Source organism: Chlorocebus sabaeus, chromosome 2 (genome assembly GCF_047675955.1).
Source record: "Chlorocebus sabaeus isolate Y175 chromosome 2, mChlSab1.0.hap1, whole genome shotgun sequence".
NCBI lineage: Eukaryota > Metazoa > Chordata > Mammalia > Primates > Cercopithecidae > Chlorocebus > Chlorocebus sabaeus.
In genome coordinates this window covers 56,090,043-56,204,523 of record NC_132905.1, presented here as the reverse complement: position 1 = coordinate 56,204,523, position 114,481 = coordinate 56,090,043, and the positions used below count along the sequence as shown (strand labels likewise).

The following is a 114,481-nucleotide window of genomic DNA, read 5'->3' as shown; positions in this document are numbered from 1 at the left end:
AGCTCTGCTCTCGTTCAGATGCTGGCCTCAGGGACATCCAGCCCTTCTCTCTTGTGCCTCCAGCTGCCCCAGTGGACTTCCCCACCATGCCCCAGCGGAATGCCTGAGCTCTAGGAACCTGACCACTATCTTTGTAACTTCTGACCCTGTACCTGCTCAGGCTCCCATCTGCCCTCACCGGTCTCAGCCGGGCCCTGCGCTTGGTGAGCACGAGCCCCCTTCTTCATGTCCTCGTGCCCTGTGTCCTGCCCTTCTCCGGGTGGCCCGCAATGTCTTCCTGAGAAATCCAAACACCCTTCCCGACTTGGCTGGCGACTCTGTGGTCACCCACATCCCACCCATCACTCCCCGTGGCGACTGTACCTGGGTACAAAAAAAGTTCCCCAGGATGCCTTCCGGCCTCGAATTCCTGGTGCAGATTGATCAGATTTTGATTCACCAGAAGGCTGAGCGAGTGGAAACGTTCCTAGGCTGGGAGACCTGTAACCGCTACGAACTGCGCTCTGGGGCCGGGCAGCCCCTGGGTCAGGCGGCTGAGGAGAGCAACTGCTGCGCCCGTCTGTGCTGTGGCGCCCGCCGGCCGCTGCGTGTCCGCCTGGCCGACCCCGGGGACCGTGAGGTGCTCCGTTTGCTCCGCCCGCTGCACTGTGGCTGCAGCTGCTGCCCCTGTGGCCTCCAGGAGATGGAAGTACAGGCTCCCCCAGGCACCACTATCGGCCACGTGCTACAGACCTGGCATCCCTTCCTCCCCAAGTTCTCCATCCAGGATGCCGATCGCCAGACAGTCCTGCGAGTAGTGGGGCCCTGCTGGACCTGTGGCTGTGGCACAGACACCAACTTTGAGGTGAAGACTCGGGATGAATCCCGCAGTGTGGGCCGCATCAGCAAGCAGTGGGGGGGCCTGGTCCGAGAAGCCTTCACGGATGCAGATGACTTTGGCCTACAGTTCCCGCTGGACCTGGATGTGAGGGTGAAGGCTGTGCTGCTGGGAGCCACATTCCTCATTGACTACATGTTCTTTGAGAAGCGAGGAGGCGCGGGGCCTTCTGCCGTCACCAGTTAGAGGCCACCATGGTGTGAGGAGACCATCACCTCGACGAGAACTCCAGATGGTCGCCTGCCCTGGCCCCTCCTCCGGGCAGCCCCTTTCCTCCATGTACACTGCAGGGGACAGAAGGGGGCCCCCATCCCTACCCTACTCCCTGGCCTCCTGCCCCTGTGGTACCCAAGGAGGGGTATGTATGAGAGCCCCTCTCCTGCTACCTCCCACCATTGTCCCAGCAGTCCCTTGGCACACAGGCATATCAGCTTTCACACTTTACCCACGCACTCCCTCCCACCCCCTTCCAGGGCCTCTGCTCCAAAGCAGGCCTCTGGAACCCAGGACTCTGGGGTTTTACAAGAGGGCTGGGGTGGGGAAGGGCAAGCTGCACCAAAGACGGTGGACATAGCCAACCCCCCAGCATCTGCTTGGCCAATTAGTTCAGCCTCAGACCATGGCACTTCAACGGGGTCTCCACCTCCCCATCAACAGCTGCAGGAGGACCCCAGTGCCAACTTCCTCTCCCACTAGGGCCCTGCCCTCAGCTGGTGCTTGCTGCGATTCCTGTGCCTTATGTAACCGCCCTTCCTTCCCTTGCCCTAGGAAAAAGGCTGCATCTTTATATGTTAAAAAAAAAAAAAAAAAAAAAAAAAAAAAAGTTCCCCAGGGACGTGCTCTTTGTCCTGACTCATGTGAACATGGCTGCCTCTGCCTGTTTCTCTCCACCACCCTGCCCCGAAGACCAGGTGAGGACTTCCCCTCTGTGTGTCCCAAACCACCTCCAGTTCTCCCTCCAGCAGAAACCATCAGTCCGGGTAGTTCTTGCTTGGTCAGATGCCATCTTCCCAGGAGACTGAAAATATGTTGGTGTGGAGTCTTATGTCAAATTCCAGTTCCTGGCACAAAGTAGTTTAGCAGGAAATTAATGAGAAAATACACTGTGTTTTTGGTATGGGCAAAAGACTCTCTAGCCAAAAATCAGGCTTTGCAACATGCTGTTAAGCATGAAAAACACATAAAAACAAATCTGATAGTTCTGTTGTAAGATTGTAGATAAAAATGAAAATACTTATGCCAGTTAGAAATAAATTAGAAAATATTTGGGTATCAACTGTTTATAACTTAAAATTTCAAAATAAATATTTAAAAATTCACACCATACCCTGGTTATGTGGGTTTTTGTGTTGTAAGATGGGTCACATTGCAAGATGTGCTGCCGCTTGGACACATTTGTAGTCAGGAAAACATTTAGGCTTCATCAAATTTTGATGGACTAAATGATTTACTACTTCTCCTATTGAAATAATTTGTGTAAAACGTTACATGTTTATTGTAAGAAATTAAAACAATGCAGAAAATTCAAATCGAGAAAAATTGCTGAAATATTGTCCATACATTCTCACTTCACTAAAGGTCTCTGCAGAGACTATTTTACATAAAGGCTTTACAGGAAATCTATTTTACTGTAAAAAATAATATACTGATTTTAATCCATGTACCAAGAAACACATTACCTGCTGTGAAAGTAGGAAGCTTATTTCACCTCCTTCTCCTACTCTCTTCTTAAATTCCTTAAAATCAAGACCAGCATTAAATGGAAATGATGCAATCTAAAGGTGTTTAGTGTGTGTCGTTTTCTTTGGAGGTAAAGGAATAAAATGTGACCTCTGTGCATGAGGATTTGCCGTGACGAGAGAGAGAAGGAATTAAGTGCACACACCTGTCAATCAGTGTTTGTCTTCTGCCCAGTGGATCATGAATTGGATCATCCCTAGGGGAAGGATGCCCAGATTAAAATTATATTTAAGATCAGGTACCTTTGTCCTTTCAGGCTTTTGGTATTGAATGTGGTTTTGACCATCCCTCCCTTTGTTTGAATCCTTATGTATTCTTTCTTAGTCTGTTTCGGCTGCAAAATACTTTAGACTGCGTAATTTACAAACAACATTATTGTTCACAGTTCTGGAGGCCAGGAAGTCCGAGATCAAGGAAATAGCAGATTTGGTGTCTGGTGAAGGCCCATTCCTTGTAGTTGACACCTTCTACCTGTGTCCTCACCTGACGCAAGAGGCAAATAAGCTCCCTTAGGCCTCTTTTAGGAAGGCATTAACCCATCCATGAGGGTGGAGCGTTATGACTTAATCACCTCCTGAAGGCCCTACCTCTTAATGCCACCACATTAGGGATTAGGTTTCAACATATTAATTTGGGAGGCTGTGATCACAAACATTCAGACCATAGTCAATATCTTTTTTAGTACAAGACCTGGGCAAATAGGCACCCAAATGCAAGATTATTTGCACAATGGACAGGCCTCTCTGTGAAGCCTAACAAAAGCTGGAAATTATTTCTCAAGTTTCTTCCTATGTGTCTTATATTTCACACTTAAAAGTTCTGAAAGAAGAGCACACAATAACTTCGCATTTAACCGAAGTGTGCATTATGCCCAGTGGTGCTTGCCTTCGAGCCATTTTGGTATTCTGCTTAGGTGATAGCACATCCAACATTTTTCCACACTTTTCCTTTCTCTAGGGAAGAGAGCAAGTAGCACCATGAAATTTTACTGTTTTGGTGTTTATTATGCTCTCAAATCATTGCAGCCTTGTATAAGCAAGTGTGTGACTTTTTCCTCCAGCGAGATCACTCAGAGGTGATGGCAAAGGGAGGCTCTGGGGCCCAGCACACTTCCTGCCTGACTGTCTGAGTTCATCCCCTCAGCGTCCTCTGCTATGCTGTGTCCGCAGGCGAGCTCTAGTCCTGAGGCCTGTCACCTCTTCTCTGACTCAGCTGATCTCACCCAACATGCCCAAGGATCCTCCCTGATAGTCAGGCCAGCTCTCCCTCCTCCTCCCATTCACATCCAGTGCCCAGCCCTGTCGGTTGCATCTCCTCAGTTGTTCCGAATCCTTTTTCCTCCTCTTTCTTCCTACAACAGCCAGCTTAGACCGAGGTCATCTCTTGCAGGTTTGATAAAATCGCCACCCTACAGATCTCCCCAACCCTGTCCTTGCATTCCTCAACATCATCCCTTCAGAGCTGCCAAGTTGGCCTGCACAGAGGAGACCATGACAGTGACGGCTTAGAAAGTTTCTGTGGCCTCCCTCCACTTGTCAAGAAAGATAAGCCCCTCAAAAGGCCTGCCTGGGCTTCACTCAGGCTTCTTGTCTTCCCTTTGCTCCAGGATCCTGTAGGGGCTCACACTCAGCAAAGCTGGAGACGTTTCTCCCCATAAATACCAAGCAGAAGCTGGAGGCCTGTGCGCAACATGTGAGTTTACCCAACTCCGATCCAACAGCTGGTCACAAGCTAGCGAGAAGAGGAAAAGAAAGCACATCTATGACAAATTCAAGCCTTCATTTCTCAGCTCTCTTAGAACTCATATTTATTTCCTGGTTTCCAGAAGCTGTGTGTCACTATGTCAATGGAGTTGTTTACTTACCTATCCAAACCCTGGAGGAGAAGCCTGAGGCGGGGCAAGCCGGTGGCAGTGTGGCTGCTGCTCATCAGACAAGCCACCAGGTGCCATTCAAACAGAGTCGGGGTGGCTGAGGATGGAGGTCTTTATGTGTCAGATTTACTATAAATGTAGAAAAAAACCCCACTAAAGTATTAACTTATTAGATGTTCCAAAAATATGTAGGCTAAGCATCAGATTTTTTGTGTGTGTGGAATGGCTATTGGAGTTCCAAGTTTTCACAGTGGTTGGCACAAATTTCATTCTGGGAAGACAAGCTGCTAGCCCTGTTCTGCCTTTCTGTGCTTGTTCTTGGGATTTAGACATCCATTCACTTTTCAAAGTAATAACACGTTTATAGAGCACACGCTGAAAGTGATGTACCATATTATTTCCAAATAGTTTTCTTGAGGATTTAGGGTGTTATGTGATTAATAATAAATGGAGAAAAGGAATTTTGACATTATGCTACAGTGACAGAAAACCAAGCTGCCTGGGTTAAGTTAGATCATCACTGGAGAGGCTTTTTCTCTGAAAACTGTTCTAATGAGATGCCAAAAATGGCATGAGGATATTAGGTAGAAAACATTGTTTAAGGACTTCTGCAAAGTAAGTTCCTTCAAGTCATCTTTAACTTAGAACATTTTTACTTAAAATGGTGCTCACTGTGGTTGGTTTCCAGAACAGCTACAGACACCTACCTCTCCCATGGGTCACCTGTGCTTATGTGTTCTAGAACCTCCTGTTTTAAGTCATAATATACCTAGAAGTCCCTGCATTCTGAGTTCCGTGCAACTAGGGTACTAGGAGCACAAATACTCCAGTGTGAAATTGACTTCTCCTGGGGATGGTAGGGCTTCCTCTGTGGTCCAGTAATGATGATGTCCCTAACTGGCAGCCTGGGCCCCAGCGTCAGGAGTTGGGCTCATGGTAACACAAAGGTAGGTAAGTCTATCCCTTGCTGGAGTGCATCCTTGTCTCATCTTTCTCCAATCTACCACTGCAGGGAGTCCCAGTAACTCACTCCAGTTGCTTTTTTTCCATTGTCTATGTTTAAATGCCTCAGAACCAGGTTTCTGCTCTTCCTTGGCTAACTACAAAATTGAAGAGTTTTTTGGTTTCTCCCCAACACGCCAGCACCTCAAAAACATTCATAACAACTTCCTGAAGATTTCTTTTACATAAAAGACATGGATGAGCCATCCTTTCTCTGCTCATCTGTCTTCATTTGGTCCTGAAGTGATAGACAAAAGCATACAGATATTTTCAGGCTTTCATTAGACAAAGAATAGACAGTTTTCTGCCTTTCCAGGGAAGAACTCAACCCCAGAAACTGATGGTTGTTTTGTCCCAGCAAAACAGAGGTCTCTGGGGAGCGGTGCTGGGGCCACAGAGCAGCATCCCAAGGAGAGGAAGGAGGGACCGTGTACTCTCTCTTCCATCTGTGCGCCATGCTTCTTTTCTCTTCCTCCTTCCCTCCTAGGTTGAAGACTGTTTCTCGGTGAATTGGAAACAGGGAATTTGCAGGTAGTGAGAGACGGTAGCTTGGGGGTGGCACAGGACTGTCGTTACCCATGGTTGGGCAGACTGTGTGTTTCTTCAAGGATAGCTCTGAAATACCTTGAGCATCTAAAGACAAAGGAAACGTAGAATTGAACACATTTCTTAAAACATACACAAATTTATCAAGCTTTTTATTAGGGTACACATCCAGTCTGACATGTTTTGGCTGGGGCCTAATAAACATCTCCATGGAATTCACTAAATATTTCAGACTCTGCTTTACCTCCCTGTGCCCTGAATTTCCCTTCGCAATCTCCTAACCAACCCTCCTTCCTCTAGACTACCTTTATCCTCCTGTTCATCCTCTGGTCTCCTGTCCCCATGTCCTAACCTTCCCTCCTTCTTTCTCCCCTAGCCATCACCTCCTTTTCCTCTCCTATACCCCACCCTCACTCTCTTTTCCTCTCCATCTTTCTTTTAAATAAAAAAGCACTGCTATTTACCTTAATAAATGGACTAATTGCCTTAATTTGTCCATATCTCTTTTTCAGTAAAGACTTCATATCAATGTTTCATGGAAAGATCTCTGGTTTATTTAGGGAGTATGAATTTGAACTGGCACGCTTAGCTCATATGGATAAAACTTGCTAGATGTAACAGAAAATGTATGTAAATTATCCTATTTGTTATCTTTATTTCTATTTTCACACAATATAAAATCTACAGTAATGAAATATATAAAAGTGTATGGTGCACAGTTTTATGCCTGGAACTCTCACTAATCTCCCCCATCCACTCCCCAAAGGTAACAACTGGAACGTTTTTAATTTTCTTAAACCACATGGACATAATTAAGCATATGCCTATCTGGCTGCCAGATGTGATGTTCTCACCAATATGCCTGTTATACATAATATGACGATTTTGCTCAGTGGCTGGTGGGCCTTTGTGCATAATCAGTATTATTAGCAAGTTGATGGCTAGCAAGCAGGAGATTGTTAAGTACAGGACTTACTCCTTGGGTTAGGCTGTTCTTGTGTTGCTAAAAAGGAATACCTGAGGCTGGGTGATTTATAAGGAAGGAGGTTTAATTGGTTCACAGTTCTGCAAGCTGTGCAGGAAGCATGGCAACGGCATCTGCTCTGCTTTTGATGAGGCCTCAGGAAGCTTTTACTCATGGCAGAAGGCAAATGGGGAGCTGGCGTATCCTATGGCAAGAGCAGGAGTAAGAGAGAGTGGGGAGGTGCCACACAGTTTAAACAACCAGATCTCTGAGAACTCACTCACCCTCATGAGGACAGCATCAAGCCATTCATGAGAGATCCACTCCCATGATCCACATACCTCCCACTAGCCCCCACCTTTAACATTGGGAATCACATTTCAACATAGGATTTGGACAGGACAAACATTCAAACTATATCACCGCATTCTCAGTGACACTGCTCTGGCTAAGGGAACTTGGGTTATTTCTCAGGCTTTGTTCTAAGAAGGATGATATGGAGCAGGTGGGCAGGTTATTTTTTCCCCATGCCTTGCTATGGAGTGGGTAAAGGAATTTACCTTATTTCCACTAGGGTGAAGCCAACTTCCTTACTGTTGTCCTGTCCACATGATTTGGGGTGGCCCAGAGTGTCTTGGTGTTCCCCTCTATGCCACTGAAGCCCTTATATCCACACTAAACTTTTAAAAGAATTACTAATCAATCTCTTGTTACAGGTCTGTTCATATTTTCCATTTCTTCTTTTTTCCAATTTTTAAAATTGTAGTAAAATACATACAACATAAAAGTTACCATCTTACCCATTTACAGTGTACAATTTAGTGGTATTAAATACATTCATAAAGTTGTGCAACCATGACTACCATCCATCTCCAGAACTCTTTCATCTTGTCAAACTGAAACTCCACACCCATCAAACATCAACTCCCATTTTCCCAGCCCCCAGCAACCACCATTCTACTTTCTATAATTTTGATCACTCTAAATACTTCCTATAAGTGAAATCACACAGTATTTGTCTTTTGTGATTGATTGGCTTTTTAAATATAACCCTCCTCTCCCATACATATGTAATATATGTATGTATATATACATACATATGTGTATATGTATATATTACTGTTTAATTCCTATTTGAAAAATAGAATTATAATACATACATACCCCCCAAATGGAATATTTTACATAAAGAACAGAGACTTTGATAGAAAAGGGTAATTTCAATTCCTTTTTTTTTTTTTTAAACTTTTATTTTAGGTTCAGGGGTACACGTACAGGTTTGTTATATAGGTAAACTCATGTCATGAGGGTTTGTTATACAGACTATTTCGTCACCCAGGTACTAAGCCTAGTATTCAATAGTTATTTTTTTCTGATTCTCTCCCTCTTTTCACCTGGCTTTTTTCACTTAGCATAATGTCCTCAAGTTTAATCCATATTGTAGCATATGTCAGAATTTACTTCCTCTTTTCAGCTGAATAATATCCCATTGTATGTATATGTTGCATTTTGCTTGTCAATTTTTTCTGGCAATGGACACTTGGGTTGCTTTCATGTTTTAGCTATTGTGAACGATACTGCTATGAACATGAGTGTACAAATATCTATGTGAGACCCTGCTTGCAATTCTTTAGGGTTTTGTAGTGTTATTCAGTTTCCTATTTCCTTGATGATCTACTAATTATTTTATCCATTATTAAAAGTGGAATATTGAAGTTTCTGATGATTATTGTTGAATTAGTTCTCCCTTCAATTCTATCAGTTTTTGCTTCATGTATTTTGAGACTCTGTTGTTAGGTGCATATATGTTTATAGTTGATATATTTTCCTGAATAATTGACCATTTTATTATTATAAAATGTCCTTCTTTGTCTCTAATGACATTTTTTTTTTTACTTAGTCCATTTTTTTCCTGATATTGGAATAGCCACTCTATCTTTCTTTTGGGTACTGTTACAGTAATATCACAGTTCCATACATTCTGCCAATCTCTAAAATTTAATTGGAGAGTAATCTATTTACATTTAATGTAATTATTGATAAACTGAGATCTATGTCTGCCATTTTAATATTTGTTTTCTGATTTTCTCATGTTCCTCTATTTCTCAATTACTGCCTTTTATGTTAGACTTTTCCTAATGTATCACTTAATTCTCTTATTGTTTCTTATAGAGTCAGTCTGTTAGCAACAAACTTATTTTTTGTTTATGTGGAAATATCTTACTTTCTCCTTCATTTTAAAAGAATAATTTTGTTGGATACATAATTCTTGGTTGACATGTTTTTTTCTTTCAGCACTTTATGTCAACTCATTGCCTTCCTACCTCCGCTGTTTCTGATGAGAAATCCATTGTTTTTCTTATTACAGATCCCTTGTATGTGATGATTTGCTTCTCTCTCTGATTTCAAGATTCTCTCGTAGTCTTTATCTTTTTGACAGTTTATTATGTGTCTACATGTTGATCTCTTTGAATTTATCCTACTTGGAGTATTTTGAGCTTCTTGAATGTATAGATTCATGTATTTCATCAAATTTGGGGATTTTTTGGCCATTACTTTTTCTACTATTCCTTCTATTCCTCTATTACTCCTTTTCTGGGACTCCTGTTATGCATGTTGGTCCACCTGGTGGTGTTTCTTAGGCTCTGTTCACTTTTCTTCATTCTTTTTGTTGTTGTTCCTCATACTATGTAGTCTGAATCTGTATTTATGCCCATCAGTTCTTCTGCCTGCTCAAATCTACTATTTAACTCCTCTAGTAAATTTTTAATTTTAGTTATTATAATTCTCAACCAAATAATTTCTTTGGGGCTCCATTTAATAGTTTTTACCTCATTAATATTTTCTATTTGGTGGGACATCATTCTCATCCTGTCTTTTGGATCCTTTTTAAACAGCAGAAAAAATATTTGTTTCTATCAAATCAAAAAGTATGAATAAATCTTCAAGCAAGATAATCAAAATGATCAATAATACAATTAATAAGATAACATATACAGATCACACTGCAGGTTTAGATACTTTGCATTAAAGCACATATACCAAGATGAAGAGAGCCAGCAACTGTTGCACTGAGGGAAAGTACTCTGCCTCATGGTACATGCATGACCTCTGGGAAACTCTAGCTGGCATTTCACAGGACAGTAAACAAAGAGACAGGTCATCATTGGGTTAGAGAGCTGATCTGAGCTTGACAGGGATCACAGTGAAATGCCATTGTAACTCAACAATTTCCCCAGAGATCCATTCATCTCAAAAACAGGAATATATAAAAATCAATAGTACAAATTCTTATAAAACTAGAAAAACCCTCTAAGCCCTACTATCCTTGGAGTTTACATAAAGATAGAGTTTTCATTTTTCTTCCCTTGACTCTTCTCTAAATTAAATAAAAATAGTTTATTTTTATTTAGTACACTTTTAACTTTATAGCCAAAGCCTTAAAATGAAGAATGGCTTAATAAAATGAATTATACACATTCCAAACTTAAGGAGAATCTCCAAGGTGATCTGCTCCTTTGAAAAGTTTTAAACAGGAAATATTTTATTTAAAGAATGACATTGTACTTCCTGGAATAACCTAATTATTACCAGAGGAAGGAATTCATATCTATGCCATACAAGAACTTTCACTTTATTTAGCTATTTTTTTTTTGAGATGAAGTTTTGCTCTTGTTGCCTAGGCTGGAGTGCAATGGCACGATCTTGGCTCACCACAACCTCTGCCTCCTGGGTTCAAGCGATTCTCCTGCCTCAGCCTCCCGAGTAGCTGGGAAAACAGGCATGCACCACCACGCCTGGCTGATTTTGTATTTTTAGTAGAGATGGGGTTTCTCCATGCTGGTCAGGCTGGTCTCAAACTACCAACCTCAGGTGATCCCCCCGCCTCGGCCTCCCAAAGTGCTGGGATTACAGGCGTGAGCCACCGCACCCAGCCAAGAACTTTCACTTGTTGGGAAATGTTTTACTAAATCTTTTTCAAACCACACACAAACAACACACACACACATACACACACACACACAATTATCAAATTGGGGAATTCCCTGAGGTATACAGATAATGGCAAGGGTAATGGCATTGAGTGCTTCAGAGGCACAACATAATGGACATGGAAAGGGAAGGCGAGGAACATGAGCTTGCCTCCTCCACAGATGAGCCTGGACCCAAGCCCAGTGGACTTTACAGCCTTTTATTTCTATTATAAATGGGGACTTAGGGAGGAGGATTAAGGGCTCAGACTCTCCACTAGTGCTTCCTTTGCTTAAGCCAAGGAAAAAACAACAAATAGAGATGAACATCACTTTGGTGAGCTCTGCTATTCTTGATGTGAGGTCACAAGCAGAACCAAGCCGACTGAGAACTCCGGGTTGTTTGGGACACGACACAAGTAGTTAACATCTTCCTGGATGTTCAGTCTTCTGAGTCGGGAAAGCCTGGGCTGGAGTCCCAGCTCCACTGTTCACTGGCAGCAGAAGCCTGGCCAAGATGCTTCACATTCCCAACCCTTCCTTCTTTGTTTATAAGGGTGGGATCATGCCTCTTTCATAGAATGCGAGGAAGATTAAATGAGATGTTTGTAAAGTCCTAAAACTACACATTTTACTCATTTGGCCTTCAGTAATTGGTGCCTATCGTAAGTTTGTCTTAGTGTTTCAGGGTGTTAAATAGCAGCATTTCCAGGTTCTAAATAAGTGGAAACCTGTTAGGATAATGGAAGCAAACTGAATTAAGAGCTGGGTAGGATGGCAGAATGTGAGATCAGGTCGAAATCTTAGGGACTATCAAAACCACTCTGCTTAAAGGTGAAAGTACTGCACATGGGGCCGTAGAAGGAAAACCAAGAAAAGATGTCCCTTTAATTTTACTTTTTGTCAAAATATTTTCAAGATTATTAATTTTTACAAAATTGTTTCAGGGAAAACTAGAGAGTTTGTTGAAGAAAGCCAGAACGGGGATTTTTTTAAGCCACTGACCATGAAATAAGCAACGTCTTTCAAAGACCATGGAAAAGGGCCAGGCGTGGTGGCTCACACCTGTAATCCTAGAACTTTGGGAGGCCTAGGCGGGTGGATCACCTGAGGCCAGGAGTTCAAGACCAGCCTGGCCAATATGGCAAAACCCCATCTCTACTAAAAATACAAAAGTTAGCAGGGTGTGCTGGTGCATGCTTGTAATCCCAACTACTTGGGAGGCTGAGGCAGAAGAATTGCTTGAACCCAGGAGATGGAGGTTGCAATGAGCTGAGATTGTGCAACTGTACTCCAGCCTGGGGGACAGAGCGAGACTCTGTCAAAAAAAAAAAAAAGACCATGGAAAAGGTATTTGTCTCCTATTGGTCTCATCCTGCAAAGGACCCTCAGCTGCTGAGCAATCTCAGCAAAAGCAAATGCTGTTGAGACTTATTGAGTCACTCGCTGTTGGGTAGAATTGTCTATCTGGAAAGGAACAATGGATGGGGGAGTAAAGTATGGAATCAGGGATCAGGCCATTTCTTATACCTCACCCAAACTCCAAAGGCAAAGATCACATTGGAGGATCTGCTAAACACAAAAAGAAGAAAGAAGTTTGAAGATTTTTCTGCTTCTGAAAAAGTACACACTTTCCTGTTTTGAATTATCCACATCATAACTTCAGCTCTACTTTTCCTAGTCTGCAGAAACCACTTACATGGCAGTACTACTCTAAATTGTGCAATTTTCCTCATATCAGACTTGTTTTTCTCTATACCTGGTTCCTCAGGAAACCTGAATTTTATCTACGTGTCTGATATGCACCCTGTCTCCATCAGCTGGCATTCAATTGCAGCTCTAAATTCTCAAGTGTTCAGAGTCAATACAATGCACTGATGTTTCATCTACCTGAGCTGGGCACTTTTATCCCATAAACCTAAAAAGTAAACAATCTTATTTTGTTGTAATTGAGAGGATGAGGAGAAGACAGATCTATATTTCCACTAAGGTAGCCAAAGAATGCTCACATGAAAGGACAAAGGGAGAGGGACTGGCAAGAGTCTTGGCACTCTTTATAAGGAAGACGCACTCATCGTGGAATAGGATATATGTGGCAGTGAATTGACTGGGGACTCGCTGGGACATCTTCAGAAAGTAAATCATGGGTTTCAGCACAACTAACGGGATGAAATACGCATCTTTTTTCTCACCAGTGTGAAGGATTAGAAGTCACTCCTAGGAATAGAAAAAGACATTCTCTGGGGATAGTCATGATGTATGATTTTTAAGGCAGGAATAAATTCCATTGTCCTTCCCAGAAGACAGCAAGAATTATTCAAGGTGGCCACCAAGTCTGGAAACAAGGCAAATCTTTTGAATGGTTTATTAATATTGCATTATAATGAATGACAAAACATTAGTATCTAATTCTAGACTTTATGGCCACCTCATAGAATGAATCTTTGGACTATAAAAAATAACACTTTTGTTTTCCCTTAATCATGAAGCTGTTACATTCAGTCGAGAAACAGCTAGTGCAACATTTGTTCAACCTGAAAGGCTCCATTCCCTTTACCAACTATTTATAATATTCTTGGGCCACTCACAGGAGAAAAACACTATCAGCATTGAGAGAGAGCAGCATTTTCAAAATATGTTTTGTTGTCTTAAACAAAAAGCTTAACTATGCTACTAGTCCAGTAATTCCATATGGTCTTATCACTTCTGTTCATAAGATATAATCTGGCCGGGCACAGTGACTCATGCCTGTAATCCCAGCACTTTGGGAGGTCAAGGCTGGTGGATCGCCTGAAGTCAGGAGTTGGAGACCAGCCTGGCCAACATAGTGAACCCCGTCTCTACTAAAAACACAGAAAATCATCTGGGTGTGGTGGTGGGTGCCTATAATCCCAGCTACTAGGGAGGCTGAGGCGGGAGAATCACTTAAACCCATGAGGCGGAGGTTGCAGTGAGCCAAGATGGCACCATTGCACCCAGCCTGGGCAACAAGAGCAAAACTTCGTCTCAAAAAAAATAAAAAAGATATAATCTTTCAACATTTATGTAGGTGAATACGTCTTATGTTTTTTGAGAAGTCCCAAAAGACTTTGAGAGTTCTCAAAAGACTTTTAGGGGTTTAATTTTTTCACAATAAAGGAAAGGAGCAGTGTCAATCTATGAGAGTCAGACCAGCCATTTAAATAAGACCCTCTTCATAGCTCAGTTACCAGTGCCTGAAGAGATTCAATACAGTCAATACAGTCCCCTTGCTCTCATTTATTAGGAAGAAGGATTTGAGAGGGATAAGAGCATTAACTATCCACATTATTTAATAGCTTATATTTAATAGCCTAAGAAGACAGAAAACAGATGTCAAAAAATACAGTCTTAAAAATAAAGGGCCGGGAGCAGTGACTCACTCCTGTAATCCAAGCACTTTGGGAGGCCGAGGTGGGTGGATCACCTGAGGTCAGGAGTTTAAGACCAGCCTGGCCAACATGGTGAAACCCCGTCTCTACTAAAAATACAAAAATTAGCTGGGTGTGGTGGCAGGCACCTGCAATCCTGGCTATTTGGCAGGCTGAGGCAGGAGAATCGCTTGAACCCAGGAGGCAGAGGTGACAGTGAGCCGAGATCATGCCATTGCACGCCAGCCTGGGTAACAGAGTAAGACTCCGTCTCAAAATAAATAAAAAAAAAATAAAATTAAAATTAAAAAAATAGAAGCCAAATCCTTTCATCCCAGGATGTCTGAAAAGGAAAGATTTTGTGAAGCATGGATGCAGAAAAGGAGTTATTCCTACCAGAAAAAATGAACTGTGGACACAGTCACTGAAGACCAGGGAAACAATTACCTGATTCCTCAAGTTACCTGTTCACTTTATTTATCATTGTTATTTTTGTCAGTGTTTTCATATGTATTCAGTGACCTGGAAAACTTTTTGGTGAACTTTTATTTATTTTTAAAGAATAAGATTGTTAATTGATTAGTATAAATAAATGCTATTTGTTTTCTCTGCAACCACTTAGACAAGGCTTATCCCAACCTCAGCTCTATTGACATTTTGGGCCCACAAATTCTTCACTTGAGAGGCCTTGTATTGTGCATTGTAGGGTATTTAGCAGCATCCTGGGTCTCTACCATGACAATAGAAACCTTTACCCTCCCCAAGTTTTGACAAAAATGTCTCCATACTTTGTCAAAAGTCCACTAAAGGCTGAAATTTCCCCTGGTTGAGAATCACTGGTGTAGACCTATTTCCCAGAAACCCTCTTCTCCAAGTAGGAGGGCTGCCTGTGAGGCCTGTGTAAGTGGGTGGGCTGTGACAACCATCACACATCACTATTGAAAGTGATTCCATGTCATTCCTCTGGGATGCCTCAGTGTCCCTTCAGTTATTTCCTTCCAAGTTTGACGAAGTATTTAAGAATTTTGTCCATTCACAATATTTCCCTTATAGTACTTTCATAGGGTGGAAATGGCCTTGGAAGAAGGAGCCAAAAAATTCTTGGAATCTGCTGTCTCTCTGTGACCATTATTAACATATTTTAACTAAGATGTTTAAATGATACTGGTATATATATATAGTTTTTCAATTTTGCTTAATTTTATTAGATGTAGAGAAAGAGGATTCGTAAATTCTGCCATCTTATCCTAGAAATACCCTTTATCCACAAAATAAAGTTGAAAAACCTGTGATACTCTTCACAGGTTGGCACTTTCTTTCTTTCTTCAACCTCAGTGTTCAGAACTTACCCACACATATCCAAAAAATGTCCATGCTCTGTGAAGCATACAATTTGTATTCATCAAAGACGGCTCATTCTATCCCCTAGAAGCATCCACTGCTGTTGACATCTCACTGTTTGGGTCTGTTGCCAGGAAATTTACTAGGAGACACCAACATATACTGTTAGATAATAGCAATTATTATTATCTAATAGCAATCTTATAGAAAGCTCTGTAATTGTAATCTTATAGAAAGTAGATGATATCCCGGTGAGCAACTGGGTGAAGGTAGAATAAGCAAGTGTTCCTTTGGAGCTGTAGGTGTCTTAATCTCTTAACATTTTAAGAAACAGAACAAATAGCTGTCATAAACATGACACTTCCAGGACACCCTTCGTTATCAGATTTTAATTACGTAATTAGTTCCAGAATATTTTGGTTCTCATATTTTCCTACACTTATATTATGAGAGTAGCCATTCAAATAACCTCCCATCCTCTGGCTTTATTCCAGTAAATCCATTTTTCATAGCTCCAGAGTGACCTCTCTAAAGTGTATCTACTATTTGAAGCTTTCAGTGATTTCCCAATGCCTATTAGTTAAAAAGAAAACTAACGTGGCTGGTAAGATCTCTCACTATCTTCCTTGTCACTCGGCGCTCTAGCTGAATGTAATGTCACTATTATCTTGCACAAGTCAGCAGCATAGCACTGCATGGTTTCCATTACCCTTCAAGACAAACCTGCAGCAGGAAGTGGCAAGAGGTGGGCTCAATTCTGATTGAGGACTGAATACAAGAATAGGAAGCCTTGTGGGTTTTCATAGCAGTTTCATGGCTACAATTTTTATTCTAATAAGATTAATATTAATTATGTTCTCCCATTTTTACTTTTTTACAGCTATCTTCTTTACATGATTTATTATATCTTTATTTCAACGAGTCCTACAGAACACATGGAGTTCACAAATTTATATGGAAACTGGAGTCTTAAATATTTGGGGGAATTCATAAAAAGAGCACAGAAATTTGATGCTAGGCTGCATTTACAGAAGGAGCTGTCTGGGGCAAGTTGATTTAATTTTCTCAGAAAAGTTTTACTGAAAATGTCTATAATTGTTGTATATCATTTATACACGATGATATAAATTAAAAACTCAGGAATATTGGGTAGAAACAAATCTTCAAGGGTGCCAGCCCAGAATATTAACTATTAGTTATTAACTTGAATATTAGTTATTAACTTGAGTTAATATAGATCATTTGTAAGTGAGATTGTCTCTTAGGAATCATATTCATGGTGGTTAGTCTCCAGAGCAGCTCACAGGTGCCTCCTTACTGCCTTACTCATAGTGTTCCAGAATGTTCTTCCATGAGGTACATGTATTCTGTGTCCAAGGCTCTTTGGATACAGGAGCACAAACACCTCAGTAAGAAGGTTTCCTCTGGAGGAGGAGGAGGTAGGAGTTTTTTCAGCTGTGATCCAGTAGCAGTGACATGGGTTCACTCAGGGTTCCTGACAGTAACTTGGGGCAAGAGTTATGGCATCATGTGTCCTGGCCTCCTTCCTGTAAAGTTCAGGGCTTTTCCTTCCAGGGTAAACTTCTAGACACATAGCTCATTGACCTCTCAGACTTTCCTTTAGCAGAAATCTACTTATTACCTTTAGTAGCTGCTAGGAACCTGCCTTTCCAGAATTTAAGTTAGGGAGTACTATAAAGTGGGAAACCTAATTTACCATTTGCAAAGGATAAATATAGCTTGTAACAACACTTTAAAAGTCTTTCATTTTCACTCCCTCTTTGAAATGCAGTATTTGTCATTAACTCAAGGCCCATATGTATAGAAGTCTGTCTTAATTATTATGGCTTACAGTGCAGTTCTGAAATCTTTTAAAGGAAGTCTCCTATGTCTCCTATTCTTTTTTCTTTTTTTGTCCCCTTTTTTTTTTTTCAAGTTCATGTTGGATGGATAATGTGACAATGTCATAACAAGGTTCAAGGGTGGCACAGGTCACACATGCGTGTGAACACCCCATCGTCACACGAACTACAAAAGGATCTCCCATTGTTCTTTAACAAGATTTCCTTTGCTCTTCTCAGAAATTTTATCTTGTAAATGAACCTTAGTATCCAAGTCCACTAAAAATCTCAAGTTAAAAAAATATTATTGCATTTATAGATCAATATGCATGTAAGAAAAAGGAGGAATTAACATCTGTAAGTATTGAATCTTTTATAGAAATCATGTTTGTATTTTTTAAATTATATGTGCTTTTAGAAATATTCTCAGTAAAATTTTATAACTTTCTTCTTGTAAATCTTAGATATTTTTTCATAGGTTAGTTTCTAGGTACTTAAAGTGTTTCTTGATGTCTAAATGATGTAGTTTTAATGATTTTTTGTCATTTGAATTTGCAGATATATAGGAATGTTTTATTTCTTTCTTATATGGTTTTCTTACCAAAACTCTCTTTATAAAAATGACTATTTTTAGAGCAATTTTTCGGTTTACAGAAAATTTGGGCAAAAAAGGAATTCCCATAACCCCTTCTTCCTTCAATATAGTTTCTCCTGTTATTAACATTTTTTATTATTGTAGAACATTTGTTACAATTGATGAACCACTATTGAAACATTATTAACTAAAGTTCATCGTTTACATTAGTGTTCTTTCTTTGTGTTGTAAAGTTCTATGTTTTTTTGTTTGTTTTGTTTTTGAGACAGGGTCTCACTTTGTCACCCACGCTGGAGTTAAGTGATGCAATTACAGCTCACTGCAGCCTCAGCTTTCCGGGCTCAAGGGGTCCTCCCGCCTCAGCCTCCTGAGTAGTTGGGACTACAGGCATGCGCCACCACACCCGGCTAATTTTCATATTTTTTTGTATAATTGGGTTGCCCAGGCTGGTCTCAAACTCCTAGGCTCGAGCAACACCACCCCTTGGCCTCCCAAAATGCTGGAATTACAGGAGTGAGCCATCACACCCAGGAAAAATCCATCGGTTTTGACAAATGCATGTCATGTACCTGCCATTGCAGTACCATCCAGAAGGGTTTTGCTGCCTTGAAAATCCCACGTGCTCCTCCTATTCATCCTTCCCTTCCTCCTCCTGAGTCTCTGGCAACCACTGATCATTTCATCGTCTCTACAGTGTTGCCTTTCCCAGAATGCTGTATAGTTGGAAGCACAAGGTATGCACCCTGTTCAGATTGGCTTCTTTCCCTTAGGTTTTCGGTTTCTTTCATCACATATTTTGGAATATAACATTTGCAATTGCTGAGGGTTTTGTTTTACTTATAACTTTATATAACTTCATTATAACATAATTGTAAACCTTATTTCTTTGTTCTAATGGTCTGAGTTGGGACCATAACAGTGGAAATCTTTTGAAGAATTTTTAATTTTCTCATTTATTCTAGCATTTCACTATCCAATACAATGTTTATTCCAGGATTTTGGTTGATTTCATTAATCAGGTAAATATCTTCTCTCTTCCAGTACTTCTAAAATTTCTCTGGTCAGGTATGGCATTATTTTGTAAGGGATAATTTTACAGTATCTATTAAAATGTTATTTTCTTTTTAAAAGTCAATTCCTTTAGGAAACTACAGTGATAGGTTTTTCTAATGTTGAACTATCCTTACACTTCTTGGTAAACCCTAATTGGTTGTGTCAGTCTTTTTTACATTGCAGGATTTGTTTCTCTGCTATTTTAGTATATCTACCATTAGGCTAATAAGTAGGATTTAGTTGTTTAGTTGTTTTAATTGTTCTTGTTGTTTTTAACTAAACAAATGCTTTGCTAACTTTTTACCTTTTCATCTATTTCTGGACCCATTGATAAAACACTGGGATTATAGAGCAAATTAATTTTGGTAAAAATTTTAATAGTACCTCAAAGGTATGGTGTCTTTGAGATAATTTTTTGTCTAACTTTTCGACTGTTGTGATTTTGGTTTCTTTTTATTTTTTAACTTGCTTTGTTTAAATTTTGATAAGCTGTATTTTCCTAAACATCTATTTTATCTAGATTTTCAAATCTTGAAATATTTGTGTATTTGTGTTTGTGTATGTATATACATTTTTGTAAGCATGGAATATATGTTTTTTAAATGTTTTGCAGTGTAATATTTATTTTTCCTGAAATTAATGACTTTTAACTTAATCTGAACTACAGATGATTGTCTGCCTCAGCAATATTGTGGATATAGTACTAGCCATTACTGATTAGGCCTACATTTTTATTACACCAATTTGTGTAATACTTTCCTTTGTCTTTTTTTCTTAGGTTTATTTGGCTGAATTTTTCCTAGGTTCTTGATTTGCACACATACTTTTTAAATGTTAGCCTTCCTTGCTCCCATTTAAGGCTAAGAATTATTTTTTGAGGACATTTTGGCTCAGAAGTATTTTCAATTTATAGTGTTACCAGTATCTTTAATTCTGAAATCTAATTTCAGATATGACTTATTATTAACCCAAGAGATCATTAGAAATTATTAAATTTGTGTACAGGCAACAAAAACAAAAATAGACAAATGGAATTTAATTAAACTAAAAAGCTTCTGTATGCCAAAAAAAAATAATCAACAGAGTAAAATGACAACCTGCAGAATGGAGAAAATATGTGCAAACTATGCATCCAACAAGGAATGAATATCCAGAATTTATAAGGAACTCAGACTACTAACAACAGCAAAAATAATCTCATCAAAAACTGGGCTAAGGATATCAATAGACATTTTTCAAAAGACGGCAAACAGGCCGGGCACAGTGGCTCAGGCCTATAATCCCAGCACTTGGGGAGGCTGAGGCAGGCAGATCACCTGGGGTCAGGAATTGGAGACCGGCCTGGCCAACATATAGTGAAACCTTGTCTCTGCTAAATATTTGTGAAATTTTCAGTTTTCCTTCTGTTATTGCCTTCTGCTTTCATTTCATTGTGGCCTGAGAGATGCTTTGTGTTATTTCTGCCTTTTCATACTTATTGAAGATTATTTTGCAGCCTAACATACCTTGAAGAATATTTCATGTGCACTTGAGAAGCATGCATAATCTGCTGTTGTTGGGTGAAGTGTTCTACATATGTCTGTTAGGTCTAGTTGGTTTACAGTGATACTTAAGTCCTCTATTTCCTTATTAATCTTCTATCTAGTTGCTCTATAGCTCAGTAATCCATTAGTGAAAATAGGGTACTGAAGTCTTCAACATTATTATAAAACTGCCTGTTTCTCTTAATTTTGGTAATTTTTGTTTCATATATATTGTGGGGCTCACACTGTTACACATCTATGTTTATAATTATTCTAACTTCTTGATGGATTGACTTTTTCATAACATACAACATAACGGCCGGGCGCGATGGCTCAAGCCTGTAATCCCAGCACTTTGGGAGGCCGAGACGGGTGGATCACGAGGTCAGGAGATCGAGACCATCCTGGCTAACATGGTGAAACCCCGTCTCTATTAAAAAATACAAAAAACTAGCCGGGCGAGGTGGCGGGCGCCTGTAGTCCCAGCTACTCCGGAGGCTGAGGCAGGAGAATGGCGTAAACCCGGGAGGCGGAGCTTGCAGTGAGCTGAGATCCAGCCACTGCACCCCAGTCTGGGCGACAGAGCCAGACTCCGTCTCAGAAAAAAAAAAAAAAAAAAAAAACATACAACATAACATAAACATAATATCATTCTTTGTCCCTCGTAACAATTTTTGATTTTTTGGTCAGATATTAGGACAGTCACCCCAGCTCTGTCTTGGTTACTATTTCCATGTAATATATGTTTCCTATCTAGTCATTGTCTACCTCTTGTGCCTTTGGATCTAAAGTGAGTCTCTTGTAGATAGTACACAGTTGGCTCATATTTTAAAAATTCATTCTACTGATTTCTCCCTTTTAATTAAATAATATATTTATACTTAAAATAATTACTGATAAGGAAGCATTTACTTCTGCCATTTTGGGATTTGTTTTATATATGGATTATATATTTTTCATTTTTCAATTCCTGCAATACTGCCTTCTTTTGTGTTTAATTGCTATTTTTAAGTGTATCATTTTGTATAAAAATTAGCCAAGCATGGTGGCACATGCCTATAATCCCAGCTTCTTGGGAGGCTGAAGCAAGATAATCACCTGAACCCGGGAGGTGGAGTTTGCAGTGAGCTGAGATTGTGGCTACTGCACTCCAACCTGGGCAACAGAATGAGACTCTGTCTCAAAAAAAAAAAAAAAAAGTGTATCAATTTGATTTCTTCTCTTTTCTTTTTCTCATTATCTTTTTAGTTATTTTCTTCATTGTTACTCTGGGAATTACAATTGTCATCTTAAATTTGTAGCACTCTAGTTTAAATTTATACCAACTTACTTTCAATAGTATATAAAAATTCTGCTCCTATACAACTTTGTCCTCTCCTTATATTGTTATTGCCACAAATTACATCTTCATATATTGTGTGACAATTAACATAGGTTTATAATGATTATTTACACATTTGTCTTTTAAATCATGTAGAAAAAAAAAGGAGTTACAAGCCAAAAATACAATAATACTTTACATATGTAGCCACCATGTCTGGCTAATTTTTCTATTTTTTGTAGAGATTGGGTCTTGCCATGTTTCCTGGGCTCAAGTGATCTTCCCACATCAGTCTCCCAAAGTGTCAGGATTACAGGCATGAGCCACCACACCTAGCTAGGTTTTGTTTGTTTGTTTTTTCTCTTTCAGCACCTTAAATATTTATTCTACTGTCTTTTTGGCATCCACAGTGTCTGAAGAAAAGCCAACTGCTAATATTATTAAGAATCTTTTGTAAGTGATGAGCCTCTTCTCTCTTCTTGCTTTCAAGATTCTCCTTGTGACTTTTGATAATTTGAATACAATGCATCTCAGTGTGAATCTCTATGCATTTACCCTACTTGTGTAAGATTGGTGCAAAAGTAATTGTGGTTTTTGTTATTGAAAGTAATGGCAAAACTATAATTACTTTTGCACCAGCCTATATAGTTCACTTAGTTTCTTGAATGTGTAGATTCATGTCTTTCATCAAATTGGGAGCGTTTTTAACCATGATTTCTTCAAATATATTTTCTGGTCCTTTCTTTCTTCTCCTTCTGGGACTCCCATTATATGTATGTTGGTATGCTTGAGGCTGTCCCATAGTTCTCTGAGGATTGGTTCATTTTTTTTAAAAACAGCTTTATTGAGACATTATTGACATGTAAATAGTATATATATTTAAAGTGTACAATTTGATGTTTTCATATGTGTACATTGTGAAATGATCACAACCAAACTAATAAACATATCCAGTACCTCTACATAGTTACCATTGTAAATGTATGTAATTAGATTTAAAATTTATCCTCTTAACAAATTATCACTATAAAATAAATTGTTGTTAACTGTCATTACCATGTTGTACATTGAATCTCCAGGAATTATTTATCTTTGTTAATTCTTCTTTATTCTTTTTGCGTCATACAATAGATCTCAATTAACCTTCCTTCAAGTTTGCTTATTCTTTATTCTGCTGTTGAACCACTCTAATTAATTTTTCATTGCAGTAACTGTACTTTTCAGCTTCAGAATTTCTATTAGGTTGTTTCTTATAATTTCTATAGCTTTATTGATATTCTCTATAAGGTGACACATCATTCTTCTGGTTTCCTTTAGTTCTTTGTCCATGGTTCCCTTTTAACTCTTTGAACATATGTGAAGACAGTTGATTTAAAGTATTCGTCTGGTAAGTCCAGTGTCTGGGCTTCTTCAGGGACTGTTTCTATACATTTCTTATTTTCCTGTGAATAGGCCATTTCTTGCTTCTTCGCATGTGTCATAACATTTTGTGGAGAAGTGGAGATTTTGCATAATATGACAACTTTGGAAATCAGATTCTCCTCCCTCTCCAGAGTTTATTGTTGCTGCTTGTTGTAGTTTGTTGTTGTTTAACACTTCAATGGTTTAGACACTTCTCTAAACCATTTTTGTTAAAGCTATATTCCTTGTGGTTGGCCACTGAAGTTTTGCTATTTTAGCTTAGTGGTTAGCTAGTGATTTGAAGAGATTTCCTGAAATATTGACAGCCAAAAGTATAAAATACTCTCCCAGTCTTTGCAGGTTGGCTTTGCATGGGGAACTCCTTCAATGCTTAGCCAGGTTGTTTAAAACTCTGCCTTAACCTTCACTCCCTCGTGTGGAGCCTAAAAGTTAGAGAGATGTTAGAGATTAGAGTCTTTTCAGGTGTCTCTGGGCATATGTCCAGCCTGGGAATGTATGTGACCTTCTGGATTTCTTCATATATACAGAAGCTTTTCAAAGTCATCATTTCCCCAAGTATCTCCATATGTAATCTCTTTCTTCCCAGACTTTTCTTGCTGCTTGTTGCTTGCTCCAACTGTCATCCTTTGTCTTAGGTGGCTAAGGCTAATATATTTGCTTTTACATGCTCTCAACAACCACCACCCAGAAACTGCTTATGACTTGGAGAAAGTTTGAGTCAGGTAAAAGAAAAGCAAGTCCTTGTGCCAAGCCTTCAGGGAGCCCAGACGATCAAAACACACCGCCATGATTCCTTGAGAATAAGTCTGTATTTCTTCCTCTGATGCCAGCAACCTGCATCTGGAATGTGAGCTGCTGTCTGAGCTGCTACCAAGCTGATGATGGGGCATGGTAAGCAGGTAAGTTATAATGCCACAGCACTTTTACCAAAATTCAGCAGTGTCTTTCTTCAGTAAGCACTCCCCTGCTTGTTACTGTTGATTTTTAATAGATTCCCAGAGTTCCAAAAAATTTGATTCTTAACAGTTTTTGCAAGGTTGTTCATTGCTTTTGTGGAGAGACAGGATTTTAGAGTTCCCTACTCTGCTATTTTCAGTAACATTACACCTGGATGACTAAGTTTAACTTGTTTACAGCTATTAGAAGTGTATAATTTCTTTTAAAAAATGTTGGCCAGGTGCAGTGGCTCACACCTGCAATCCCAGCACTTTGGCAGGCAGAGGTGGGTGGATCACCTGAGGTCAGGAGTTAGAGACCAGCCTGGACAACATGGTGAAACCCTGTCTCTACTAAAAATACAAAAATTAGCTAGGCGTGGTGGCACCTGTAATCCCAGCTACTTGGGAGGCTGAGGCAGAAGAATTGCTTGAACCTGGAAGGTGGAGGTTGCAGTTAGCTGAGATTGCGCCTCTGCACTCCAGCCTGGGCAACAAGAGCAAAACTCCGTCTCAAAAAAGAAAAAAAAAAATAAAAGTCATAAAAAAATAAAAAGCTCAGAATCAGAGACACTCTTGGGTAATTTTTAGTGTATAAGTCCTTGCATAAACTAGGTGTTCAATACTGTCAAAGAAATTTAAGAATCAGGTCCTAGAAAATGAAAGTATGAACAAAAAAATATCTGACAAAGCTCTCAATCAACTTAGAAGTTTATTTTGCCAAGGTGAAAGATGTGCCTGGGAGACAAGTCTGTGCCTTTCTCCAAAGATGACTTTCAGGATTTCAATATTTAAAGGAGAAAAGTGGGCTAGAGAGGAAAGAGGGAGAGTATGGTAATCCACATATTGTAAGAGAAAAGGAGAAGGCAAGGGAATAGTCAATTATGTATTGGTCTCACACTCAGCAAGCTCAGCAAGTAAATTGATACATTACGTAAGATAAGATGAACATAAAGTAGCTACCTGTGGAAATATTTAACCTTTTATCTGTAGCTATCTACTTAGGAACAAAAGGAAAGGTAGCTGCTTGCATGACTCAGCTTTCAGCTTAATATTTTTCTTTTGGCATAGTAAATTTATTTTCTTTTCACAATTCTCACCACCACTTTCTAAAAAGCCAGTAAAATTTAGCAGTGGTGGGGTCATATACCAACTTTAGTGACACTAATGTTAATAAGTTCTGATAACCCACTACCATTGGACCAACCTCCCCATTTTTTCTTTTAAACTCTTTCAGAAAATGCATTTTAGAAGAAAATGAGTCTCTGATCTCAGGTTTTGTCTGATCTCTCACGACTGGGATGGCCTATTCCTAGATAGGTAGGTCCCCATGTTGTAGGAAAACTCATTTTTAGCCAGTTATGAAGTCTCACATTCTACAAAGAAAAAATAGGTGAAGGACAGAGAAAGGAAGCAGAGGAAAGATGAAGAAATAACAAATATTTTTTAAAAAGAGAGAACAATCCTGTAAAATTGATTTGGTTTAAGTCCATACATATTACTTAAGTCCATACAGCAGTAGGTAGGTAAAAAATTTGTTTATATATAGAGATAGGTTGCTGTGATTTTCTTCTGAAGTTTATGTTGTCTAGCTTCAGTATTTAAAATGAGCAGAAAAAGGAAAGGAAAGAAGAAAAAAATGAAAACATTATTTTGGAAACTTGTAGCCAGGAAATATTTTAGAATTCAGTCCAAATTGTAGAATATAATAAAAATTGAAAAACACTTGACAAGGTTAGAATCCAATAACAGGTGTACTAGAGTTTATTTTGAAACATGATTTTTCTCTCTCCAATTCCCCAATTTAATTAAAGACAAAATCATAGTAGGACCAATTTATTTGTAAAGTAAGTTTTAGTCTTATTATTGGCTTGATTATTTACATAAAGTGCAGCAAAAATAATCATTTGCCATATAGGCTCTCTTTTTAAAAAATTTCACTTTGCTGGAAGCTTTGCCATAAGGAATCTGAGATAAGGCCATTTTTTAAAGCCATAAGTCCAGTCAAGGATTTATCTGTGCCTGCAGATACCTGTATAAATGGAATGAATTACTTTCTTTTTGAGGTCTCCAAAAAACCTTGGGGTTCCTAGGTATGTCAGAGAGTGATGCTCTTTACTTACCACAGGGTAGGACCCTGTAAATAACAAGGTATAAGGCCAGTGTTTCCAAGGGGTTTTTAGTGGCTCTAAAAGTTAGCCTTATTTTCTCAGGGCAGTCTGAATATATGTCATTCCAGTCAAAGCATTGGTAAACTAACCAGTATCTCCAATTACATCCTGTTATAAAAGAAAACAGTTTCTTATTGAGCTTATATAAATAACTATATTGCCATAAATTAAGAATACTTACAAACAATTTCCAAATTTTGGGGAAATGAGGTAAAGAAATTATGTTTTAAATTTTGCTCACTAGAGTATAATTTACTCAATTGTTAAAAGCTGTACATAGCTTAAAAGAAGAGAAACTTTTCTTAAATCTGAAAAATAAAACAAAAAGAATTGGCAATTTTTTTAAAAAAAGTCATAAAGGATTATTGTAATTATTTCAATCTTCCATTAGTTCAGTCCAAGAAATTAACTCCTGTTCTTCTCAATAGTTGATCAACAACTTTCATGAATACATCAACTTTCCATGAGAGTTCTGGAAGTTTTCCTCTTTATTCCAATGGCACAATCTCTAATATTATCAGAAACTCATATTTAAGAGTACTCCTCAGAGTTCTACAGCTGATTATAAACCACTCTATAAACAGACCAAAGTAAAACCACAATTGTGGATAATGAAAATCTTAGAACAGTCATGGTTAAAGACACAATTTACAAGGAAATTTGGTTACTCCTGTGGCATACAACAATTTGACATAATATGATTACTACTAATAACATATACTAAGATATATCAGAATCACAGGAATCTCATATAATTTTGGAACACATACTAATAACACATTTATATAAATATAATCCAAAGAAGGTTAAATACCATTTCATATTTGATGATGCTTCTTGTATGATTTTATGATACCGAATAAGCAAAACATGTCTCTTCTGGACTTCAGGGGACCTAATATCAAAAAATTAAAAGGAATTTAGAACTTGATTTTGGAAAGTTTGTCAAATATAAAAACAGTTTAAAACACTTGATATCATAAATGGGATCACAGGACATTGTAAAATAAATCATTCACTCAGCCAAAGTGATAATTCAAATGTTTTTTTAAAAGGCAAAAGCCTTATTCTTTGAGAGAGGAGACTTAATTTCCCAAACAATAAGTACTAACAAAGACAGCATGAGGCCAGTTAAATCTGCCTCAAGTCTTATAAACAAATCTATTAAATTTTAATCATCTTGACCAGAAGATATAATTTCCCTAAACCTTTTTATAAACTTTTCTAATTTTTAAAGAGTAGGTTAATACTCCAAGAAAAATCTTGTTAATCTGACACAGGGGCCCAGATGCTGGTCTTGCATCAGTGTTTCTTTGATTATTAATGTTTAATCTATAGAGAAACTCTGATATAATTTTCTCTCTCAAAATTAGCCCTTACAATCTCACATACCCACCTTTTCTTCAATAGTCCCTGAGCCTAGAGGGTTTGAATAGTTTTAATTTCTGGCTCTGTGTTTTATGAATGCAGTTTATTTTTATTGTTATCATCTCCTGAGTCTGAAGATGAGCCTTTAACTGCTGTCAGTGTTTTAAGATTCAGCAGAACTTGGTCCTTTTTGCATCCAGGAGTCAAAACCCTGTAACTCAATAGCACAAGGATTTTAAAATACAGAAAGTTACATGGAGGTAATTGCCTTAATTAAAAACAAAATTAATCTCAGTTTTCCTAAGCAAATCAAAACTTAATAATGATGTAGGAATTATTTCAATAAAGCATAAAATCTGTTTGTTAGTCCAATTACCAAATGGCAAAAACCCCAAAAATAAACCCTTTTGCAGTGTGACTGCTGTTCCCTGTGGGGAGTCCATTTAGATAACCTGCAAGTCAAAACTAATGAAAAAAGGGTACTTGAATTAATCAGACATAGGAAGAGTGTGTCCTAAGTGAAGGTTTCTTTTGTCTTTTTCTTTTTTTGAGATGGAGTCTCATTCTGTCACTCAGGCTGGAGTGCAGTGGTGCAATCTTGGCTCACTGCAGCCTCCGCCTCCTACGTCCAAGTGATTCTCCTGCCTCAGCCTCCCGAGTAGCTAGGATTACAGGTGCACACCACTATACCTGGCTAATTTTTTGTATTTTAATTAGAGATGGGGTTTTGCCATGTTGGCCAGGCTGGTCTAGAATCCCTGGCCTCAGGTGATCTGCCCACCACGGCCTCCCAAAGTGCTAGGATTACAGGCATGAGCCATGGCACCCAGCCAGGTTTTCAATTTTGTAAACCAATTTAGACATATTAAGAAAAGCTAAGAGCACAGAATGTTATATTGGAAGAAAACACTTCCTTTAAATCTTTAAGATAAAACATTTTTAGCATTAGGTCACAGCAGCATTTAGAAACTGAGGATAAAAAGTTAGAGGAGCTGATAAAAAAGTTGGAGTGAGTTACTATCTCAGGCCTTCTCAAAGGGGAGAGAAAACTGAAAACAGTAAGACACAATAAAAGTTAAATTTTGGGGTTAACAAAAATCTCTTGTAATTTTATTAAGAGTAAATCAATACCTTAAGAAAATTTTGTTGTTCTAACCAATTCTTTAGTGTATTAGGGTATTTTCATATCAAAGCCTAATCTCTAGAGAGACTTTTATAAATAATTTTAACTATAGCCAACTTGATCACATAAAGTTTTTTTTATATAAATTCTCCTTTTACAAGGTTGATTATGACTTACACAGACCATTTGTGATATATGCCTACGTTCCCAGACCAAACTGAGGGTCAGGCTATTTCTCGTGGCCCAATAATGAGATGCAGATGAACTGGGGAGGAAGAGAGTTCTTATTTCTGTAACCGGTTACAGGGAGAAGACCTGGAAAACACTGCTAGACCAACTCAAAATTACAAAGTTTTCCAGAGCTTATATGCCTTCGAAGCTATATGTCTATGTGTAAGTATGCATTCATCTAAAGACATAAGTGATTAACTTCTTTTAATCTATAACTAAGATCTGAGTCCTGAAGACCTTCCTCTGGAGCCTGAGTAAATTCACTTAATCTAAATGGGTACAGGTTCTGGGGTGATTACCCTTATCTTGTCTCCTGCTAAATCATGGAGGATTGGGAAGTTCCTTCAGACCCTAGTAAACTCTTTTGTGGAGGCCTGGGGAGTTTCTTCAGATCCCCAATAAAACGTGCTTAATCCTAAACGTATCCTGTTAAGAATTCCTTCATTATCTTGTCATGTTTCAAGGCCAGGAAAGGCCTAGGCAAAACTCTTGGTGGGCTTTTGTTACAGTCCAGCCTTTGCACAAGGTCACTGGCCCTTTCAGCTTTTAGATTTAACTTAATCCCTCAGTCAGTGCTGAAACAGTTGTTATGAAGGCCTGGATTAGTAAGACCTGGCCGGCCACACTTGGACTTCTTGTTTTATCTTAAATATCCCTCTTTCTTAAATAACCAGTCATTTTATTTTGAGACAAAAAATTTACCGTACAAATTCTTACTCATATAAAATTATTTTCCTTTTAACCTCTATTATCTTTCGTCTTTTTTCATAAATAACCTTTGAATTAGAAATTATTTCCCTTTAATAAGAACACTTTTTAAAGAAAAATATTTGTTTGCTATAATATAATTTTTAAAAAATCAGGTAACAATACAAAGGCAAGCAGTTTAAGATTGGAGAGGAACTTGTCTGTTTATATTCCTGGGGATCCATATGGAAGAACAGAGATTTTTCCTCAGAAAGGAGGGGCCTTCTCTCTTTTCTTGAAGGAATCCCAGGCTGTTGGAAATGATTTAGATCCTTCATGCAGCAGAGGGTGGCAAGAGGAAGGAGAGACAGGCCAAAGTAATTTGAGGAAACAGAATTCAGTCAACTGAGAAGAAAAAAACTTTTTCTCAAAAAATGAGATCCTAGGACAGAGAAAAAGCATAAAGGCCTTATATGCATACACACACATCTTGGATATCAGCTTTTAATTAAGCTGACTTTTAACCACTGAGTTCTTAAAAATCCTTTTAAATCTCTTTTAACTGTATTTTCTCTGGGACAACCTGCTGATATTTCAAAAGTATTAATAACACAAAATTTAAACCAGAAAACACGTGATTTAGGAACCAAACCCAGGCTGCTGTGGTGAAAACAGGCAGAACCTTAGCTACTGAACTACACTGTGGGGCAGCCACCATAGTTCTTTCAGTTTGGCCCTAGCTCGCAAAAGATGGCCTTGTTATGTAAACAAAGCCCCTCAGGTAGTCAAAATCTTTCTTTTCTTCCTTTTGCTGGCTTTTTTTTTTCCCCAGCTACAGGAATGTAGACAATTCAGAGGATTTATTCCCCATAATTTGGAACTTTCCTTCAGATTTAACCAAGTCGGGTAGAGACGATCAAACCTAATGGGAAAAAGACTGAAACAACAAAAACAGAAACAAACAAAACCAGTTAAGCAAAACACAAAAATGATCACACAATTCATACAATTACTGAGTGCTCTAATGGTAAGAAGAAATTAAGACCAGCTGACTGTTAATCTTAATTTTTAGTCATAAGGAGAAGTTCCAAGATAAAACCCCAATTCAACTACTTAGCTAGGAAAAGGGCACAGGCTGAAGACTGCTCGCTACCATCCAAAGAGCAGGAAAAAAACTCAAACTTGCCTTCCTGGTTGGAAGTGAGCTGAAACTCCAGAAAAGAGTTTCCTGCTCTCCATCATCATGGAAGCAGGAAAACTCACTTGTTGGAAGTGAGTAAAATTCCAGAAAAGGAGTTGTACAGCACAATAAATCTTAGATCTTAACCAAAGTTTGGGAGATCAGGGATTCTTCGGAAGAAGGAGCTCCCAGGACTTAGCAAATTGTCCTGTTGGTTTGAGTAGTGAAGATAGCTCAAGCTGGTACTGAGTACCAATAGGAGATTTGTCAAAGGTCAGGGCCACCTCCACTCAAAGTCCCTTCGTGGTCACCAATTTGTAAACCAAAAGGAATCTGAGACAGGTCTCAATCAATTTAGAAGTTTATTTTGCCAAGGGTAAGGACATGTCCAGGAGATAGGCCTATGCCTTTCTCCAAAGATGGCTTTAAAGGGGAATACTTAAAGGGGAAAGTGGGCTAGAGGGAAAAGAGGGAGGGTATGGTAATCAACATGTTGCGAGAGAAAGGGAGCATGCAGGGGAATAGTCAATTATGTGTTGGTCTTGTGCTCAGTAAATTGGCACTTTACATAAGGTGAAATAGAGTAGCTACCGGTGGAGTTTCCTCCCTCCCTTCCTCCCTCTCTTCCTCCCTCCCTCCTACTCTTCCCCCCACCCCCCTTTCTCTCTTTCTTTCTCTGTTTCTGACAGGGTCTCACTCTTCTGCTCAGGCTGGAGTGGAGTGGAGTGATCTCAGTCCACTGCAAACTCTGCCTCCTGGGTTCAAGCGCTTTTCCTACCTCAGCCTCCCCAGTAGCTGGGACTACGGGCATGCGCCACCATGCCCAGCTAACTTTTTTTTTGTATTTTTTGGTAGAGACAGGGTTTCACCATGTTGGCTAGGCTGGTCTCGAACTCCTGACCTCAGGTGATCCGCTCACCTTGGCCTCCCAAAGTGCTGGGATTACAGCTGTGAGCCAACATGCCTGGCCCCATGGAGATAATTAACCTTTTATCTGTAGCTATCTGTTTAGGAACAAAAGGAAAGACAGTTATTTGCATGACCCAGCTTTCAGTTTCATTTTTTTTCCTTTTGGCATAGTGAATTATTTTCCTTTCACAAAAGAAACTCTAGCCCCAAACAAAAGAACAGATTTTACAGGTATTCACTAGTGACACAGTATCCTGATCTAAACAGTAATTCACTATGCTGGGACTTGAAAACAAGTGAACGACAACAGAAACAGCAGAAATCTATGATTTGGGTGAAAAAAAAAACCAACCCATATTTCCAGGCCATTTTAGAATAATCTGGCATGGATGTATTTCCAAACTAATCTACGGTCTAAGCCAATTTGAATAAAAGATCATGTTTCTGGGCCATTTTCGGGGAGAAAAACTGCTTTAAGGCTTATGTAAAAACAAAAACAAACAAACAAAAACCCTAAAAAACTCCACAATTTGAATGAATATGGATAAATAACTTCATGTAAGTACATAGTGATGTTTCTCATTCTTTGTTATGACAGCATATTGTTCTATTTGTGCACGATTTTTATTTAATCAGTTCTACTGAACATGTTTTTCTTTTCCCAGTCTGTGTCACACTGGGAAAAAATTATGGTGAGGACTTCATGTCTACTGCCTGCCCCCACCCCAAGATTTAGCAGATTTGGATTAAATATTTTTTACACCATTTTAGAAGAAAAATATGGTATGCAATTATGTCCAAAAGTACATTTCTGGCAAGTCTGAATGAAAAAAATAATCTTTCCGAGTCATTTTGGAAAAAAATTTTTGCATTGCACTTATATCCAAAAACCTTCCACTTTTTGGAAGAAAAAGCTGGCCTAGGGCTGATGTGCCAAAAAATTGGAGTAAATTTGGACTTTTGAAAAAAAAAAATCACGTTTGGGGTCATTTTGAAAGAAAGTCTGGTACAGGACTTATGTCTAATAAACCTCACAATATTAGTAAATTTTAAGAAAAAGTAATATTTCCCAGCCATTTACAAAGAACAATCTGGAATAGAGCTTACCCCAAAAATCACAATTAAGGATATTTGGATAAAATATCACATTTTTAGGTTAGTCTGGAAGAAAATTCTGGCACAGAAATTATTTCCAAAAAACTTCATTATTTGAGCCAATTTGATTGAAAAAATCACATTTCCAGGCCATTTAGAAGAAAAGCCTTATACATGATTTAGATCCAAAGATCCTAAGATTTCAGTGAACTTGGATAAGAAATGACATTTTCTGCATATTTTAGAAGGGAAATCTGGTGTAGGACTTAGTTCCAATAAGCCTCCAAATTTGAGATTTGGATGAAAATAGCACATTTCCATGGGGATTTGGGGAGAAATATCCAGCATATGACTTAATTCCCCAAAACCTACTTTTATATAAATTTGGATTTTTAAAACTCATGTTTCTTATTCATTTGGGGAGAAATTTGACCAAGAATTTGTGTACCCTAAAACACATGATTTGAATGAATTTGAATGAAAAATGTATTTATTTCTGGGCAATTTTGTAAAATAATGTAGCATAGAATTTATGACCACATGTCCTAAAAACTTCAGCAAATTTAGATGAAAAGTTACATTTCTGGGTCATTTTAGAAAAGCCTGGCATAAGACTTATTTCTAAAAACCCATAAGACTTAGTGAATTTGGATGAAAAATAATCCTATTTTCAAGACCATTTTGAAAGAAAAATATAGTATGGTATTACATCCAGAAAACCCTACTTATGCAAATTTGAATGCAAATTGTCTTTGTGGGCCATTTTAGAAGAAAATTCTGCTGTTGGGCTTATATTTTTTTAAGAAACTCCACTGATTATTTGACTACTGGAGCTATATAGTAAGTTTTGAAATTTGGAAGTATAAGTTCTCCAACTTTGCTCTTGTAAAAATACGTACTTTGATTGCCTCTTTTTAACCTAAAACTTAGCACCCTGGACACAGTGTTCTCAGACTGATTGTCCCATCCCTCCTCCCACTGATTAATCTTGGTGATTCTTTCATATAAGTACATAGTGATGTTTCTCATTCTTTGTTATGACAGCATATTGTTCTATTTGTGCATGAATTTTATTTAATCAGTTCTACTGAACATGTTTTTCTTTGCTAAAATTTGAAATTACTCATGACTGCATTGAATAACTTACCTAAATCATTTTGCACATAAACATACACAGCTACTGGATAAATTCATTAAGTGAGATTTCGGGCTCAAAGAGAATATGAATTTTAAATTTTGAGAGATATTACCAAGTTGTCCACCAGAAGCCTTGTGGCAATTTGTATTCCCAAGACTGATGTATAAGTGTGCCTGTTTCCACCGTCCACAATACTATGTTCGAATTTTGTAGTCTTTGCTAATCTGGCAGGTGCAAAAATCTCTGTGTGGTTTTCATTTGTATCTTTACTGATGTCAAGGATGTCTTCAAATGAAAGAAGACTTCTCTTCCTATGCTGTTATCTGTCCTTGTGTTTTTTAGTATCTTCTATTGTGTTTTTGATTTTTAAAATTTCATTTCTAATGCTATTATGCAGATAGGAAAGACAGCATGTCCATCAAGTTTGTCTTTTGTTTTGGCCGTAAGTGTGAATTGCCTTGCAGAATTTATTTTTGTATAGACAAATTTGACCTTTTTCATTATGACTTTGAGATTTGGAATCACAAAGTCAGTCCTAGGTTATAAATGTGTTCCAATGATCCATTTCTGTATAACAGACAATCCTAAAATCTGAGGCTTAAAACAACTACTATCATCATGCCTCAGTTCTATAGGTTGACTGAGCTCAGCTGAATGGTTCTCACCTGAGGTGCCTCACTTGGCTGCAGATGTCACCTAGGATTTCAGTCATCTGAAAAGTCTGACAGGACAGGCCTCCAAAATAGCTCTCCCATGTGACTGGAGTTGAGGCTCACTGTTGGCTAGCTCAGCTATGGCTGATTACCACAGCACCTCTATAAGTCCTCTCCATGTGACTAGAAGTTTTCACAGCATGGCAGCAGGGTTCAAAGTGTAGAAGCTGTAAGGCTTCTTATGAACTAGTCTCAGAAGTCCCATAATATCATTTCTGCTACACCCTCTTGATGAAGCAAGTCACTAAGACCAGCCCAGATACATGGGGAAGGTAACAGGACACCCCTCTTCACCCCATCTCATAATATAGATATAAGGAGGGAAGGAATTGATTATGTCCATCTTGGAGACAATTTTCACATATCCATTCCATGTGAAGTATATACTCATCCCTCCTAAGATGCCCCCAAAGTCTTATCCCACTATGGCATTGGCTCAAAGATCGGGATCTCATTCTTTGAATCAGGTCAAGGTGGAGATGATGCTTTATCTGAAGACCTGGGAACCAAAGAAGCATATCTAACACCCAGTGTAGATTCAGGGATAACTATCCCCGAAAAAGTGCTTCTATCAAAAAATGGGGAAACAGCAGGTACTGGTTCATAGAAATTCAGCAGTTCAGCTGGCACATGCCACCAGTTACCTTTGTAGCACAGTACTGCCCGTGAGAGTGATTCTCCATGATGTCTGCAGTCCAAGTTATTCCTCCTTTTCCATGAGAACTGGCCTGTGCTTGCAGCTTAGTAGGTTTCTCACCCTACCTTCCGGCCCATAGAAAGAGGTAGGGGCTTTTGTGTCGTTTTCAGAGCAAGCTGGTGTTCCTGTTACAAATGTCATGGGTTTCCTATGCCTCTTATTGAAGCTCATTCCATTAGACAAAACCTATATCCACAAAGCTCTTCAAGACAAGCCCCTCATTTGGGTTGAGTGTCAAGGTGCTATGGGATGATTCCATTAAAATTTAGTACCATTTTGTGTACAGTCTAGAAGCCACACACTTAAATATTTCTGAAGTCTTAAAAAGGGGTCTTCTGAAGTCTTAAAAAGGTCTGTACCCTTGAGATGATCTTTACCTTGAAGGACACTTATTTTGAGCAAAACTACGCACTGGAGGAGGTATGGTTAATAATATTTACATAGGGTTAAACACCTGAAGCCCTGAGATAGGATAACTATTGAGACTGTGTGGCTGAAAGACCTTAGACCAGTTACCTGATGACTGACCTGGGGACTGGGTCCTGGGATAGAGGAGCATGATTCAAAGTTCTAAACACTGGTATTACAGGACTGATTGAGGAATGTGGCTTCAAGGGTTTAATCCCTGTTACTGGAGGGCTGAGGAAGACACATGGTTAAAGATTGTCATATACAGTCAAGTGTTGCTTAACAAGAATATGTTCTGAGAAATCATTAGGTGATTTAGTCATTTTGCAAACACTGTAGAGTGTACGTACACAAACTTAGATGTCATAACCTACTATACATCTGGGCTACATGGCATAGCCTATTGCTTCTAGGCTACAAACCTGTGCAGCAGGTTACACTGAGTACTGTAGGCACTGAGTACTGTGGGCAACTGTAACACAATGGTAAGTTATTTGTGCATCTAAACATAGAAAAAAGTATAGTAAAATACAGCATAAAAGACAAAAATATGGTATACCTGTACAGGACACTTACCATAAATGGTAAATTGCAGAACTGGAAGTTGCTCTGGGTGACTTTGTGCATCTAAACATAGAAAAAATAAGGTAAAATACAGCATAAATGACAGAAAAAAGTACATCTGTATAGGACATTGACCATAAAAGGCACGTTGCAGAACTGGAAGTTGCTCTGGGTGAGTCAGTGAGTGGTGAGTGAATATGAAGGCCTGGGACATTACTATACACTACTACAGATGTACATACTGTACCCTTAGGCTACACTCCATTTATATTTGACCTTTTCTTTCTTCAATAATAAATTAGCCTTAGCCTACTGTAACTTTTAACTTTACAAGCTTTAAAATTTTTTACTTTTTGACCCTCTTGTAACTTAGCTTAAAACAAAAACATTGTACAGCTGTACAAAAATATTTTTCATTTTATCCTTATCCTATACGCTTTTTTCTATTTTAAAAATTTTAATTTTTTTTTTGTTGTTAAAAACTGTAAGACACAAGCACACACATTAGCCTAGGTCTATACAGGGTCAGGATCCATAGCACTATCTTACCCACCTCTGTATCTTGTCCCATTGGGAAGTCTACAATGCCACTAGGTGACAGGAGTTTTTCAGCTCCATTATAATCTTACCAGCCCACCATTGTATATGCAGTCCATCGCAGACAAACATTATGCACTGCCTGACTGTAGTTACGGAGGTGCTGATGAGGTGGTATAGCTGGGGGTGGTTGGAGATTATCCATTTTCTTGGTGGTCTGATATGGGTGTAACTGAGATCCAAGGCTCTGCTTGGTCACAGCTGCAAGATCAGGCCTTGGGACTGGAGTGCTGAGGACAATGTATTGGTGAGAGGGCCCCCGATGGAAGGACCAGGGACTAAAAAAGTCTAAGAAATGCAACAAAGGTAGTCAGGGGCAAAGGCAACAACAGAGATGTTTGAAAGCTGGGAGGAGAGAAGCAGGAAAGGGGGCTGTCAGAGCCAAAGGATGGGGGTAGCTGCAGATGGAGCTGGACTAGAGGAAGTCACATTTTCTGGAAGATCCCCTCCCCTCCTGTGAAATCTCTTTACATAGTTCCTAGATTCTCTCCCCATACAAAGGACCAGTCGTTCCAATAAATCTACAAATGATTTGGCTCTTGTTTTCTGAGGAAATGAATTCCTGTGGAATAGTGGACTTAAGGGTTTCAGATGTCTGTATCATTCCCTATCCCTGTTATAGATGAGTGAATGAAGGACACAGGCACAGTTACAGATGTATAAAGAAGCCAAGTTTATTACAACCGAAGGCCACAAAACATGGAGAAGACTTAGTGTGGGGAAAGTAAACAGTTAAACGTCCTTTGACCACTTACAGAATGCATTTCTCTATTTCATCAAAGTGTCAACATTCTGACTGTTAGTCCTTGTCCCCATCTTTGCCTTCAGAGACAGTATAAGGAATCGGAAGGTTGCCCCGCACACGGCTCAGGGTCAGGATGCAGTGGCAGTCTGTGGTGCACAGACTTGGTCTTCCTGTGTCTGCTGAGGTGAGACTTGAGGCTGAAGCCCTGCCCACACGTCTTGCACACATACGGCTTCTCCCCCTTATGTGCCATTTGATGTAAGGTGAGGTGTGACTTTTGGAGAAAGCCTTGGCCACACTCTCTGCACACACAAGGCTTCTCTTCCAAGTGAGCCCGCTTGTGTGTGATGAGAGCTGACTTATTGCCAAAGCCCAGTCCACACTGCCTGCACATGTAGGGCTTCTCCCTCGAGTGCTTCCGCTTGTGCCTGATGAGACCCGCCTGGTGGCTAAAGCCTCGCCCACACTCCCGGCACACATACGGCCTCTCCCCTGAGTGCGTCCTCTGGTGTGCAACAAGGTTTGACTTCTGGCTGAAGCCTCGCCCACACTCCCCACACACCATGGGCTTCTCCCCTGAGTGCGTCCTCTGGTGTCTGATAAGGTTGGATTGCTGGCTGAAGCCCCGGCCACAGTCCTTGCATACAATTGGCTTCTCCCCTGAGTGTATGTTCTGGTGTCTGTTGAGGTGTGACTTGAGACTAAAGCCTCGCCCGCACACCCCACACACATACGGCTTCTCCCCGGTGTGCGTCCGCCTGTGAGAGATGAGGGTTGAATTCTGGCTGAAGCTGTGCCCACACACCCCGCACACGTAGGGCTTCTCCTTGGAGTGTGTCCTCTGGTGATTGACAAGGGTGGTCCTCTGCCTGAAGCATCGCCCACACTCCTTGCAGGCGTAGGGCTTCTCCCCAGAGTGTGTCCTCTGGTGAGAGATGAGGTTTGACCTGTCGCTGAAGCCCAGACCGCAGTCACTGCACACGATGGTCTTCTCCTCCAGGTGTGTCCTCTGGTGTCTCACGACAGCCGACTTCTGGCTGAAACCTTTGCCGCACTCCCGGCACACGTAAGGCTTTTCCCCGGAGTGTGTCCTCTGGTGTATGATAAGGTTTGACTTCTGGCTGAAGCCTCGCCCACACTCACTGCACATGTAAGGTTTCTCGCCGGAGTGTGTCCGCTCGTGTATGATTAGCGTTGACTTCCTGTTAAAGCCTCGTCCACACTCGCTGCACACAATCGGCTTCTCCCCCGAGTGTGCCTTCTGGTGTCTGGCGAGGCTCTTCTTTAGGCTGAAGCCCTTCTCACATACCCCGCACACGTAGGGCTTCTCCCCTGAGTGTATTCGCTGGTGACTGAGCAGGTTTGTCATCTTGCTGAAGCTCAGTCCACACTCTCCACAGTTGACGGTTCCAAATCCTAAGACTTCTATCCTCTTCAGCAATTTGTCGGTTTCCTCAGGGTTCCCCGTTGGAGCTGGGCTGGCTTCTAACTCCACCCCTCTGAGGCTGTTCCGAGAGGTGACTGGCTGCCTCTGGGGTGGCCTGGAGAACGCTCCCAGAGTCCTTTTCTTTGTTCTTCCAAACAAAGGCCTGGCGCCTTCTCCCCCGGGACCTTCTGCTTCATCACTCCAGGGTCTCCCCTCAGAGGCTTGTGGCTGCTTCTGCTCGTGCCCTGGGCCCGGATCCCCAGGCTGGACGTCACCTTCTGCACACAAGCATGTGAAGATCCAGGGGGGATGATTACACAGCACATGCTGCATGGGGAATTTCTGACTGGAGAAACCAGGAGGGCAGAAAGGATCGAGGTAGAGTTCTGGCTCTGGATCTGCTGCAGAGAGAAAAGTGTGAGTCACAACTGAGTTCTCAGTGGGCAGCCTCAGCAATCAGCTTAGTCAGATCCCCTAGGTTTCAAAACACTTATGCCTTAAGTGCCATCCAACTGGGACTTCCTTTACATGGCTTCCTCTCCAGCCTACCACTACTTCTCAAGTCTTCCGTTACAATCCAGAAAACTCACTGGTAAGACCTGTTCTACATATCAGACTATACAAGCATCCCTGGCATTTTTGGGTGTGTAAATAGGGCCAGTATGGAACAGTTCCCCTTCACCTTCAATACAATGAATTATCTTCTAACTCACAACCACCCACAATGAGATAAATCACGTCCACAAGTACTTTTTTCTGTGATGGAAAGATGTCTAACACTAGGACCCACGTGGAAATGTCCTTCCTTATTTCCCTATGAGGACAGGGGGATGGATTGAGAAACCAGTTACTTGGAGTGAACAGAGAAGCCTTGGTACAGGGAGGAGCATGAGAAGCTGGTGAAACAGTATGTGACACACCCGAACTGCTGTCTCCCCACTCAAAAAAGATTTGTTAGATTACTCTATGCCAGAATTTCTAGGAGGCAGCACGCTTTCAGCAACGGACAACACAGAGCCTGGGCCCCCAGTGACTTAAAGGATGCTCCCTCCTAGCACCCCCAACCCATTTCCATAATTAGTGTAAATAAAATGTTCCCCAAAAATCAGTGTAATAGAAGAAATTTCTACTTATAGTACCTCTTGTGTAGGAGATGTCAACATTGATTATATTGTTTTATCACAACAGGGTCTAGTCAGCTGAAGGCAATCAATGACCAGGCAATATGAGTAACCAGGTAGAGATCTCAATGGATGTACCCGAATGCTTTTTTCTGGACCAATGAACAATCAAGCTTATTAAAACTGTACACATCCACATTCCAGAATTATGCCACGCTACACGAAATGCTACTTTTCAATCCTAATTACAATGAGCAGAACCACCTTTTCCTAATACTTAAAAATTCCTGACTCTTCCTACTCAGCAAACTGCCTAAGTGAATGTCTTCCCTTCTGTGTTTCATTGCCTGGCCAGCAAATAAGCTCACCTTTTCTCCTTTCAGTAGCTCTGGTGGCCTTTACCTCAGGCTTTGATGACAGAAGGGGGAACCAACAATCTAACCTGATGCCACCCTCTCCCCACGCCAGTGCTATGGCGCTCCTGCAGAGAAAGCCTGCTCTTCCAGCCCTTGTACTCAGGACAGGTGCCCGGTGGTCCCTCAAGTCCCTTCCTCAGCAGTAAATCCTAGCTGCTTTTCACTGAGTTCTCACTAAGTGTTTTGGTTTAATCTAGGTTGTCTGAGGTTCCACAACTCATAACTGATTTTGTGTTTCTATTTCTGGCCAGCAACTTCCTTGAGATTATGGAAACTTGAGTTGGACTGTTGTCAGATTTGATTTATTGGCTGTTCTGTTTCTCTTGAATATGATAGGAGAAGGAAGCAACTGCTCTTATCTCCTTGGCTTACCTTCATACATATTAGGGCATAGTCATGGGTAAGTAGGTCTTTCAGCAGCAAAAGGAACTCCTGTGTCTGTCCTGAGTTAAGCACAGTGACTATGATTTTGACACAGGTAATACCTCCCACCCACCCTTATAAAAACCAAGGCTTCTGGTATGTTGGCTTATTACAGCCCTAACTGCTGTGCCTATTTGTAAAGTGGCAGGCTTTTATTTACACAAAATGTATTTCAGAATTACAGAAGCACCTTCAGATAAATCTCAATTCAGCATGGTTTTAATATTCATATGGAGTGACAGAAGAAAAACAAAACTTTAATTCTCCATTAGTCCATTTTTTCAGTTGGTCACCAAATCTGCCATTCTGTGTATACACTAGGAATATTTAGTCTGAGAAGAAATTTTCACACAAAATATTACCAGGTTAATTAATTTGTTTATAAAGTATTTTAAATCTAAGGTACTCCTGTACTGATAGGTTTGTAGAGACTAATGGGTACTGACACAAATTTAAAATTTAAAAACTTGAGAATAACAAAATTTTTTAAAAATCAGGCCAGGTGTGGTGGCTCACGCCTGTAATCCCAGCGCTTTGGGAGGTTGAGTCGAGTGGATCACTTTAAGTCAGGAGTTTGAGACCAGCCTGGCCAACATGGTGAAACCCTGTCTCTACTAAAAATACAAAAACTAGCTGGGTGTGGTGGTACACACCTGTAATCCCAGCTACCCAGGAGGCTGAGGCAGGTGCTTGAACCTGCGTGGCGGAGGTTGCAGTGAGCTGAGATTGTGCCACTGCATTCCTACCTGGGCAACAGAGCAAGAGTCTGTCTCAAAAATAAATAAATAAATAATACATAAAAAAGAAAATTGAAAATTGAACTCCTAATGATTTAAATATGCCAGTTTCTGCAGGAAATCTTTCTTGCTGCAGCTGAAGCTCTGGCTCTGAAGAAAAAAGTTTAGCTGTGAATTAAGCCAGGCACCTTGGTTATTAGGTCACACTACAAGAAAGAAATGTGAGGCACTCAGGGCTTATAGACTACAGTATGTAAATGAGCTTACTAGCTGGTATGTAACTGTAAAGGGTGAAATCAATATTTCAAAATAAGATAAAGCCTGTAAATTAGACAGATGCAATGTCTTTTCCCTTATTTTATCAGTGTAAATATAACATTAGCATAATATTCTAGTGATATAAAACTTAGTTCTGATATGTAGGCTTTCTCAAAGAAAGTTTAACTAATCTAAACTTCCAAGACTAATATATAGGTTCAGCATCCCTAATCTGCAAAATTCAAACATTTGAAAACCTTTAAGCACCAACATGCAGCCACAAGTAGAAAATTCCACAGCTGATCACATATGACAGGCTGCAGTCAAAACACAGGCACATAAAACTCAGTTTATTCAGCATCCTTAAAGGAAAAATATAATTACCTTCAGGCCATGTGTATGAGGTGTACACAAAACATAAATGAAATTCCTGTTTAGACTAGGGTCCTACGCCCAAGGTATCTCATTATGTATTTGGTAATATTCCAAAATGCAAACCAACCCACCAAACAAACAAAAAAAAAACCCCAAAATCTGAAACACTTATGGTCCTAAGCATTTTGGATAAGGGATACTCAACCTACACTGATTTTAAAAATCAGTATATTGCATTCATAAATATTCAAGATTAGGCAAATGTAGATATTTGTGTCCAACTAGTATCTTATAATTTACAGACAGTGCCAGAAATTATGTGAATCTACAATTACTTTACTCAAAGTAAATACCAGAAATGGCATATTTTTCAGGCAATTTTTAACTTAAGACTGATTATGTTGTTTTTCAATTTCTAAGATCTCTGTTAGGAAATCATTATAAGAATAAATATTCCTGTTAAAAAATTCAAAAACAAAACTACACAAAGTGTTCCCATGCAATAATTTTACTTATATTTTTGCCTAAACTAGTGAGATCAGCCTTATGTTCATTATTTGAGACTGAAACTTAAAACTTTAAATACCATCTATCAACACTATATATGCTTAAAAACATGTACAATTATTTAGCTTGCCAATAAACAGAAAAAAAAGCTTAAACTTGACAATAATACTGGTAACTAAAAAAGAATTATAACTTGGTGTATTTCTGTCCTCCATATGAAAAATAACTATTTTTTGTCTTCTGTATACTCAACTTAGAAATACAAGCTCTATTTTTACTTCACCAGATTTTCAATTTCTCATTCTTTATTTTTAAAATTTTTTACAGATAGGATCTCTCTCTGTGGCCCAGGCTGAAATGCAGTAGTACAATCATAGATCACGCAGCCCAAACTCCTGGGCTCAAGCAATCCTCCCTCCTCAGCTTCCTGAGTAGCTGGGACTACAAGCACATACCATCTCATCCTGGCTAATAATAAAAAATTTTTTAGAGACAGAGTCTTGCTACATTGCCCAGGCTGATCTTGAACTCCTGGCCTCAAGTGATCCTCCTGCCTTGGTCTCCCTCAGCCTCCTGAGTAGCTAGGAATACAGATGCAAGCCACAGCTCTTGGCTTTAATTCTTATTCTTATGCTTCTGTGTTACCTCTTACCAGGCTTCTTAGTCAATTTAAATAACAAGGATTATTCACTTCAGGAGGGTATATAATTCTTCATAATTATAGTAACTTCTGTTACTTTTAAAAAACTAATTAATTTTTAAATTGACAAAAAATGTATATATTCATTGTGTACATTTTGAAATATATATATATTGTGACATGGCTAAATTGAGCTAATTAACATATGCATCACCTCACATACCTATCATTTTTTGTGGTGAAAACACCTAAAATCTACTCTTAGTGATTTTCAAGAACACAATATATTGTTATTAACTGTAGTCATCATGTTATACAATAGATCTCTTGAACTTATTCCTTCTATGTGAAAATCCTCTGACCAACATCTTCCCCAACCACTCCCATCCCCTCGTAACCACCATTCCATTCTCTGCTTCTATGAGTCCAACCTTTTTAGACTGCACATATAAGTAAGATTGTGTGGTATTTGTCTTCTGTGACTGGCTTATTTCACTTAACATAACATCCTCCAGGTTCATCCATGTTGTTGCAAATGATTCTGTTACATTTATTGAATTAGCATTCTGATCAATGAAACAGCCAAGAAAATTCAATGCTTTTCTTGTAACTAGCCTATTTTGAGGATTCTGATATTGCCTGTCTTAAATCCAAGTCCCAAATATAGAATAATGAAACTGTTAAGATGTATTTTACACCTAGAACAGTTTTCTTCCCGTTACACATATATTTTGGGTTTCCAAGATAGCTTCCTGGGCAACCACAATGACTTGCTCCTTGGATTGTACAGCGTTTTTTTTAATGTGCTCAACATCGTTGGGAGAGTCGCTGTTTTTCTTTAAATTAAAACAAGGATTAAAAACAAGAGACAAAAAAGATAGGTTTCACTTTAAGACAATGATAGGTAAGCTGCTTGTTATTAATCTAAATGTTTCAGTAATTCTATACTTTTCAGGTTGAGAAAAACACATACTTGTGTAAATGTACAAAGGTTAGGGTGTACAGCATTTTCCCAGCCTCCATCTGCCAATTCTAAAATGAACACACAGGTCAGATAATGCCCCTACATCCTCTCCTTCTCTGTCCAACATTCCCTCCATGTCCTTGGCTAGACCTATCTCTGTTGTCCCTTGAGAGGAAGATTTCTATAAGATTCACTCAGGTAGATAGACAGCTTCTTCCTCTTACATCTCAAGCATTACAGAGTGGGATGAATGTCCTTGTTTTGTAATGTGGCTTCCACACCAGTACCTACCATACTTCTTTTAGGATCATCCACAGGCCTCCTGGTTTCACACATTGCCTTGAATATTTGATCACCCACCAGCCTCACATCCTCTCCACACCAGTACCTGTCAGCACTCTCAGGGTGCTCCACAGGGCTGAGCCTCTGGCTAAGACTCCAACTTCTTAGCAACACTGACCTCACCTGCACTGTGAATGCTGTTCACAGACACTGCACAATCTTCACATTCTCTCCTGTGTACATTCCCTTCTCTGACACAGCCTTTTCTTCTATCTTCTGACTCACTTTGCTCAAGCATCATGGGCACATTGGTTCCTGACCTTATTTGGGGCTCCAATCCATGACCTTTCAGCTTATACACCATCATACTTTACTCCTTCATACAACTGAGATCCAATGGACTTATATATCCAACTGACCTTTTATGGAACTATAGATTCAGTGGAGAGTCTATGAAACCACTATGGTGCTCTCACAAGGAGAGTTGTGTTCCCCCCAAATTCTTATGTTGAAGCTGTAACCGCTAATGTGACTGTATTTGGAGACAGGGCCTTTAAAGAGGTAATTGAGGTTAAATGAGGTCGTAAGGGTGGGCCCTAATCCAATGGGGCTGGTGGCCTTTTAAGAAGAGGAAGAGACAACCAAGATGCGTGAGCATAGAGAAAGGGCCATGTGAGGACACAGGGGGAAGGCAGCCATCTATAAGTTCAGGAGTGAGTCCTCAGAGCAACCAAACCTGCTGACAACTTGATCTTGAACTGCTGGCTTCCAGAACTATAACTAAATGAATTTCTGTTGTTTAAGCCACCTGGTCCCTGTTACTTCCTCATGGTGGCCCAAGGCGACTAATACAGATGTTTTACTTCCTTTGCCCTGACCTTCCTTCTTTCCTAGCGCTGCAGTAAAACACCTACTCATCGGCCTCAGTCAACCCCTGAGCAAGTCTCATGAAATTTATCAGTTAATAAGTAAACATGAAAGGCCAAAGTCCCTATTAAAAGTTAACACCACCTGGTTTGACAGCAAATGCAACACCAGCTACATGCTGCTGCTTAACAGCAAAACACCCAAATGACATTGTTTTCATTTTAAAATAAAAGGATGAACAATGAAATAGAAAAGTATGCACAAGAAAGTACGGTGCTAAGACTAAAAAGAAATAAAGAGGAAGTTAAAGGAAAGAATAGCTCATGGAACTAAGAGAATTTCAGTATTAAAAACTTCATTAATGAGTAAGATAAAAATATCCTGAACCTTATATACCTAATAGAACAATAAAGTAAAATATAACACAAAAACTTAGAAATAAATGGAGAAGTTGATATAAATTATAAGGACTGTGGAGAGTTTTCAGATTCCTTCTAACAGATGAACAGTAAGGATACAAGCTAGTTGAAAAACAGCAACAATTTATATTATGTATGCTATAGTCCCTCAACTCGAAGACAGAATTAATCAATTTAATAAAAACAAGAGGAGAAAATTTCTTACCCAGAAAAAGAAAATATATACTTCTGTGCAAACATTTATAAAATTGTCAAAAGAATTTTAAAAACTAAAACACATATATAATTTCTTAAAGTTATCTATGCCTCTGTAATTTAAAAATAATGCAAAGTAGGATGAAAAATTCTCAGCAGCTCCTTGTCCAACCCTCCCCAATTCTATCCCCACAGAGGTAACCACTAGTATGGTGTAACCATTAGTAATGGTAAGTAACAACAGACTTCTATGTTCACATAAACATGGATATATACTCTTTCATATACTTCTCTTTGTTTAACAACAAACTCAACTGCGTAATATACAAAGTCCTGTACCTTTTTCACTTAAAAAGGTATCCACTTAGTGTCTGATTTAAAGAAGATACAATAAAATTTGATTATATTTAGTGAACAGATAGGAAATCTCACCACAAAGAAAAGTGTAGTAAAAGTGAATGGAAATTGCAGAACTGAAAAATAAGTGAAATGAAGGATTCACTGGCCAGAACTTAGCATATTGGAAATGACAAATGAGACAGTAAACTTGAAGACAGACCAAGAGAAATCATCCAGTCTAAAGAACAGAGAGAAAAAAAAGATTTAAAAATAAGGAAAGGATCTATAACCTGTGGGATTATATAAAAAGGACTGATACATATGTGCCTATAGTCCCAAAAGGGGACAGAGAGAATCAGGAAGATAAAAGCATGTAAAGGAAGAATGTACTTCAGGCAGTCGCATCACTGTGAAACTGCTGAATACCAAAAGTCCGGCAAAAAGTAGCCAAGGAAATAAAGGTAAATTATGTTCATGGTGACTTCTCCATCAGAAACAGGGACAGGCAGAACAATACCTTTAAAGTGCTGAAAAAATAACCAATGTGGAATTCTACATCTAGTGAAGATACACTTCAAGAATGAAGGCAAAATATAAAGACACTTTCAGAAGCAATAGAGAATACATTGCCACCTGTACCATAAGAAATGCCAAATGAAGTCCTTAAGGTTCAAGAAAAATAATACAAAAGGTAAACTCAGATTTTCAAACAAACAAACAAAAAAAGAAAATGATAAATTACCTGGATGAGTTAAAGACTATTTTTTCTCTTAATTAAAAAAATACATGGTAGAAAACAAATCCATGTGAGTATTTAAAACCAAAACCAACATTTTAACATTGTAATAAGGAGTGTATAATACAAATGACAACTATAGCACAAAGGATGTTGGGAGGAGGGGGTGATTGGAATTGTGCAATTGCAATGCTCTTACATTTTATATTTTACCCAAATTAAGTATTAAGAGAATATAAAAAGTTAAGGCTATGTCTTATATTCCCTTAGAGCACGGGCCAGCAAACTTTTTCTTAAAGATAGTAAATAGTTCAGGCTTTGATGGTTAAGTGGCAAAATTAAGGATGTTATATAGATATTTATATAACATTATAAAATGTAAAAGCCATTCTCGAATAGCTCACAGTCTTTTTAGAAATCCATTTCAATTTCTCTATTGGCTTTTTACATTTCTTCCTTCCACTGGGTTTGCCTTCTTTCTTTAGGTCATAGTTGTTTCCATATTCTTGATGATCTTTTTTAAAAACAGTAACAAGGGAAAGAAACCCATAACTATGAAAGAGAACTGAGTGAGCCAGAGAGGAGAAACCCAGTGGGAGGAAAAACAGCTTCCTAGCGGAGGAAGGAGACAAGAGACACCAGGAAAGCCCCATCCATACTCGGATGAAGATGGAGATCTGGAAGGGAGGCCGTGTCAGGCAATCTAAACAGCAGCCCGGGAGGTCAGGGGAACAACTTCCTCCCCAGCACCTGAGCAGCGCCTCCTCTCCCCCAGTCCTGAGCTGCTGAGCTCATGTCTCATCCACCCAGTGTTTTCCCACTCACCTGGACAGGTAGCCGGTGAACAGTTTTTCTCCTCTCTCCAGGTCTCTTTCCCTTGCTCCAGCTGGGTGATGAGTTCTGGTTTAGAAAATGAAATTCCTGCTCACAGGAAAAGAAAATAAGGTAACTAGGTTATGGGCTCAAGAGCCCATTTAAGAATTCAGAGCCAAACAGCCTAGGAAACTTCAGAGGTAGTACAAAGCCCTGAGCTGGAAGGGGTGGGCGGGGCTCTCAGAAATGGAAGGGATGAGTGGGCAGTGAACTCAGATGAGAGTACACTAGGCCAGACGCGGTGGCTCAAGCCTGTAATCCCAGCACTTTGGGAGGCCGAGACGGGTGGATCACGAGGTCAGGAGATCGAGACCATCCTGGCTAACACGGTGAAACCCCATCTCTACTAAAAAAATACAAAAAACTAGCCGGGCGAGGTGGCGGGCGCCTGTAGTCCCAGCTACTCGGGAGGCTGAGGCAGGAGAATGGCGTGAATTCGGGAGGCGGAGCTTGCAGTGAGCTGAGATCCGGCCACTGCACTCCAGCCTGGGCGACAGAGAGAGACTCTGTCTAAAAAAAAAAAAAAAAAAAAAAAAAAAGAGAGTACACTGATTCTATTTCATGCCGGGTAGATGAACACCCCCTCTCATTTAAAACAAGTTAACACAGGATGAGAACCCCAGTCTGAGAAAAAAGGGCTAGAAATGCAGAGTAGCACACACAATACACATATGTACACATACAACAAAATCTACTCATTTTCAACTCTGCAAAATCAGACCCTCCCCGGGAAAACAGGAATAAAATGTCGTTGCTTTTTAGTCCAACCCAAAGGTCAAGTAACAAAGCAAGATGGCTGCTTCAAGCATAGCCTAAAATTCCCAGCAATAAGAATGGGAATCCTAACAGATATCAGGCTTACCTAGTGAGACCAGGTTGCTGTAGTTCTCCAGCATCACCTCTCTGTACAGAGTCCTTTGAGCAGGGCTCAGCAGCCTCCACTCATCCTGCGTGAAATCCACAGCCACATCCCTGAATGCCATGTGTGCCTGTAACACAAAACCGAGCCCTGCTCACTCAGAAGCCAGCCTTGCCTGTGGCTGGGTGAGGGGCAGGCAGAAGGCTGCCCTGGGGGAGGCAGGTGAGATATCAAGATCCCTGCCTTTGACAGTGACCCTGGTGCCATGTGTTCCAAGACTTTTAAATCCCTGTCTCTATCCAGCCAGTGGCATTTGTGAACCCATATAGTCAAGGTCCTGGGGGGCCATACAGGGTATATGTGCACGAAGTGGAGTCCCTACATTTTGGGAACTTTAAATCTAGGCAGACAGAAGAGCAAACAACATATAAAATGTAAGCAACAATAAAGGACAACAGATTTTCTGAGTTTAAAGAATTTAAAAGATCAAATAATCCACTCTAACTCAGTAATTCCTCAAAATCCTATGGCTTGGCTTTCTCGGGCCTGATGGTCACAAGCAGAGAGTAGTGAAGTACTGGAATCATAGTGCCTGGGTTTCAGGCCCACCTCTGCCACCAACTAGTATCCCAGTTTTCTTACCTGTGAAATGTAGAGAACAGTTCATTAAACTTCCAGACACAGACTGTGAGTGCTCACCATGGAGCTTCTTGGCCACAGTCCAAAAATTCATCTTTGTACCCTATTCTCATGCCCCTGCCCAGTTTTATTCTTTTAATTTTCTTAGTACTATTTCCAAATGGAGGACAAACTGGAATAGAGATTAGAAAGGGTTTTCTAAGACAGGGTCTGGCAACTTGGTCTTGGGTTGGAATCAAGGGAAGAAGAAAGTGCTAGGAACTACAGATGAGGCATGTGGGGAGCAGGGATAAGGACATTATGAGCAAAGGAAGACAAAGCCAAAATGTAGGCAGGGAGGGCTCCCTAGGAGGAATAAAAGCCACCTACTGGTAGAATCCAGAACTTTTTCATCACCTCACACTGAAACACCAACTATTAAACAATAACTTCCCATTCTTTCCTCCCCCTAGATCCTGGCAGTGACCATTTTGCTTTCTGTCTCTATTATATATGTGGTTATTCTATGTGGCTGCAATAAGTGGAATCATATACATCCTTTTGCGTCCGACTTATTTCACTTAGCATGTCTTCAAGATTTAGCCATGTAGAAGCATGCACTCAGAATTTACTTCCTTGTTAAGGCTAAATAATACTCCATTGTGTGTATATACTACATTTTATTTATGCATCTGTTAATAGACATTTGGCTTGTTTCTAGCTTCTGGCTATTCTTCCATGCACATGGTTGTATAAGTATTTGTTGGAGTCCCTTCAGTTCTTTTGGGCATACACTCAAAAGTGGAATTACTGGATCAAATAGCAATTCTATAGGAACCACCATACTGTTTTCCACAGCAGCTGCACCATTTTGCATTCCCACCAGCAATGCACAAGGGTTCTATTTTCTCCACATCCTTGTCAACACTTACTGCCTTCTAGTTTTGGGTTTTTTTTTTTTTTTTTTTTTTTTTTTTAAAGCCACACAAATGAGTATAAGGTGGTATCTCATTGTGGTCTTCATTTGTATTTTCTTAATGTGAGTGATAGTGAACATCTTTTCAGGTGCTTATTAGCCACATGTATATCTTTGCAGAAATGATTATTCAAATCCTTTGTCCATTTTTAAGCTAGAGTGTTCTATTATTGTTGTTAAGCTGTAGGAGTTTATATATTCTAAATATTTTTTTTTTTTTTTTTTTTTTTTGAGACAGAGTCTCGCTCTGTCGCCTGGGTTGGAGTGCAGTGGCCGGATCTCAGCTCACTGCAAGCTCCGCCTCCCAGGTTTACGCCATTCTCCTGCCTCAGCCTCCCGAGTAGCTGGGACTACAGGCGCCCGCCACCTCGCCCAGCTAGTTTTTTGTATTTTTTTAGTAGAGATGGGGTTTCACCATGTTGCCAGGATGGTCTCGATCTCCTGACCTCGTGATCCGCCCGTCTTGGCCTCCCAAAGTGCTGGGATTACAGGCTTGAGCCACCGCGCCCGGCCTAGGAGTTTATATATTCTAAATATTAATCCCTTATCAGATATGTGACTTGCAAATATATTCCCTTCCTTTGATGAATGAAAGTTTTAAATTTTGATGAAGTCCAAGCTTGCTATTCTTTTCTTTTATTGCCTATGTTTTGGTGTCATTTTCAAGAAATCATCATCAAATCCAATATTATAAAGATGTGCGCCTATGTTTTCAACTACAAATTGTATAGTTTTCACATTTATGTTTAGGTCTTCAATCCATTCTCAGTTAATTTGCATATATGGTGTTAGGTAAGGGTTCAACTTCATTCTTCAGCATATAAATATACAATTTGCCCAACAGTGTTTGTAGAGTATAGTCTTTTTCATATTGAATGGTCTTGGCACTCTTGTCAAAAATCATTTGACCATATATGCAAGGGTTTATTTCTGGGCTCTCTATTCTGTTCTATTAGTCTATAAGTCTGTTTTTATGGCAGTACCACAGTTTGGGTTACTGTTGCTTTGTAGTAAATTCTTAAATCAGGAACTGTAAATTCTCCAACTTGGTTCTTTTTCATGATTGTTTTAGGTATTCAGTGTCCGCTGAGATTCCGTATCAAGTTTAAGATGAATTTTTCTACTTCTTAAAAAAAAAATAGTTATTTTTATAGGGATTACATTGACTCTGTATATTGGCTTGACTAGTATTATTATTTTAACATTTTAACAGCTGGGCACAGTGGCTCACACCTGTAACCCCAGCACTTTGGGAGGCCGAGGCAGGTGGATCACCTGAGGTCAGGAGTTCAAGACCAGCCTGGCCAACGTGGTGAAACTCCGTTTCTACTAAAAATACAAAAATTTGCCAGGTGTGGTGGCAGTGCCTATAATCCCAGCTACTCGGAAGGCTGAGGCAGGATAATCGCTTGAACCTGGGGGATGGAGGTTGCAGTGAGCCAAGATCGTGCCACTGTACTCCAGCCTGGGAAAAAGATCAAACTCTATCTCAAAAAAAAAAAAAAAAAGTTTTCCAGTCAACAAACATGTGATGCCTTTCCATTTATTTACATCTTCTTTCTTACAGCAGTATTTTGTAGTTTTCAGTTCATGTCTTTCATCTCCTTGGTTAATTCCTAAGCATTTTATTCTTTTTGATGCTATTTTAAATGAAACTGTTTTCCTCATTTTCTGTTAGAATTGTTCACTGTTAGTGAATAGATATGCAACTGATTTCTCTGTGTTGACTTCATATATTAGTTCTAATAGGTTTGTGTGTGTTTAATCTTCAGGGTCTTCCACATTTAAGATCATACCACCTGAAACTGAGATAACTTCACTTTTTCCCATTCAGATGGCATTTGTTTCTTTTTCTTGCTTATTTTCTCTGGCTAACACTTCCAATACTCTGTTGGCTATAAGTGGCAAAAGTGGGCATTGCTGCCTTATTGCTGATGTTGGAGACTTCAGTCTTTCACCATGGAGTATATTAGCTGTGAGATTTTCACATATGGCCTTATTATATAGTGGTTTCCTTTTATTTCTAGTTATTTTCTATAAAAGGGTGCTAAATTCTGTCAAATACTCTTCTGCATTGAGATGACCATGTGGTTTTTTTTTGTTTGTTTCATCTGTTAATGTGATATTTTATATGCATTGATTTTTTGGGGGGGGACAGAGTTTTTGCTCTTGTTGCCCAGGCTGGAGTGCAGTGGCATGATGTCAGTTCACTGAAACCTCTGCTTCCTGGGTTCAAGCAATTCTCCTGCCTCAGCCTCCTGAGTAGCTGGGATTACAAGCACGTGCCACCATTCCTGGCTAATTTTTTGGTATTTTTAGTAGGGATGTGGTTTCACCATGTTGGCCAGGCTGGTCTTGAACTCCTGACCTCAGGTGATCCACCCACCTCAGTCCCCCAAAGTGCTGGGATTACAGGCGTGAGCCACCGTGCCCAGCCATATACCCATTGATTTCTGTATGTTGAATAATCCTGCATTTCAGGACTAAATTCCACTTGGTCATGGTGTATAATTCTTTTCAAATGCTGTTGAATTCAGTTTGCTAGTATTTTGTTGAATTTTTTTGCAACAATGTTCATAAACGATGTAATTTTCTTGTAGTGTCTTTGTCTGGTTTTGGCATCAGAGTAATGCTGGCCTCACAGAATGAGTCAGGCAGTGTTCCCTCCTCTTCAGTAATTTTGGAGAAGTTTGAGAAGAACTAGTGTTAGTTCTCTAAACGTTTGGCAGAATTCACCAGCAAAATCATCAGGTCCAGGAGGCCCTGATTCTTTGTCAGGATGGTTTTGATTACTGATTCAATCTCCTCACTAATTATACACTTATTCAAAATTTCGATTTCCTCATGGTTCAGTCTTGATAGACATTGCATTCTAATAATTTGTCCACTTCATTCAGGTCATCGATTTGTTAGCACACAATTCATAGTACTCTTGTACAATCGTTTTTACTTCTCTAGAAACAATAGTAATGTCCTCACTTTCATTTCTGATTCTAGTAATTTGAGTTTTCTTATTTTCTTAGTCAATAAAGCTAAAGGTTTGTCAATTTATTTAATCTTTTTGAAGAACCAACTTTAAGTTTTGTTGCTTTCTGCTATTATCCTTCTATTCTCTATTTTATTTGACTCTGCTCCAGTGTTTATTATTTCCTTCCTTCTGCTAGCTTTAGGTTTAGTTTGTTCTTCTTTTTCTAGTTCCCTAAGTTGTAAAATTAGGTTGTTCTTTGGAGATTTTGCTTTCTAATGTATTTCAGCTAAAAATTTCCCTCCTAGCACTTTACTTCATCTCATAAGTTTTCCTATGTTGTGTTTTTGTTTTCACTTGACTCTAAGTAAGGTCTAATTTCTCTTATAGTTTCTTCCTCTACCTACTGGTGTAAGAGTATGTTCTTTAATTTTCACATGTTTGTGAATTTTTAAATTTTCTTTCAGTTATTCATTTCAAGCTCCACTTTGTTGTGGTAGAAGACACTTTTTATGATATCAGTCTTAATTTGTGGCCTAACGTGTAGTCTATCCTGCAAAATGCCCCATGTGTACTTGAGAAGAATGTGTATTCTATTTTTGTTGGGTACAATGTTTGGAATATGTCTATTATATCTATTTGATTTACGCCTTGTTCAAATCTTCTATTTCTTTACTTTTTGTCTTTCTTATTGTTCTATCCATTATTTAGAGTGGGGTACTGAAATCTCCAATTATTATTATAAAACTCTACTTCTCCCTATAATGCTGTCCATTTTTCTTTATATATTTTATGGGTCTGTTATGAGGTGTATGTGTATAATTTTTATATCTTCTTGCTGTATTAAATCTTTTGTATTAATGTCTTCCTTATCTCTTGTAACCTTTTTCAATTTAAAGTCTATTTTTTCTGGTATTAATGTAGCCACTCCTACTCTCTTTGGTTACTATTTGCATGAAACATCTTTTTCCATTCTTTTACTTTGAAACTATTTGTGCCTTTGGATATAAAGTGAGTCTCTTGTAGACAGCGTAGAGTTAGATCTTTTTTTTTAAATCTGCTATGCCAAATTGTTTTAGATTTTAAAGCATTTACACATAAAATAATTACTGATAAGGAGGGACTGATTTCTGCTATTTTGCTTTTTGTTTTCTACATATCCTACAATCTTTTATTCTTCATTTCCTGTATTACTGTCCTTTTTTTTTCTTTGTTGATTTTTTTAATGCAACTTTTAAAATCCCATCTCATTTACATTTCTCTACATCCTACAGCTATTTTCTTTGTGGTAACCAAGGGGATTACATTTAACGCCCTAAACTTTAAAAACTCAAATTTGAACTCATCAGCTTAACTTCAATAGCATATAAAAATTGTGTTCCTATACAGCTCCATCTCCAACTCATTACTGACGTCACAAAATTACATCTTTATGCACTGTGTGGTCAAAAACATAGATCATTTTTTTTTAAATGCAGTAGTCTCCTAAGTCTCATATAGAGAACAAAAAGTGAAGTTACAAAGCACAGTTACAGTAATACAAGTTTATATTACTACCTGTGTATTAATTTTTAATGGAGAACTTAATTTTTTCATATGGCTTCATGTAACTGTCTAATGTCCTTTTATTTCAACCTGAAAGACTCTTGTTAATATTTCTTGTAGGGTAGGTCTAGTGGTTGTAATCTCCACCAACTTATCTGAGAATGTCTTAATTTCTGCCTCAGTAATGAAGGGCAGTTTTGCCAGATATAGAATTCTTGGTTGGCAGGCTTTTTTGTTTGTTTTCTTTTAGCACTTTGAATATATCAACCCACTGCCTTCTGGCCCGAGAGGTTTTTCATAAGAAATTTGCTAATAATCTTATTGAGGATCCCTTGTATGTAGCATTGCTTTTCTCTTGCTGCTTTCAAAAATCCCTCTGTCACCTGTGGCTTTTGGTGCTTTGATTACATTGTTTCTCAGTATGAGTCTTTTTTAGGTTTTCCCACTTGTAGTTCATTGAGCTGCTTGGATGTTTATATTCAAGTCTTTCATCAGACTTGGGAAGTTCTCAGCCATTATTTCTTCAAGCAATCTCTCTGTCCCCTTTTCCTCTTCTCCTTCTGGGAATCCCATAAGGCATAGTTGATCCACTTGATAGTATCCCATAGTTCCCTCAGGCTCTGTTCACTTTTCTTTAATCTTTTTGTCTGTGTCCCTTAGGACTTGATAATTGTCCTATCTCCTGGTTTGCTGATTCTTCTGTCTGCTCAAATCCATTTCTGAATCAGTCTAATGAACTTTTATTTTTAGTTGTACTTTTTAGCTCCAAAATTTATTTTTGGTTTATTTTTATGTTTTCTGTCTGTTTATTGATATTTCCAGTTTATTCTTACATTGTTTTCTTGACTTTCTCCACATCTTCCTTTAACTCTTTAAGATGGCTGTTTTAAAGTCTTTGTTTAGTAAGTCCACTATCTGGCCTTTGTCAGGGATGTTTTCAGTTTATTAATTTTTTTCCCCTTTGAATGGGTCATATTTTCTTCATTCTTTGTATGCCTTATGATTTTTGTCAAAAACTAGACATTTAAATCTTATAAAGCAGCAACTCTGTAAGTCAGAGTCTCCCTTCTGTTTGTATTTTCGTTTTTTTTTTTTTTAATATTGATGTAGGGTGTCCCTATGCTAGGAATTAGTCTGAAGTGTAAGCTTAAGGTCTTCTCAGGTCTTTTCTGAGCCCATGCCTTTCCATGGGTATACCTTCTACATTCCCCCATATGCAGTTGCTTTTCAATATACTAGTCCTCAAATATTTGGCTCTCAAAGGGGAAAAAGAGAACTTAAGTGTGGGAAAATAGACTCTGGCTACTTAAATTCCCTAAAAGCCACTTTAGCCAGTGGGGGTTGCAACTGGCTGAAGTAGCTTTCAGGGGGTTTAAGTGGACCACCTCTGTGATCAGAAACAGCAATTAACAATTAGAACACACATCCTCAATATTTGGAGTAAAGGGTCCTTATTGTCCACCATGTCTCCCACAAGCCATGTAGAAGCTGATCCAGGAATACAGGATGGCTACCTGCCATAGGGCTGGCAAGGTGGATGATAGGTAGCTGCTACTATACTAAGAGCTAAAATTAGCTGTGACTTACCCTCTATGATTCCTTCCATCTGGGAACTGGAGGCCTTCAACTAGACTCCAAAGTTCCAAAATAGGTACACCTGACAGATTCTGCCAGTATAATCATATGTACTTTCCATTCCATTACTGTGATGTTACTCTCAGGCAGTAGAACTTTTGAAGCTGAACAAAGAAATGCAGACTCTATCTCAAACTGTAGAATTGTGTGTTGTTCAGTTAACTACTAGGTGAATAACTGTGTCATGGGTTGTGCAGAAAGTGATGCTGAGGCAGGGAAGCCAGTAAGAGGAATTGGAGCTGAACTCTACTAGGCACCAATAAGGCAGTCAGGGTAAGAGAAGGGAATGTGTCCGTCCTGTTACAGCCAGTAATGGAGACAGGAAACACTCACCATTCCCCTGGCTCTCCGGGACCCTGTGGCCTTTTTTCCTTGTCTCCCTAAAGAAGGATGATATCTCAGAAGGTAGATCTGGGTAAGGAAAACAGAAATGAGAGGGTGTCAGGTGGAAATGCTGTCCCCATGAGTGAAGCAGGGCCTGCTCTTTAACCCCACAACTGGGGGAGCAGTGGCATAATGGGGAACATATAAAGCAAGGAAAAGATACTGCTTGGAAACAGCAAAGGAAAAGAAAAACAAGCAAGAGAGAGTAATCCAGGGTCTTGCAAAACAAAAGAGAAAAACAAAACAACAACAACAAAACCCCAAAGGATGCACCACCTCTCCATCCCCTGCAATCCAGTAAAGAAACTATACTTTGCTACACTGACAGAAGCATTTTCCTGAACTAGGGAAATCTCAAGAACACTAGAATCTGACAGTTCTGTTTACAGAAACGCAGACATGCAAACAGTTGCAGTCTATTTTAAAAAATGAAAATAAGAATCCAAACAATTCAGCTAACGAAAATTCCACCAAAAAAAAAAAAAAAAAATGAGACAGAAAAAAATTAACAAAACCGTAACATTAAACTAAATTAAATATCTTCAAACAAACATTTTGGGATATGAGATATCATCATGAATTAAAAATTCAAAAACTAAGAATAGAAATGGACAAAAAAAGTAAAGAAACAAAAAGATTTCAACAAACTTTTGAAATAAACCAAAGAAAAAGACAATATTATATGAGAAATGAAGACGAACTTATAAGACACTCAAGGAGGAATAGATTGAAATGAAAACATAATGAGCACTTAGTAATAGCCAGAAAACAAGAGAATGAAGTGAAATAAGAAGTAAAAAGGATCAGAAAGAAAGAAGCTGGATAGGAAACCAGACAAAGAAGGTAATATTCATTTAATTTGTTCCTAGATACCAAAACAATGGAAATATTTAAAAGTATAATGTAAGAAAACATTTTAAAAATAGATTACCTGAATCTAAATATGAAAGGGCCTATGGGATATGAGGGAAAGGTTGACTCATAACCACCAACTCAAAGACACTAGAAAAACTATTAAGACTTTAAAGAACAACAACAGGAATCCAAAGTGACTCTAAGCAAAAAATATGAGTTTTACCAGAATTTTTGAAATTATCATTCAACCACTGCTCACTGCTAGTGGGAATGTAAAATATGGTATACCCACAAACCAGTATGGTGGTTTCTCAAAACATTTAAAATACAATTATTATATGATTCATCCAATTCCACTTCTGGCTATATACACAAAATAACTGAAGGCAAGGACTCAAACAGATACTTGTATGCTCATGTTTATACCAACATTGCTCACAATAGCCAAATGGTGTAAGCAACTCAAGTGTCCACCAATGGATGAATGAATAACAAAGTGATACGTACATACAATGGAATATTATTCAGACTTAAAATGCAAGGAAATTGACACATGCTACAACATGAACCTAGAAGACATTGTGCTAAGTGAAATAAGCCAGAAGTAAAAGGATAGTAAGATTTCATTTATACGAGGTAACCAGAACAGTCAAATTGTGGTTCAGGAGAGGTGGTTGGGGAAAGGGAGAAAGGGGAGTTATTGTTTAACGGGTATGGAGTTTCAGTTTGGGAATATGAAAATATTTCTGGAGATAGATAGTGGTGATGGTTATACAACAATATGAATGTACTTCATGACATTGACTTGAACACGTTAAAATGGTAAATTTTATGTTATGTATATTTACCACCAAAAAAAAGGTCTGGCCAAAAATCATCATTCAAAGCAAGACATACCGGGAAACTTAGCAAAAAGACGATGATGAGCATTTAATATACATAATTGTAAACTTAGCATGAAAAGGGGAGGAGAGGAAGAAAACATATGCTAATGGCATAGGGCAGTGTCCTGATAAGGTAGAAATGCCACTCAAATAGAAGACACAGGGGAAGAAGAAAGCAGAAAAAGGTTGCTGATCATATCATAGGCAATAGGTGGGAATTAAAGGGAATGCACAAAATGAAATTATAGAATTGCTTAAAAATAATGTAATAAAAAACACTACATATATACAGGATTTATTTAAAACAGTGAGGTAAGGGAAGCTATAGCCTTAAATACTTTTACAAATAGAAAGGAAAGAAAAGAATCTAGCCTGGGCAACATGGTGAGACCTCATCTCTACAAAAAATTCAAAAAAATAAGCAGACATGGTGCATACACACACCCCTATGGTCCCAGCTACTCAGGAGACCTAGGAGGGAGGATCACTTGAACCTGGGAGGTTGAGGCTGCATCAAGCCTGATAGCATCACTGCACTCCAGTCTAGGTGACAAAGTGGGACCCTACCTCAAAAAAAAAAAAAAAAAAAAAAAAAAAAAAAGAATAAATTACATTCTAAGCTCAAAAAGCTAATAAAATAAAGTAACCCAAAAGAAAGCACAAATAACAAAGATGAAAGCATACATTAATGAACAGAAAGCAGTAGATCTAATGAGCCAAGTCCTACTTTGTCAAAAAGAGTAGACAAACACTAGCTAACTGAAAGGGAGAAAGCATAAATATTCAAAATAAGAAGTAACATGGCTGTGAGGGCGATCTGGCTGCGACATCTGTCACCACATTGATCACCAGGGTCGATCCAGCAGATCTGGCTAGCTAGGTGTGTGTCCCTTTCCTCCCTCACTGCTCCATGTGCATCCCTCCAGAAGCTGCACACTTGGTCAAGGACAACAACCATCCCTCATAGAGGAGGACCAGTCTTTGGTCAAGGGTATATGAATAGCTGTGCTCGCCTGTTAGAACCTCCCAACAAGATCTCAAAATAAGAAACAACTAAGGGAAAGTCACCAAAAAACATCTTCTTAAAAGTCATGTAAGACTACTTTGCAGACCTCTATATAAATAAATGTGTAAACCTATATGAAGTGAATAACTCCCAAAATTAACTCCAGATGGTCACAAGGAAATTCTATCAAACCTTCAAACCAGGTAGTCCTTATACTCCATACTGTCCCAAAGCACTGAAAACTAAAGGGAAAAGTCCTCATTCATTTTATAAAGCAAGGATACCATGAGGACCTTAACTTGATGACAGTTCAAAAACAGAAAAATTACAGACTAATTATCACTTACAAATATTGAAGCAAAATTCTAATTAAAATATTAGCAAAAAGACTCCAACATCGCAATAACAAAATATTTCACCATGGCAAAGAAAAATTTACCCAGGATTGCAAGACTGGTTTAATTTTAGGGGATCTATTGTTATAATACACCATAATAACAGATGTAAGGAGAAGTCACGATTGCCTCTCTACATGGTAAGATACTCTTTACCAAAACTCAACATCTCTTCTTCAAAAAACAAAACAAAAACTCAAGAATATAGAGTTGATGGATTTTTAAAACTTTTTATTTTGCATTAATTTTAGACTTACAAGGAAGTTGCACAAATATCAATTCCCATGCCCTCCACCCAGTTTTCTCTAGTGTTAACATCTTAGAAAACCATAGTACAATCATGAAAAGCAGGAAATTAACATTGATGCAATACTATAAACTACAGACCTTAATAATATTTTGCCAGTTTTTCCACGAATGTACTTGTTCTGGTCCAGGATCCAACTGAGGTTTTCACATTGCCTTTAGTTGTCATGGATCTTTAACCTCCTCCAATCTGTGACAGATCCTCTGTCTTTTCTCGTCTTCCACGAACTTGGCGCTTTTGAAGAGTATCCCTCAGTTTTGGTTTGTCCGATGTTTTTTCATGATTAGAACGAGGTTTTCATTTCTGGTTAGAATACCTCAGATGTGATGCTGTGTCCCCTTCAGCATATCAATGAGTTCATGATATTGTTATGTCCTTTTACTGGCGATGTTAACCTTGATCTTGATCACTTGGTTAAGGAGGTGTCTTCTGAGCTTCTCCACTGTAAAGTCACTACATTTCTCTTTATAATTAATAAATATCTTGAGAAAGATTCTTTGAGATTATACAAATATCCTATTTCTCTTCAAACTTTCAGCCACTAATTTTAGCATATATCTGTGGAACCTATCTGCAATAGTTATTACTGTGCTATTTACCAAATGACAATGTTCTTTTTCCCCCTTTCATTCTAAATCCATTAATTAGAATTCTTCTGTCAGAGCTATTCTGTCTCCCCATTTGTTTGTATTCATTTATTTATTTATATCAATATGGATTTATATCTTATCCTATGGGTTATAATACAATATTATCACTGCTTATGTTGCTGTTATAATTATTCCAGCTTTAAACACTGGGAGCTCTTTCACGTTGGCCTTGTTCCTGCTTTAACCAATACATTTGACACAAGTGACACTGTGCCAGTTACAGGCTTAAGTCCTCAGAAGGCCAGACAGCTTTCACTCTTGGGACCTCTAACATATCATGTAACAAGTTCAGCCCTGCTGGAAGCTCTTACATTACCTGGAGAGAGTGAGGCCTGCTGTCCCAGCTGACCCCAGCCTTCCAGCTGACCCCAGCCTTCCAGTCAACCCATGAAAATACGTGATGAAACCCATGAAAATATGTCAAATATGTGAAGGAACCATCTTGCATGTTCCAACCCAAATGAGTCCCCAAATGACTGCAGCCATAGCAAGATGCATCACTCACATCTCAGCTGATCACATCCGCTTTGGGTAAACCCAAAGAACTGTGAGAGATTAAAACATAGTTGCTCTCCTAAGCCACTCAGTTTTAGAGTGGTTTGTTGTGTAGCAGTCAATAACCAGAACCCTTCTCTCTTTCAGCTTACCTAATAACAGAAGCACCTTCCTGTCATCCATGGCGCTTACTCAGTCCCATGACTACTTCCTACCTTCCATATCAAACCAATTATCAAGGCTAACTGATTCCACCTCTGGCAACTCTCTCAATTCCTCCCCACCCCTTCACCAGCTGGAGCACTAGGACAATGGCAAAAACCTCCTAACAGTCTCTGTAGACCATTTCCCAACATCCTAGTCTGCCTCATCCAATACTCCCAGAATTAGCTTTATATATACAGGTTGGATTATTCCTTCATTTGGCAAGTATTTATTAAGCTCCTACTGTGTGATAGGCACTTTTTAAATCCTGGGGACATAGAAGTGAACAAGGCAAAAACACCTCACTGACATGAAAGTCTAGAGGAGGAAGATGGGCCAATTACATGAATAAATAAAATACACGATGTATCAGAAAGTGATGAATGACATGAAGAGAAATAAAGCAGGGAAGGGGAAAGGATAGTCACAGAAGTGGGGTGAGATTTTAGAATTTTATATAGGGTGATTTGGGAAGGCATCTCTGAGATGACTGGGTAAAAATCTCAAGGATGTGAAGAGCCAAGGGAATAACTTTGAAAAGAACATCTAGGGCAAGAGAACAGCCAGTGCAAAGGCCCTGATGCAAGGAAGAGTCAGGCTGGCATGGTCAAGGGATGGACAGTTCACTGTGGCTGGTGTGGCGTGACTGAAATAGTGTGGTGCAGATGAAGTCTAAGAGTAAATGTGGGGAGATCAGACCTAGCTTTGTAGGATACTGGTTTTGCCTTTGATTAGGATGAGAAGCCATTGGAAGGTTTTGAACAAACACATGACACGATTCGATTTTCATTTAAAATATCCTCCTAGTTGCTCCACTGATTAATGTACCTTAGCAGGACACAGGCAGAAACAGAGATCACTCAAGGGCTGTGATCATCCAGATGAGACGGTGGCCTGGACCATGATGGAAGCAGCAGGGCATGGAAACAGTCAGAGTCCAGATTTCCATAGTGTGGATGAGGGTGTAAGAGCAAGAAAGAATCAAGGATGACTCCTTGATGACTCCAAGCAATCTGAAGGAAGAAGCTGAAATGCCTCTGCTCCAAGATAAACTCTTGAAAGAATGGTCTATATACCACTGGGGTGGAACATGTTCAGGGAAGGTGATCAGAGTTTCTTGTTGCACACATTAGGTTTGGGATGCCCGTAAGATATCCAGGTGGGGTGGCGCACACCTGTAGTCCCAGATACTCAGGAGGCTGAGGCATGAGAACCACTTGAAGCCAGGCAGCAGAGGTTGCAGTGAGCCGAGATTGCACCACTGCACTCCAGCCGGGGCGACAGAGTGAGACTCCTGTCTCACCAAAAAAAAAAAAAAAAAAAAAAAAATTCCAAGTGGAAATGTGGAGACGGTAGGGGACCAGGATATGGAGTTGCAGGCAGAGCTCTAGGCTGAGCCTCAAACAGATGGCATTTAAAGCTTTGAGAATGAATGGGAGAACCAAGGAGAGAGTATAGCTGAAGAAGACAGGAGGTCTAAGAACTGAAGCAGGGCCTTTTCCACCGTGGAAATTTGGGAGAGAAGGAAGAGCCAGCAAACGAGACAGAAGAGAAGAAGCCTATGAGTTAGGAGGAAAACCAGGAAGACCTAGTGCCAAGAGCAACTGTGTGAAAGGTTATATTAAGAAGGAGGATGTCAACAACTACATCAAATGTTGCTGAGAACTGATTGTGAACTGACTGTGGCCTGATTGTGACAGTGAGAACACTGGTAACCCAGACAACAATATTTTTTGATGTCACTTGAAAAAGCCTTACTAGAATATTCAAAAGATAACAGAAGGATAGCAATGGAGACAACAAACAGAGATAATTCTTTCAAGGAGTTCAGCTCTAAATGGGACGAAAGACAAGGCAAGAAGGTGAAGAAGAGACAGGAAGCTAGGGCAGTGCAGAAATGGAGACAAAGGGAAAGAAAAGGAATCGAGAAGAATGCACAGGTGGATGGGAGGATACAACTTTTTTTATTTTGTTTTGAGATGGAGTCTCGCTCTGTTGCCCAGGCAACAGATTCTCCTGCCTCAGCCTCTTTAATAGCTGGGATTACTGGTGTGTGCCACCACGCCTGGCTAATTTTTGTATTTTTCGTAGAGATGGAGTTTCACCATGTTGGCCAGGCTGGTCTCGAACTCCTGACCTCAGGTGAACTGCCTGCCCTGGCCTCCCAAAGTGCTGGGATTACAGGTGTGAGCCACCGTGCCCGGCCAGGAGGACACAACTCCCAATGGGAAGTAAGTTTGGAAATGAGGATGCAAGGAAAACTCAGAGGTATAGCTTAGCTTATATCAAGTTATAAAGCTGTCAGTACAGATCAGCAAGATCAGAAGAAGTAGAAGGAGAAATGAGGCAGAGACAGGGAAAACTGGGATGCTGTTTCCAGATACTTTTCCCTCTCCTGCCTCTGACTAGGGCTGTTCTGACTGGTGGAAAAAAAGATTTTTTTTAACAATGGGGGAAAACTTAATATGAGCTAGATATTAAATGATATTAATAAGTTATTAATTTTGTTGGGTATAACAAAATATAACTGTAACAATGTAACTGTATAACAATGAAATTGTGGTTATGTTAAAAAAGAAAGAAGTCCTTATGTGTTAGAGACGCCTCCTGAAGTATTCCCAGGTGAAATGATATAACTGGGATTTGCTGCCAACACTCTAGCAGGGAAAAGAGTAAGTGAGAGTAATGGAAGACAGAAGAACAGAATGTTGACAACTTCACAGCATCTGACAAGCCCTGGGAATGAGCAGTCTGAACAAATACTGAAAGAAGGAATGTAGGGGAAGAATATAGGTGTAATGAATGAGAGCATCAGCTCTGAAAAATATTCCCTGTGAAAATGATCACTGTTAAAACAAGCCTAGTTTCCTGAAGGAACCACCTGGGGCCCTGATCCCTGGATGGGATACTCTAGAACACAGATGTCAAAGCTAGGCAAAGGAAACCCACTCATAGTTCGAAATGCAAAAGGTAAGTGGCACCCACCTGAAGCTGGGCTGTCAAGAGCTCAGGAGTACCCCCTTTCCCCAGCAGGCAGTCCTCTCTGGGCAGACAGGAGCCACAGGGAGGCAGAACAAGAACAAAAAACGATCAAGAAAATCAAGGGAAATCCTCAAACTCCAGTAGGGCAGCGCCTCCTCTTCCTTAGCGGCATCAGGAGTGAACCTGCCACAGAAGAAAAGGAGAAAAGAATTGTGGGCAGCTTCCTGGGAACACAGCTGGGATACAGGCTGAAAGCACAACCTGCCCTAACATGCTGTTGATGCTGAGCATGAGGTGACCTCTGTGCCTGTTATTAAAGAAAGGTAATATTCACTGAGTGCTTAGTATAAACCAGAGACTGTTACAGCCACTGTAGGAGTTTCACCTCATTCTATCAACAACCCAATGAGATAGATGCTATTATCCTCTTTAGGTTAAATCGAGAAAATTAAGATACAGTGAAGTCAGCCTCTTGCCCAAGGTGACACAGCTATAAAGTGACAGAGCCCAGAGGAAATGTGGCTGTGGAGACCCTGCTCTTACACTGTAAGGGCGGTGACGGTGAACTCTGTGGGTTGCAAGGATTCTCTGTGTCCGGTCTGAGATGAATCAAGATTGGTCATAAGGTGTTAAGTGTTGAATCTGCGTGATGGAGATCTGGTCTATAGAGTTCTATCTACTTCTGGCTGTTCGAAACTTCTCCGCAATAAAAACTTAAATGGAATGTAAAATCCCAAAGCCTGACCACACCAGGGGCCTGGGAATCCGTAATTCTTGCGATCAGTGACGGTCCCTGGGACCTTGGGAAAAAACCTGTCCTGTGGGTCCCAGCCAGACTTCCTCCTCCAAGGCCTGAATCCGGGGGCGACCAACCCAAGTGAAACCCTAAGATCGCGGCAAAATGGCCACCCCAGATCCAGTCTAACCCTGGCTTGTTTGGTCAAGTCAGACCGCTCCTCATTCCACTCCAGCAAAGCCGAAGAACAGTGGGGCCCCAAGAGACTAGCCCTCAACCGACCAAAACCTGGGGGACACATGGCCCCAGGGATGGTCCCCGCTCCGCCACCTGGGAAATACCAGCTCCCTTAAAAGCCTATTTATTCAACTCCCCCAAAACCGGGGACTTATGGCATGAGCGAGCGACCCCCTTTCCCGATTTCAGCCAAAGCCGAACCTGTCCCCACCCACAAGAACCCTAGGAGAGATAGCCCGATCCCCCACCCATCACCATCCAGTTTCACGGATGGGCTTCATCCAACTCCCCCGGAGATGCGCGCCCACACCCCCAAAGTAAGACATCTGGGAGAGGACGGCCTGCGCCACGCCAGCGCGTTCCCACCACAATCACCACCCCCGCGCCACCCCCACGGTCCCCAAATTCAGCCCATAGTCCAGCCTTTCGGGACATTCCTTTCCGCGCAGAAAAGGGTACGGCTGAGGCAAGGGTCCCGCGGGAGCCTCACTCACCAGCGCCACCAAAGAACAAGGGGTCGCTCCAGCCACCAGCTGGGGAGCTCCTCCAGCGGGGCGCCGGGACTACACTACCCCGAATCCTCGGCACCACGCCCGGACCACACCTCCCAGGATGCTCGGCGCCACCAGGCGGGCCCTGACGGCCGGCAGCTCCCATTGGCCTCTGACGGATCCGTTTCTGAGTAACACGCTCCGGTCACTGGAGAATGGCCGCTGTGGCACCTGAATTCTCCCTCTTTTTTCTTAACCACGTGCATAAAACACGTAGAAGCTCCCGAGAAAAGTGCCTGGCCCTACCGTGACCCTCCCTCTGAGTGCCTCTGTCTGGAAAACTACACTTCCCAGTGACCCCTGGAGCGACTTCCACACCCGGTACCGGCCCCACCCCTTGGCGCGCGGAAATGAGGTTTCGGGGCGCATCTGTTTGGCTTCTGGGGTTGGCCGCGGTGTACAGCTGGGTGACCGAGCTTCTTCAGGTGCTGGTTCGTGTTGCAGCACTCTCTGGTCTCCCTGGCTCCAGCCGCCTGCTTGGAAAGTCACGCCCCATATTCCTAAGTACCGGGCGAGCGTCATCTCGTATACAGTTCAGCTCTATTTAAAGCCTTGGAAAGGCCGAGCAGTCTTCCCGAAGTCTCACATCCCGTTCGAGGTAGACCCGATTCTGAGCCCACGCCCTCAACCCGTATACACCTTTTCCGGTGCCCTGAGACCTTTTTCTTCTTTTTGAAATCTGCGAAGTTATGGGCAAACTCTCATCTTCTGGGAAACAGAAGCCTCATTCTTAGGCCAGAGCTTGGCCTGCCGTCCGCTTAAATCTCTAGGCCTTTGTCCGGGATCCTGGTTGAGAACAGGACTGCGCTGGTGCCATCTGGGACGCCCCATCTGGAGAGCTCGAGGGGAAGGCCCACTTCACTCTTGAGAGGGCTTTTCCACGCGTGCACCCTCTCACTGCTCTTCACCTTCCTCAGATAGGCTTTCTGAAACTTTGTCATTCTCTGGGAAGACCAAGGAAATGACCAAGGTCTGAAGGGCCAGGGAGATGAGAATTGCCTAAAATTCTTTTTTAGCTCTCAGAGGGTGAATCCATTGGCTTCTCGTACCCCGAGGCTACATGATTTATTGTGAATGCAGTTCAGTCCTGGCTCCGGAGACATGTCCAGTGTTAATTGGATTCATCCCTCAACATCATTCTCTGCTTCACTCATGAGTCAGTCATCACCAAGAAATTAGTTGTTAATACACATAAAGGTTCAGAACAACAATGCAGGGACGCCCGTGGTCAAGTGTTCACTTGTGCTGGCTGTACAATAAAGACACAAATGGCTGACATCTCTTAAGCCTGGAAATGAAGACTTACAGGATGTGCTGCCTGAGGAATTAGGCAAGATGACAAGTTGGAAGAACACAGACGAGTAAGGAAGAGTGTAGGAAGTGTGGACAGAATCTCAGGATCTGAGCCACTGGGCAGACTGTCATGACCACAGTGAGATTTTCAGTAGCACATGGTCTTGCATCCAGCTGATTTGCGTATAGACAAGGATGCTCTCTGGACGTCCACCTCTGTCATACAGATACTTGGTGTGTCCAGCTTCCTGTTTCATCCTTGAAAGACCTCAGCATTTAATAATTAGGAGTTTCTGTCTAGAAATCTGGATTGCCTGCTTTCTAAAACAGTCCTTGCTGCCATGTCCTCTTTTTCTCCTGGCACTTCCCACCCACTCCATGCCATACCTCATCTGGAATACCCTTAGCTCCTCTGAATCCATCCTGTCCTTCAAGACCAAATACCCAGCTCTGTTTCATGAAACCTTCCCTGATCACTATCCTATAGTGACTTCTTGAGACTTGAGACTCTGCTAACCCTGGCTGTACTTGGGAGCTTTTCAAAATACAGTGCCTGAACACCACCCCAATAAATGAGTTTGCAGTGGAGCCTGGGCATCCATTATTCATAACAGAGCTGCTTTCTTCTTAAGAAGGGAATATATTGTGTAATAATGTAGAAGAGAGATCTTGTTTTGGAAAATCAGAAGTTTAGTTATTGGTTAGTTGTCACTATTTCTGAACCATATACCTCAGTAGATCATTTAACCCAGTGCTCTCAAAAACATGCATACTTGTCACTTGGGATCTTGTAAGCAGCAAATTCTGAATCAGCATGCCTGATGGAGCCCAAGCATCAACATTTCTAATAAGCTTTCAGATGATGCTGGTACTGCTTGTCCTCAGACCAGACTGGGTAACAGGGCTTTAACCCAATCAGAGGCTCAGATCCTTAAATTGAATATAAGCAGCTAGATTCAAGAATCTCCAAATTCCTAAATCTCAGAAAGATAATGATTCTATACTTATGTTTTGTTTTAATATGTTGTCAGTTAAATTTAAAGCACCTCAAGGTTAGGAATTGTGTTTTCATTTGTAAACCCCATAGTAGCCAGACTAGGATCTCAACAAATGATGCTGATTGAATAGTAAACAGGGTTAATGGTCCTGGAATCCAAACTCCAGAGTTACAGTCAAAAGCAGGATCTAGATATTTTACTTATCTTCCCCAAGCAGCCCTTTTGCTCCCTTGTTTTCAACATGGGCACATGTGTCAACAGAGTGAGCAGAGCTGTGTTTGGCATAATGGGTTTTCATGGTATTCAAGGTTTTGGCTGTGGATTTCATCTAAGAGGTATGAAGGTTGTGGAGTCCTACTCAAGGACCTGTACTGGGAGATGGTGCTGGAAAACTATAGCAATCTGGTCTCACTAGGTGATAATGGCTTCTCTTACAGTTTAAAATCTGACCCACTGAGCAGCTTAAATCCCTCATGCAGAAAAGGCAGTGCATGGAGCAGCTGCCAGATATAGCTGACTTTAGCCTTTAGAACTTGAAAACAAAGACAGGTTATTCATGTTTCCCCAGGGACGGTCACGTTTGTTTGTTTTGATATAGTTGAGAATGGGTAGATAGGGGTGTGTGTGTGTTGCTCTTGAGAATTTGCTTTGTCTTTGGTTCTCAGCAGTTTGACATTGATGTGTCTAAATCATTTATTGTTGTTAGGTATTAATCCAGTTTGAGGTTTACTGAGATTCTCTAATCTGTTAACCAATGTTTTTCATTAAATTTAGGAACTTTAGCTGTCATATCTTTAAATAATTCTCAGTTTCTTCTCATTTTGGATAATTCTCAATTTTAAAATTTAATTCTTTCTCAATTTCTTCTTTTGAGTCTCCACTTACACATATGTTAGACCATTTGATATTGTTCCTGAAACTCTATCCAATCTTCAGTATGTTTTTCTGTTTGACAGATTAGTTTCTATTGACCTGTCTTCAGGTTCACTGAACTTTCCTTTTGCCATCTTCAATCTTTTAAGCCCATCTAGCAAATTTTAAATTTTTATTTATTACATTTTTAGTTCTAGAATTCCCACTTGTTTCTTTTTAAAATAATTTCCACTGAGATTTCCACCCCCATTTGTTTCTTTGTGATGCATGTATTTTTCTTTAGTATGTTTATACTAGCTTCTGTAAAGTCTATGTGCTGAAACCTCTGGACCATCTCAGGATCTATTTCTGTGACTGCATTTTTTTCTTAACAGTGGTCACACTTCCTGTTTTTCTGCATGTCTAGTAATTTTAAAGTTTTTTATGCTGGACATTTTTTGTGGCATGATTCTAAATTCTCTTATGTTCATCTGAAAGTGCTTTTTTTACCTGTAGGCAGTTTAATTACTGGATGAATGTTTTGAACTTGTACAGGCTTCATTTTATTCTTTGTTAGGCTAGATCTTTGAAAGGTCAAAGTGTTTACCAGGCCCCTCTAACTCACAGGACTCAAACTCCAAGTTCTTTGACCCATGCAGATATTTTTAACGTCCTTATTTTAGTTCCAATTACAGTGTATCTAGAGAAGATCTTACTATAAGATGTGGTCCTTATTTTATGGCATGGCCTCTCTAGTTTCTCAGCTGAATGATTGAGGTGTTAATGAGGTTTGTTTATTCTGATTGGGCTGGAATGCCTACACTCACCAGCCCTGCTAAACTTCTAGTATTTCCATTCTTCTCTCAAGCAGCTGTTTTCTGGTAATCATTGCATATTTGCCCTGCATAAGCAAAGCTCAACTTCAGCTGAGGCGGGCTTTCCCCACTTTGCACAGCTGCCTCCTTTCTGAGACCTACCCTACCAATGTCATCTGCTTCACCATCCCCAAAGTCTTTTTTGCCTCCTCATCTCGGTAAGACCAGTATGCCTTGCCCCCACCATCCTGTATCATGGTCAGGAAATTGTCCCCAAGCAGTTAGCCAGGGCAAATGTAGAACTCATTTTCTGAATTTCCCATCTCTCAGGGATCACAATTTTGTGCAACCTGTAGTCCAGGGCCTGAAAATAGTTGCTTTGTACTTTCTCCAGTGTTATGGTTATTTATAATGGGAATGATCATCTGATATGAGTTATTCCATCATGGCCAACAGAACAAGTTAATTTGGTAACTACTGTAAGTCACAAAATTTATATTTATTTTTCTGACTATCCTAGATCTTGGACAAATCCTAATGAAGGCAGCTAATTTGTTATAATCAATAAGACCACAGTTACATAAGGAAATTTAACTGATTGTTGGGGTTTGTAGCCCTTTCTCTGAAATACTAGTGAGGTACCTTTTATTAGAATATCTGACAAAAAAATCAGCTGCAAGTTTAATAAGGTTCATCAATTTATGTTTCTGCTTAACTCACAGAAATATACCTCAAAGGTTAATGATATTCAGTAACCAGTTTTGAAGTAAAATAAAATTAGTTTAAAGGATTAAAAAATTTTAAGGTATGTGATTTGTATTACTATTCTTGGAAATACAACATGAATATTTCAACTATAAGGTCTTTTACCTTTTCTGTAAAGACATGTTGTTCTGATGATTATGGGACATAATTAATTATACTCTTTATATTCAGTTAGTTAATTGGTGTCCTTGTGCTGGTTGAATAATTACACTTTTAAATTGTAACCGCAGGCATATTTTGTGACATCAGCTCCCTGCCATCTGAGAAATACACTTAAAGAATGTACCAAATTTACTCTGGTTGTACCCTTCCTTGCTTGAGGTATTCATGTCAAGGTATGATTACCACACAATGTCAGTCTTGGAAAGAAGGAGTCTGCCCCTGAGAAATGGTTTTATGTCAATATTTGATTTAGTGTATCTACACTCCCTAGTGAGATCTCAAATGGCTTAATTCTTTCTCATCAATGTGCCTGTTGAAATGCAGACTTCTCAGGAGTAGCTGGAGATATTGATTTTAATTGTTTTGTGTGCGAGTTTCTCCCTTGGTTCTGAGTGCCTGAATTTAGTAGGATGCACTTGTAACACTGATGTACAATGTACAGTGTAACACTGATGCAGTACTTTTAATAACCTACCATTGGTATTCTAATTTGACACTTGAAGCCTGTCCATTACAATGGCAATTACTGCATATGTAATCTGCGTCTGCTATACAAACTCGGCAGAACAGCTTTACATTATTTGCTGCAAAGATGTTATACAAAGGCATTGCCTTGGGATATTTTATGGTTTAAGGAATCTCTGCAAATGTTAGTTATACTATTTTTGTCTTTGTTCCTAATCGTTGCTGCTGTCAAGTATGTTGTTAACAGGGTATTAATACTTCAGCGAAGCTACCAGCTCATCAATTCTAACCACAGATGATTCTGTATCAAAAAGAAATTGAAGTGACTCTGATAGAAACAAATCCTGTGAGAATGATACAAAAAACAACATGGAGGTATAGAACTGGAAACCTGATAACGTGGCTAATATTTGTGTGGTCATCCAAGTGGCTAATATTTGTGTCTTCATCCAATTGTTTTAGGGAAAGAAAAGAGCAAAAGAAGAGACAGTAAAGGAAAAGATTCCATTTACAGCAGCACCTGCTTAGAAAATAATAAAACAATGCCATCTCCCTTCACCTATATGTGTTAAGAACTCTAAACTTTGCATGACCCTAGTAGGGCAAAACGACTTGGCTCTAACTCAATATTTTTTCCTGACCTCTGAAAAATAGAACCTTTTAAACCAATTATGTAACAGTACTGTGGATTCACTCTGACCTATCCGGAGTGCTAGCTTTTAATCCATAATGAACACAGCCACGATGAAACTCCACCTCCCAACATTTAAAAACACTGAAATTTCTCCCTCAGTGAACAACTTGTGAAACTTTTTCAGTGATGCCTGTAGTAACTCAACCTTTTCACTTCTTTTCTTAAGTAGTCTTCTTGGTAGTTTTTGTTTTACATTAGAAACAAAACAAGAATACTATATATGAAAACCAAAATTCTGATCATAGCAAATCCATTGTATTTAATGACTTTATCATTGAAAGAAAACATTTGAAAGGTAAGGAAACAACGTCTTCAACCCAAGCTTGAAAAAATATAGCAAAAAGAAACACAAAGGCATAAATAAATACGCTGGAAAACAGTGAAACTGTGATAATACTTGTGAAGTGAGTTGGGGCTCAGTACCTGTGAGCCAGGATTCATGATTGCTGCTTCCTTATTCTCCTCCAATGCACGTTCCATCTCACCTTGTCCCTGGCAGCTTCTCACGAGCTCTATTGCATTTTTTTTTTTTTTAAAGACAGAGTTTTGCTGTTATTGCCCAGGCTGGAGTGCAATGGTGCGATCTTGGCTCACTGCAACCTCTGCCACCCAGGTTCAAGCGATTCTCCTGCCTCCGCCTCCCGAGTAACTGGGATTACAGGCACCTACCACCACAGCCTGGCTAATTTTTTTGTATTTTTAGTAGAGACAGGGTTTCACCATGTTGGCCAGGCTGGTCTCAAACTCCTGACCTCAGGTGATCGACCCACCTCAGCTTCCCAAAGTGCTGGGATTACAGGTGTGAGCCACTACACCCAGCTGCTCTATTGCACTTTTTTAAACTGATAGCGTGATTTACCTGTTTAAAGAAACATGCCTTTGTGTAGGTTATTTTTATATTGAGGTATATTTTTATTTTTATATATTGAAATGGTTATTTTTTAATTTAGAAGGAAATACTTTTTTTGTAAATGCCTGATCTTTTCTTTGAAAATAATTTCAAACAGAAAGTTGTAGGTGCAGTAAATGTAACACTGATGCAGTACTTTTAATAACTTACCATCGGTATTCTAATTTGACAATTGATAATGTGTTTTATAACTTTTTTTTTTTTTTTTTTTTTTTTTTGCTTTCTAGTATGGGATCCAGTCTAGGATTAGGTTTAGTTGCCATGATTCTAGTATCCTTTAACCTGGAATATTTTTCTTAGGGTTTTTTTTTTTTTTTCTTTTCTGTCTTTTAAGAACAGGATCCTCCTTTTTGGTAGCTGAATGTTTTATTCAGGGGTTGTGTGAGGGGTATCACATTTGGTAGTGCCTGATTTCTGCCTTGTACTGTTACCAGTTTTTTGTTGTCTCTGAGACTGTCTCTGACAATTTAAGACCGTGCATCCGTTAATGATTCTTGTCTAGACTTGTTTTTACCCTAATAGTTACAAAGCTGTAATTTCCAATGCCAACACTCCCTCCACATTTTCCAGTCAGCACTAGGCATTCAGGTAGGATGCTATTTTATGAAAGGAAATACAGTATTCAGGTAGCAGTGAGAGAAGGACAGGCAAATCACTGATCCCAGTGTCACCAGAGCTATTCACAGGTGCAGAGAGCTGTGAGAGCTTGGAGAAGGGAATATGGGGTACAGAGTGGCAGGAGGCAAGGTCGGGGCTACATAAGCTTCCTCGCCTGCCTGGCCAAGGTGTCTTGACTCGATCCTTCATGTGGCTGAGCTTATAAAATCATAACAACACAAAACCTGCCAGCTGAGAAAAGAAACCTTATCAGTTTTTAAAATTTTAAATATGATAATTTCCGCCCCCCTCCCCTCCGCCATCCATGGGGGATATATCCAAGACTGATTGCCTGAAACCTTGGATAGTACCAAATCCCATATACTGTACATATGTTTTTTGCTATACAAAAAAAAAAAAACTGAAGATACAGTTTAATTTATAAATTAGGCACAGTAAGAGATTCATAACTAATAATAAAATAGAACAACTATAACAATATACTGTAACAAAACTTACGTGGATGTGGTCTCTCAAAATATCTTATTGTACTATGCTCACATGTTTTCAGACTGTGGTTGTCCCTGGGTAACTGAAACCTCAGAAAGTGGAACTGTGAATAAGGAGGACTACAGTACTGCATCCACGTGTCCATATGTTTAGTATTTTTAGAATGGATTGTCCCTTAATAAGTTAATGTTTTTACCATATTCATAATTGAGCAAGTCTGAGCATCTCGTTAATATTTTTTAATGACAATAAAACCAGTAGCAGTGAGGGCAGATCCTAAAGAATGAAGAGATTAAGGGCAATAAAGAAGATGAAGAGAGTCAGGGACGACTGTAGCTCTGGTCAAGACGAAAGAAATTTATTATCAGTGGCAATAGGGAACCATTAGAAAACCGTCTAATGTAGACCAGAGCTTCTCAAAGTTCAATATTCTGGGGATCTTGTTATGATGCAGATTCTGATTCAGGGGCCCTGAGCTTTCCAGTAAGGAGGATGCTCCTGCCCCAGGACCATGTTTGGAGATGTTGGTCCCCAGGATGTACATTGCAAGTGACGGGTCAGGTGTGGATAAAGCAAACCAAGGCAGCAGCTGAAGGAGGTTTGTGCTAGAAATGCACATCAAGATACCGCAGCCTTGATGAAATGAAATAGCCATCATCTAGTGATTCCTTTGGGAATTTGTCCCCTAATAGTTCTGTGAGGGCCCAAGGGTCCAGGTCTGCCTCAGTCTTAGGCACAGGCTACTATTTTTGAAGTTCTTTTCAGGAGCCTGCTACTGTGCTTTACTCACATCACCTCACTGAGCCCTCCAGACAGCCAAATGGAGATGAATTCCTCTTCACGGACAGGACATGGAAGCTCTGTTTTAGTGAGTACTTTGCCTAATGTCCTACAGCTGGTAAGTTGCAGAACTCAAATCTGAACCCTTCTGACTCAGAAACTCTGTTCTTACCACATCTTAATTAAGGGCCCACCACAAACACATGGCTCATGAAATGAATGTCCCGTGCTCCCTGCCCTCCAGTAGCACTGAGTCTAAAGGGAAGGATGTATCGCAGGTGATTACCATCCAGCCATGTTGGTGGAGAAGAGTACCACCAAGGTATTAGCTTTCCACTCTGCAGGCCTCTTTGGTTAGAACTGTTAAAAATGCCCTTTTACAAAGCAGAACCTTGAACGTTGAATAAGTTGGTGTAACATATTTAAAGGTAATAAATGATTACATCTGCCTTATTTCTTTTCATTCCAACATAGTATGACAATTTTCTAATATAAAAGTTGAATCATACAGTGAATATCCAGATGCCCACCATAGTTATATTTTACTATATATCTTTTATTATACTTTTGTCATCCCTCTATCCATCCATCAGTTCATCCACTTTTTTGATGCATTTCAAAGCTGCAGACTTCAGTTCACCGCTAAATCGTTCAGCATACATATCAGTAGAGTTCAATATTTGTTTATGGTTTTTTTAAATTCAAAACATGCAACAAAATGCACAGATCTTAAGTGTACTATTCAATGAATCTTGACAAATGCAGACACCCGTGAAATCCAAACCCTTCTCAAGATGAGAATATCCTCGCCTTTCTGGAAGGTTTCCTCATGCCCCTTCCCAGTCAAACTCAATTATGTTGCCTCAAAGGCAGTCACCAAATTAGTGATTCCTGTTCTAGAACATCACATAGATGGAATTCACTTTTTTTTTTTTCCTTTTAGAAGCCTGTGGTCTTAGCAAAGAGTTGCAAACGTTCGACACATCCTTACTAGGCTCCAGCTATCTATCTGTAAGAATTTGTTGATAGGGTATGTTTGTTTCAGTGGAGTAGCAAGAAGGCTTGAAGGACTGCCAAGGGCATACCCTTCATATCAAGGCACCCACATCAACGCACTAGATGAAAGAGCATCACAATCCCATGTAAGGGCAGAGTGAGCCCCCCTCCCCAGGCTGGGAGATTCGTGGGTTACAGCAGATGGACCCAGCCTAGGGATCTTTGGCTTCCAGGTATCCCCAGAATTACGTTTGAACTCCACTATTATTTTTAGTATTTCAAAATATCAAATTGAAATGAGACATTAATCTCCCATGGGGCTGCACAGACTAACAAAAGTACTTTTTTTCTTTCTACTTTTGATTGTTATTGTAGAATTATAGTAGCGAACATTTCTGGCATATTCATAATGTATCAGTCACTGTTTCAAGCATTTCACATTTTAAATTTTAAATTTCATTTGATAATTTCAGTAACATAACATCTCATACATGGTCATTGTTTCTGTACTTTTTAAAATGAGAAAATGCATTTTTATTCTAAAAGTGTGATTTGCTTGGCAGACTAAAAACCTTCAAATATGAGGCCTGTGGAGAAAAATAATGAAAGGAATGGCTGGACTAAATAGAGGTAAGTCTCTCTTTGATTCTTAAAGAAATCTATGCTTGGGGAACCTTTGTTAACATGTATTGAAAATGTGACTAGTGACATTACAGGAAGTTGAAGGTATAAGTCATAAGAAATTGGCACTATAGATTTGTGATTAATTGTTCTTGATTTTTACAAAGGCACAAGAGACTGGAGTTATGAGTTCATTTTCCTCTCGTTACTGAGGGGTCTGGGCCTGGGAGTCCGGTTTCTTCCTCTTTCGAGATTTAACCAATTGTGTGACCGTGGATGAGGCATTTGACCTCTTTGGGCCTCAGTTGCCCACGTGTAATGTGTGGTTTGAACTAGTTGTCTCTAAAGCCCTTTCCAGGAATGAAAAGTCTGTGGTTCTCTGACATTTGCTCCAAAATGCTCATCCGCTGAAAGCCTTGCCCTGGCTCCTTGGGCTTCAGCCCTTTGAACAGAAGAGGGCGCCCTAAACATGGTGATTCCTTCCTTTCCCTGCGGACCCTTTTGGCAATTTAGGTAGAGGACCGGTGCAAGTGTTCTCAACAGTCAGGATTCGGTTGTCCAGAGGCCAGCATTTTCCCTGGACAATGGGTAGCTAAGGCCTCAGAGGAAGCCACTGACTTTGCATCTTTCCAAATCTTGTGAGGTTGAAACTTTTAATTATATTTTAACTATGGATATAATTGAAGAAGATGGAAAAGAGACACTACTATAATTCCATAGTCAGTTACTGCTCTAAAATAAAATGCAGATAAGTAATATAGCCATTCTCATTCTTTTTGACTGGAGGGGGTGGGGTATGGACATGTCACATCTTGTCTCAGGGCTCTCAGGGCATGGCTTCATTTATTCATTCCATATTTTCCGAGGGTCTACTTGATGCCAACTACTGTTTGTTTACAGCATCAACCAAACAAAGCCCTTGTCCCCATTGAAGCTAATATTGTATGAGCATTTTCAAAATGGTGGGCTAAAATGGATCCTCAGGCCTCGAAATGCATGCATGCAGCCACAGTTGAGCTAACCAAGGGTGTGAAGCTTGCAAACACCAAGTAGTTTCCAAAGGAAACTGCCCAGAGACAGAACATCTTCTTACAAGGAGTTTTGCCACTAGCAAAATGGAGTAATTGGGAAAATGGCTGTTGAACAAGTTAAATGTACAGACACAACATTCTTTCCTTCTTTGTTTTTTTTCCTGAGACAGAGAGTCTCACTCTGTCGCCCAGGCTGGCGTACAGTGGCGCAATCTCCGCTCACTGCAACCTCTGCCTCCCAGGTTCAAGCAGTTCTTCTGCCTCCACCTTCCAAGTAGCTGGGACTACAGATGCATGCCACCACGCCCGGCTAGTTTTTGTATCTTTAGTAGAGACGGGGTTCGCTGCGTTGGCCAGGCTGTTCTCAAACTCCTGACCTCAGGTGATCCACCCACCTCGACCTCCCAAAGTGTTGGAATTACAGGCGTGAGTCACTGTGCCTGGCCTAACATTCTTGAAAGAAGGACAAGAAAGCTACCTGCATTTGTCCACACTGCTCAGTCTCAAGGTAATAAAGGGAATGGAAGGCTTGTTAGCATTCAGGCAAATGCAGCAGCTAAAGCGCCTGTTATGGGCAACAGCACAGGCTGTAGAGTGAGGCTGCCCAAGTTTCAATGCAAGCTCTGCCACTCACTTTCTGGCTGAACTGGGGGAAATTTCTCAACCCACATGAGGTTCTGTGGGTCATGTGGGGATTCAATGGGTCCACATATTTAAGCCATCAGAACAGTGGCACACAGTAACTGCTCAGTAAATTTTCACCATACTTATCAATGTGATTATCAGTATAACCTTAAATTGGTCCAGTTCCTGATTTCTTTTCATCCTGACTAAATTCTTTTAAATCTTAGGTTAAAAGGCTAAATAAATTTGCCTCGCCAGAACAAGAGAAAGGTTTGTTGAGCATCTGCTATTCTGCTCTTCTAGGAACAAGGATTTGGCAATAAACGAGATACAGCCTGTCTTCTCAGGAGCTTACAACAGACAATAAACACATTAAAAAGTAAACAAACAAGTTGAGATGTAGTGGATTTGACTAGTATTTCTCTCTTTGGAATGGATTATAACCACATTAAAATCTTACTTGTGATGTTCTTGATGTTACATGTTCATGTAAGAGAACATCTTCTGCTTAAGGAATTGATGTATGAATCCTAGCAAAAAACTGAGTAAGTCAGGATATCTTCTGACTTCTTTTCCAGTTCCACAAGATGTAAGCAGAAACTGGAGATGCTACACATTCTCTTTTGGTAGAAGAACGTTGCACTTGACTACAACAAGATTTTAAGCCTGATTTTTATATCTCGAATTGTGTTTGTTCTCAATTTAAACTGGCTAAAGACTGAATTCCAGGCTAATATTCATAGTGTGGTTCCAGCAACTGGAAAATGGATTGTGTTTCCTTTCAGCCTTCTAATTCCTGGATGAAATGAGTACACAGTCACGTACTACATAATGACATTTCCTGACTGCATATATGACGGTGGTCCCATAAGATTACAAATACCGTACGTTCACTCTACCTTTTCTGTGTTTAGGTATGTTTAGAAACACGAATGCTGTGTTTGGATATGTTTAGACACACAACCACTTAGCATTATGTTACAGTTGCCTACAGTTTTTAGTATAGTAACAGGCTGTCCAGGTTTGCAGCCCAAGAGCAATAGGCTCTACCATACAGCGTAGGTGTGTAGTAGGCTATGCCATCTAGGTTTGTGTAAGTCACTCTATGATGTTCGCACAATAAAGTTGCTTAACGATACATTTCTCAGAATGTTTCCCAGTCATTAAGCAACACGTGACTGTATGTTACTGCTGTTATGTTTGGTAGCAGCCAACCATCTTCAGCAGGAAGGAAGTAGCCCAGACAGTATCTTTGTGCAAATTAGAAAAAGATGCCCCCTTCCTTAAGGCATTTTTCTGCCACCTACCTGAAATATTTTATAACACATATTCATTTCTACAAATATTCAGTGCACACCCTGCTCAACCGTATCAAACGAGAAGCAGAAGAACAATTTATATTACAACTTTATTTTTAATTGCCTTCTTTTTACCCTTTCGCCTTGTAACCAGTGTGACAAAACACATTCTTGTCACCTCCAGGCAGACAAAAAGATGCATACCAGGGATTAGTAAGTCTATACTAGATCCTAGGAATGGAGTACATCCTTGGGAGGGGCAGGAGACAGTCAGTTAATATCTAGATGACCACAACAAACCAGCAAGGAAGTACAATTGCAACTCCCTCCAAAACCCAAAGAACCCACGAAAACAAAATAAAAAAATGTCTCAGTCTGACCTGGCACCGGGCCGTTTTTGTCAGCTGCCAGATTAGCTTTCCTGCTTTTATCCATCAATAGAATGAGTCTCGCTCCATTGTTTTGCAATTACAATGGCCCTGTGATCTCTTGAATCAAAACTGAACTTTGTCTTCTTGTGTGAGAGAATACAAGATCCACCCCATATCAGTTTTCTGGAGCTCCAGATCCATTCTCCAATGCTAGGCAGACGTCTCTGCTAGACGACCATTAGGCACCTTAAGCTCAGCATGCCTCAAACTCACCCCATCCTTTCCCTTCCCAAACCTCTTTCTCCTCCTGTAGTCCCCACATCTCCATGGACTTCATGACTCTTCTCTCAGTTTCACAAATGATTAAGTACCTTCTTAGAGTTCCTTTCTCTTCACCTGACATCACATCAGTTTCCACCACCTGCTGCGTGCTCTGCATGTGGACATCTGCCGGGATCTCTCTGTTGCCATTGCCTCAGCATTAGATGAAGCCTTGGGCCCTTGTCATTTCTCCCTGGGACTAATGCAGTGGCTTCTCAGCTAGTGCTTTAGCCATTCCCAAGTCTCCTCACCTCTTTTCAATTTTCTGCTCCCCTGTTACCTGAACAGAACTGGGACCATTTACCCGCACTGCTTATAAACCTCTAGTGGCTGCCTACTGCCTTCGGGATCAAATCTCCACTCTGTTCCAGTCTACCCCAAGCTGCCACTAGTTTTAACCACTATTCACTGCTCTCTTGTCTGCTTCTCCTCCCTATCCCATGGTATTCCCTGCCACTTTTCACTACTTAGAATTTGAGAATTCCCTCAAAATGCTGTGCATCAAGCCTCCTGTATTTCATGGATTGAATACCACCACCTTCTTCCTCTGGCAAACTTTTTTTTTTTTTTTTTTTTTTTTTAACACAGGGCTCTCTCTGTTGGCCAGGATGGAGTACAGTAGCTCAATCTTGGCTCACTGCAGTCTCGACCTCCTGGGCTCAAGCATTCCTCCCACCTCAGCCTCCCAGAGCGCTGAGATTACAGATGTGAGCCACCATGCCAGGCCCCTCTGGCAGCTCTTATTCATCCTTCAGGTTCAGCACAAGTGTCACTTCTTCTCTGAAGTTTTCCCACCCCCACCCTCTTCCTTTGATTTTCCTAGCACAGTTTATAAACTTCTGTCTTGATATTTTTGTCATGATGTGCTGCAGCATGTTTCCCCTCCCAGGGGAGGTGCCCGGTCTCATTCCTTCCCTAAGGCACTCAGAGCTGACTCGGTAAGGACTGTACTCAAGGGTTGGTTGAAACCTTGAAATGGAAAGATAAGGACAATGAGACAGGCAGGTGGTTCTGTGGGCTGTTGAGCAACTCTTGATGAGCTTCGGGGACACAAGTGAGGGGACTGCGGGTGCCCTTGTGGCCACTAGTTGTTTAGACAGCTGGAAAACTCAGATTGTTAAAAATCACAGTTTTCATCAGAATGTTTTCTTCTTTTGTACACATGACCTTTTGCACTTCTAATGAAACTGGGCCTTTACAAAATGAAATAAAAGGATCTGTGCTATTATTGACTATAAAGTGATCATCTTTAAAAAGACAGACACTAAGAAAAAAGTTACTAATTCAGTGAATTGAAAGTCCAGAGTTCTAGAATTGATTTACGGGTTCCAACTAAATGATTAGGTCTTTTATCGTCTTCCAACTTATTGTTTAAAATTGTTACAAAGATGAATTCAGGCTGGGCATGGTGGCTCACACCTGTAATCCCAGCACTTTGGGAGGCCTAGAAGGGTGGATCACCTGAGGTCAGGAGTTTGAGACCAGCCTGGCCAACATGGTGAAACCCTATCTCTACTAAAAATAATAATTAAAAAAATTAGCTGGGCATGGTGGCACATGCCTGTAATCCTAGCTACTCAGGAGGCTGAGGCAGGAGAATTGCTTGAACCTGGGAGGTGGAGGTTGCGGTGAGCCGAGATCGTGCCACTGCACTCCAGCCTGGGTGACAGAGCAAGACTGTGTCTCAAAAAAAAAAAAAAAAAAGTGAATTCAGTCTTGCTTATATATTTTGAGTTCCTTGGAGCTCAACAGTCTACTGAAAATATAAGATAAATGGGTTTCATTATCTTGTCTGCTTAAATTTATTGATGCAGGGGTAGAAGCAGGAGAAGAAAAATAAGAAGAAAAACAATTAATTGATGCGCAATTTTGTGGGGTTTTTTGCCAGGGAACAGATTTTTCCAGAACTGTGTCTTTTTTTTTTTTTTTTTTAAGAAACAGGAAGGTTATCTTGGATTATGACTAATTAGATTAATTTTAAAAACAAAATATATATTCATTATAAATATATTCATTTATATAAGAAATATATTTATATATTTATAAGTTCATTCTGTTATATTAGTGTGACAACATGCCATAATGTACATAGACAGCTAGCAGCCATTTATCAGGGGCTTACAGTGTCCTGCTCAGCTGAGCCCCTGGGATTCAAAGTGGGGGGACCCTGCTCCTGGACCCAAGTTGCTCATAGTCTCATTGGGGAAATGACAAGGTAGAAAAAAATAATCACAAGGCAATGTAGTATGTGTGAAAAGGCCTTTAACATTCTGTTGGCCCACAAAGTTCAGTCAGATATTCTCTGCTGATGCAGAGGCACATGTCACAAAGGGGGACACAAGCTGGTTCCAGGTGTGGCCAAAAAAGTGTGCAGTAATGTCCTCTAGTATATATTTTTTTCCCTTTTTCTCTGTTCTAGCTTCTCAATATGATGTCTAGTCTAATCAAGCAAATTCACAAATAAGCAGGTGGAAGTTTAAGAAAGGGACCTCAGAAGTCTTCTGGTTTGGGCCCGGCGCGGTGGCTCACGCCTGTAATGCCAGCACTTTGGGAGGCCGAGATGGGTGGATCACGAGGTCAGGAGATCGAAACCATCCTGGCTAACATGGTGAAACCCTGTCTCTACTGAAAATACAAAAAAATTAGCCGGGCGTAGTGGTGGACACCTGTAGTCCCAGCTACTCGGGAGGCCGAGGTAGGAGAATGGCGTGAACCCAGGAGACAGAGCTTGCAGTGAGCCGAGATAGTGCCACTGCACACCAGCCTGGGCAACTGAGCGTGACTCCGTCTCAAAAAAAAAAAAAAAAAAAAAAAAAAAAAAAAAAGAAGTCTTCTGGTTTGGCCCATTCTTTTATGATGAAGGTTCTAGCTATAGGGACTGGGGTTTGTGTGAGGTAACCCAGGTGATTGCACAGTGCCAGCCCTCAAAGCCAGGTCTAGGGCTCCATCCCACTTTCCCAAGATGCCCCGAAGTCTTCAGGTGTCTGTCTACTAGGAAAGCTTTGCATTACTGGGACAGGTGGAAACCAAACTCTAAAATCAATAACTAGAGAGATGCTTTCAATTTTATTTTAAAACTGTGTTTTGATTATATTTGTAATTAACTTTTCAGACTTAGGAAAGAAGCTTCATATTACAACAGGCTGACATGTTTTCAGCTCAAGAGTAGAGACTTCTGTCAATCATGTGGGATCATGAGTGCCTCAAGTGTTGGAAGTCCATGCGTTGACCAAGAAGAACTCCAGCTGCTTCAGATTGCTTGACTGTCACTGAAAAGTACACCCAATATGAAGAAGATTGCAGTTAACTGAATATTAAAATTAGATGTCTTGATGAGGCAAATCATTTCAACGTATTTCTTCCCTTTCTTTGATTTCCTCTCATGTGTATTATAACAACTGTAGTAGCAGAGGGCTCCAGAAGGAACTGCTCTCACCCTTACCTGCACTGTTTTGTTGAAAAGGAATGTTTCTGATTTTATCTCCTCATTTTTACAACTTCTTCTTATCTTTTTTTTAAGTTTTATTTTCATGGTACGACACGTGAAGGACCTCAGGGCTTTTGGCATGTGTGTTAGCCAGAGATGTTCTACAGTTTCTTTAGTGATATGAGACAATCTTCTTTTCTTCTTCTTCTTTTGGAGAGAGTGTTTCAAGCCCTGAGGGCTTAATATTGCCATTTTCACATTTGGATGGAATTTTTCCAAATGTCTTGTGAGCCTAGCCAGTGGTGGCAAGCTGTAATTGGTCAAAAATGAAAGTGAAAACTTAATGAAAACTAAGTTTCCAGTCTCATCTTTATGGCCAATTTCCCAGGTAAACTTGAGACAGTCCTAATTGCATGAGGCATAGTGGGAATGATAATATCTTACCGATGGATAGGCTTGTTGTATAACTAAATGAAGTCACATCTGCAAATCGTCTCAGCTTCTTAGAAAAGGATGGTATTATGGAGCCGTGATGATTACAGCAGCCAAGGCTCTGTTTGTAGTGATATCTGCTCTGGTGTACTTTGTCTTGTCTGTTTCATTATAACCAGCAGCTTTTTAAGGGAAGTCACAATGGGGTGCAATGATGCACTGTCCTTACAACTATTCTTTAACATCCTGGTCCTGGCATGTCCTGGTAGGTTCATTGCTGTATTCCACAACGAAACCCTCCACTTCAGAGGGTGCCTCATGACATAGCCTAAGACACTGGTCTAGGCTGATGCATATTTTTAGTGTCTTAGAAAATGGAAGACAGGATAAGTAAACGTGGGCCACAGAAGCCACACTGTTTGTCCATTTCCACTCTAGGAGATTTTGACTTCAACAACCTGAGCAATCCTGAGGCTTCTGGACAGTTGGTTTCAGAATCCCCACTATGCTTCCGGACGATTCTAGGGCAAAGGGGCTCAGGCTGCTTCTGCTGCTGCTGCTTCTGCTTCTCCTTCTCCTTCTTCCTTCTTCCTTCTTCCTTCTTCCTTCTTCCTTCTTCTTCTTCTTCACAGAATCTCTCTCGTTGCCCAGGCTGGAGTGCAATGGCACAATTTCAGCTCACTCCCAGGGTTTCAAGCGATTCTTCTGCCTCAGCCTCCTGAGTAGCTGGGATTACAGGTGCCTGCCACCATGCCTGGGTAATTATTTTATTTTATTTTTGTATTTTTAGTAGAGATGGGGTTTCACCATGTTGGCCAGGCTGATCTCGAACTCCTGACCTCAGGTGATCCACCTGCCTCGGCCTCCTAAAGTGCTGGGATTACAGGCATGAGCCACTGTGCCGGGCTGGGCTCAGGCTTCTTTAAAGGGACCACGTGACAGCTGCATGAGGAAGGGACTTTCGTTGACTGTGCCCTCGACTCCTAGGATTTCCTGGTATTTTTCTGCCAAGACTTCTCCCTGGAGCTTCACCGCCTGGCCTGTGCCTCCAGCGCTCGGCCGTAGGTCCACAGTGGCAGCACTGCATGGAGGTCATTCTCCATAGAGGCCCCTCTCTGGTGGCAGAGTCACACACTGCATGTATGGCCTGGACTTTCGGGAACACCGCTGCAGGGAGAACATGGTGACACCATCAGAGATGTGTTGTAGACATGTGTGCAAGCATCTTTAACCTCCCCTAGTAATCTGTGTGTCCCTAAGAGAATGACATGACCATGAACTTGAACTCATCACTAAGCAGACTAGTGACCACGAACTAATCCCCACCGAGTGCCAGGCTCTGTCTTCACTCCTCACAACCATCCTCGAAGTGAGGCGTGTTGTCCCTTTTTACTGATGAGAACACTGAGACCTAGGTGAAGGAAATAAATAAAACAAGAGGACTCTTACGAGACAGAAGAAAAACCAAAGTGTTTTTTCCTCCACGCGTATGCACACGCCACTCAACACAACACTTCTGACACCTGGGGTTGGGGGTGGGTTTCCGCACACACGAACCAATTCTCTGTGGACTCCAGCTGGGCGTCCTTAATTCAATTTAATTCTAACAGTATTCACCCGGAGAATCAGATCCCACAGGTGGAGGGCTTGGTCCCACAAGATTGCCCCTACTTCAGGGGCCAGTTGCATGTAGTAAGTTGTCACCTCTACCTCCACTGGCCAGCTCAGATTTGGATTTGGGGCTCCCACGACGTCCTCCTTGGGTTTGATTAATTTGCTAGAGCAGCTCACAGAACTCAGGGAAACGCTTTACTTGCGTTCACCCATTTATTATAAGGCTATGGCAAGGATACAGCTGAGTGGCCAGATGAAGAGATGTGTGGGGTGAGGTGTGCGGAAAGGCGCACAAAGCTTCCCTGCCCTCCCCGGGTGCACCACCCTCCAGATACCCCAAGTGTATAGCTATCTGGAAGCTCCCCAAATCCAGTCCTTTGGATTTATGGAAGCATCATTACGAAGCTATGACTGATTAAGTCATTGACCACGGGTGATCAACTCAGCCCTCAGCCTCTCCCCACTCCCTGGAGGTGAGGGGTGAGGCTGAAAGTTTCAACCTTCTAATCACAAGGTTGGTTCCCCTGGCAACCAGCCCCCATCCAGGAGCCCACCAAGCCTCAGGTCATGAGAACAAAAGATGCTCCTGTCACCCAGGAAATTCCAAGGGATTTTGGAACTCTGTGTCAGACGTTATCACTGAGGAAATTACAAAGGTCTTAAGGAGCTCTGTGTTAGGAACCAGATGTCAAAGACTAAATATTACAACAATAGATTCTCATTGTGTAGATCAATGAATTCTACATATGTTTGTGTGTATTATACATATATATATCTCTTAATATATCACTACATCATAATCTTCTCTAACAAAAATTGGCATATTTTCCAGAGAAAGCCAAGGTTCCTCCCATATTGGGTCCTCTTCTTCCATCTATCCCCAGGGAACAGATCTTAATAAACAATAGCATAGGAAGTCCACACCAGCCTCAACATCCTTTACATACTTTGGTTAAGGAAGGGCCTGAGGGTGCTGGGCTAGCAGTTGGAACTGAGCTTCATTCAAATGCCATTCTCTGTGTAAACGTCTTGTAGCTGCATCTTTTTGCTTCCCCAACTAAAATTCTAAGATGAGAGTGAAATCTTTAATTGGAAGCTTGAAACCTAATTATTTGGATATATAATTTGATTTCATTTTAATTTATCCCTAGTTTTTTTAAGGTATAATAGACAAATAAAAATGGTATATATTTATGGTATACAATGTGATGTTTAGATATGTGTATATATACACTGTGAAATGATTAAATCAAGCTATTGACATATTTGTCACCTCACGTACTTACCATTTTTTGCTGTGAGAATATTTAGATCTACTCTCTTAGCAATTTCCAAGTATACACTATTATTAGTTATAGTCACCATGCTCTACAGTAAATGCTTTATACACTTCAACCAATATCTCTCCATCCCTGTCTCCAGCCCCTGGCAACCACCATTCTATTCTCTGCTTCTTTAAGTTCAACTTTTAAAAATCCCATATGTAAGTGAGATCATGCAGTACTTGTCTTTCTGTGCCTGACTTATTTTACTTAGCATCATTTCCTTCATTTGGGTATTTTATATCTTGCATTGTGATCTATCTTTTATCTTTTATCATGCCCTGAGGAAGATATTCTGCCCTAATAGTCATTACACAGAAAAAGAAACTAAGGGATAAGGAATATAATTACTTTAATGTTTTTAATTAGGCCTTTTAATAGGCACTCAAAAATACTAACATAGCACAATAAGATCATTTACTCTAATTACACTGAAGGATAAGGGCCAAACTTGTGTGAGGATTTAGGCTTTTTGGTACCTACATACTAATCATTTCTCTTCTCTATCCTACTTTTATATAGTAGAAACAAGAAATATATAAATATCTGTTAAATGAGTAATCTTACTAAATATTAAATATTATTAAAACACTGAAATTAAATACCGTGTTTGCAATTTATTACATGAATAAAAAGGAAGGAATATATAGATATATAGGGAAAAACACTGGGAAATAACTCTGTAACATGAAAGAGTATGGGAAAAGAGTACAAGGAATGTTACAAGATACCTGCACTACCAGTGAACCAGTACAGTATCATCTGAAAGTAAACTGACATTAGTTGTAAATGCAAACTCAAGGGCGGTCACAGACTTTTTTTTTTTTTTTAACAAAATCAGTATAATTGGCATGGGAAGAGAAAAAATAAAATGGAACCATATAAGGGGCGTGGTGGCTCATGCCAGTAATCCCAGCACTTTGAGAGGCTGAGGTGGGCGATTACTTGAGGTCAGGAGTTCTAGGCCAGTCTGGCCAACATGGTGAAACCCCGTCTCTACTAAAAATTCAAAAATTAGCCAGGCCAGCCACGGTGGCTTACACCTGTAATCCCAGCACTTTGAGAGGCCAAGTCGGGCAGATCACCTGAGGTCAGGAGTTCTAGACCAGTCTGGCCAACATGGTGAAATCCCCCTCTCTACTAAAAATACAAAAATTAGCTGGGCGTGGTGGCAGGTGCCTGTAATCCCGAATACTCGGGAGGCTGAGGCAGGAGAATGATTTTGCTGCCTCAGCAGTCATTACATGTGATGGGTCACTTGATGGATCACGTTACATGTGATAGGTCAAAATGCAAGTGTAAGAAAATGATTGCTTATTGGGAGCATAGACATTCACAGTCATGAATGATGGTGATGCCAGGGAACCACAGATTGTCCACATGGGTGGCTGAGAGAGTGGCATCTTTGCTTCTGATGGTTCAATGCACACAAACTTAATTTTATGCAAAAGTTATTAAAATATTGTATAAAATTACCTTCAGGCTCTATGTATAAAATGTGTCTGAAACATAAGTGAATTTTATGTTTAGGCTTGGGTTTGATCTCCAAGGTATCTCATGGTGTATATGCAATATTGCAAAACTCAAAAACATCTGAATCCAAAGCACTTCCGGTCCCAAGCATTTCTGTTAAGGGATATTCAACCTGCATCAGTTTTCCTGTTTGTTTCCTTTGACTTCTCTTCCACGCTGCTGGTTTCATGATACGTCTAGTGAGTCCTCCCTGTCTGTTATGGAAAGAATTCTGTGATCGGTGTGGATTTCGTATGCTTCTGTGTGGGAAGGTCTCTTTCCTGGGGATAGGTGGAAGAAGGGGGTTTGTCCAGGGCTTACTGATAAGATTTCTTTCTAGATTGCTTCTTGGTCTTTTGGGTAAGATCATGTGTAGAATCTGTTCTTACCAGTTTAATATGCTGATATATCCTCTATCTGAGGACAATACAGTAAATGGATTTTTTGAGCAGGAAGATGAAATAGGAGCTTGCTCCATCCACTCCACACATCCACCTGGTATTGCAGTACCTCCAGGAATGGTGTAACCCTCGGGGGATATTTAGAAAGAAAGATTTCAATCTAGAGGCTATAGGCTGCAGATGCTGCGGGTGCTCAAACGAGGAGAGCTCTGCTGCAGGGCGCCGCATGCCAGAAGCCTTGGCTCTCTCCAGCCACTCAACTTTTTGCTAGAGAAGAATTCCCTGGTTTGTCTGCAGGTTTTTCCTCTACCTGGGAATAAATGAGACTGTGCACTGTTTCTTCAAAAGAGGGTAGAAAGAGGACTGAACTGTCAGGGGGCTTCCATACGTAGAACTTTAATTCGATTTCCCCTGTTTTCAGCATAATTTCTCACTCTTGCTTTCCACTTTACATGCCAGTGTCAGACACAGACTTTTTTTATTTTTTATTTTTATTTTATTATTATTATTTTTTCAGATGGGGTCTCACTCTGTCAAGTAGGCTGGAGTGCCGTGGCACAATCTTGGGTCGCTGCAACCTTTGCCTCCCAGGTTCAAGCGATTCTCCTGCCTCAGCCTCCTGGGTGGCTGGGGATGACAGGCATGCACCACGAAGCCCAACTAATTTTTGTATTTTTAGTAGAGTCAGGGTTTCACCATGTTGGCCAGGCTGGTGTCGAACTCCAGGCCTCAAGTGATCCGCCTGCCTCGGCCTCCCGAAGTGCTGGGATTATAGGCATTAGCCACCATGCCCGACCTAAATTACATATTTGATAAGGAATTAATATCAAAAATACATGGAGAACTCCTAAAACTCAACAACATCAGAAGAAACAACCAAATTCAAAAATAAGCAAAGGACATTTCTTCGAAGAAGATATACAAATGGCAAATAAGCATTTGAAAATATATTCAATATCGTTAATCATTAGGGAAATGCAAATCAAAACCACAATGAGACTCTATTCCCACTAGTATGGCCATATTTTAAAAAATAAAAAGGAAAATAACAAATATGGGTGAAGAAGTGGAGAAATTGGAACTCTTGTATAGTGCTGGTGGGAATGTAAAATGATGAAGCTGGTGTGGGAAACAGTTTGGCAATTTGGTCGGAAGTAAGACATGGGATTACCACATTACCTGACAATGTCACTCATAGTTATATACCCAATAGAATTAAACACAGTTACATAAATATGTATACACAAGTGTTCATAGCAGCACTATTCACAATAGCCAAAAGATAGAACCAACCCAAATGTATATCAACTGATGAATGGATAAACAAAATGTGGCACATGCACACAATGGAATATTATCTGGCCATGAAAAGGAATGAAGTACTGATACCTGCTACCATGTGGATGAGCCTCAAAAACAGTATGCTCACTGACAAAGGTCAGACATAGAAGGTCACATATTATATAATTCTATTTAAATAAAATATCTTCATGAATGGGTAAATTCATGAAGACAGATTGATGGTTGCCAGGGACTAGAGGGAGGGGAGAATGGGGAGTGACTGTTTAATGGGCATGGGATTGCTTTTGAGAGAAGAGTCATGAAAATGTTTTGGAACTTGAAAGAAGTGGTGGTTGCATAACATTGTAATGTGCTAAATGCCACTCAATTATGTACTTTTAAAAAATGGTTGACTTACGTTATATGCGTTTCACCTCCATAAAATAATAAAGGAGCTTAAAAGAAAAAAAGATGTCAACCAAGGCTGCAGTAGTCTGATGCATCGCTTGGGCCTGGAGGATGCAGTTTCAGTGTGGCTCACTCACATGGCTCTTGGCAGGAGGCTTCAGTTCCTTGCTGGGTGTTGGCAGGAGGCTCAGTTCATTGCCATGTCTGCCTCTCCATAGGGTGCAGGGCTGTGTGAGTGGACTAATTACATATTATTTGGGTTTCCCAGAGATGATAAGGGAAAAAGAGAAGGAGCAAAGAGAAAGCCACAATGCGTTTTGTGACCTACCCTTGGGATCCTAACACTGCCAGTTCCACTGCATTCTTTTCATTAGACGTAAGCCACTAAGTTGAGCCCACAATCAAGAGGACAGTTAGGATTCATAGTTTAAAGGGAGCAGTATCAAAGTATTCGTGGTTATTTGTGAAATCACCACAATTTCTTTTTATATGTTCTTGGGTTTCATTTGCTAATATTTGGTTAAGGATTTTGCATCTGTGTTCATGAGAGCTATTTGTTCAGTCTTTTCTCTTTTTTGAGACAGAGTCTTGCTCTGTCATCCAGGCTGGAGTGGAGAGGCATGCTCTCAGCTCACTGCAACCTCCACTTCCCGGGTTCAACATGATTCTCATGCCTCAGCCTCCCAAGTAGCTGGGATTACAGGCATGTGCCACCACACCCAGCTAATTTTTTTTATTTTATTATTTTTGTATTTTTAGTAGAGATGAGACATGGTTTTGCCATGTTGGCCAGATTGGTTTCAAATTTCTGGCCTCAAGTGATCCAGTCACCTTGGCCTCCCAAAGTCCTGTGATTACAGGCATGAGCCGCTGCACCTGGCCCATAGTCTTCTTTTCTTATGATGTCTTTAGCTTTGGTGTCAGGGTAATACTGGCTTAATAAAAAGAGTTGGAAATTGTTCTTTACCTTTCTGTAACACTTATTTATAGAATTTGTTTTGGATTATACTAGCCTGTTCATTTTCATTAAATGTTTGATAGAATTTACCAGGGAATTCATCAAAGAAATTCCAGGGAAACGGTCCGTGCCAGTGACCGGAGGTGGCGGCGGCAAGCAGTTCCTTGTGGGCTAGAAGAATCCTGCAAAAATGTCGCTCTATCCATCTCTTGAAGACCTGAAGGTAGACAAAGTAATTCCGGCTCAAACTGCTTTTTCTGCAAACCCTGCCAATCCAGCAATTTTGTCAGAAGCTTCTGCTCCTATCTCTCAAGATGGAAATCTCTATCCCAAACTATATCCGGAGCTGTCTCAATACATGGGGCTGAGTTTAAATGAAGAAGAAATACGTGCAAATGTGGCCGTGGTTTCTGGTGCACCACTTCAGGGGCAGTTGGTAGCAAGACCTTCCAGTGTGAACTATATGGTGGCTCCTGTTACCGGTAATGATGTTGGAATTCGTAGAGCAGAAATTAAGCAAGGGATTCGTGAAGTCATTTTGTGTAAGGATCAAGATGGAAAAATTGGACTCAGGCTTAAATCAATAGATAATGGTATATTTGTTCAGCTAGTCCAGACTAATTCTCCAGCCTCATTGGTTGGTCTGAGATTTGGGGACCAAGTACTCCAGATCAATGGTGAAAACTGTGCAGGGTGGAGCTCGGATAAAGTGCACAAGGTGCTCAAACAGGCTTTTGGAGAGAAGATTACCATGACCATTCGTGACAGGCCCTTTGAATGGACAATTACCATGCATAAGGATAGCACTGGACATGTTGGTTTTATCTTTAAAAATGGAAAAATAACATCCATAGTGAAAGATAGCTGTGCAGCCAGAAATGGTCTTCTCACAGAACATAACATCTGTGAAATCAATGGATTGAAGGACTCTCAAATTGCAGACATACTATCAACATCTGGGACTGTAGTTACTATTACAACCATGCCTGCTTTTATCTTTGAACATATTATTAAGCGGATGGCACCAAGCATTATGAAAAGCCTAATGGACCACACCATTCCTGAGGTTTAAAATTCATGGCACCATGGAAATGTAGCTGAACATCTCCAGTTTCCTTCTTTGGCAACTTCTGTATTAGGCACATGAAGCTTTCCTGGAGCCAGCAAGCATATGCCGCATGAGGACCTTTCTATCTTACATTATGGCTGGGAATCTTACTATTTCATCTGATACCTTGTTCAGATTTCAAAATAGTTGTAGCCTTATGCTGGTTTTATAGATGTGAAACTTTCAAGAGATTTACTGACTTTCCTAGAATAGTTTCTCTACTGGAAACCTGATGCTTTTATAAGCCATTGTGATTAGGATGACTGATACAGGCTTAGCTTTGTGTGAAAACCAGTCACCTTTCTCCTAGGTAATGAGTAGTGCTGTTCATATTACTTTAGTTCTATAGCATATTTGCATTTTTAACATGCTACCATAGTACATTTAGAATGATTGCCTTTGATTTTTTAAAAAAATTCTGTGTGTGTGTGTGTGTGTGTAAAATGCCAATTAAGAACACTGGTTTCATTCCATGTAAGCATTAAACAGTGTATGTAGGTTGCAAGAGATTGTGATGATTCTCAAATTTTAACTACCTACATTTAATATGCTTAAACTGTCGCCTTAACTATGTTAAGCATCTAGACTAAAAGCCAAAATATAATTATTGCTGCCTTTCTAAAACCCAAAATGTAGTTCTCTATTAACCTGAAATGTACACTAGCCCAGAACAGTTTAATGGTACTTACTGAGCTATAGCATAGCTGCTTAGTTGTTTTTGAGATTGTTTAGTCAATGCATAATGGAAACTTCTTTCTTCTAAAAGTTGCCAGTACCACTTTGTGAGATGTGAATCACTATATATTTAATGTAAAAGTTATTACATTAAACAGGATAAACTTTTGACTCCTCTTTTGTTCATTTGTGGATTAAGTGGTATAATACTTAATTTTGGCATTTGACTCTTAAGATTATGTAACCTAGCTACTTTGGGATGGTCTTAGAATATTTTTCTGGTAACTTGTTCCATTTCCTGACTCCTTGCAAACAAAATGATAGTGACATTTTATCCTGACTTTTTTCTTCTTTTTGGTTTATGTCTATTCTAATTAAATATGTATACATAAAGTTAAAAAAGAAAGAAAGAAAGAAAGAAAGAAAGAGAGAGAGAGAGAGAAAGAAAGAAAGAAAGAAAGAAAGAAAGAAAGAAAGAAAGAAAGAAAGAAAGAAAGAAAGAAAGAAAGAAAGAAAGAAAGAAAGAAAGAAAGAAATTCCAGGGAAACAATCTGGGCCTGGGATTTCCTTGTGAGAAGATTTTAAATTAGTAATCTGAATGGATAAAAATTACTAACCATAGTTGATGTTAACACATTCAGATTTTATGCTATTTTGAGTCAGTTTTAGTAGTTTCCTGGCTAGGAATTTGGTTCATCTAACTTGTTTAATTTATTGACATAAAGTTGTAATAGTCCTTTTTAATTCTTATGATTTCTGTTGGGCATGTAGTGATTTATCCTCCTTCATCTTGATTATTTTGGAAGTTTATATCTTCATTCTCTTTTTCTTGTCAATCTAGCTAGCTAAACATTTAATAATTTTGTTGACTTTTCAAATAACCAAATTTTTATGTTTCATTCATTTTTCTATTGTTTTTATTTTCTGTTTTATTGATTTTGGCTCTGGTGCAATCTCAGCTCAGCTCACTGCAACCTCCGCCTCCAGGGTTCAAATGACTCTCCTGCCTCAGCCACATGAGGAGCTGGGACTACAGGCATGCACCACCACGCCCAGCTAATTTTTGTATTTTTAGTAGAGATGGGGTTTCACCATATTGGCCAGGATGGTCTCGATCTCTTGACCTCATGATCCGCCTGCCTCAGCCTCCAAAACTACTGGAATTACAGGCGTGAGCCACTGTGCCCAGCTGCTCTGATCTTTACTAGTTTCTATTTCCATTTAGTGTGGGTTCGATTTGTTCTTCTTTTCTTGGGTTCCTGAAGTGGAAGCATAGGTAATTGATTTGAGACCTTTTTTCTTTTAAAATATAGGTGTTTAGTGCTATAAGCACTCCTCTAAGCATTATTTCAGTTTCATTCCATTTGTTTTGACATGTTGTGTTTTAATTTTCATTCAGTTTCAATGTTTTTCTAATTTCCCTTGTGATTTCTTCTTTAATCTATGGGTTATTTAGAAGTGTGTTATTTAATTTCCAAACCTTTGGATATTTCCAAGATTTTTCTATGTTATTGATTTCTACCATATTGTGATGGAAGAAGTAAGTTTACTGTAACAATCTAATTTAAAATAATGTAAATAAATTGAACTGGTGTTTCCTAAAGTTTTTTTTTTTAACTTTTATTTTAGATTTGCGGGTACATGTGAAGGTTACATAGGTAAACACGTGTCATGGGGGTTTGTTGTACATATTATTTCATCACCCAGGTATCGAGCCCAGTACCCAATAGTTATCTTTTCTCCTCCTCTCCCTCCTCCCACCCTCCCCCATCAAGTAGACTACTGCCTGTTGTTTCCTCCTTTGTGTTCATAAGTTCTTATCATTTAGCTCCCATCCTAAAGTTTAATGTGCACATAAACATCTAGGCATCTTGTTAAAATGCAGGTGTTGATTCAGCAAGTCTGGGATGAGGCCTGAGAATCTGCATTTCTTTCTTTCTTTCTTTCTTTTTTTGAGACGGAGTTTCATTCTTTTTGCCCAGGCTGGAGTGCAATGGCGCAATCTCGGCTCATCTAACAAGCTCTCACTGCTGCTGGTCCTGGGACCATACTGAGTAGCAAGATTTAAAGATGATGATAATTTTCAAAATACATAGTATTTAATTTCTTAACTCCATTTGTCTTGTGATCATTTCCAATTTATTCTTTTTAGTAATTATTACTACACATAAGAGTGTCTATTATTGGCCGGGCGTGGTGGCTCACGCCTGTAATCCCAGCACTTTGGGAGGCCGAGGCGGGCAGACCACCTGAGGTCGGGAGTTCGAGATCAGCCTGACTAACATGGAGAAACCCCGTCTCTACTAAAAATGCAAAATAATTAGCCGGACATGGTGGTGCATTCCTGTGATTCTAGCTACTTGGGAGGCTGAGGCAGGAGAATTGCTTGAACCCAGGAGGCAGAGGTTGCGGCGAGTTAAGATCATGCCATTGCACTCCAGCCTGGGCAACAAGAGCAAAACTCTGTCTTTAAAAAAAAAAAAAACAAAAAAAAACCAGTGTCTATTATTGTAGTGCATTATAGTTTTGAGAGATATTTTTTACACTTTATCCCACTCATTTTTCACAACAGTTAAGCAAGGAAGGCGCACATTGGCCAGTTGAATTGGTTCACACCTGTAATCCCAGCACTTTGGAAGGCCGAGGCAGGTGAATCACAAGATCAGGAGCTTGAGACCAGCCTGGCCAACATGGTGAAACCCCGTCTCTACTAAAAATACAAAAACCCTGCCAGGCGTGGTGGTGGGCACATGTAATCCTAGCTACTCCAGAGACTGAGGCAGGAGAATTGCTTGAACCTGGGAGGCGGAGGTTGCAGTGAGCCCAGATCACCTACTGTACTCCAGCCTGGGCAACAGAGCAAGACTCCGTCTCTGAAGAAAAAAAAAAGGCATGCATTCATTTTATTACCTTTCCAGGGCGAGGAAACTGAGCCTTGGAGAGGTTGAGAATGGCTTGACGTATTTCACATTTCATCATCAGACCATTCTCCTTTCTTTTAATGATATTATATATTTGTGAAGCTGACTTTCCGGTGTTTGCTGTGCCAAAAAAATAAAAAAGTACCATTGAAGGTCCGTGGTGGTGCAGGCAGTGAAGGCGTGATTTCCAACCAGACTCCGGTTTTGAGAAGTTGTGGAGTGCCCAGTAAGCACGTTCATATTTAACTTATTTAAGGATGTTTATTTTAGGAGGAAGTAAGTTTTTTAGGAATCGTGTATTTTTTCAATGACTACTAAATACTTGTGTTGTATGAACCTAATAATGGAAGTTTGGGGTATTCTTGTTGCCCTGGGGGTGCTGTGAAAAATTACTGAGATGCTCAGGGCACAGTGAGCTGAGAAAGTTTGGGGAATTCTACTATAAATAAATAATCCCACTATATGTATGGATCCATATATATGTCACATGTACGTATCTTTATTTTTGTATTTAAATATAATATATTTATTGTGTGACTTTAGCCAGGTTTCACTTTGGAGTGCATAATTTTATCTGTTTGCTCACATGCATTGTGAATTAATGAGTTGTTTTGGAATTGAAGCATGTTAGGGGAGGGGTATATGTCTTTTCTAGGCTTTGCAAGTACTTGCTGTAGAGTCTCATATTTTTGTGGTGTTGTCCTCAGGGACGTGTTGCCTTTTACTAATTACACTGATGCAAAAACAGAAGAAATTGCTAAAAACCACAGGGGAGCGGGCAGCTGCACCAAGGAGCATATGAAAAGCAGGCTTCTCCAGACTCTGCCACACCCTTTGGGAAACTTATTAGGGGGAAAAAAATTCTCCAAGTCCTTTTTTTTCTTTTTCTTTTTCTTTTTGAGTCAGAGTCTTGCTCTATTGCCCAGGCTGCTGGAATGCAGTAGCGTGATTTTGGCTTACTGCAACCTCCGCCTTCCGGGTTCAAGCAATTCCCCTGCCTCAGCCCCCCAAGTAGCTGGGATTACAGGTGTGCACCACCATGCCTGGCTATTTTTTCAGTATTTTTAGTAGAGACAGGGTTTCACCGTGTTGGGCAGGCTGGTCTTAAACTCCTGACCTCATGATTCGCCTGCCTTGGCCTTCCAAAGTGCTGGGATTACAGGCGTGAGCCACCGCACCCAGCCAAAAATCCTCTAAGTCCTTGTAAAGCTTGCTTTATGGCTTACTTTGGGGCAGGGAGAAGATGAAACAAAATTTGTCATGAGAATTTAAGATGTCAACCTAACTAATTTATCAGGGCTTTCAGCTGCGACAGAGATAACAACCAGCCCTTCAAATGCTTGATAATGTGCCTAAGTTTGAATCAAGATGGAATCTTCTTGGATATCAATTTTTTCAACTCGAAGCTTCCCTATACTTATAAATCTTGATTGTTTTGTCTGAACATGAACAAGTCTTTTGAGCATTGATTTAGTACGATGTGTGAATAAAATGAGGTAATGAAAGTTAGTGATTTTTTTTAGTTTTATTTTATCTATAATTGACACATAATTGTACATATTTATGGGGTACAGTATGATGTTTTAATACATGGGTACATTGTATAATAATTGTATTAGCATAATTAGCATTTATGCTTTATGCGTTTATACTTTAAGCATTTATTATTTCTTTGTGGTGATAACATTCAAAATTCTCTCTCCTAGCTATCTTGAAATATATAATACATGATTATTATTCATAGTTATAGTCACTCTATTGTGTAGTAGAACACCAGAACTTATTCTTCTTGTGTAACTGTAACTTTGTGCTGGTTGACCACCCCTCCCCTCCCCAGGCTTTGGTAACCACTATTCTCTCTACTTCCATGAGATCAACTTTCTTAGATTCCACATGTTGCTGGGTGCAGTGGCACATGCCTGTGGTCCCAGTTTCTTGGGAGGCTGAGGCAGGAGGATCGCTTGAGGCTGGGAGTTCTGGGCTATAGTGTGCAATGCTGACTGGGTGTCCGCACTAAGTTTGGCATCATTATGGTGACCTCCTGGGAACAGGGGACCACAAGGTTGCCTAAGGATGGGTGAACCAGTCCAGGTGGGAAACGGAGCAAGTCAAAACTCCCTTGCTGTTTGGAGTGGGATTGGGCCTGTGACTAGCCACCATACTCAAGCCTGGGCAACATAGCAAGACCCCATCTCTAAAAAAGGAAATTTTAAATTTTTTGTATAAATAATATTTTTAATAGAATAAATTTTTTTAAAAAGAAAAAATTTAATAAAAAAACTAAAAAATAGATTCTACATGTGAATGAGATTACTCAGCATTTGCCTGAAAGCTAATGATCTTAAAAGTCCAGAAAAATGGTGCCTGCTGTTCTCATGATGGTAGTTTCTGCCAGGGCGTGAGCTAACATCTGGCAGACGGTGCCCTCTAGAGCTGTTGAGCTGTTCCAAGGATGATAACATCAATACACATCCCCGAGCTCTGCCCCTCTCAAACTGAATCAAAAGCGCTGGGCATGCAGCCCAGGTTTAAGTATTTTAAAAGGGCCCCCAGATGTTTTTATGCACATCCAGGATTGAGAACCACTGACATAAAGCCCTTTGGTGTTTAATACACTGAGTTTCTCATATTTCTAAATTTTCTCTTGAAATCCTACTACAGAGGATCTTGGTAACAGGCCTTGACTTTTTAAAGTTTTTAATTTGGATTATTGGTTAATCCACACTTGAGTCAACAGGTTGAAGGTTAATCCTACCCCCAAGGAAAGAAATAAAACTTTTTTGGTTCAAGAAGGCCAGCTCTTATCTTACAGGAGAACATGGAGAGAAATGGCATCAGCCTATTCAGAGCTCTTCTGCCCACCTAGCCGGAATCAGCAATTTAGCATGCAATCATAGCCGTAGTTCACATCTATTAATCGGTCAGCACCTGGGGGCTATATCTTTGTCTTAGGTCTCCATGCTGCCCTCTGCAAGCCTCTGTATTACACTTGGTCAACAGAGTGGACCCTACAGCCCTCACCCCCATTGCTGGCACCTTTGGGAAGTGCCCACCCTGCCCAACCTTACCCTGCAGTTCTCCTAGGCCCAATAAGAGCTCAATTAATATTCATGCATGCACTAATGTATTCAACACATATTTGCTGTCTTTTGAATAAATGGTGCCCCCGATTATATTTTCTGCATTATAAACACCTTCCAAGGCTCGCCTTCTCTCTCTACCCCTGCATTTCTGGTCCTAGCTGAGGTCCTGTCATCTCTTAACCTGGGCACCTGCGGTCACTCCCTAATCAGACTCGCTCCGTCTAGTCTCATCCCCTTCAAACCCAGCCCACACACTGGCCAGAACCATCTATTTAAAACTCAGATCTGGCCAGGGCTAACCCCTGCTCGACACCCCCCAGGGGCTCCCACCACTATGACCTGCCATGACTGGTTAAAAGGGACTGAAACTTCCAGGGTCTGGTCTCTGACCACTTCCTTAGCAGCCATCCTGTTGCTCCCAACCTCAGTGGATCCTTGAGCAATGCCGACTGATGGCTTTGCACACAGATCCTTTACAGGGATTGTTTCAATCACCTCCTATTCATCCTGCGGGTGAGAAAGGGATTCCTGTCCCAGGGTTATGGGAATGGCCAAACACAGGACACCTCACACTGGACGGTGGAGATGGCAGGAGTTTATAACTCACATTCTGGGTCAGAACACAGCAAAGCATGCAGGGCCACACAGGCTGCGCTTGGGAACAGAGTGAACAGCCAGGGTCTGGAGTCAGGCTTTGTGCTATCAAAAGGGTAGGGTGATTCCTGGTTCCTGCGGGGGAATGTGATGGGCTTGTCTGAGTAATTTATCGGGCTGACAGGGAATGGACTGACACCCACTGCTCAGAGATAAGCAGGAACTGCACCATGTTTGGCTAGGGGATCTTATCCAGGAGAGCAGAAGGGAGGGGTATTTGTGGTTAGAGCATTCCAGCCTCTCTCAGTTTGACCAGATGTCAAAGCAGCACTTAATATTGAGCCAAATTCTAGGCCTTACATCACAGGCACACAGGTGAGCTCCACCTCTGTGGGCTCCTCCATCTCCCCACGCCCAGTTCCTCTCTGGCTAACTCTTATTTTTCTGGTCACCCTTATTTTTTAACTCTGATCTCCTCTCTAGTAGGCCACTTCCCTGGCCTCTCCTATCTAGCTGAGTTGCTTACCTATCCTAGGTACTCTTAGTGCATTTTTTTCTCCTCCTTTTTTTGAGACGGAGTCTCACTCTGTCTCCCAGGCTAGAGTGCAGTGGCGCTATCTTGGCTACAAACTCCATCTCTTGGGTTCAAGTGATTCTCCTGCCTCAGCCTTCTGAGTAGCTGGGATTGCAGGCATGTGCCACCACACCCAGCTAATTTTTGTATTTTTAGTAGAGACAGGGTTTCACCATGTTGTCCAGGCAGATCTTGAACTCCTGACCTCAGGTGATCCACCTGCCTCAGCCTCCCAAAGTGCTGGGATTACCTTCATGAGCCACTGCACCCAGCGGGGTACTCTTGTTGCACCCTCTTGCCCATGTCAAAGTCTATATACAAATGTAGAGATGAGTCTCTAAATTTAACGTTTTTTTTGGGATACGAGAATTGCAATTTGGGGCATACACACAGACTAGGTACTCTTTGGTGTGTCTGAAGAACAAAGAGAAAGTTAGGGGTTTTATTTTTAAAAAGAAATGTTACCTGTGGTCTTGAAAGAAAGTTCATGGGTATTAGTAAAGTTTTCGGGAGCTGGCAAGCTCCAGTTGGTGAGTCACAGGCCTGCGTAAAATTAGTCTTTGAGTTGTAGCAGCTACTGGGTAAAGCTGGTTCAAGGCTGGTCTTGTTTCAGCAGCTATTGGGTAAAGCTGGTCTTGGGTTACCACAGGTAGCTTTAGCTGCTGGACTTGTAGAGAATTAAATTTTTGGAGCAATGCTATCTGCCCCAAGTGCTTTTCCCTTCTGGCTTCTCAACTCTGTTTTTGTTGGGTATGACAAAAATGGCCCAATTTGTATAATCAACTTTCACACTCAGAAGTTAGCAAACTACACTTAACCACACTCTGTCTTCTCCTCTACAATGTGGGCTCCTTGCGGACAGGGGCCTGGCACAGTTTGTTTGTTTTCATATCTCTAGTACCTGCCCAAGGAAAAGTGGTACATTTTAAGAATATAACTCAAAAATCCTAATTTACTTTCGCTATGTTTTATACTGCAAGAAAAAGCAAGTCCATTGGAGTCCCTCAGACAAAACAGACAACAATAAAAATTTCAAACTCTACAGGGAAATCGTGGGGGAAATTACACTATTTAAAAAATGGTTGGTTGTGTTTGCCCACACCTTAAATCCCAGCACTTTGGGAGGCCAAGGCAGGAGGATTACTTCAAGCCGGGAGTTCAAGACCAGCCTGAGCGACAGAGTAAGACCCTATCTCTATAATCTGTATATATTTTAAAATTAGCCAAGCATGGTAGCACATGCCTATAGTCTTAGCTACTCGGGAGGCTGAGGTGGGAGGATTGCTGGAGCCCAGGAGTTCGAGGCTGCAGTGAGCCATGATTGCACCATCGCACTCCAGCCTGGTGACAGAGTAAGACCTGCCCCTTAAAAAAATTGTTTTGTGAATATATCCTCTCCCTACTCCTTTTCTTCACAATGTTTGGCTGGGTGCACGTGAACACTTGCTCTCAGCATACGTTGGCGATTTTGCTGCCCTCCTCTTAAAATGTTAAGCACGAGGTCAAAGAGAGTTTGTAGTTCTGAAGTACCACTTCGAATCAGTGTGCTGGGAGCTCGTTCTCACAGTCAGGAGCCGAGCTCCGCTTTAGTTTCACACAGAGTTTATTCACATTGGCAACGGATGCTCTGTCCAGGTTTGTGAATCCAGTGGATTTGGATTTGTTTCCTTCAGAGCCTTCTGGCAGGAAACAAATATACTCAGAGACAAAGCTTTTATCATCCCCGACCCATTGCTAGAGAAGAATTCAGCATCTCATGACTACTAAGGAGCAGAGCCAGGATTCAAACCGAGGTGTGTGCAGCTCCCAAGACTACGCAGGGTGGAGTTAGGCCAGAATGTGGAATGGGCATTGGCCCTCGCAGGAGACCAGTATGGCAGAGGGGACAAGCTAGCAGCCTCGGGCCCCACAGGACCCAAAGACAAATTGTGTTTAAACTGTGCTGTACTTACAATTTTGTTCCCCTTTTTTTTTTATTGTGGTAAAATACACGTAACATAGAATTTACCATTTTATCCATTTTAAGTGTATAGTTGAGTGGCATTAAATACATTCATAGTGTACAACCATCACCACCATCCGTCTCCGGAACTCTTTTTATCTTGCAAAACAGAAACTGTATCTATTAAATGCTAATTCTCCATTCTCTTCTCTCCCAGCTCTCAGCAACCACCATTCTATTTTCTGTCTCTGTGACTTTGACAATTCTAGATGCCTCATAGAAGTGGAATCACGCAGCATTTGTCTTCTTGTGACTGGCTTATATCACTTAGCGTGATGTCTTCAAGACTCATCCACATTGTAACACATGTCAGAATTTCCTTCCTTTTTAAGGCTAAATAATGTCTCCTTGTATACACTTAAATATATCACATTGTGCTAATCCATTCACTTATTGATGGACACTTGGTTTCCTGGTACAGTTTGGCTATTATGAATAATGCTGCTACAAAGAGAGGTGTGTAAATATCTGTTAGTATCCCTGCTTTCAGTTCTTTGGGAAGTATACCCAGAAGTGGAATTGCTGGATCATATGGTAGTTCTATTTTTAATTTTTTGTGGAACTGCCATACTGTTTTTCACAGTAGCTATATGGTTTTACATTCCTACTGACAAGGCACAAGTGTTGCAGCTTCTCCACATTCTCGCCAACATTTGTTATTTTCTTTTTTTAAAAATAGTAGCCATCCTAATGGATGTGAGGTGGTACTTCATTGTAGTTTTGGTGTGTTTTTCCCTAATGATTACTGATATTGAGCATCTTTCCATGTGTGTATATAATTTTTTAAAAAATTAGTTGTCAACATGAAATACCTGTACATTTCACAATAACTCCAAATTCCTGGCTTCTCTTGACAAAACAAGAGATCTGGTTCAGCTGGGCACTTATTTCCACAAGCTGGCAGTCAGCTACTCAGGAGGGTGGCTGCTCTCTAGAAAGGCCACACATTCTCTGGTCTACCACAGTCCCCACCACTCCCTGTTGCCTGACCCCAGGTGGCACGAAGTTCGGGACTCCCTAGGGGATGTTAGCAGTACCTCGACTTGTCCATGTCTTCAGATCTTCAGGCCAACGACCCACCCCGGCCTCATGCACCCCTACCCTGCCCCTGGGCCTTGTGAAAACTGCCAGAACAGCTCCGGAGACCACATCTGACTTCTCTGCGTGCTTCCTGCAATCACTTCTGAACAGGAGCCAAGAAGTATTTGCCAAGCAAATAAGAGAATGGAGCCTTTCTCCATAAATCTTAACAAAGCAGTTAAGAATCTAGGTGTGACCAGGGAATGACATCTTGAGCCCAAATGATTTCGGGAGAGGCTGCCAGAGGCTTTTTTGAATGAAGAGCAGCTCAAGCATGGCTGAGCTGGGCATGCAGCCACATTTCTGGCATTGTGCTTTCACAGTGAAGGTTTGATGAGGCTTTCTTGGGGTGACAGAGTGAGGAGACCAAAGTTGCTGGGCATAACCCTTCTATTGTTGCATTAACTGGACAAATACGTGGAGGGCTTTTCTAGGTGACTAAGGCCCTAGCAATGCCCTATGGGGTGGAGCTGGTGGGTGTTCCCCTCTCCCATGGGTGGCAGCCAGTACCCAGGAACTTTGGCTGGGGACGCCAAGACTCTGAAAACAAAACCTGGGACTTCGCGTGTCTGAGAAGATAGGCAGGATCCTCCACGCCTCCACCCAGACTGAACCTGGTGAATCACCCAGTGTGTCACACTGTCAGGAAGGCAAGCGCTGAAGTGTCCGGGGCAAACTCAGAGAGAAGAGAAATTTTCCAAGCTGCCTTCCTGGGACCTCCCAGTCTTACCCTTTATGCAAGGACTTAACAACATCAACACAGTGGAAAGCGGCCACTCCTTTCTACCACCTTGAGGATGAGTACCCATCTCACAGGACAGGAGGATGGAGGTTTGTGTCCCAGTGACACGTGACCCTGGACGTGAACTATAAAAAGACTGAACTACTAAAGGTCTAGTTGGTCATCTTGAAATTCCAAGTTTCTGGCGAGGTTAGTTAGGTGAATCAATTATGGTTTTAGCAGAAAGATGCTGCAGCTCTCTGGGGCAGCAACTCATCATTTTGCAGACATAGGCCTGGCTCCAGAAATACTGAAGGGGTCCATGGGACATCCGAGTATACAACCAGCTGCTTTATTATTGTAGTAGTAATCACAAAGTTGATTGTGCACCTGCCTTAAGTGCTTCCTACAAGCCAATCACTCTTCCACACCTTGGCCACACATTGATCCTTTTGATTATCACCACAAGGCTTTGAGGTCTGAATGAATTCCAGGATGAAGGTGTCATTGGGGCACCAATAGACAGCGTCTATGTCAGGGAGTGCCCATGGCAGACGGCTCCCAAGGGGCAGTGCTGGGAGCCAACCTAAAAGCTTGTTCTTTCAACTCCTACAGGATTAGGGTTGTGATTAGGGTAGTCAGATGTGGTAGCTCCCATAAAAACAGCTACCTGCTTTCCCTGCCCTCAGAACACTATTCCACAAGCAAATCCCTGCCCCATGCCCCTCTTTTTTCCCAAATGAATCAAGAGCACCTGTGTCCATTATGATCTTTACTCCTCACAATACAATAAAACGGGTGTTGCTCTAATGCCATCATGAGCTCCACTGTTCAGAGCAGAAAACAGACCCAGAGAGATTTGGTGGTGTGGTCACTGGCATAGGCTGGGAAGCCGAGGAAGGCACCGCCTAGATCTCCCTGCCCGGGCCGGGGTTTCTGATGCTCTGCCCCCAGTGGGTTACTGGCAAATTCATGGTGCATAAATTAGCTTATTGATAACTTCTAGATGGGCAACTTCAGATAATTGACAATCTCACTCCCTACTCGTATCATGTAGCAAAATCTTCTTAAATGATATTTTGGATTGACATTATTATAAAATATATTACTATATTTCCTGCATTTTTTCTTACTTTTTTCTTCCTCAATTGCCATATTTTATTTTGGCAATTTTGATGGAAATTTTTCTAAAATAGATCACACAATTTTTTATGTCTTTTCTTAAGAGTAGCTTTTTTTTTTTTTTTTTTATACTTTAAGTTGTAGGGTACATGTGCACAACGTGCAGGTTTGTTACATATGTATACTTGTGCCATGTTGGTGTGCTGCACCCATCAACTCGTCATTTACATCAGGTATAACTCCCAATGCAATCCCTCCCCCCTCCCCCCTCCCCCTGATAGGCCCCGGTGTGTGATGTTCCCCTTCCCGAGTCCAAGTGATCTCATTGTTCAGTTAAGAGTAGCTTTTAAAAATAACTTTATCACGGAAAGTTTTGAAGATACACAGAGATGGTTCAGAGTTGAGTGAATCCACAGTGCCCATCGCCCAGCCCCAGTTGCCATCAGTGGTGACTGGTCCTGTCCCCCACAGCCCACTCAGTGACATCCCCCTCCACCCATATAATTCTGAAGCAAATCCCAGACATTGTATCATTTCACTTCTAGATATTTAGACATATATCTCCAAAAGATACAATTATTTTTCACCACAATCACCCTACTCTTTTTCCTTTTTTTCTTGAGTCTCACTCTGTCGCCAGCCCAGAGTGCAGTGGTGTGATCTCAACTCACTGCAACCTCTGCCTCCCAGGTTCAAGCGATTCTCCTGCCTCAGCCTCCCGAGTAGCTGGGACTACAGGTGCACGCCACCAAGCCCAGCTAATTTTTGTATTTTTAGTAGAGATGAGGTTTCACCATGTTGGCCAGGATGGTCTCGATTTCTTGACCTTGTGATCTGCTCGCCTCAGCCTCCCAAAGTGCTGGGATTACAGACGTGAGCCACCATGCCTGATCACCCTGCTCTTTTTACATATGAAAATTAATAAAAAATTCTTTCTTTCTTTTTTTTTTTTTTTCAAAGAGACAGTGTCTCACCATGTTACACGGGTTGGTCTCGAACTCCTAATCTCAAGTGATCCGCCAACCTTGGCCTCCCAAAGTGCTGGGATTACAGGTGTGAGTCACCGTGCCTGGTCAAAATTTCTTAATATTTAATATATTCAGTTGTATTCAAATATTCAATTGTATCATACATTTGTACATTTTTAGTAGAATTTTTTTTTTCTTTTTAAAAAACCTTTTATTTCAGGTTCAAAGGTACACGTGAAGGTTTGTTACATAGGTAAACCCATGTCATGGGGTTTCTTGGACAGATGATTTCATCACACAGGTATTAAACCCAGTACCCAATAGTTATCTTTTCTGCTCCTCTCCCTTCTCCCACCCTCCACCCTCAAATAGACCCCAGTGCACCCTGGATGTTGGCTCCAGAATCCAATGTACGACCCCAGCATGCTGTTAAAATTAGGTAACAGTTTAATACAAGGAAGAGAGATTCAAGGATGCTGACTTCCATTATTCTCTGTGTCTTTGTGTGAATCGTTTCTCTTTTACTATTAGCAAGGGGAACAAATTATACTCCTTAAATAGCATTTTACAATTCTCTGTTGAAAATGAAGACGGTTCAGGTTGTTACAAGCCATACCAGGCCTCCTTTGAATTATTCAAATCCCAGAGTTATTTCAATATGAAAGAAATGTTTCTAGTTTTTAAATATGACTAACTCCAGGCAGAAGTGGAAACTGGTACAACTACCTTGGAAACCCGATTGGCACAGTTTCCTAAAGCTAAACACATCCATATCTTTGGATCCAGCAGTTTCACACTTCTACGTGTACACTGAAGCAAAATGAGTGCATGTAGGACCACCAAAAACACCTGCGGGAATGTTTTCAGCATTTCTTTTTGTAGCATCCTCCAACTGGAAACAACTCAAATGTCCATCAACAGAGGACATACGTCATTAGAGAAATGCAGATTAAAACAGTGGTGGGATACCACTACACACCTATTAAATGACCAAAATCCGGAACTCTGACAACACCAAATGCTGATGAAGTTATGGAGTGACAGGAACTCTCATTCATTACAACACAAATGAATTTTTGTGGGAATGCAAAATGATACAGCCACTTTGGAAGACAGTTTGGTAGTTTCTTACAAAATTAAAAATATTCTTACCTTTTTATCCAGCAATCGTGCTCCTTGGTATTTACTCAAAGGAGCTGAAAACTTATGTCCACACAAAAACCTGCACACAGATTTTATAGTGGCTTTGTTCATAACTGCAAAAACTTGGAACCAACCAAGACGTCCTTCAGTAGGTGAATGGATAGTTCATCCAGACAATGAAATATTATTCAGCGCTAAAAGGAAATGAGCTAGCAAGCCGTGAACAGACATGGGGGAAACTTAAATGCATATTACTAAGTGAAAGAAGTCAATCCGAAAAAGCTATACGCTATACGATTCCAACAATGTGACATTCTGGAAAAGGCAGCAGTAAAAGGTCAGTAGTTTCCAGGGGTTGGGAGGAGAGGAATAAATAGGAGGAGCACAGAGGATTTTTAGGGTAGTGAAACTACTTTGTGATCCTGTAATGGTGGGTACGTGTCGTTATACGTTTGTCCAAACCTGCAGAACGTACAACACCAAGAGAGAACCTTAACGTAAACTATGGCCCATGGGTGATAATGATGGCCAGTATAGGTTCATTGGTTATAATGAACAAATGTGCCACTCTGGTGGGGGATTTTAATAACGGGGGAGGCTTTGCATGTGCAAGGGCGGTGTGTATAAGGGAAATCTTTGTATCTTTCTCTCAATTTTGCTGTGAGCATAGAACTGCTCTAAAAAAATTAAGGGCCAGGTATGGTAGCTCACGTCTGTAATCCCAACACTGTAGGAGGCAGAAACAGGAGGATCGCTGAAGCCCAGGAGTTCAAGACCAGCCTTGCCAACACAACAAGACCCCATCTCTACAAATAACAAGAAAATTAGCTGAGTGTGGTGGCACACACCTGTGATCCCAGCTACTCAGGAGGCTGAGGCTAGAGGATTGCTTGAGCCCAGGCACTTGAGGCTGCAGTGAGCCATGATCACGTCACTGCACTCCAGCATGGGCAACAGAGCAAGACCCTGTCCCTGTCTCGAAAATAAATTAACAAATAAAAATTTGAAAAATTAATGACAAAGAGAGAGCTGACATGTCTGGTTTTGGGGGAAGAACGTAAAGAAATTAGAATTATCACCCAATCACTTCACCGTAGCATACTAGACTATCAAGCAGAAGCAAGCCCTGGGACTAACTGGCCACAGCAAGGAGGTGAGGGCAGGTAGAGCCCAAGAACCATCTCTTTCCTGATCCCTTTCCAATTTCCAAATAAAATTGACCTCCTTTCTTAATGCTCATAGTATGCCCCATACGGAAATCTCTAGTTGTATTTTCTTACTTAGCAACATTTAAATAGCGATTACATGTGTATTAATATTTAATTACAATAATTAATAATAATTTAAAATAATGGAAATGTAATCCTCATAACAACCCTCGGGCAGTTATCATTCACATTCCCATTCTACAGGTGCAGAGACTGAGGCACAGACAAGTTAAATTGGTCAGTTGACCAAAGTCTCCCAGCCAGTAAGTGACAGAGTGGTCAGCCTGGGTACAATCAATGAGGGGGACCAATCTAGCCAGTAAGTGACAGAGTGGTCAGGTTGGGTACAATCAATGAGGGTGACCAATCTGGCAGAGGGACCAGCACCCAGGGCATGTTCAAGGGGAAATGGCCTGGGGTGGTGAAGTTCAACTCACCGCTGGGGGGATGATGACATTCAATCCTTGAATTAGCCATTCTTGGGGCTCCAGAAAGGACAGAGCTGGGATTGGGAGGTCTCAGTCAGATAAAGTATAATATGTTCCCAGGTTTCCTGGCCGGCAGGTGGTGGAGGCAGTTTTGGGACTTGGGAGAGAAGGCGTGAAGAAAGGCTTCAGCTTTGAGATGCTGTCATGAAGCAGGAGCAGGGGAGGAGGTCTAGGGCCAGAGATGAAGATTTCCGCCCTGGGCTGGAAATGATCCTAGGCTGGCTGGGATCCATGAGCATGGGATGTGTTTCCATTTGTTTGTGTTTCCATTTGTTTGTGTTGTTTATGATTTTTTTTAGTAGTGTTTTGTAGTTTTCCTTGTAGAGATCTTTCACCTCCTTGGTTAGGTATATCCCAAGTATTTTATTTTTTTGCAGCTGTTATAAAAGGGGTTGAGTTCTTGATTTGATTCTCAGCTTGGTTGCTGTTGGTGTGTAACAGAGCTACTGATTTGTGTATACTAATTTTGTACCTGGAAACTTTGCTGAATTCATTTATTAGTTCTGGGAGCTTTTTGGAGAAGTCTTTAGGGTTTTCTAGGTATATGATCATATCATCAGCAAATACTGACAGTTTGACTTCTTTTCTACCAATTTGGATGTACTTTATTTCTTTCTCTTGTCTGATTGCTCTGACTAGGACTTCCAGTACTATATTGAATACAAGTGGTGAGAGGGGGCATTCCCTGTCTTGTTCCAGTTCTCAGGGAGAATGCTTTCAATTTCCCCCTGTTCAGTATTATGTTGGCTGTGGATTTGTCATAGCAGGCTTTTATGGCCTTAAGATATGTCTCTTCTATGCCAATTTTGCTGAGGGTTTTAATGATAAAGGGATGCTGGATTTTGTCAAATAATTTTTCTGTGTCTATTGAGATGACCATGTGATTTTTGTTTTTAATTCTGTTTACGTATATCTCATTTATTGACTTGTGTATGTTGAACCAACCTTGCATCCCTGGTATGAAACCCACTTGATCATGGTGGATTATCTTCTTGATATGATGTTAGATTTGGTTGGTTAGTATTTTGTTGAGGATTTTTGCATCTATGTTCATCAGGGATATTGGTCTGTAGTTTTCTTTTTCTTTGTTATGTCCTCTCCTGGTTTTGATATTAGGGTGACACTGGCTTCACAGAATGATTTAGGGAGGATTCCCTCTTTGTCTGTCTTGTGGAATGGTGTCAATAGGACTGGTACCAATTCTTTTCTGAATGTCTGATAGAATTCAGCTGTGAATCTGTCTGGTCCTGAACTTTTTTTTGTTGACAATTTTAAAATTACCATTTCAATATCACTGCTGGTTATTGGTCTGTTCAGAGTTTCTATTTCTTCCTGGTTTAATCTAGGAGAATCATATATTTCCAAGAATTTATCCATCTCCTCTAGGTTTTCTAGTTTATGTGCATAAAGGTGTTCATAGTAGCCTTGAATGATCTTTTGTATTTCTATGGTATTGGTTGTAATATCTCCTGTTTCATTTCTAATTGTGCTTATTTGGATCTTCTCCTTTTCTTGGTTAATTTTGGTAATGGTCTATCAATTTTATTTATATTTTCAAAGAACCAGCATTTTGTTTCGTTTATCTTTTGTATTTTTTGTTTCAGTTTTATTTAGTTTTGCTCGATCTTTGTTACTTCTTTTCTTCTGTTGGGTTTGAGGTTGGTTTGTTCTTGTTTCTCCAGTTATGTGTGGTGTGACCTCAGATTGTCTGTGTGTTCTCTTTCAGGCTTTTTGATGTAAGCATTCCAGGCTATGAACTTTCCTCTTAGCACCACCTTTGCTGTATCCTAGAGGCTTTGGTAGGTTATGTCACTATTATGGTTCAGTTCAAATAATTTTTTAACGTCCATCTTGATTTCATTGTTGACCCAATGATCATTCAGGAGCAGGTTATTTAATTTCCATGTCTTGGCATAGTTTTGAAAGTTCCTTTTGGTGTTGATTTCCTTTTTTTTTTTCACTGTGGTCTGACAGAGTACTTGATGTAATTTTGATTTTGTTGGCCGGGCATGGTGGCTCATGCCTGTAATCCCAGCACTTTGGGAGGCTGAGTCAGGCAGATTACTGGAGGTCAGGAATTCGAGATCAGCCTGGCCAACATGGAGAAATCCCATCTCTACTAAAAATACAAAAATTAGCCAGATGTGGTGGTAGGTGCCTGTAATCCCAGCTACTTGGGAAGCTGAGGCATGAAAATCACTTGAACTCAAGGGGCAGAGGTTGCAGTGAGCCAAGATTGCGCTACTGTACTCCAGCCTAGGCATCAGCCTAGGCATCAGAGTCAGACTCTGTCTCAAAAAAAAAAAGATTTTCTTAAATTTCTTGAGGCTTGTTTTGTGGCCTATCATGTGGTCTATCTTAGAGAATGTTCCATGTGCTGATGAATAAAATGTATATTCTGCAGTTGCTGGTAGAATGTTCTGTAAATATCTGTTAAGTCTATTTGTTCTAGGGTATAGTTTTAATCCATTGTTTCTTTGTTGACTTTCTGTCTTGATGAGCTGTCTAGTGCTGTCAGTGGAGTACTGAAGTCCCCCACTATTATTGTGTTGCTATCTCATTTCTTAAGTCTAGTAGCAATTGTTTTATAAATGTAAGAGCTCCAGTGTTATTTGCATATATATTTAGGATTGTGATATTTTCCTGTTGGACAAGTCCTTTTATCATTACATAATGACCCTCTTTGTCTTTTTTAACTGATGTTGCTTTAAAGTTTGTTTTTTCTGATTTAAGAATAGCTTATATCTTAAGTGAACTCGTGTTTGCTTTTGGTGTCCATTTGCGTGAAATATACTTTTCCACTGCTTTACCTTAAGTTTATGTGAGTTCCTATGTGTTAGGTAAGTCTCTTGAAGACAGCAGATATTTGGTTGGTGAATTCTTATCCATTCTGTATCTTTTGTTTGGTTTGTTTGTTTCTGTGTCTTTTAACTGGAGCATTTAGGCCATTTACATTCAATGTTAGTATTCAGATGTGAGGTACTATTATATTCATCAAGCAATTTTGTCACCTGAATACATTGGGGTTTTTCTATTGTGTTTTTGTTCTACAGGTCCTGTGAGATTTATGCTTTAAGGAGGCTCTATTTTTGTGTATTTTGAGGATTTGTTTCAAGATTTAGAGCTCCTTTTAGCAGATCTTACAGTGCTGGCTTGGTAGTGGTGAATTCTCTCAGCATTTGTTTGTCTGAAAAAAAAGTGTATCTTTTTTTTTTTTTTTCATTTATGAAGCTTAGTTTCACTGGATACAAAATTCTTGGCTAATAATTGTTTTGTTTAAGGAGGCTAAAGATAGGGCCCCAATTTCTTCTAGCTTGTAGGGTTTCTGCTGAGAAATTTGCTATTAATCTGATAGGTTTTCCTTTGTAGGTTACCTGATGCTTTTGCCTCACAGCTCTTAAGATTTTTTCCTTCATCTTGACTTTAGATAACCTGATGACTATGTGCCTAAGTGATGATCTTTCTGCCATAAATCTCCCAGGTGTTCTTTGAGCTTCTTGTATTTAGATGTATAGATCTCTAGCAAGGCTAGGGAAGTTTTCCTCAATTATTTCCTCACACATGCTTTCCAGACTTTTAGATTTCTCTTCTTCCTCAGGACCACCAAACTTTTAGGAGGCTTTGTTCGTTTTTAAAATTCCTTTTTCGTAGTCTTTGTTAGATTGGGTTAATAAGAAAGCCTTGTCTTCAAGCTCTGAAGTTCTTTCTTCTACTTGTTTGATTCTATTGCTGAGTCTTTCCAGTGCATTTTGCATTTCTCTGAGTATCTCCTTCATTTTTAGAAGTTGTGACTGTTTTTTATTTGTGCTATCTAGTTCACTGAAGATTTCTCCCTTCATATCTTGTGTCATGTTTTTTATTTCATTAAGTTAGACTTCACCTTTTTCTGGTGTCTCCTTGATTAGCTTAATAATCAACCTTCTGAATTCTTTTTCTGGCAATTCAGAGATTTCTTCTTGGTTTGAATCCATTGCTGGTGAGCTAGTGTGATCTTCTGAGGGTGTTGAAGAACCTTGTTTTGTCATATTACCAGAACTGTTTTTCTGTTTCATTCTCATTTGGGTAGACTATGTCAGAGGGAAGATTTGGAGTTCAAGGGTTGCTGTTCACATTCTTTTGTCCCATGGGGTGCTCCCTTGACGTGGTGCTCTCCCCCTTCCCCAAGGGATGTGGCTTCCTGACAGCCAAACTGCAGTGATTGCTATTTCTCTTCTGGATCTAGACACCCAGTGGAGCTATTGGGCTCCGGACTGGTACTGGAGTAACTGCGCAGAGTCCTGTGATGTGATATGTCTTCAGGTCTGTCAGCTGTGGATAGCAGCACCTGCATCAGTGGAGGTAGCACGGTAGTGAAGTGGACTCTGTGAGGGTCTTGGTTGTATTTTTGTGTATTGTGCTGGTTTTGTGCTGGTTGGCCTCAAGCCAGGAGGTGGCACTTTCAAGAAAGCATCAGCT

At 40.3% G+C, this 114,481-nt stretch overlaps 1 protein-coding gene, 1 long non-coding RNA gene, 2 other non-coding genes and 2 pseudogenes across 15 annotated transcripts; 3 read left to right on the top strand and 3 right to left on the bottom strand.

Moving 5' to 3' along the window:
- The first annotated feature begins 386 nt into the window (after positions 1-386).
- LOC140710403 (phospholipid scramblase 3 pseudogene) lies at positions 387-1,671 on the top strand (annotated as a pseudogene). The gene has a single exon (XR_012091369.1). The product of XR_012091369.1 is annotated as a phospholipid scramblase 3 pseudogene (transcript).
- A 710-nt stretch (positions 1,672-2,381) lies between these two features.
- LOC140709498 (uncharacterized) lies at positions 2,382-36,682 on the bottom strand. Of its 5 annotated transcripts, XR_012090032.1 has the most exons (5): positions 27,961-36,682; positions 26,517-27,459; positions 15,712-15,845; positions 7,056-7,207; positions 2,382-6,125 (listed from the first exon to the last, which is right to left on the bottom strand). It is a non-coding gene; the product is annotated as an uncharacterized lncRNA (long non-coding RNA). The 5 variants fall into 5 exon arrangements; XR_012090035.1 differs by lacking the exons at positions 2,382-6,125; positions 7,056-7,207; positions 15,712-15,845 and adding an exon at positions 22,145-25,985; XR_012090033.1 differs by lacking the exons at positions 2,382-6,125; positions 7,056-7,207; positions 15,712-15,845 and having other exon boundaries at positions 26,143-27,138; positions 27,379-27,459.
- Positions 17,644-17,743, bottom strand: LOC119622331 (small nucleolar RNA U13). The gene has a single exon (XR_005238974.1). It is a non-coding gene; the product is annotated as a small nucleolar RNA U13 (small nucleolar RNA).
- Positions 36,683-37,928: 1,246 nt separating the features above from the next.
- Positions 37,929-66,902, bottom strand: ZNF133 (zinc finger protein 133). 7 transcript variants are annotated; one of them, XM_073008593.1, is made up of 6 exons: positions 65,361-65,492; positions 49,460-49,586; positions 48,550-48,645; positions 48,129-48,238; position 47,590; positions 37,929-39,846 (listed from the first exon to the last, which is right to left on the bottom strand). In XM_073008593.1, exons 2-6 carry the CDS (start codon positions 49,578-49,580, stop codon positions 38,099-38,101), a joined length of 2,076 nt encoding a protein of 691 aa, XP_072864694.1. In that variant the 5' UTR covers positions 49,581-49,586; positions 65,361-65,492; the 3' UTR covers positions 37,929-38,098. The 7 variants fall into 7 exon arrangements, with proteins under 7 accessions (XP_072864694.1, XP_007959229.1, XP_037849914.1 ...); XM_007961038.3 differs by lacking the exons at position 47,590; positions 48,129-48,238; positions 65,361-65,492 and adding an exon at positions 66,825-66,902; XM_037993986.2 differs by lacking the exons at position 47,590; positions 48,129-48,238; positions 65,361-65,492 and adding an exon at positions 66,825-66,902 and having other exon boundaries at positions 37,929-39,843.
- Positions 66,903-89,631: 22,729 nt separating this feature from the next.
- Positions 89,632-89,823, top strand: LOC119622322 (U2 spliceosomal RNA). Its single transcript, XR_005238967.2, has one exon. It is a non-coding gene; the product is annotated as a U2 spliceosomal RNA (small nuclear RNA).
- Positions 89,824-92,458: 2,635 nt separating this feature from the next.
- Positions 92,459-93,871, top strand: LOC103214834 (syntenin-1 pseudogene; annotated as a pseudogene).
- Positions 93,872-114,481: the final 20,610 nt, after the last annotated feature.

What these genes read in the sequence shown, in the direction of transcription:
- ZNF133 (XM_073008593.1), bottom strand. Translation starts at nt 49,580, where the DNA reads ATGGCATTCAGGGATGTGGCTGTGGATTTCACGCAGGATGAGTGGAGG. An exon ending in CAGCAACCTGGTCTCACTAG is followed by an intron (nt 48,646 to 49,459) that starts GTAAGCCTGATA and finishes TCCTGTGAGCAG; the next exon opens with GAATTTCATTTTCTAAACCA. An exon ending in TTCACCGGCTACCTGTCCAG is followed by an intron (nt 48,239 to 48,549) that starts GTGAGTGGGAAA and finishes TTTTTAAAAAAG; the next exon opens with ATCATCAAGAATATGGAAAC.